Source organism: Hydractinia symbiolongicarpus, chromosome 3, assembly GCF_029227915.1.
Source record: "Hydractinia symbiolongicarpus strain clone_291-10 chromosome 3, HSymV2.1, whole genome shotgun sequence".
NCBI lineage: Eukaryota > Metazoa > Cnidaria > Hydrozoa > Anthoathecata > Hydractiniidae > Hydractinia > Hydractinia symbiolongicarpus.
In genome coordinates, this window is record NC_079877.1 from 9,468,880 (window position 1) to 9,595,414 (window position 126,535).

Sequence of the window (126,535 nt, forward strand, 5' to 3'; positions counted from 1 at the left end):
AATATATAAACAAATCAAATAAAGTGATTTCAAATAAACCACTTATTGAGAACAATCTTACCACTGATGCTGTATTTAGAAGCCAGGCTGATGTCGAAGAAGTTAATATCTTGAAAGGTGCTACACCAAATGATACAAGAAAATCAATCATCGTTTCCAATAAATTAATTTTTGTATTTTTTTTCAGTTAAAAGACTTTATAATTATGTTTTTCATCAGTTACCATGTTTCAATGAAATAAACAAAACAGATTACTTGGTTAAAAATTTTGAGACCTGAACTAAACTAAGATTCAACTTCTTGTATAAGGGATTTTAAATTATATTTTTACTAGAATGTCGAAAACGATGTTGCTGTCAATATTATGAAGACAAAACTCAAATCTAACACAGTGATCTATCATTAAAAAATGATATTGCAAACAAAGCTATTGAAATTAAAGCTAAAGATGCAACCATAGCTTCAATGAAAATTGACCAACGAAGGTTAAATTCAGCTCTTAAGGCAAATTCGGAGCAAAATGTGATTCTGGAAAAAGAATTGGTTCAAACAAAACTGAAAAATAAATTAGTCAAAGAAGAGATGTTAAAGATGAACGAGCAAAATGTTTGTTTGAACGAGGGACTTGAGGGGTATAAGAATAGAATTAAGGCAGCTGAGAAAAGTTCTGGAACTGCAGCTTGATGAAGCAACACAAAATATTAAAGCCTATGAAGACGAACGTAATCGGTTGATGAATGCGATAGCAGTTCTAAAGAAAGAAGATATGAAGCAGCTCGAAGAGCTTAAGAAGCTGAAGTTAACCGTATCAAAATGCGAAAGTATTGTTGAGCAAAAGAAAAAATACATTTTACAAATGAAGAAAAGGAAAGTTGAAAGGTTTCAAAGAGATATCAACACTGTTGCAAAGATGCTTGCAGAGAATTCTATAGAAGTATCTCTTTTGCAAGTGCAGAAGGAGCAAGAACGCTGTCAAAGAGAAGATAAAATTTCAAATTTATTGACACAATTGACCTGCAAAGAAGCCCAGATTAGGAAGCTTCATAAAGAAAACGACGATTTACCAGCTAACTTGGAAACTTGGAAAGAAACGTTTTATAGTGCTGGTGCTTCAGTTCACGAGTTAGTGGAATGTCCCATAAAAGAAACCGATAGAAAATGTCCAACTAGGTGTATTTATGGGTGAAAAGTTCAGTAGTACCATCCTGTCTAGAGTTTATACGGGACAACAAAAAAGAGGAGTCTCTTATTGAGAATTAAAATTTTAAAAATTGTTTTTAATTCGCATCTGTTATTTTATCTTTTTTATTATCTCTAAATGGTAGCATAAAAAAAAACTCTAAAATATTTTTTATGTTCTATTTTGTTTTACAATAGAAGTAACCAAAGTAAACAAGTAAAGAATTTTTACAACCTTTTTTCCAGTTAAAGCATATTTTGACAGGTGGAAGGTGAGAGAGGAGGGAATAAGTTTAAAAAAGAATTATTATTATTACTATTATTTACCAAACATAGCCTCTTCAGTTCCTAATAGAAACTGTTATCAATGAGGGTCCTGCGAAACAAAAAGACCAGTGGTTTGAAGTTTTCTTATTCTTCTTCCCGAACCCGTTATAGTATAGCTCCCCCCACCCCTCCCCAGTTATGCATGATGAAGTTAACATTACAAATTACCACTCACTATCCCAAAAAGAAAAGAATAAGATAACTCTAGAGGGGTTCTAGACGTCTTTGATTTTGGCTCATTCCGAAAATTCCATGATACAAATCCTGCAAATTGATAGAAAAAATCATGTAAATAAAATACACCAAAAGAGATTTTATCTCTTAGTTTCACTTAAAGAAAATTGGATCAACTGTTTATTTTAATCTTCAAGGTTTTAATGATTAAAATATAGTATTTGGAGTAGAATGTAACGGAAATTTAAATGGTTTGAGAAAGAACTATCTATCAGATTCGAGTCAGGTTCGAGTCTCCACTCCAGTGCACTGTAAATATAGTGTTGTCAGTCCATTCGAATCTACCTACTCACCCCAATTGGCTTGTGTGGCAAGCATCCTAAAGCGATGCTATACGTACTTCCTAGCGATTAATGTAACTTAGTTACGTCGGAGAGGATGAGCAGTCAGTCTTTTGGGTGGAATCTTTAAAACTTCCCAGTTATTTTGATCCCCTTCATGGGGACCACTCCCAATTTATTATTAATAGATTCAGAACTAACCCATTCAAATCAACCGACTTAGGACTTATAGAGCAAACCGGCGATGAGAATATAAGTCGTCCAAGAGGGGGATGAAGATTAATATATGGACATCAATTCAATATTACATTTTTCTTTTGTGTTGTTTGTCGTCTTGCAAAAACTGTTCCAAATTTATTCATTTTTTAAACAAATGCCCCTCTAATTTTAACGCTTGTTCTTAATAAATGCACACCTTAAAATGTAAAATTTGCTTAAGGCGAATTTACAGACAACGAAGAAATGCAAGTACTTGGTAAGTGGTAGGTTCGAAACGACAAAGTTTTCTTTGTTCAATTTTATTACATTTGGTAAACGTCGACGAAATTTCGTATGGTTTTTATTATAAGCTGTATGCTAATATTTTTATTTTAGTAAAGGATGTTACATGCAATTTGTTATTTTCGCTTTCCACATATCAGTCACAATCAGAAAGAAAAAAAGGCCCTGGGGACCAGATTGAGAAGGCTTCAGTGCGGTTATGGAAAACTCTACATAAATTTCCCACAAACTTTTATTATAATCTATGTACCATATTCTTATCTGCTACTGGTAACTCATCACACTTTCGTAGCAATATATCGTTGTTTTTTCTTTTGGACATAACTTTTAACTCCAATGTGTGACGATAAGATTTGAGTTTTCTTTTAAACGTTGCATGTAGTTTCGCGTATATGAATGGATTGCAAACACTGTTGAAGACTTGAAGCAACTTCAAATAACTGTTTATAGTTGTTGCCACACCAAGTGGCATGTTCCAACCATAGATATAACAACCAGTGTAGATCAAATAGAATATATCTTTTGGGAACACGAAAAGCGTGAACACACACGCCATACTTATAAGAAGCGTTAGAATTTTTTTCTGTTCTTGAATTGTATACAATGGAACTTTGGTTGTTTTTTTGTTTAATTCTCTATATATTAGATAATTGGAAATAAAAAGAGCTAAAAAAAATGTCAAATCCCGAACAATTGTCAAACTGAATTCCGTTTTTGTGTAAATCAAATTCTTGTCAGCGTAACACGTCACTGAATAGTGCGAGCAATGAAGGCGACAGTTTTTTGAGATATTAATGAAATTTTGGTTTAGGACCTTGCTTTTGTACGATTCTATGTAATATGGATTTGTCCTAGCTGTATCTACTGAGATATTGTTTTTATACACGTCATTGCATGTCTTGTACACTTTAAAATCGAATATTTTTACTGGTGATGCATTTTTTAGTTTTAAAGAATTATGGGTAGGGTCCGTGAGAAAACGATGTGAGTTAGCACGCTGGAACTGAGTGTATGACGTCATAGGGCATAAATATTTAGCTGTTGAAAGTGGCATCAAATCTGTTTGAATAGCATACGGTGTTTCTAATAAAACAGACAGCAAACACACCGTGACCGAAAACAAACAAGTTTGCTTTGACGTAAACGGTGTTTTAAACGGAGAACAAATACTACGGCACCGACCTACTGTAATCAGTAGAATAAAGCCAATGGAAATGTTTATGGAAATAGCATTTAAACTTGGTATCAATTTGCACAAAAACCTCCCAAAATGCCATGCTTCGTAATGCGTTATCTGCCAGTATGTGAAGACACTTGGATTAATAATACTTGATATTAAATCCACAATTGCCAAGGAAAAAATCAAACGTTCAAAATTGTGTCTTTCCTGCCCCTCTAGTTCATATATATCTCTATTCCGTTTCTTCCTGTGAAAAACAAAACAAACCATCGAGTTGCCAATTACACCGAAAAAGAATACGCAACTAAATCCAACAATCAACACAAAATCTTGCGCATCCATGTTGAGCGAGGACCTAAAAATAAGAGTTTGAAATGCCAACTAAAAATGAAATTAGCACTACGTTACTGCTTTATGATTTTCAATTACAAGCGATGGAGAGAAACAGGTTTACTAGATCACTTTTAATTATATAAATACAATATACAAGATGAGTCATTAGCTAACAGTTCCAAAGAATGTTCCAAAGTTTTTAACTCACAAGAAAAGGAACCTAAGAAAGTATGTAAAAGCTTTATTTTAGAAACATTATTTAAATAATTTCAATGTTATAAAAACAACCTCTGTTTTTCTACTATATTGCTGATGAATTACCATTACCCAATAGGTGGGACGCTATACTAAAACATTTTTGTAAGTCCCAATCCCGTCCCCTAAGTATTTTTCATTTTTCGATATGCGTGCTGGCTCTACTTCTTTCGCTAGTTACATATTAGAGGGAGAATTCTTAGGAACGAGATTGTTGTTAGTCCTGGGAAATTAATTAAAGTTATCATGCCGAAACTGGAGAAGCTGTGAACACGAAAATAAGAAAAAATAAGCAAAAATAGCAAAAAAATAGAGCAAAAACAGAAAATAATTCTATTACATCAGTTGGTAAAGAGAAAATAATCTTAACATTAAACTGACAAAAATTTTGAATGAATTTATTTAAATCTATATAATAATACGCCAGTTCCGTGTGTCTGTAACAGGCAAAGTGGATGTGTTGTTTTTCTAAAGAAACAGCCGCGGTAACATGTCACCTTTGCAAACTTTTATTATTTATTGTCTTTTGTGTGCTTTTTCAAATTGATTTAAAATTTTTAGTTTAAAAAAGTCACGGTTAATTTACTTTATTGTTCTCATAAAAACCTTTGTGTAATAATGTAAACTTTATTACACAAGTCACGGGTAATTAAATTCTTATTATTCCCTTCAGCACGTGTCTATTGTTTATGAAAAACATATTGGATTTATTTATTCCCGCTTGAATGGAATTAACAACAAAACGTTTTCACGGAAAGAACAATGAATTTTATGGTTAATTTTCGCTGTTTTTTTATGTGGTATCTATAGTGGATTTTTCCACGGGACTAAATACTAGTATTTAAATATTTCATTATAAGTTTTTTTTCATCTGTTGTTGAGCAGAGATATTTGTGAAGAAGAAATTCAGCGAACGTTACTATAAGGTTCCTTACACGTTTATTTCGTGAGCATGTATTTTATAACTTTGGTCTTCTTGTTCCATATAACAAGCACTTTCCCAGATATGACGTACAGTTTCGTTTACGTTTTCGCTTCTTATTTTGTTTTGTTTTCATTATTTCTTAAAACAAAAACATTATCCAACCGAACGACCCTGGCTCGCTTCACAGTCTAATCACGAAATTAGGTATTCTATTGTGTTTCTAAGGAAATAAAAAATTAAAATACATAGATTTTTAAGCGATTCTAGTATTATGCGCAAGGAATTCTGGTTGAGCTGCAGTTTTTAAAATACACCTCTAACAATGTTAATAATCCAGTCGAGTATCAGATCAACAGTCAAGTTGCGTATAGAATATTTTTGTGTGCGAAGTATCGAGTCGATTAAAAACAGAGCATCATAGTTTATCAATAAAAATTATTTATTCTACGCGTTCTGACACCTGTTCACAACGTTGCCAAATAACACGGAAACATTGCCATGAATGGCTGTCTCATATATCGTCACGCCGCTTTGCATTTTTAATAACTTTTCATACAATACATTTTTAATTTCTTATATAATATTTAGATGTATATGTTCTGCGATCACTGGTTTTACGTCAATAGTTAGTCAATTGTGTTTACCATTTTTTCTGATGCAATCAGCAAAACCCTGGTGCATACTAAAGGAAGAAAACGTACCACCCTAAGAAGAGGAATTTACACTTTGATTTTATTTTTGCGGGTCATTTTTTTATATTTAGCGTGCATTTATTTTCTTGAATCATACTTTTACCAATGATTTGATTTTTTCGTGGTCTGCTTTTCACCTTTTTTGATATCACGTACAAAGGAGCCAAGGGAGGAGACTATCATGGGTTCTTTACTTTAAAAATCTTAAACAATAAGGTGTTAAATGTAAAGATATAAAAGGTGTTAAAGAAATTTGATTGGTTTCATCTCTAAGTTTTAATGAGAATCGTGGTTCTTTTGATTTTACTTATTAAATTAAAAAAAAAAAAATACATACATGGATTTCTTTTTGTGAATGAACTAGCTCTTTAATGATTTATTACAATGGTTTAATTTCGCGAATTTAAAAAAAAAAAATCGTCAAAATCGGGTACATTATTTCCTAAATTTCTCTTAAAATTGCCTGAATATGTCACATTATCAGCATAACTAATCCCAACTGAATTAAAATGCATCCTTGACTGTTTGTTTGGGCCAACACGCAAGAAACTTAATTAAGAAGTAACTCATGTGTGACACCAATGAATGACGTAATATGGATCACTATGCGCAAAATGTTATATTGTGGTAAGTATGCAGGTTACAGTGCGTAGAGCATATTATAATTTGTAATCGTAAGATATATGAATATCGTAAACTAGCATTGAGAATATTGTACACAAAACAAATCCGGTTAAAGCGAGTATTATCATAAATTATTTATAGCACTTCAAGAACGCATTTGTTGTTGTTACGGCTGTCTTCTGTGTTTTCTTTTTGTCACCACGGCATTCGTCTGCACCTCTTTTGTAATTACTGATTTTTACTGTGTCCTGATAAACTGACAAATTCGTTGTTACTGACATCATCAGATTTCTGGTTTTGTCACCGTAATGACAAAATGCTATTTCTGGAAAGATAATTGCCACTTCTGGTAATGTGAAAGGGACCAAAACCTGAGACCTTATAAAAAAATCTCATAAAGTAAACGAATAAAGCTCTTTTACAACTGCTTTAGAAGAAATCACATCATGGTGAAATGTTTATCTAAAAACACTTGCTTTGTGAACAATTGCATTAGAAGAAAATGTTGTCATGTTGTCCAATTAAATATGCAGTAATTAGGACCAAAAACTAGATTCCTTCGACGAACAATGTATTTTATAGTACTCGTATACGTCTGTATGTCTGTCACGCAAAATGGTAGAGCAAGTAGGGAGACGCACGCAATGCGGTATAAAAAGAACGGGCTAACCCGTGGATTTTTCCACGGGCCATGGACTAGTATTTCATATTGCTCTCTGACGCCGATTGCTCTTGGACTATTCTTGCGAATTGCTTCTGCACATGCGTGCAGAAACACATAATAAAAGTCAATTTTAACTTCCTAAGCTTTTAACGCACATTTTTTAGTGTCCTACTTTTCATACAGAGTTACAGGATGGGAAACAAACAAACAAACAAACAAACAAACAAACAAACAAACAAACAAACAAACAAGCAATAGGAAATAAACAAACAATGGAAACAATAAGAACGATAAACAAAAAGCAAAATATTCGGTGGCATATCACTTATCTTAATTTTAATCTTTCTCAACAAGTAGCTACCAACATGTTTCCCAAATTATTATCGTCAACTGACCATCTGCGACATACTACTTTAAATAACATCTTCTTAATTGTTCATTTATTCTATAAATTTTCTTTAGAACAAACAGCATAAAACCTATTCAGTCCTAGATAGTTCCTGATGTGAGAAATGAAGAAACCATTTTGAACAAAGTTCATCGTAAAGAATTAATGTAAAAAAATGAACTTTGACATCTGCGACCATTATTTTACCTTCACAAGTATAAACCAAATGGAGACACGATATAAAAATGTAAGTTAATTTAAGTAAAGATTCAAATAAAGTTATCCAAAGCATACATCTCCAGAGTCGACTTCAAAAACAATATTTTAGTCAACAAAATAAACTTGGTGATCTGAAATTTCAAACATTTTTTAAGGCGGCCCAAACCATGAAGGGACCATCCTTAGTAAATATATTGGTCCCTCCACATTCAATTCGTCGGTCCTACAGTATGTGACCATTAATCATGCTTAACTGCATTGATCAAAAACAATGATTGTAAAAGCGAGTGTCTCAGCCTTAACTATTCATTTTATGTGAACATTGGTGAAAAAGGGTAAATTTTACCATTTTGTCGCGTATACACATAGAGATTATTATATCTTATAATTTTATCTCATATTACTATATCTCTATGGTATACACGATTATTTTTAATGGTCATTATTGATCATGGTCAATAAAACTGATCGAATGATAACAATGATTGATAACAATGTTTGTAAAGATGACAGTGTGTTATTGTAAATGTAAAGGAACTTCAACATCCTCTGTTTTCTGCTTTATCAGACAACGCACTTTTAATCAGTGCAAGAAACTGGAAAAATCTTTTCTTAAAAAAGTAGATCATCATCAGTCTATAAACCTTTTTTATAAACAAGGCTACATTTAAACAGTCGCGCCTAAAATTACCAAAATTTTATTTGCTTAAGAATTTGTTTAGGGGGAATAAGTAAAAAATAATAGTAAATGAAATAAATACTTTGAAAATAAACCATTTTCGTACTAAACTTACCCAAATAAATAATGACTAAACAATTTTTGGGGACGTTTTTTTAAGTAGGTAAATAATGTTTATTAAATAAAGTGTATAACATTTAGGAGTAAGAAACTTTTGCGAATGGCAAAACTGCAAAAAATACCAGTCATTACCAGAAAGTAAAAAAAAATGAGCAGGTTTCTAAAACCTATCCAACACAATAAAAATGTTGAGTACTTCGTACTAGTAATAACAAGCGTAACTTCATAACCGAAGCTAAATATCATTACAAGTACCATATAGTTTTGTTCTTATGTATAAATTAAATTAATTTATCCCTTAATTACAATAAGATAAATTCATTCTACGTTTGATAATTGATGTTTATAAACTACATTTCGAACACCTCTAACACGACACCATTTTTAATACGTGGTCACAACTGCTTAAATTAAGAATCTGTCCCGTAGAAAAAAAGATGAAGGCCAGCGATGGTCCATTGTTCAGCCTTTAGCTTATTATTACCCCCATCATTTGAACTTCTGGTGTAATACTTTGAGTATACTTGCAACATGGTTGGCGCACATTGTTAATTTTTGGTTGCTCTGTTTCTTGAAGGAGTTCCGTATATTCACCATCTCAAACAGTTTCATTTCTAAACGTATCCAACAACAGATTTTAAACAAACAAGGAATACTAATCTGCATGAAATTTCTTAGTATTACCATTCAGTTCATCAACAACAGACCTTGTCTTGCACCTCATCTGAAGCATTTCTGTATATTATGCTTGTAATCATTCTTAGCTCAATGAATACAGCTATATATAAATTTCATGCATAGAAACCACGCATTTCTTTTTACAAATTACGCGTTGAAATTCTTCAGTTTCTTTTTTCATCTAATATCACCTCAGGACGAATGTTGTTGATACGAGCATTACAATCTCCATCTGAATTTTCGGGAAAAGGCCCATGTCCGATAATTTGCGAAGATACAAAGCCACGAGAGCATAGTTAAATGATTGTACGGTCAGCCAAAATAAGAAAAAATCGTGGGTACTTTTCTTACAAAATTCCCTGAATATTGGCATTGCCAACGAGAAAAGGCGAGGAAAGTAAAGCAACTAATGGAATCAGCAATGGGTTGCAGAGATATTTACGTAATTTTAAATAAAAACAAAACAAAAAAACTTAATTATAAAAGCTCGTGAAGAAGCACTTTTATTTAAAAGTATGAGAAAAGATTAATATTAGAGAATAAATCATTTCTAGTAATTTCGCAGATTTGCAGACATATTTTTTTCAAAAAATATAAAATTTGTAAAATTAATTTTCGCTTAATTAACTTTTCAATTAATTAATTAACTGAAGGTGTCATCTACACCTCAATATTGTGCGTACCACCACTAACCAAAAGCAAGAAAATGTAAGCAACGAATTTTTTTCCTCGCAGAAGCCGAACACTTCGCTTCACAAAATAACTGAAAAAAAGGTGAACATCAAAGGTTGTCAACCTCGATAGTGACATTAAATTCAGAAATGTTAACAACTATTTTTATCCCACGCGACGCGGCATTTTGTTAGGCAAGGAAAGGTTATTTATAAAAAGAAAAAGTTATAAAAAGAAATACATTTATTTTTAGAATGTGTGTCATATATAATTTTCAGTGCGCATGTCGGAAATGCCAAATTCTGCATTTTGTTCTTCTGTTCTTTCGTATTTTTCGATTGTTAGATTTGGATCGGCATCAGGCGCCCATGTGTTCTAAAATACCAAAATTCGGAACATAACACAATATGGGGGTGAACTTGTTTGTGGCAAAAATATAAAAAAAAACATTGCACCATTTGCATTGATGAAAATTTGAATATAGAAGGAGGGCACCTTTTTTGCCACAAACATACTAAATTGATTAATTTATTTTCGTATTTATTTTTCTTGGGTTATATTCGTTGTGCCGTTACAGAGCACACTAGTTCCAGTCTTAACGTTTATAACAACTCCTACCCTTCTTACAAGTTGATTAAGAGCAGTAAAAAGTTGAAAAAAAACCCCGCCCGCCCGCCCTTTAAAAGGTTTCTTTAAAAATCAAAACGTAACTGCCTTACTTGAACTTAGAAATATGCAGTTTCTATATGGTTTCTTTTCGGAAAATAGGTAAATGCAACCAATCTTATTTGGTTACGAGGGGTTGGAGTTTAGAAGAAAAAAGGTTATTTCCGGTTGAGCAAAGCGAATTAAAAAAATGTTAGCTAAGATAAACAGTTTTTTACACCAAAGGTTTCTCTGTATTTGTTTAGAAGTTAAAAAAATACAAATAAATAAAAATTACGAATTAAATCAATATATTTTTTCTCAATTAGCGCAGACGGAAGCAATCTTTCTAAAACTGCTGTCGTCATCAGAAATGATTAATCAATTACCTTACTTATGATCAAATCCACGTGTTAATAATTCGCGCAATATAAAATTACATAGCGTAAAGTATGCAGCAACACAAAACAAAAATCACGTGCAACCTACCTGTAAATAAGAATTGCCAACTGGATCATCAAGTATCACGGTAAGAAATAAATCGCCATTTATTGCCTAACAAAAATAAGTGAGTCAATCCGTTGTAAAGACAAAAATAAGCGAGTCAATCCGTTGTAAAGACAAAAATAAGCGAGTCAATCCGTTGTAAAGGAATAAAATTCAGAGATTTAACTTTTTTTTAGCTTTAAATCGCAAAAAAGCAGTATTAGGTTTTAACAGTCAAACAGCGAACTTTCATAAGAATTAAATAAATTTGAGTCCTCAATAAAAATAATTTATTACGTTGAATTGTGCTGTTTGAGTCCTTCTCCGCGAAAATACTTTCTGCTAATATTTATAAACTTTTAATAACTAAGCATAACATACCTTATCTAACTTGTTAATTGTATTTTTAATTTGATTATTTTCAGGCGCGCTATCACCCATTGCAAATGGAAATATTTGTCCAAGCTAAACGTGAAAATAAATAAATAAATTATGAACCCTTATGCTACTCAGTGTTCACTGCAGAAGCCTTGGGTGGGGAGGCTCAGCCATGCTTTCATGTGACAGGTTCACGCAGTTGTGCATACCACATAAACGTCGGTTTACATTATTAAGATAAAAATTGATAAAAATCAATCGTACGACTTTATTGGAAAACATGTTGCACAATAATTACTGACTCTAATGGCAAGCGACCTTAAAGAAATAGTTTTTTAATGTTTGACTGTTAATTAGGCAACAGTTGCACAAAAACCGAACTAGAGTTAAACTGAAACAAAAACAGCTCGACCGAACAACAAACAAATAAACAAACTAACACCTTTTCAATTTTTTTCTTATTTATAAACAAACCGGGCTTATTAATATTTTTGTTTTATTTTATTCTTCGTTGCAGCTGCTTTTCTACCATGTTTAACGTAAACAACAATAACAATAAAAGCGATTACCTGTTCTTTCATGTTTAAAAAAAGACCTTCTAACGTCGTAAATTTTCCACCCATACTCGAATGATTTATGTCAATATCTAGCTCTGGTATTCGGATAGTGCAAGTTTGTGACTAAAGAAAAAAATTGATGAAAATTACGCCAGAAGAAGACTAATGTATGTAACAAACTGGCAAACTTTCAGACTGCTTTCAATTCCACGAAAAACGCTCGCGGAATGAAAATAAATAAATTTATTGGACCGGGGAAGAAGTTTAAAATGAAGACAAAAAGAACATCTTAAATCATCTTAAATATCATACTGAGCCCCAATTATAACTAAAAAAAAACCTAGCTAGCTAGTTATTTTCTTTTAAATTCAATGTTAATATTATTTCTTGTACGTTAACCTTCTGGATGGTTTGCTTTTTACTCAATGTTATTTCAAACGTGCAAGGATGGTGGGCATCACCAATGGGATATCTTACTTAAGTCGCTTTATAGCCTCTTCAACTAAGTTTCTCCGAAAAAATGTTTTATGATATGAAAAAAAAAAAGATATTCGATTGGTTCCTAGAAACACAAATTTTCCGCAAAACAACACAGCAGAAAAAAGTAAAGTGAAATCTTTTTTGACACGTATTTTCTTCCCTTAAAATTGTAATGTGCATGTGCCCAAAAAGAATGTTTGTTACGCGGATAATTCCGGAAGGTGGAAAATGGCCTTTAAAATGTCAAAGAAAAATGAAAAACTTATTAAAATGTCAAAAAAAAAGGTAAAATCAAAAGGAACTTATCATGCGACAGTGAAATTCAACGAAAACTAACTTACTGCCAACACATCTCTTGAAAGATCTGTAGTCTCTGTCATTTTAAATGTAATTTTAGAACCTAAGGGTTCGGTAGCACCTACAAGAGAAATATCAATTGCAATGTTGAATTTTTTAACAGTTAAGTAAACATTAGGAATCAATTAAAGGGTATCAGATATCGTAATAAAGATTAAAACACTGAGTACTAACCTCCAGATTTAATTTCATTGCTTTTTTGGCCACACACATCACAGCTACTTGCCATTATTATTATCTCTTTAAAGTACGGAATCTCTGATTGGAAATATGTTAAAGATTTTGCATACTTAAATTAAAGATAATAGTTAATAAAGGCCACACCGAGACTTGTGTCCTTGGACAACTTAAAAACAAGGTAAACACTTGCCAATGTTTAAACATGCAAGCTTGGATTGCAAGTTTGTAGCTATGAACAACTGTTTTACTTTCACATTACACTTTATAGGTATGCTTTACAGGAAAAAGGATGATTTGCCTGTAGGGAGGATTTGCCTGTGGTGGTTAGGATTTGTTGGTGGTGAGGAACATACACATAAAATTACGTTTTGGCTTCATTTTACGCAAGTGTTTGTGTGTTTTATTTTTAAAAAATAAAAAGATACGTAATACTTTCATTTTCGTCATTGTTGGTGACTGACAAGCTGAGCAATTTGTAGGAAACTCCAATACCTACATTGATTAATAATAACGAGTTAAATTTAAATTATATTTATAATACAAAACCAACAACAATAAGAAAAACAAAAAATACATGGAAAGTGGCTCCTTAAATTTCTCATCCAAAAATAAACATCATTTCATTAGTAAATCCAAGGAGGTCTCAACAGTAGTTTCACTACTCACCTTTATCTTAGAAAACTTGGACAAAAAAAGTTATACTGTACACACCTATTAAAAATAACAATTAATTTCTTTGGAGGTTTATTAGGGATAAAGTATTTTTATCAACATTGTCAACATTGACAAAATTTCAGTATTTCCTGGTATAAATATATGGTCCTACATATTATAAACCAATATAAAATAATTACATCATACCTCGTCTTTTATTTTGGTATCGCTCTCTAAAACAAAATGATAAAAATAAAAAAATACAATACACAAAATATAGAGATCTAAGTGACTATGTAATAAACCTCACAAAACGAGCCTTTTTCACAATTTCACATTGACATTTTTTGACGTGGTAACTGAAATTCTTGATTCAAGTTGGCAAACTTTTGTCAATATTTAAGTTGTTAGTCGATGGTAATTTGGATTTAAAAACGTTTTAATCTTGTTTTCTGTTTGAATTGAACTGTTGTTTGTGTGCTAAAAATTCAACAGTTGCTTGTGTGCTAATTTCAACTGTGGCTTTTGTGGGAAATCATGGAATTGAAAAAAAAGTTCTGATACACAGTCGCCGACGTAAATACACATTTGCCAAGGAGAAGCAAGCTAGTGACATTTCATGATAGCAATTTTTTTGATTTAAAAGAAACTGAATTTAAAAGGCTGTATAGGCATCAAATGTTCTGGTAATTTACTGAGTGAGTGTGGAAAATAACAGGAGATGATAATCACGAGAATGCTTCACTCTATCTCTTTTTTTTTGTAAAGTACTTTACCTTCTTCATTCTTGTTTTCCTTCTCTTTTTGTTCAGGTTCTTCTTCTATTGCTTGAAGCCCAAGTTTCTCATCTTGCTCCTTTGTTCGCTCGAAATATTCTATGAGTAAATTAGGATCCTGCAGTGGTGCACATGGATTTTCTATAAAACTATTTCCTGATGTGTCTTCAAGTATGAATGTGAAAGGAAATTCTCCAGTTTTATACTTTTCAAGTTTCTCAATAATTTTGTCAATCTTTTCAGCAACATCTGGATGCATTATCTAGAGTACAATTGAAATATAATATTAAATGGACTTCAGTAGGCAGCCTGTGGCTCAGTAGTTTCATCAGTACAAACGCAGAGGTTAGGGATTACAGTTATAAAATTTTTTGACAGTGGCAATAGTATGAAAGAAAAACCTTCTTTTTACTGGAAGTGATTGCATTGCAAATTCTCAAACAGTTGGATTTATTTTTTAATCAGTCCTTTGGAAAGTTTCGTTTTCGTGCGTGGTTAAATGTTTTTTTTTTTTTTTTTTTTTTTGGGGGGGGGGGCATAAAAACAGGCTGCATACTTGACCAGTAAAATATAAAAAAATTGAATAAAAATAAAACCAACTTTTCTAACTGGTTGATCCTGTTGCAAGCCTGTAACAGCTGTATCTAATATTCCTTCAAGTGTAGTTAAAACTAAAAAAAATTATAAAAATTAATATTGCAAATTAGCATGTTTTTCAGTTTTCATGACACTTTAGTACATTACCTCCTTTTGTCTCAAATGCTGATGCTACAAAGTCCAACTCAACAATTTTAAATAGTGCTGATCCCTGCTTGACAATTTGTCTGTTCATAATCTGAAATGAATAATTTACAAAGGTATAATGTATAACATTGTAATAGTTTTTAAAAAAAATTAAATCAGGTTATAAATACAATCTCAAGCATTCGTGAAAACAGAAAACAAAAAGAACATACTGATTTATCATTCACTTTTAAGGTAAATCTAACTCCTTTTTCCTGGATGACAGAACCTGGTTTGACTTCATTATCTCTAAAATGGCAGTGTGGACATTCAAATGACATGATAATAATTTCTTTGAAGTATGGAATCTTGGTTAAAAGTAAACGTGTAGTTCCCTGAGAAAAAAAGAAAAAGAAAATTATGATAAGAACTAGTTGTCAACTCGTGGACCCGTCCTTTATGTAATGTATCACATTTCATGCTTTTGTAACAGACAGACAAACACACAGACGACAGCTATTATTATAGCGATAGTGACACTTCTTCATTCTATTGTTTAAAAAAAAGTTGTTTTAAAAATAGCAAGTCTTAATCATGTCACAGACAAGAGAATTAAAGAAATGTAAAACGGTCGAAACGTTAAGGTCCAAAACTCTTTAATTAGTACCTGTTAAAATATAAAAAAGTAAAAGTAAAATTACTAGACTTACACTTTCATGACACTGCATACATAGACTTTCCATTTCAGTTATTTCAGGATCATCGTCATCAGCATTTATGTCACGAAACAATGGTTTATTTGGTGCTGTTTCAGTCATGTTTATCAACCTAAAAACGTAATACAGTGTACTCATTAATGCTAAAGTGAATTATATTTTTACTGATAAGGACGGCAATGGTCAAAATACATTTCACAAAATAAATTGCTAATTCTTACTCACAAATATGAAAAACAATCATTTTATTGAAACAGGTCTGGCTGATTAGGCCTGGTTTCTGATACCAAATGTAACAAAGAGGGAACATCAAAAAAATTAACATGGTAGTAATATCATAATTTTGTTTTGCATCATCAAGTACATATAACCTTTTTTTGCTAAAATTGGATCCTAACGAGTTAAACTATTTAATAAAAAATTATATAATAAAATATCTGTCCTGTTTTTTTAACCTACTAGAATATAAGTGCATTCTTCCAGTTGAAATGTCATGAGGTAACAATCTGGGTTAATGAAAAACAGACTTTTCATGGATAAACTCTCATAGCTTAATTAAACAAGAAACTAATTTAAGGGTAACCCGAGGTATAAAATGATGTTGCTCTTATATTATAGAGCTTAACAAGTCTTAACTTAAAAGCTCTTTTCGTTCTCAAGATATTCACATTTAAAGAATTTCAGATTTAATTATGCTGCATGAATTATGATGTCATATTTCAGTAATAGCAAATTTAGACATTTTCTTTCATCAATAATTTTAGACCTGTTAAGGAGTGTGCATGCAAACTTTATCAATACATAGATATTATAAAGGTTAATTGATTAACATAATTTTTATTGCCAAAATCGCACTTGTTTGCTCCTCCCAGGCCTCTTAATTTTTGCTAACGAAACTCATAACTAATCATTTTATACCTCGGGTTTCCTTTAGGGATACAAATTTTCGCGGATTTTGCAGATTTAAAGTCAATTCGCCTAAGAAGAAGGCATTGGTCATATTACTATACTTAGAAACAGTTTCATTACAGGCTAGATCCCGTCTTAGGAAAGTGTTCTCTAAACCCTTCCCAGTTGTTCCTTACAGGTTGCTTTTTAATCTTCGTGGAGGTTGTCTGCCAGGTTTCGTTTTTTCTGGTGTTGTATATGTAGCATCTTATGTAGCATCCTATGCATCTTATATTGTTAAAACCTTGGAATATTCCATCTTACAAGCAAAAGAATCTCTGGTAACCAACATTCAGCGATTAACAATCATCTATTGTTGGCATCACACCAGGCTAGCTTTGATAATTTCACAGATTTGAAGTCAGATTTTATGTCAGATGCCACTAATTTTATTCTGGAGACAAACCCATACATTATCAGGGTTCCCACAACATTTTAAAACTCACAATCGAGGAGAATAGATGAGAAATTTAGTAAAATTTGAGGACAATTTCGAGAATCAGCAAGGAGAATTGAGGAGATTATTCTTACTTTTACAACAAAATCAAAAAGCTCTATGTATATTATACTTTATACAAAATCTACTAATTCTAAACTTTCGATGATTAGAAAAATCTTTATCAAAAACGGAAAAAAATAGCAGGGAATGCTTATTTTATAACTGATCTTTTTTCTTGTTCAATTGATTCAATTTGAACTTGTACTCGTCAATTTTAACCTGCTTATTCCCTTTTTTCTGGTCTAAGATTTTCTTCAAGCGTTCAAGCGTGAGAACCACGTTTGATGTCAGATGAACTGACCACTATCCATATTCGGGCGACGAAGCCCAAAACTAGCACTTTATTAAATTCAAAGTTCTACAGCAAGATAATTAATTTCTTCTTAAATTAAGTAAAATGATCAAATATATAATAAAACAATCATTAATAATTTTTAAAAAAAGTGTCTTGAATAATAATGACAAATCGAGGTAACATGTTATGTCAGGATGGCCGAGCGGTCTAAGGCGCCAGACTCAAGATCAAACATCTTTCCTGAAAAGGAGAATTCTGGTCCACGAATGTGGGCGTGGGTTCGAATCCCACTTCTGACATGATTTTTTCATACTTTCGAGAAATTAAATATGAAACGGAAACAGTAAGGACGGATATACACTTGAAATTTTAATTTTGAGACTGTCTGAAAATTTCATTTCAGAAATATATGGTGTGAAATTTTTACAGGCTTTTCAAAACAAGAAAATTCTGCAAATTGATTTGTAGAATTTTCAACATTTCGAAAGACAGTTGCGCGTTTTTTTGACGTTTTAAAGATTTTTGTGGATTTTTTTGAGATAAAGCTGAATGATAGTCAGACGCGCGCACGAATGAAATTCTCCAGCAGCTACATCTCAAATTACCAGGGCATATCCTTTCAAACACTTCCTAAATAAAGATTTGCTAGTTTGTTCACCTTTACTAAACCTTAAATGAGTCTTCGTTCATACGAAGATATGTTTTATATTCTTGTGCGTCTTCCATTCTTAATTCATTTAACCATGTATGGTATACACTAACTGCTCTCTTTGCAGCCATGAAAATAGACCGCTTGCGTCATTCCAATTTTCTTCAAAAAAAAAGAAGCGGCCATTGACATGAAAACAACCTTCTTCTTTCGATTTATGATTTAAATATGCTGAAATACTTTACTAATTTTGAAATAGTAAAAAAGTATTTCGAAACACTCTTGAAACACTAGTTGCAGACATAATAAAAATTTCAAATGTATTTCGCGCTTTAAAGCGAAAATTTATTTCGTCAAAAAATCTATATACATTATACTAGCTTTTAGAAGAGGTCATAGAGGAAAATACATTTCAATGCAAAACGCCTCCCCGGCGGGGAATCGAACCCCGGTCTCCCGCGTGACAGGCGGGGATACTTACCACTATACTACCGAGGATATCAAGGGCAGTCATAATTTAAAAAATTATTGTTACTTGAGAGCCACTACTTATTTTAATACACTTTCTATAAGAGACAACATTGTTGTAATTACTGATGCACACTGAAAGAAAAGACAAGTTTCTCGAGTAAATACACGCTTGAAAATTTGGTCTTCTTTTTTGAAATCATATTTTATGTTAGTGTACAGAATTAACTTTTTTTATGTGCTGTTCACTATTCTTGTTTCTCTAAACCACAGACCCTTAACAGCTGTTCAAGTGACGATTTTGTCTATTATGCAAATAGGAGATTTTTCTGCGTCACCCGTCAAGTTGTTTACAGCTGCACAACTTTTCATTAAAATGCTATAAGAACTTGCCAGATTGAATTTGTAAAGTTTTCAATCACAATGGAGTTTAACTACTACTGAAAAATGACAAAGAAAACTCATAAGAAACGGATATTTCTATTTGTAAGTATTTCAAAAAAATCTAGCGAACAGCGTTGCGTCGTGGGAATGTGTTTTCAGAAGAAAAGGACAATGTAAATCCAGAACAAGAAGCCCTGGGGGCTCTAAGAATTTCCGTTCGCTACCAAAACATTTGATGACAACCTGCTTATTCGTTGTGTTATCGTGCCAAACATTCGAAGAGGTTTGGTGCATGAAGCTCTGAAGATAAAGCACACAAGTGACATTATATCTTACAACAAACGCAAACAAAACGTGCTAACAAAAAATACAGCCATTCATGGTTGAAAGTCTTGCGATTGAAACGTTTATGGTCTTAAACGGCATTTAGTTGACAAGAAATCAAAATTTTGATGTGACCATTATGTTCACCATTATGTTCAGCATACTTTTTTTGTTAACTTTGCCAATTTTTGTTGAAAATGAAGCAGCTTTAATTTTTGGACCAATTTTGGCCTAAAATGGCATTTAAAGGTGGCAAAAAATTAAAATTTTAATGTCACCATCATGTTCAGCATACTTTATTTGTTAACTGTGCCAGATTTTGTCGAAAATTAAGTAGTATTAATTTTTGGACCAATTTTGGCCTAAAATGACATTTAAGGTGGCAAAAAATTAAAATTCTAATGTCACCATCATGTTCAGCATACTTTATTTGTTAACTGTGCCAAATTTTGTCGAAAACAAATACCAATTTGGCCTGAAACGTCATTTAGATGACTTCCCAGTACTTAGGGAGCTTGGGTACGAAGTTTAAATCTGTGACGTTGCAATTGACTATTTGGGACAGGGTTAGTTAGATCCTCCTCTCAGAGAAACGTGAAATCCCAGGGTCGATTTTTTCTCAAAAAATGCTCCGAAAGAAAAAACGACGGTTTTAAAGAATTTCCTACGCCTTCGGGCGCGGAAATTCAATAAAGCTTTCGGAGACAAGTGATTTCATTGAACAGACAAATGAGGATACCTTATCCTCCGTCTCAAACTAGTTGCGATGTGGCAAAAATTAAATCCGCTATTAGACGGAAAGCGGATAACTCGACTGATACAAGCCAGTAAATCCTAGCTTTAGAACTCAGTGAAAATATATGAAAGTGTTGATGTTTTAACTTGCCATCAATGGAGACGATGCGCAAAAATATCCGTGCAAACCGCCAAGAAAGAGATTTGCCTCCACTTCCTTTAATCATGCAGCAATACCAGTGCTTTCTCCTAATTTTTAAGAAACAGAGAATGGAGAGCATCATCAATCGTTATGATAAGCTATGCGACGAAATTCGTAACAACTTCAATGGGGGATGCATATGACCTTCTGGAGTATTTTTAAAAACAGATACATTGGCAGATTCAGGCACAATGCACCTCGTCGACCGCTTATATTTAGCATCGATCTTTGTAACATGTTCCATAGAACTGAAGAATTGCCAAGAACAAACAAACAATAGCGTTGAGGGATGGCACCGAAACTTCCCATGGAGATTTAACATCTTGTCACCAGAATTTCTGGAAATTCTGGGGTGTATTACAAAAGAAGGAGGCTATTGTTCGTGTTTTCATACTTCAACATCCTGGAGGACGCGCTGTTTCCGACGTTCTTCGATAAGTCGGGAACGAAGTTTCTTTCCGGATTCTGCACTACAATGTAACCCGACTTTTCGGGTTATGCGCATGCGCATGAGAATAGTATAGATGCACGTGTTATATCCTCGGCCAAGCCTCGGTCTTTGCTTGCGCGGAAAGCATCGCAAACTTTAACTGTCATTAATATTAATTGATGCAATTTTCGTTTTATGTACCTCACTAGCACAAATAATCAAGAAAATGTTGGCGTGAAGAAGAACAGACGAACATCGACAACTGTAAAGTGACCATCTTCACGGTTTTCTTTCTTGGAAAATACGCACAAAGGATGCAATCCACATTTGGCCGTGGATACTGAGAAAGTTTTTAATCCAGTTGCTGGTCACAAGCCGATTGATGTCAAGTGCAAAGGTGATGAATATGAAATACGTTTTTTAAAATATGTCATGTGATGTACCACTCTTACCAACCAATTAACCACCAACCAACCAATATAACAAGTTACTCCAATGCTATTGTTTTTTCTGTTCTAATTTATTGTTAGGAAGATATGAAAAGAAATCCCGCTCAACCTCGACGAAGACAATAACGTCAGAATTTTACATATCGTAGATGACTACCCCAATCGTCGTAACATGGAATACCTACGCAGTATTGCTCATAACTTGGCTTTATAATACTTTGTACATTGTATTTAGTTTAGCATTTATACTAATTTTTAATTACGTTTGTTACTTTGTATCGTTTTTAAGCGAATTTTATTAAAATATTTTATAGCAGGAGAAGGCTGGGAATGGCTAAAAATATAAGAAAACTATAAGAACAATCCAGGGCTGAACACGTAACAAAAATTATTTTCCTGATTCTTTTAAAAAAAAGTACAAGTCATTGTCTTCACGGGAAAATAGACAAAAAAACAAATCATATATACCCCTTCGTTCTTCGCGTAATAGGAAAAGGAAAGAAACACGGGAACCAGGCTCTTTCTCCTTATTTACCAGGAATTGATGTAATTATTGCAGTTTGTATATATACTTATCTGTGGAGTATGATGTTTGGTACATCAAGTGCGTTTGTGGAGATCAAAATTTGATAACACACGTAATATTGCTACATGTCGGCGGGAGCCTTGGCGTCAAAAAACCGTATTAAGCCACAAGTAACTGGGTGACCCGTCGTTGAACGCCTTGTGGAGCGATTTATACGAATTATATATTGTCCCTTTTAGGTGGATTACTTTAGTACAGGTATGCAGTATGTTGAAAATCGAGTAAAACGCACACAACATTAGAGTGTTTCGAGTGTCATATAATTTTCAGAATATAACTTTACTGCAACTTTGGCTAAATAAAAACAAAGTTTACAACCCGTTGTTAGCCGTCATAGCAATAGCAATCAGTAAATTTAAATATTATTTTAATTTGCGGAATAAGTTTCCGTGCACGTTCAAAAGTTTATGGTGAAACGGGGCTGAGCGCTTAGCACAGATAAACCATGCCGCACATACATATATAGGCGTAATACACTTTTCAAAAAAAACTTTATCGCAACTTCGGTTTATTAAATAAAACACAGAAAACTGTACATTATAAAAATTAATTATTAATTCTCAAAAAATCAATAAAACAAAAAGAAAATCTCGTTAAATTCACTGAAAGCAGTGACAAAACACACAGCTTTTTGGCGCGTGTTATGGAGTGCCCAAATCACACTTGCCTAACAAGGTTTGTTCCAAGCGACTATAAAAAACTTTAAAATTTTAAAAGAGATCCATATCTTGTAGATCTCCACCATAGTGTTTAATTTTCTTCTCATCGATGACTGTCGAAATACGCATATCAGGAATGGATGCTTCGTCTGTTTGAAAATTAGATTCTACATGATTCGTCTTCCTCTTTTTCCCTTTACGAGGCGTACTTTTATTTCTTCCGCCACGAAATTTGACGCTCTTTGACTCCGGAAATATCCATGGTATCTCTCTACGTTGATTGTAGTGGTTCGGTAAAATATTGGTATCAATCGGTAACCATGGTGACACAGGCTCGAGAATTATATCTTTCTTTTTATTTACCAAGTCTTTATACTTAGAAGAAAGAGATGCAAAGCCGTTTAACTTTTCGCGAAACAAGAAAAATGAATTCTTTCCTGGAGCATGTTCCATCAAAAAATTACCAAGAGTGTTTAAGTTCGTTAAAACTGACAATAAATGTTTAAGATGATTGAAAAAGAACTGTGGGTTGTACGGACAACCTGGTCCACATAAAACGTCACGAGAATATACATCTACGCGCAAGATGCAATCATTTCTCACATCAATGCGCGGACACAACACACAATCCGTGTTAGCTATCATACTACCCCACCAAGCTCTGCATAAATCAAGCAAAGCAAACTGTTCAAATCCAATAGATGGCTGATATTCGATTTTAGGATTTACTTGGTAACTTTGTTTTGATTTGCTGTCGTAGCAGTCAACATTGGTTTCTATTAAAATTTTTGTATCACCACACTGCAACAAGTTGATACAGGAATCGCCATCGTCTGCCGGTTTATTTGAACAGCCTTCAACTGGTTCGTCCTGCACTAAAGTCACGTTTTCATTGATGGTTTTTGATGAAGCGCCGAATTGAGTTTGAACTTGCTGTTTATAGAACATGTAATTAATATCTCTTGTGCTGATATGCCGACTAGGAAGAGGATCGCATAGTTTTATGACTTTCCGTGCATTCGAAACCTCTACAAGATAGAAACATTAAAAAGTGACGCCATACTTATATTGTTTGACTATCCTGAAGCTAACTAAAAGTGAGGAGAAGCCACTCAAATTCAAGCCTTAACGATTCGATTTTTCGAATTCGACTAATTGGATCGTGTATCATGTAAAAAACGTATGCTTTCGGCATGCTTAGACTTGTCCAACTCGATTTTTAAAAAGTTGGACTAGTTTAACTTTTTCGATTAATCGAAAGATTTTAACCAATCAAAATGCTTAAAATCTGTACATAAAACACGCGTTCAGAAATGTGAGTTTCTATATGAAAAAAAAAGATTACTAGAGGACATTTAAAAACATGTCTTCAAAAAAAAAAGGATAAAAAAAGAATTTAACGAGATTTTTAACAGTAAATGGATGCTGGAAAAAGCACTCTGGATCTATTAGCAGAAGACATCCGAAGAAAATTAAAATAATTTTCGTTTAAGAACATATCACACACTCCTAAATTAGATCTTCGCTGCAGTCATTTTTTCGTCCACATTTGACGTTTCCGAAGTTTTCTTAAATTTCTAGTAGCTGGAATAATAACTGCAAACGCAGCGAGTTTCACTTCGTCTTCGCTTTCGGAAGATATTTTAACGAAACAAAAAGATCGGAAATCTGTTCTCGTGTATCACCTCTGTCAAGTTTTGATTTTATTTTAATGCTTAATATAATTTTGACAAATCGAATTCGATTAATTGAATCGTGTATCATTACCTTAAAACAGATGTTATTACAAAAAATTGGGATGAAAGGGGGTGGTCTCGCATTGTCAGAGATAAAAAATCTGCCGAATAAGCGCCCTTTTCTAGGAGACGCGTTCTCTCCTTCCCTTCGATGATCTTTTTAATAAACGCGCTCTTTAAAAACACTCTTTTCGAAACATATCGCAAAATGTTGATAACACCAAGGGCGCATGTTGAAAAACTTTTAAGTAATATGCGAATAAGAATCTCGTTTTCGAAAATCAAATTGGCGGAAATTTGAGGTTCTTAAAATGTCTTACCGAGTGTCTGTAGACAAATTTATATTTGGCGAGTTTTCTAATAACTTATCAGTAACGAAAATTCGGGGAAAAGTGACTAAATTTTGACTAGGTGACTATTTGCCGACTAAAGTTTTTGCCGAATTTTTTTTTACCGACAAGGTACTTAAGCTTGGTTTCAACTGTTGTTCTCCAACTGTTGCAGAAATAGAAAAAGAATTTTATCTCTACAACATTCGTTGTAATGCAACATCTCTTGTTTCGTTTTTGTTGTAGAACATATGTTTCCATTAAAGTTGCAACGGTGACTGTTGTGCAAGAAAATTTAGATTATTGGAAACCATGCTTAAGGTTACTGTAAAGGAAAAAACTCACTTGATGAGTAGTCTCAGAAAAACCCTTATAATTTATCAATACTTTTATATTTTTTTTAATTTTTTTTTGTTTCTGAATGTTTTATGAAAGACTATTTTGATGGTGTTATTTTCGTGAGATGTTAATTTTCCAAAAAGAAAATATAATGAATTAAACACACACCATTTTTTTTTCACCGTACCTTTTAAAACGGCTTCTTTTTCCGAACGCGTGGTCGCAGACTTCTCGTTTTTGCACTATTACATTCAGCATAAATTAAATTCAAAAAGGTTCCCGGGTTTTTTTTGTAACAACGTCGTTATGAAATTATTTGTAATTATATATAATCATTCAAAAAAATGCATATTTTTTTCTTTCTATCGTCATAATTCGCTAATCAGTAATTTATACAAAAAAATCCGGGAACCTTTTGTGCATAATTTATTCAGCTTTCCATTACCGAAAATTTCAATGAGCCAATAGGAAGCTTTCGGAAAAAGAGACCACAAACGTAAAGGCATGTATGCAAAAATTTACTAACGAGATATTTGTTTTTAAAGATTTTCGTAGGTGTTATGAAAAAGTGTGAACTAAGTATGCAGAAAGATGATGGAAGTGTGAACTTTTTCTTTATGCTGAATATGCGTGCACGCGTTCAGAATTATTAACAGACAGAAGTCAGGGTTACAAGAGAAAGCTTATATGCATACTCCTTAACTTTGATTTTTTTTAATGATTTTTTATACGACAACATTTAAATATATATATCGATGGTGAAAGTAAACTATCTAAAAAATATTATTATGCTTTTATTTATACGGTAGTCTCATATCAGGCATAACGTTTACAAAAAATATGCTCAACTCATTGTGCACATAATTTCTCGAAGGTGTGAAGAATATAACACCTCTAATAAGGCTTTTTCCAGAAAAAAGGGATGTTCCAAATATTTTCATGGAATATAAAATATGTCATTCGAAAGAGAATTTTTTTTTCTATATGTCATGAATTTTTTACAAAAACCCTAAAAAAAATTTGTTTCCTTTACAGTAACCTTAAGGCAGATCTAAATTTCAAGCAGATATAGACGGAAAAATAAAAAAAATATCGCTTTTGTAGAAGTAAAAGAGAATATACTGGCTTTCATACCTTGTGTTAGTTCTTTAACTTGAAAAGGTATCAGCCACTCACGCGTCGTATCAATAAAACTTTCCATGATCGCCAAAAGAGCAGAACCAGTCATATAAACAGCCGCGTCCTCTACGAAACAAAATTCTTCGATTTTTTCGTCTGATATGTGTACTTGCTGAAAACGATATAAAAAAATCATCCAGGCAAAAGGTAAGAAAAAACAGAATACAGAAAAAACCTAAATAAAAGGTAGCTAGCTAGCTTTCATTTCTACTGTGCACATTTAATTGTGCACAATTCTATGTTCTTGTAGTTTTACAATTTATTGTAGAGATGTAACGACGACGTACAATAAATTGTGGCTTTAAAGCTCACGATTTTTTTATAAATCAAATCAATTTGGCTCTATTTAAAAATATTTTAATTAATACCATTTTTGTTCTCTGTGCATTTGACCATTATCAAAACAAATGTGTGAACTTTTATCCTTAACTGCACAGAATTGACACCAGTTCCTACAATTGACTGGATGATATATTGTAACAATTCACCTCTTCAAAGTTCAAGTTGTTCGCTTATTTTCTGTATTAAAAAAAGGAAGCAAACAGAGTGGATTTAATATGGCTTTAACCTATTAATATTTCTAGTTTTCTGAAGATATAAATAGTCTAATGGGATGAAAATGTAGTATATTATTGCCAGTAACCTACTTAAAACATATGTGAAGGAAATGTAACTTTTTTCAAAATATTTCACAGAAAAATTATTTTACTTTTCTTCAGAGCCTTCTTAATTCATAACACTTTACTTCCTTTTTTAATTCTCAATATGATTTTTGCAACAAAAGAAAGATTTCTTTAAACAATGGTTAGCTGAAACTGTAAACTAGTGTATTACCCTTAAAGTTCTTCCGCTGTTTCGCTGCATTCACAATACCAGAACAACTTTAAGTTAATTTAAATGATATCTATCAACAATCCCGCATGGTCTAGTGGTTAGGATTTCTGGTTTTCACCCAGGCGGCCCGGGTTCGATTCCCGGTGCGGGAGCATTTTTTATAAGTTACGTAATTTTTTTTATGTAATCAATCGAAGCAATTAGAACTTTACCTTTTTTATACTTTCTTTTTCGATATATGTATTCATTGTTGGTATAATTGGTGTACCCAATTTTGGTAGATTAAGCAGCGGTCGTTTGGTCTGCAACAGTTAAATATTTTATTAAGACCTGCGACTCACATGCAAAACACAAATGCAGCACGAAAGTTTAAATACCTGTGGGCGCACATTTCGAACAAAGCTAAATGTCGCTTTTGTTTCTTTTAACAAATTGACGTCAAAGTTAACAGTTTGTAGCAGCGAATATGAAGCCTAAAGTAAAGCATGAGCAAAGTGAGCGAAAAAAAATAAATATGACTGGTTGCTTTGAACTTACATTGCAGACTTGAAAAAAACTTTCACCACACAGCAAAACTAACAAAAAATAATTTATGCACAAAATCAAACACCGTACAACCGAAATTTTAAAATGTTGCACCGTGGCGCATAGCTCTTTTTCTTGTTGCACTATTTTAATTAACCAATCAAAAGCGAAGAATTTTATAGAGAGTATAAAGACACAAATAAAAAATAGACAACTGCGATTATAAGAGAAACACGAGCTAATATTTTTAAACATATTTTGTACCAAAATTCCAAATGTGTTTTTATCTAAGAAGTTTGTGAAAAATATTATACCCATTTTTATGCTTCGCTTTTTTTATGCAACAGAATTGCAAAAAGCATCATGCGATACTACGTTTTAAAAAATGTATATCCATAAACCTGCTCTAACAGGTTTATCATAATAACCCTACAATTCTCCCTCTTTATAAAGATTTATAAAAATATTATTGTATGCATTTGCATGTGCATGAAAATATCGCACCATAACCCGAGAGCTTAATTCGCGCATACTAATTTTCGCGAATCGGCGTAAAGTGTCAAAATTACGCGCAAAACGTTTTGTGCGAAAATTAATACGCGCGAAAATAATACTTTTTGTCCCAACCATCAATTTTTTTATGATTTGAAAAAAATAAAAAAGAGGATAATTCTACAGTTTATTTGTGAGAAAATTTAAAAAATAAGACACGAAATACGTTCACGTTGTTATTGCGCGAAATGATTTTTTTCGTTGCGCGAAAATTAATACGATAAATTAGTTTCAAGAGGTTTGTAAGTAACTAAAATTTTAGTCCTAATGGAAATTTAAAGAAACATATAACCTGCAAATATTCTAAGGAAACCTAAGTATAAACGATAGGCATAATAAAAGTTGGAAAAATATTTAGCTTTTGCTTGTTGACTAATATTTCATACCAACTCCACAGTTAGCTTGTTGCACTTCTAACATTCAATCGTTGACAACCATTGAATATTTTTTCAAACTTTCATAACATCTCAGAAGTTGTTTAAAAACGTCACAGAGGTTATATGATAGTGTGGACGGTTAAAATATAAATAGGGAACAAAAGCTCATGTACCTCGTGATTCTCTAATTCTTTCGTAATTAACGATTGAATGTTATCCTAAATATAAATTGCATTAAAATAGTTAGAAATTGGGAAAAAGTATTATCAATGTCTTTATACTGTTTGTATACCACCATTACATCTGAACAAACATATCAATAACAAACCATTTTTACAGATAATTTACCATTCGTGGCACTGTTTATAAAACAAATTCCCTAAACTTTCGACTTTAGGGAACGAATTTTTCATGTATACGTTATATAATTCGACAAAAATGTTGATACAGTAACCTTAAATAAGTCATTTTTATCGACAATTTTTTATCCTCCATACAAAAGTTCACTCCAAATCATCCACTTCATTTGAGTTGTTTTTGACAGGATTTAGCATTTGCCGAAATATTTCAGCAAACAAAGTTGCTAGGTTGTGTGTTTGGTTATTATTATATATCAACAAAGAGCATATTGCTGAAAAAGTACCGTTACAATTTTCATTTTATATGACTAAAAGTTAGGGAAGAGGTGTGGACATTTTTTACAAAGAAATAAAAATGGGTGAGAGTCCTTAGTAGGTCATATTAGAGGGCAAAAATCATAAAAACTTAATGGAATGGTACAGTTAAATGCTAAAAAGAGGCGCAGCTACCGATCCGCATTATTCTATTTGTTTCCTAGACTGGTTATAAGGTGGATGGGGAAGTTTATGTAAACCCAACCAGATTGTAAGGCAAAAAATTAAAACAAATATATGAAAAAATTAATATGAAATAAAACACATACCAAAATCTCCTTTTTAACTACAGGCTTGACATAAATGTACTCATTCAGGCTTATTTGAGAAGCATGGTGAAGAAACTTCTGATACTCGTTTTGTTCTAACTGTATGCGACCAATCAAATCCTAAAACGGTATTTATGGTAAACTGACTGCTAATCAGTCATTACAGTGAAGTGTTTCGCAATATGCAACAGGCTTTTGCGCACAAAATTTGATAGTAAACTAACAAGGATGTTCAAACTCAGCACATTGTAATTCCCTTTTTATCTTATTTTTGTAACATATATACATCAGTCATATGCAAAGTTTGTCAGATAGATTTATTCAATAGAAAAACATCAACACTCATGATAGGGCTATAAAACGTCAATTAATTTGAGAAAATAAGTTTAAAAATGGTAAAGCTGATGGACCTAAATTTTTCCCAAACAAAAATTTTTGAAAAAGAAGAAGTACAATATTTACCTTGAATTTGACCTGATTTTCATGTCGCAATGCTACCTTCTTTCCTTCACTTGTATTCTTCATATACCAATGGTAGAACACACGGTCAGAATTTGAAATTTTTGAGCTTGGCATTTGTGATAATATATGGTAGGTTGTTGCATTCTTAAAATGTACTTGCTCTTTGCTAACCGTTTCAAAAATATCACTCCTTCTAGAGTTTTGAATCTTAAAATCTTCCGAGTCTCTATCGTTGTTCTTATTTGTCACATCTTCATCTTCTTCTTTTTCATCTACAGCCGATTTTGATGTAAACAAAAGAAAATAATCTCTATATGATAACGTTTTAGCATGTCTGTTAAAGCTTTCCTCTGTTATAAGATGAGGCTTCGGCACATAGCATGTTTGGTCCCTAAATTTGGAGTGGATATTAATGCAGAAGCATGCAGGTTTTAAGAAAAAATATCTAAAATCCTTGCCAACAGCAGGTAGTCAAGAAAAATGCTAAATGTCAGAATTATTAACTTTTACCCTCACCCTATGGAAACATTGTACAGAAGTACTGCTCTGTGCTTTATTGGGATTTTAGTAAAGATTGTAGGTTTAATTTGTCAATGAAAATAGTTTTAACTCTCAGCGTTTTTTTGAATTAATCAAGATCTTACCAGTCAATTTTTTTCATTCGACAAGTACCATCTTCTTCTTTTTCCTCCATATTTTTTCGTTTTTAGTAGTTTTACTATGTCAAAGGCAGCTATTGTATTATTATAAAACTAGCTTTATCAACGTCATCAACCCGTCCATTCCGAAACGGATTCAGGGACCCAGATTTGGAAAACTTACCTAAATTGGTCCCGGGTAGTCCCTAGTTACCCACACAGGAGATGACGTCAGTTATTTCCACCCGTTTCCAAGTTATTTAGCCTTGAATTTAAAAATGCAATGGCTTCACTAATCTTAATATAATTTCCTTTGACGTCAATATTGCTCTAACGTCAAAGTTTGCTAATTTACAGAACAAATTTATAGGCGCTGTTTTATAGATTTTATTAAAGAAATTTTATCCAGTTTGCAAAAGTCACAGACAGAAGCTCCGTATTATTATATAGATAGAGGTATACAATGAAGACATGGTCTATTACTGTCAAAAAACCTAAATAATAGAATTATAAACAATTGACACATTTTTTTATATTAGTACTATTACCAATGTAAGGGTTTTCAGCTCCTCCTTTCAGCTCTTACAGGTAAATCTGAATTAAAAAAAAGCTGGCTCATTATGTGTGATATTCCCACTTCAAATAAAAACATACGTTCTATGCAGTTATTGTTATTTTGTAATTAATATTTTCTTTATGCTTTATTGCAGTTCATACTAATTATTCAAATTGTAATCATTAGGGTTGACATCCAATCGTGTTGAAACCAACATTGTTTTTATCCTCAGAAATGTTTTTTTTAGCCTTTGAGTTTTACAAGTTTCTATAAGCATAACAGTCATAAGCATATTCTGGCTCAGATGGGGAAAGTTTTTATGCATGTGCTAAGCATATTACTCAGTGAATCCTTCTGTTGTATGATGTCATGGGTATTTTTTTAAATGCAGTCTTGAAAAGCTTTATTAAACACCAATACAATTTCTGAACGTTAGCATAGTCTAATTCTGACTGTGTTTTCACATAAGCATATTTCAGCCTTGATTACAAATTTCACTTGCTTATAAAAAAATACTCTACTAACCTTACTAATTTTACCATAATTTTCCACTTTAGATTTATGACACAACAAAGAATTTGTTAAAAATATGACTTCTTAGGAGGAGAATTTTTAAAGAAAACAAATACACAGATTACAGATGCTTTCCCACAACATTGTATTGTATTACTTCATAATTTTTACTTCTTGATTTCAACATGCATAAAAAATAATTTTTTGAGGAAACAGTAGTGGCTTGTGTGCAAATGAAAAAAAAACCAATTTTTTAATGTTTAAAAAAGTTACAGTTAACATTTTTAAAAAATGAATAAAAGTCCTAAGAATGCAACTGGACTATATGTTTGTTGTGGGTCAAATCATTAAGCAAGCTCCTACCATTCCATGTATTGAGGAGGTAAAACCACCAACGTACATCTTCTAACTCTCTTTTAGTCAACACAACTTTGTGATGAAGCTGCTCTACACTATATGCTCTCCTAACCAATTGTTCAAGAAATGGCCTACCATGAATAACCGCCTGGCAACAGTAATATAGAGAACCAATTAAAGATAACAATGCCCTTTTACTACCAAAGCCTTTTGTCAACCATTCATCCAACAGTAGCCTGATTTTTCCTAATTTATCAACAGGAACACGGATTTCCATAACATCTGTATCAATGATCAATCCAAGATACTGAATTTGCGTAGAAGGTCCCTCTGTCTTTGAGTGTTCTATATTTACACCCAACTCCTCGCAAATTTCAAAACAAGCTGTTAACCCATCTTGGCACACCGATTCCTTTTTAGGTCCGCAAATAAAAAAATCGTCTAAAGAATGTTGCATGTCCCTTACTGATCCACATGTCATAAAAATCCATTCCAACACATTGGAAAATCTTGTAAATATTCTTGGTGCACTTCTGGCACCAAAAGGTAAAGCTAAATCAACATAATAAAAACCATTCCATTTAAAAACTAACAAATTCCTTTCATTTTCTTTGATAGGCAACAACCTGTATGCTCTTTGAAGATCAAATTTTGCCATTAAACATCCTTGGTTGAATTTTAAAATTTTCTTAATAGCAGCTGATAATCCAACATATGAGACAGTATAGTTTTCAAAAGACACTCCATCATTAACACTTCCACCAACTGGGAAGGACAGATCAGTTATCATTCTCCATTTTCCTAAAGATTTTGGAATTACTCCAAACCTGTTTATGTGCACATTGTCAAAGGGAGGATCAATGTATGGACCACTGATTGTCCCAAATTCTAGTTCATTTTTTAAATAGTCATCAATTATGCTAGAATGTGAATAAGCTGATGCTAGGTTTTTCTTGGCAGATATAAGTTTCAGAGGATTACAATTTAATGAAAACCCATTAGATATTCCATCTAAAACCCAAGATGCATCTTGCAGAGGGCAATTCTTTAAATAATATTTCCACCTTTCTAGCTTTAATGGAGTTACATCTTTGGGAATTGGCATAGTATTGGGATCCTTCACACTGTTGTAACATTCTAAGAAAAATAATTTTTAGAATCTACAATAAAGCACCTGATTTGAAAAGGGACTTTTTCAATTCACAGTAACCCTAAATTCAACTTTTAATAACATATAAATTTTGATTTCCTGGTTTCATATTAAATAAACCAGATAAATAAACCAGATAAGAAACCGAAAATAATCTTAAAAAATGCTCTAATAAGTGTAGCAATATCATATTACGCATATGTTTTTTTTGCATAAACTAATTCGCTCCTAAAAAATTGGTTCTTTGCTGTAGCGACAAAACTGTAACTACAAAAAACTCACTGTCTTCAAAAACTTTACCCAGAAGAATATAGTGTTAGTATAGGAAATACTTTTCTTTTAAACATTACAAGTTCATCTGATAGTTTTAAATATGTTGTTTCTAAATAGTGATTTTTTGCACATCACTGCTAACATACAAAAGACAGCCACAAGGTTTCAGGCTTTAAAGTGACTTTGGCCGAAAATGTGAAAGCAATGAATAACCACAGCATCAAAAAAGGAGACCAAGAATTGTCAAACCTGACGTAGTATGTATATCCAATTTCTTGATTCTTCTTGTTTCTTTTCTTTTCCTTTGATCAATCCATGTCTGCATTAATAAGAAATAAATTGTAATACCTTTCACAAAATATAAAATGATACTAATAAGGAAGCATTTATTTACTGTGGGAAATTATAATGGATATTAAATAAATAACAATTCAGAACTCACTGAGAAGTTTTAACTAAATTGTTAACCAACATGGCATAACAAAAAAAAACACAAAATAATTATTTGAGGAAACTGCTACTAAGCAAAATCTGCTACCTTTATCTTTTTCGAACATTTGATATTGTGCTCAACCATAACTGTTGCAATAATATTTTTATTCTTTTCACACGAATAATTTGTCAAACCATTTTTAAAAAATGGCTCTAGTATATCATCCAATGCAGTTGTAGCTCTTCCAGAAACGTATTTTCGTGTAAGCCACGTTAATTTTGTTGTTAAAAGCGCACTTGTAATCATTCTGTGACAAGACAAGAAGTATCAACCATATATATATAATGTGAGAAGTAGACAAAAGTCTAGAAAAACAGACATGGACATAATCAAAAGTAGTTATTTGTAACATATTACAACTAATATGTAAAGAAATTACCATGTGAAAAAACATATATAGAAAATGTTTCATAATACTTGCTTTTTCAAATTGGTACACTCATAATGACCTTGCCTGTGGGATAGTATTGGTTTCCAACTCGTAACTATCAATGTCCTAAATTGCAGTTGCAACATCATCAACATTGTAAAGTTTTTTGTCTCATAAGGGATTTAAACCAGCACTGCAGCAGAACGTTGCATCATAGTGAAACGTGCTAACCAACTTGGCTATCTTTTCAATGCGAAACATTTTTTTATCATTTGCAATTGTTTGAGTAAAATAATTTCAATCTTTGTAGCATAACTTTTGTTATCGCAACACAGTTAACTTCAAGAAAGGTTACAAAATACGTTTTTGACAAAGGTGAGGGCTGGGATTAAGGGAATTTTCCTCCCCCTGTAAATTTATGTGTGAAGTAAAACCCACGTAAATTCTTTTTCATAAAAATAGGTCATTGGAAAGCTAGAAAGTACTTTTGGTTGCATTTTCTCTCTGTGGCACAAAAGTTTCCACAAATGTATTACAAGCTTTTGAAGGTATTATTAGGCAGGTATTAACATTACTTTTGTTTTGCAAAAGGTATTACTGAACATAAGGTCTAGGTCATTGACTTGGTGCATTAGAGTCCTAAACATAGACAAAGTAATCAACTTACTTAATTTAAAATTTAAAAGCATGTAAGTGTACACTATTCCACTTTGCTCAAAGTTTGCTTACCCAAATGCACTGTTCTTCTTGTTTTGCTCTTTTAGCAACCCTTAACACTCATCTGGATAACCATTCCTGCCCCTTTATTTATTTTGGTTATAATGCATCCTGCTTTTTTATAAGAATATGACTTGTTTGTCGGTTTTTAGGTAAAGAAAGGCTTATTGTTTAAAAAAATAAAGAAAAAAGTACAAAAATAAGAATGATGACCACCAGCCCGGTTTAAATATTGATATTCTTGGGAAAGTGGAATATTCTTGACTGATGTTTCTTACAAAAAATGTTAAATTTGCCTGGTGCCAATTTTGCTAATGGTGTTTAGACCACCCTTTTCAGATTTTTATACTTTCTGTTTTAATGTAGCTGTCAAAAAACCCAATATTCTGTGAAATATTGCAAAGTTTATTTCTCTAAAATTCTCACTTTAAAAAGCACCCAGTCGGGTGTGTGAAGAGTTGGTGTTAGAAAGGGCATCCAGCTGTAAAACAATGCCAAAACTCTCGTAATCATTATACCCTGTCCAACCCATGCTATAGGATGGAAAAATGACGTTAAGTCGAGAACGATGATTTACATCTGAATAGGTTTATTTCCGCAAAAAAAATTTCCTTTAAATATTTAGTTCAAGAGTCCTGTCAGGCCAGATTAGACAGTAAACGTACTGGCAAAATGTATCTGAGCATATGTCTAATTCCTTCATACTTTGTTTTCCAGTAGCTCTTTGTTGCTCATTATTGTTAGAGAAATTAATGGTTTTGTTTTTACTAGCGAAAATTACTGATTATTTTGTATCTAAAATTAATCTTACAAAGTTAACAAACTAAAGCATCCACAAAAATAATTTTTTTATATAAGAATATGCTTTCTAAAATATCAGGAAGTCATTTTAGGGTAGAAACAATAGGTCCATTGTGTTTAGAACAACAGAATTTTGGTATTTTTATAAAAAGGCATATTTTGTTGAAATAATAATAAATCTCTTCATAACCTTCATAAGTAAAATATACAAGAAGGTAAAAAAAAATAAAAATAAAAGTGTTGTTGGTTTGCTAGACATTTACAAAATGATTAAGTGCAGTATAATTGAGTTTAATAGAGTATACAAGGTTGAGTATCTAGCTTTGTTAGCTTACTCAAACATCCTTGATTCTCTGACCCAACCTCGGTTAGTGGCGCCTTAGCTTAGTGGTTATAACTGTCATACTTTGTGTGGGAGACCAGGGTTCAATTCACCTTTGCGACGATCCAATATGGACAAGTGAATGTTAGCATAGCCTGGGTTAACCCATGTCATGTGAGGGTAATTGGGGAGATGGCATAATGTGTGGGCCATTGGATGTTGTAGGGAGTTGTCTGATAGAGCACGGACCCTGCGTAGCTCAAAATGAGCATTAAATACTCTAGGACTCCTCGTCTAAGCCATGGCCCCTTCTAGAAATAATGGACACGGTATATCCCTTGATATTTGTGAGGCTAGCCATGTAAAATATGCACATCTGTTTATCTATCTACCCTCTGCCCACCCACAACTGTTTATTCCATCTTATGATGTGGCTTTCTTATCGTGGTTGTTGGGAATATGGATACTCTGCCCACACACTTACCCGAATATATGAGCAACTCAGTGTATTTGAGTAACAAGAAATTGTCCACAAGAAGAGAAGAAGTTGCCTTTTTTACTTCTGGAATTTACATTAAATAATTCTAGCCAGGTGTGAAAAATAGAAAGCAAAAGTTCGAAGCTTAACAACAAAGACAAAGTTATAAAGCCTGTAATAATAGCTAGCAAAATCAAAAGTTAAAACTTCCTTTATTAGCGAAAAGAACGAAAGTGATGGGAAGGCTTTCGCAATTCAAAGAATCGCATCCAACTCGACGGCACCCCATTCTCGTTTCTAGTCCAAAAGGCGAATGAAGGGTCATAGAAATAAAAAGGGTCCTGGAAACTAGAGTTTTTGCGCACCGATTAATTTTGTGTCCGGTTACACGACAATTATTTTTCATGGTGGATGCCATTCCAGGTGTGCTCCCGTCGTCATGCTGTTAGAAAGGATACCTGTCTCGTTTTTCTACTACTTGTTTTAAGAAAAAACCGCTAGCTCTTACACCATCATAAAGTACTTGTCGCATATCAAAATTACTACAGCCGATGCATACCCAAAGTATACCTATATATATACATTCAGAACACGCGGGCACATGTCACGTGATATTGTTCCCTGCTCAAATTTGATATTCTTTCTTTGATTCGTGGCTGTTTCGCTACGGTAAAGGGGGATTTTCACGAAGCGAATTGAACAGCGAATTCGATTCGAGCATGCACAGTTTTGTTTGTTTTGAATTTGCATTGAACTGTGCATGCTCAGATACAATTCGCCGTGTCGAATTCACCGCTCAATTCGCTTCGTGAAAATCCCCCTTAAAACTGCGGACAAAATTAAAATGGCTTCCACAATTTTTTTTGAAATTTTGTGTTTTTATCATTTTTAAAGTTTTGAAACTTGGAAATAAAAAGTATTAAAATGATCTACTTTTCTCCTTTTTAAATATATAAATATGTTATACATATATATGTGTTATGGATTTAGAGTTATTTTGTCGAACAATCCAAAGTAATGTTTTTTATTCAGTTAATTTTAAGCATACATTGAGGTTCTAAAGGTCGTTTTTTACATATTTCTCTCATTTGGCCCAATAAAAACCCTTTGGACAATTTCAGACAGTAATAAAATTAAGTAATTTTCATTCAAAATATTTAACCTAACCTGTGGACCATAAAAAACATGTTTTCTCAACTTTATTCCAGACATAATGTGGAAGACATCCATCCAAATGATAATTTTTTGGACATTTTGGCCTAAATTTACAAACATTTTTGGCCGCTACGAAACCGCCGTGAATTTTTGACAATGATAATTCGATCAAAGTTTCTATGTTATTCTCTGTGAATAAGGTTTAACTTATTCAAATCAGGCTTCTTTTGAAAACCCAGCTACCCCTTAATTACTATCTCGTCTGTGAGGATAGTATTGGTTTCAAACTTGTAACTAACTAACTATAAATGTCTCAAATTGCAGTTGCAACGTCATCAACAAGGTTTTGTTCGCAAGGTTTTATTTTAGAAAAACGTCTCCTAGGAAGATTTAAACCAGCACCGCAACAGAACCTTGCATCTAAGTACAACTGGGCTATTGTGACGGAACTAATTTGTCAATATTTAATATTTAATTGAAGTTGCTAACCTTTATCTTTTTTGATCCTTTCTCAATGCCAAACTTATTTTAAAATGTATCAATTTAATAAATATTATTGCTTGTAGTGCAAAAGTTGCCATGAATGGACTACGAGCTTCTGAAAGTAAACATTAACATTACTTTGGCTTTGCAAAAGGTATTTTTACCTAATTGTAAGAAAGTATACCTTGGCAATGTGGAATTATGTTCGCGTTGATAAATGATCATGGTGTCTGACATATGGATTATCATATGCATTAACACTTCCCGAGCATAAAGTGGTAATTTTTTCCTCAAAATACTGAACACAATGTTCAGGTCATTGACTAGGTAACATTAAAGTCTTAAATTTCCTAGCTACCATTCTTAATACCTTAGCTTTATACCATAGACAAGGTGAATCAACTCGCCGTATATATTTAATTTGAAGTCTATTACATGCTTTATGTATGTACCAAATTTCTTACCAGGCTAGTCATTAATTCTTATTTCTGTTGTTTAAACAGTAGACCTATTGTGTTTAATCAAAAATTCTAGCCTCATATTTTTATAACGCATGTTCTTATAAAACAAAAAGTATGTAGTTGTACACTATTCTCACTTTATTTAAAGCTTTCTTACCCAACTGTTTTCCTCAGTTTGCTTTTTTTAGCAACCCTTAGCACTTGTCCGGATAACCATTGCTGCCTCTTTGTTTATTTTGGTTATAATGTATCACACTTTTATAAGAATCTGGTTTGTTTGTTGGTATTGTTTGTTGGAGATAAATGAAAAACAATAGAGAAGTAAATTAATGATTGAATTTGTTTCCTTAAAAAAAATTTTTTTTATAAATACACTGGTCGCCCCATTTAACTGTTTCAAATGTGCGCAAACTTAGTGACTACATCTAGACCTCTTAAATTTTTATTGTGTCCAAAAATGTTCTTTTAGCAACTGATCAGAGTTATTTAATAGACTTAAAGACCTAGCATGGTTTGTGGTCACAGACTTAGTAGCATACACCACTTTGGTTTTCCCAAATGTAAATTAAACAAAAGAATGGTGTATGTCACTATTGTGAATGTATTGCAGTTGCACCTTTATAAAAGCGAGATAGTTTATGCATCTTCTGCATCTTCTTTGTTTTCAAAGACAGCTTTGCCTCACCGTTGTCTTACTTTTTATGGTGCTCCTTTGTTCAACTATTTAGTTGTTTTGTTATTTATCTCCATAGTTCTTTCACTTTGTGTATTTTCCTTTGTTTGGATGCCAAAAATTATGCAATTAACTCTGGCCAAACATTTTAATAAATAAATGAGTGCCTAATTATCATAGTTGCCATAAAGTGAGGAGATTTACTTACCATTTCTTTTTGTTTGCTTTTGTTTGTAATAAAGAATTTTAGCAAGGTTGTCTGTTTACAACCAAACAAGCATATTTTACAACAGCCAGCCTTTTAGCTGGCAAAGTGATCAAAGAAATAGTTTAATATGGCAACTGGAAAGAAACAATAGGAAACTAAGAAATTAAAGTACCATTGTTCTCATGGATTCTCTCAATTTTATGGAATGCAGTGGCATGTGGTTGCCTTTTTTCAGTGTCATTATTTTTTTTTAAACAAGAGACAAGTGTCCCAAACACAAGAAATAAGACTTATTTCTTGTGTTTGGGACACTTAGTGTCTGAGCTAGCAACTTTCTTAGTCTTACCCCTCGACTCTTATGAACCAAATAATGTGTAAATTAAAATAACTTTTTTATTGATTTTATTTTAAATAATCTCCAAGTCAAGGTAAAAAAACAGTTTTGTTCACTACCTGGGGTGAAGCATTGTTAAGTAAACACCAGCAATGAAGTTTCTGATCTTTCATGGAATACATTTAATAAAAAAGCCTTGTGTTCCTATTCTGTTGAAAAATATATATTTTATTTGAAAACGATACATTTTTGTGCTAATTAGTGACTAGGTTTATATATAATATATATAATATAATCTTAAACTATTAACCATTAAAACTATTTTTTTATTAATTATTTATTTTTTAGAAATTTAAGTAAATTGTTTCAGACACAACATTTTTGTCTTTCCTCTAAGTTGTATTTCTAAATTAAATGTAACAAAATATGAATATTATTTGTACCCTCTATTGATTTTGCCTCGTTGAGATTTTTAAAATAAGGAAAAACTTTTGTGTACTGAATTTTTATTTTTAGCAAGAAAAACTGACGTAAACAAACTGAGATGGCGAATCATCATACCGATCTGTTTAAATGGAAAAGAAAAACAAATCCAATGGTAAGGTCGTTCATTTTCTCTTATTTTGTTGAGTAAATTTCTAGAAGAAAAATTGATTAATGTTAAATTTTCAAAGTTTTTTTTAAAAAAATAAGTCAAAAGTTTTTTTACTAATGTCAAAATTTAAGTGTTATGCTATTTTCAATAATGTTTTACCAACTAGATAGTAATGATTTTTCTTAAAAGATCAACAAAAACAACAGTTTATACTTCCTAACATTGTTCATAGTATGTTCTTATTCAGATCAAAGAGAGTTAAACATACAGTACCGCCTGTATGTAACTTTACATGTACAGGAGTTTTACGACCTCATGTCACGATCTCAGGTGTACATAAAGAACGTTCATATCTCTTTTGTTTACACACGAACTTAATTGCTTTCTATGTTATCGTCCTATGTGAGTCATAACCAATAAGATTTGATGAATCCTTTTGTTGTCATATGTAACATGCATGTTATTGTTTAAACGTGTTAAAGATTGAGAAGGCTATTAAAATATGTTATTCTAGAAAAAAGAACAAACATAACACTTTATATTTAAAAAACATAATGCTGCTACTTTTAAAACTTCTAAAAATCTAACTTTTGACGTTATTGAGAGATCTAAACACTCATTGTGAGAACATTTCGTTTATGCGATGCGATCTAAAAAAGCTTTTCTATCGCCGCTCTTTGTTCTTAAATTTTTAAAACTCAATCTAAAAAGCATTTCTATCGCCGCTTTTCTTTCCTAAACTTTTAAAATGCGATTAAAAATATATTTTTTATTTCCCTTCTTCATTCTTAAGTTTTTTAAATGCGATCTAAGGAAGATTTCTCATCGGCGCTTTTCGTTCTTAAATTTTTAATGTGCGATCTATAAAAGCATTTCTAACGCCGCTTTTTGTTCATAGGTCAAGCATCTGAACATTAAAACAATGTTTATATTTCGTTTGTTTTCATTTCATGGAGGCTAATTGTAATTTTTATCGAAACGCTAACTTTTATGTTTGTGCGATTTTTTAGGAGTTAGGTATATTATATGTGCGAAATATAACATTTAGCATTGTGTGAAGAGAAATAAAATTACATGCACGCTTCGGTAAAAGACAAGCATCAGAGAATACATAACATTTATAAACGAATGGTTTAACATAACCTTTCATGAGTATAAACAATAGATACTTACATCTTTGTTAAATTTTTTTCTCCTGTTGATCTCTTGAGAACTCCAGCAATTAAATACAGCAATGGGAGACACACGGTTCACATGAGCTAATTAAATTTCGGGAACAAGACATGAATTATATTGTTTTCAACATGCAAAAATAGCTCATGTATTTAACAATAGGTTAACAATAACAACGAAAGTTCTAAGGATACCGAAAGCTCATGCAAAGGTGATAACTATTGCGTACATGTAAAGTTACATTGGGGCAGTAGTGTATAGTTATTAAAAACAAAAAAAGAAAACAAGAACGTAGAATTGATTAGGGTTTTTTCAGTGTTTATATCATGCCCTGACATGTAAATGAACAATGTATTAATAAGTGGTGTTAAAAATACCCTGCATGTATTTTAGTTCTTTGGGAACATGTCTGAAATAAAGGCAATTGATGTGTATTTTATTAACACATAACTGTAAAGCCTGTGGAATATTTGCTCCATACTTACCCCCCTTTCACACAGACCACAAGGGTTAAAATATATAGTCATTACATTTTTAAGGAAATTGGAAGAAAAGGAAAGAAAGATAAAATGAAGGACTGGATAAAAGTTAGTTGTTGTATTTTTGTTTTGTTTATTTCATGCGGTTGCACACTTTTTGCATCTATAGTATGATATAATTTTTTTCTCTCTTTTTTTGTTAGAAAGTTCAAGATGCTTCTGAACGTGCTGCACTTGAGGCATATGGTACAGATATTTTCGAAACAGATCATTTAGGAGAATTTGTTCCAGATGATGAAGCCTTGTATGAAGGTTAGTGTTTGTGAAATTCTAAAAAATCTTGGTTTTGTGTGGCTCGTGCCAAACAGTGAAAATTCAAGTGTATAAAGCAAAATGTAAACTGTCCCGAATGTCTGTATAACGTAAAAAAATAGGTTGTGTGAAATGTATATGTAGCAAGTTTCTTGGCCTGTTAAAGTGGACTCAGCACAGGGCAGAACGTATTTCATCATATTTTTTGCATTGTTAACTATTTCTTAGCTGTACCCCTCTCAAAAATAATATTGAACAACCTACTTAACTTTGTTTGTCAATGGCCTATACTGTTTTTTTTCATGTTTGTTGTAGCACAGGAGTTATTAGATGGATGGTTGCAAGAGAAAATGTTTCCAAATATGCAGCATGAGTTAGAACACAAAAAGGAAAGTTGGTCGTCTAATAAAAGATTAATGTTGGATGCTGACACATATTTACATAGTGGTAACAAAAACAAAGTAGACTACCTGACAGACTTTCGAAACACTTTCTTAGATATAGACACAAATCATGAAGAAGAAGAAGAAATCCCAAAACCAATTTTTTTTCCTGAGGCTGCTTCAGGTAGTATTTTTTTTGATTTACTCTTTAATTTGACTTATCTGGGGAGATTTTAATTTAGAGATTAAAGCTGCTGTCAAACAGAAAGGTCTAGGAACTTAAAATCTGGATTAAAAAATAAGCCAATCGAAAAATTAGTAAACTTTCCTTTTTTCATGGATTCCTATTTAACTGTAAAGGTTGTAGTACTTTCAATCACAATTATAAAACTTTGTAAAACTTCAGGAAAGTGAAAGAAATTATTTAAATTTAGCTGAGAAATCAACGAAAATCAGAAATATTTTTCTTAAAATCTTACTAACAACAGTCTTTCTTATAGTCACGATACCTTGTTTAGATATATTTGATGTATATATATGATGTGAATTTGTGTGAAACCAAGTTTAAAGATCATATAATGATTTGAATCATTTTGAAAGCCCTTGTTTTCGACTTTGTCTTATAGATTTCATTAGTGTCAGTAGTTTCAAAATGTAACAATTATAAGTTTCTGTTATTTTAGCTGCACAAGATTATACCAACTACTTATTGGAAGTTGGCAATATAGATAACGATGATATTGATGACAGCTTAGTAGTCCAAGAAGTTCTACGAGGGATGATGAATAAAGAGGTTGTAAAAAACATCGACCTTGGGATGAAGCCACTTGTAAGAAGGTTAAAAGATCCAGTACCAAAGATGAATTTAAGACATCAACAGGTATTTTTTAGTAAATATAAAAAAATTTAAATTTTGGGCAGTGTATCTTTACTTCTTATTGTTTACTCAAATTGTTTGTGACATAGTTGGTTTGGATAAGGGAGTTATAACTGAAGTGGGAACTGAATTAAACAGGAGTCTAGGTTTACAGGTGGAAGGGAGGGAAAGGACTCAGAGGTTATCGTTACTACTTAAAACACAAACAGTTTTAAAAGGACTTATTTAATTTAGGTGAAAATGAATGGTGCTGAAAGAAAAAGTAAAGTTGCTGCAAAAAAGTTAGAACTATCCACTCAAAAAGAAATAGAGCAAAAAGCCAGGGCTAAAGTAGCAGAAGAAGAAAAACAAAAGAAACTAAAAGAGAAAGTGGAAGAAAAAGCAATTAAGTTAGAAATGGTTAGGATTAGAAAAGAACTGGAAGATGAGAAAAGGAAACGATTTGAAGAATCTGAACGGTAATATTCTCTTAACTTTCAGGTATATGGCTGGATTAGATTAAATAGTTTTTTTTTCTTATTTTTTACTGGTTACTTTCTCAGAAAAAAGAAGATTCTTGATGAAGCTAAACTTCAGATGCAGAAAGAATTACGTAGAAAGAAAGAACACAGAAAAACCGAAAGTTTAAGGAGAAAAGAAGCTGAAGAACAGATGCGTTTGCATGTAGAGTATGAAGCTGAGAAAAAGTCACTCAAAGAGCTTAAACAAAATATGCAAGTATGTCTTACTTTAAAAACGTTCATAACATGCCAGGACTTTTCGTAAAAAGGTTATTTTAAGCAACTGATTTGACAGAAAATTTTCAAACGGTATTTAGCCATATGTACACATCTGGCTATTTGGTACAATGTGCTTGATATTATAGCTGCATGTTGTTGTTATTTATGCGTTTAATTTATTTTCAAATGGATCTGTGTAGTATTCTTAAAATTCTAAATGAGTTTTTTTGATGACTGAATGCATCACTCACTAAAAAGAAGAATTCGCACTGGCATAGCTACTAAAGTTTCACTCAAACCTTTTTTGAAGGCGAGCCAATGTAATAGAAATTAATGATACACATTTTGTACCCAAATTTTAAAGTTCTGCTTGTAGATTAATACTCTTTTAGCAATAGTTTCCAGACCATATTTTTATTGCATTTTTTATAAAATTGCGAAAATTATTTTTATAAAAATTATTCAACCTATGTAAAGAATATTTTAACAATATCTTTTTTTTAGCGCAATAAAACATTGTGTTTAACGTTAATTCATTTTAGATATTACACAAGCACTTCTCTTTGTGGTATAATCTGGTTCTCGAAACAAGAATAAAAGTGGGAAAGGCACGTGCTGTTGCAGATTGGAAGTGTAAACTTAAAGCTTGGAACGCATGGAAGGCTTATGTTACTTGTGTGCGTTCTAGCGAGGAGGCAAGAACTATTGAACAGAGTTTAAAAGAAAAATACAGGTATTTTCTTTTGTTTTGTTTTTTTTATGTTTGTTGAAATTAAAAAAATGTTGTATAGGCACAGGGGCTGATACAGGTCAATTTAGACCCAGATGGAAACTTTGTTACTTCTTATAGTGATGGATAGGGAAAAATGTGGTAGTAACAGTTCTAGATCTTGTAGGTTCACTTTAAAATATTAACTGTTTGATATAAACAAATTGATTTTCTCGTTTCCTGAAAAGTAATTTCCTGGATTAACCCTTGAGGCATGTCCACAATTCTTATGGCTATGCCTGAATGTAAACTTGTATTATCACATAACTCAAAAAGAAGAGTGTGTGTTTTACTAAATTTCTTTTAAAATACTAAAAGCCACTTTTTTCTTAGCCCCTCTATTCTCAATTTTTAGGAAAGAACAAATGGCTATTAAATACAGCAATAAAAAACTGCTTCATACTTGTTTTATATCATGGTTAAAATATGCACGCTATCAAGTTGAGAAAAAAATTCTACTTGCTGAACATGAAAAGAAAGCAAAGAAGATGGCCATGTTTCTTGAAGCAGCTTCGAAAGGATTACTGTGGAAAGACAAGAAAGAATGTATTGTTTCATCAAATGAAAAAATTGTTCTTACCAACGAAAAGGTATGTAGAAATATTACATGTAAAATGAAATGGTTGTTCTTTTTTTATAATGTTTATATTCATTGCTGTTTTTTTGAAGCGAAAAAAGGTTAATCTAAATTGTAATCAGATAGGGGAAATACCAGAAAGTTGCAAAGTTTAGAAATACCCTTTTTCCACCAAAGATACCCTTTCCACCAAAGATACACTTTTGCCACGAAAGGTACCCTTTTTCCACCAAAGATACCCTCTTTTCCATCAAAGATACCCATCAAAGAGACCCTTTTTCCATCAAAAATACCCCTTTTTCACCAAAGAGACCCTTTTTCCACCAAACATACCCTTTTTCACTAAAGATACCCTTTTTCCACCAAAAATACCCTTTTTCCACCAAAGATACCCCTTCTCACTCCCTTTCTCCTACCAGAAGTCACTTAGCAGCATCAGTTGTAGCAGTTCTTAAAGGTACCCTCAAGACAGATCACAAAAACAAATAAGAAAACCTCTACATTTGAGTAATGTTTATTTTGTGTCGTATTCAGTACTACCAATTAAATGTTTGGTATGGTTTGGTAAAAGCAAAGAACTTTTATAATTCATGAAATTTTAAAAAGAACAACCCAGTGTTTGGTGTTAAGCAATATTTATTTTGTTGTTTTACAGAGTTTAGGTATCCTTTCCATAATTTCTTTGCTAAAAACAAACCAGCTTTCATGTTTTTATTTTTTAAAAAGGTAAATGACCAGCAGCTTCATCAGACACATCTCCGTAACAAGACACAAAAATTACCAACAGGTAAATCTCACTTCCAAAAACACAAAGAAAAGAGAAATGAAGAAGTGCACCAACATAATAAAATGCCATGTAAAGATGTTGAAAATATCCCGAGACAGAATTCTGTATATACTAAGAAGTCTGTGGTGACTGAGAATTACATGATACAACATAACATAGCAAAGTCTTTTTCTGCACCACTGATCAAACATTCTATTGGTGCAAAGAATGATGTCTTACATGATGCGAACCCCACCAGAAGTGACCCAGCAGAGTCAGTTGTAACAGTTCCCATTAAGCACTTTCATGTCCGATCACAGAAACAAACAACAAAACCTCTACATTTAGGTAATGTTTATTTTGTGTCGTATTCAGTACTGACAAAATTCCAAAGTAAAGCATTATTTGAACTCCCTTAATCCTTATTAAACTTTAAACAACTGGAATTAAAAAGTTACCAATATGAAGTAAACGTTAAAATGTTAAAAAATGCATTGTGGGAATGGTGTATGTAGTCAGCTAAACATCACATCTAACTGAAATCCTAAAACAATAGAAATCTTATAAACCTTCTGTATACAGAATGGTGATAGCTAATAAAAAACGAGCGACTAAAGCTTTTGAACAAATCTTCTCAATATTAACCGAACTTCTTTTCTAAGCTATGGAGGAACGTGAAAGTCAAAGAAGGGAAAGAAAAGCACAGCTGGAAGAACAGAAAAGAAAAAAAGAAGAAGAAAAATTAGTTAGTTTGCATTACCTTTCTTTAATATCACCACTTTTCAGCTTGTATTTATTTATTTTCACAATGTATATTAAGATTAAGTCTTTATATCGTGAGTGTCTTTCCTTTGGTCAATTTTTGATGTGCTTAAGGATAACAGAATACTCTTTAAACTCAAAAACTTTAAAAATGTTCACCGTTCATTGCTTAGTTTAAAAAACCATCCAAAGTAAGGTGCTGGAGACTTTTAAAAATGTTTTAAATTAAAGAATTATTTAACGTTCTCCACTGCCAATGACAAAAAGTCCTTGCATCTTTCCCTGAAACCATTTAGGGGTTAATCCTTTTTGTGACTCCGAGACAAATTTTTATTTGGTTCAACAATGAATTAAATACCTCGGCAAAAAAAAAAGTTTTAATGTTGAATGTAGTGAATACTAATTTGTTTTTATTTTGATAGAATGTATTACGCAAACGTGAAGAGGAGAGATTACGAAAGGAGGAGTTAGAGAAGGAAGAAAAAATAAAGCAACGGAAAGAGCAACGCAGGTTGGAAATACAGGTGAGATGTTGTTTTGTTAAGAAGCAACGCAGGTTGGAAATACAGGTAAGTTGTTGTTTTGTTGAGGAGCAACGCGGGTTGGAAATACAGGTGAGATGTTGTTTTTCTTGAGAAGCAATGCAGGTTGGAAATACAGGTGAGACGATGTTGATTTGTTGAGAAACAATGCAGGTTGGAAATGCAGGTGAGATGATGTTGGTTTGTTAAGATATTGAGATAATGTTGTGTTGAAATAATTTTATCACTTCTTCGAAAAAAAAATGATGAAAAATATAATTATTATTTACACTATGAAAGACTTTTTCATTTTCTTTTTCCTGGTTAAAATTATTTGTGAAACATTAAATTATTATAAAAAAATTCTCAACTGCAATCATTAATAAAGTTTATACCGTTAGTGGTTTAGTTGTGAGTTTTGCTTGTTAGTTTAATTTGTTGTTATGAATCAACACGAACTGCGATTCCACGAAACTTAAATCTGCATATCGCCTTTCTATTTTTAAAGAATTCTATTTTTAGAAAGAAAAAGAAAAGCAGTTAAGACAAGAACAAGCTCGCATCAAAACAAATCTCGCAACCACTCATTACCAGAACTTTTTGTTGCGAAAATATGGCTTGGAACCACTAAAGCGATTAATTCAAGTAGCACAGTTAAATTTAGAAATAAGTAATAAATACTGCAGTGGAAGGTTACTTAGAATAGTATTCGTGTCATGGTACACAAACACAAAAGAAGTTGTGACTGAAAAGAAAAATAAGGCCGACTATTGTTACGAGAAGATCTTGTTAAAAAGAAGTTTAAGGTCATGGCAAAAGGTTAGAATTTCTCTTTTGTTGTTAACATGTACTTAGGTTGGTCTTGAAAGTATTTGTGTTTGCCGTCGCCTAATTGGGTATTTTAATTGATAACCATGTTGTAACACATTACTGTTGTATGCGAACTAAACAATAGATTGTAAGGTGTCAGTTCAGTTAGGTAACGAATGTATGCCATTTACATTGGATTGCCTTCTATTAAAGTTTACATCCAACAAGTTAATCTCAGAACGCTTTATAATGTAATTTAAGTGGCTGGAACATATATACGAACATGTTGCGAATGTATTTATTTTACCATGTAGGCGATACCTTCTTCATTGGAAGGTCGTCTATTACAGTTTACCTCCAACCTTAAAACAAGGTAATCTCAAAACACATGTATAACATTAGTATCGAAGAGTATTTAAGATTTGTTACTCTTCCTAAAATTAAGTTGCTGAAAACTTAAATCAATAATAAGGTATACCGGCTCCAAAACTATCATAAACTATCATATGCTAAAACTGTGTCACTTAACCCTTTCATATAACTAGCCCACTCCTGAGCAATATACGGGTGTCAAATTTAGATTAAATCTGAATAAGTTAATTTGAACGAAAAGCTTTCTCAATATGGCAAAGAAGAAGTGACTAAATTTGAATTTCTGGTTTTTGCAATGTTAGTTAGCAGAACAAATACTGGGAGGTGAGCTTGAAGCAAATTCCCTTGAATTATAAAAAAATATGCACATGGTTTTTAGATGTTGAACCCATAACCCGGTGACGACTGTTAGTGTGGCCTGTAAAATCTTCTTTTTCGTGTTAAATATCAACAGTTACCGTATATCGGCATCAACAATTCTTTCTAAAATCCGTTGCACATCTCTTATATCTCGAGCTTAAAACTGTGAAAAATCTTTCAGTGTTTTTCCATGCAACTGTATGTTTATTCTAGGTAAGATTCAACCTGCAAATGTTGAACAAGATAGCAAGAAAACATAATATCCAACGGATAAAAAAACATGCTTTTAATGCATGGCAAGATTATGTGACAGATGAACGTATTTTAATGTGGGCGAAAGAAAGTTCAGCAGATGAACATAATCAAGCGTAAGTTATGAAAGATTTTAACATATCAGTTTTACATTAACTTTCAGTATAAAGAAACTGATTATGTTTTTTTTTTCAAAAAGGTTCCATTAATTTTTTCTTCGGTCATTCCTTGTTCTAAACATTATTGAGCGTATTTTGCTTTGTTTTTAGACGTATAACAAAGCTGTATTTCCATACATTGGTTAATTTTGTAAGCTTGGTAAAAGAAGAACGTGTAAGAGAGAAGCGTAAAAATGATTTGCGAAAAAAAGTGCAACAATGGTTACCTGATTTTCAAGGTAAAACTGAAAGTGTTTAGCATTTGCTATTATTTGGCAGACGAAACAAATGAAAAGATATGGCTACCTTGGATAGTTTGAGGTCGTACGTTTTAAATGATAACACCGCTGATATTTATGCATTGTGCAACAGATTTCTTTACGTAAAAATTAAACACACTTTTTTTTAAAAAGTATTAGCTTCATAATAGTGCTTATTCATTTTGTTAATCTTGTGCTTTTTGTTACTGCCTGCTATGGAGTATGATTCTAATGACAACGATGAAGAAACAATTTAAGCAAAAAAAAACATTTCTGTATAAAAAGTGTTTTAAAGTACTTTTCTACATAGAATGATACATCGTGTGCCAGAAATTAAGGCTCTGTTCTGTGTTAAGGTAACATCCTCCCCTAAGGTAACATCCTCCATCATAAACATTGCTGATACTGTGGTAGTATCAAATGCGTCCACACATTCCACTGTTAACTATATTTTTTAAAAAGTTTCACACCATACAAGCTGTTATTTTTATTTATATTTTATGTAAACATTTTTGTGTTTAGATTCAATGTATAGCTTATAATTCCTTAGAACAAATGGGATATACTTCTGTTACTTCGACATGCTCCCCCAGCCTATACATAAGTACAAAATGGGGTGAATCAGATACAGCGATATTTACTATGAAGTCACCAGCGGTAGGAAACATATTGAATCCAGAAAACGCCTTTAGGGGGATTTGTGTAGTCAGAATTAACCTTTTTTTAAATCAAATTCTCTTTTTAATGGTTTGACGTTGCTTAGGAAATATTTCTAAGAGTCCATAAAGGATGTTGTGTCCTCTAAAAATGAGGCTCGCCCTCCTTATAAAATTGTGTGTTTGGCTTGCATCATTTGTGACGAACTGCCCTTTTAAATTAACGACAACCAAGTTAAAAGTTAGGCATGTATCATTCTATGTTGAACACCAATGAAATTTTAAGTTTAAAATATATTTATTATATAAAATATTAATTTTATTATGGAAAGTGTGTTGTATATTTTGATTTTATTTTATTTTTCGACTATATTTTTAGATATTATTATGATTATTATTTATATTAATATATATATGTATGTAAAAAAATGCGAAGAAATATGCTTTCAAATCTGAAATTCTTTTCATGAGAAATATCTTAATGGAGCTTAGTTTGGTTTACATGCCAGTTTACGAGGATTTTGAGTAAATTGCTGAAATTGAGTAACGAAATGTTTCTTAGGATACTATGCGCAAAAACTCTTACCGGCGAAATGTGGATTTGACATACTAAATTTAGTGCCGTTAATGTAGTAGAAGCGCTGGCTAATTGATAAAGAAGTGCGGTAGAAAATTCGTTACATTATCTTACCCCATACCTTAGTCAACGCCAGACCATTTGAAACAAGTCCGTACTACATTTTTTGTTACGTATATAAATACACGCGGCGCCATAATAATAAAAACGTCCAAAAGGAGCGAGTTACTTATGGGGGGCTGAAAAACGGTTTTTAACTTGAGTGACTTCCAAGAATGTCGAGCTGAGGGCAGAAACAACATCTTAAATTATCTTAAATATCAATTAGGCATCCGAATATAGCTAAAAATGACAGAAAAATTCCACATATATATATATTGAATATCATAATTTATTCCACTTACCTTGCTTCTAACTCAAGTTTTCTAATAAAATTAAGTTCAAACTTTTTAAACTACAATTGTTGCCAAAAGTAGTTGGGACAAACACAAAAACTGAACATTAGTGGCAGAAAAGGCAATAGATACAACTGTTCTTTTTACCCCTCCCCTTACACAATGTTGGAGAGTCATAGCAGCAAACTTCTGTCTTCAAAAAACCTGAGCGCAATATTGTCTGGACACATATATTGAATCGTTTCGCAGCACCTTAAAACGTCGAAAGTCACCAGCCATTCAACATGACCACTGTCTTGGTGTGGCTTTTGAATTTACTCGCAAGATTTAAAAAGATGGAAAAGTCAGTTTGTAAACTCAAGAGGCCCTTGCTGAAAATCTACTTTGGGGTAAAAAAGGAGAGTTAATCTCCCGATGGGGTAAAAAAAATCCTCTGTACAAATCTCTCTCCGAGACGACGAGACGTATGTTCACATTAGCTTCTTTTATTCTTTTATAACAAGAATGAGTACTTTTAGTTTATTTGCAATGTGTTAGTTACCAGTCTGTTATTTATTTCGTTATTTATTTAACTCTGAAATTTTTAGTCTTATTTTTAATTGTATTTGTACTTTCGCTTCACCTCATTTGACCACACCCATAAGAACCAGGTACAACACACAGCACACACTACACCCATAGCTACAATGCCACCAATAGCCATATCGGTGTCGTTGATAATCTAAAGATGAGAGGAAGAAACTTTTAAAGCGCGCACTGAAAACACCTACGCTACGGTAAGAATTGAGTATGGAGGTACAATCTTTGATGGCAAATTCATACATGAGAGCTAATTGCTTTTAGAGAAGAAATTTTCGCGGTGATTTAACCTTTTTTTCCACGAAGCACGTCAAAGCTGCTCAACCACAAAATTTCGAAAAAAAACGCCAAAATTTATTCTTGCGAGGAAAATAAAACACATCGGTAACTTTTAGTCAAAAATATTGTCTAATAATTTACTATTAAATTTTGCGAAAACTTACTTCTGCGAGGTGTAACTCTGGAATCTGCGAAAACACTTTAAAGTTAATTTCCAAAATTTCGAAGTGATTTTTTTACTGCGAATGTTTCTTTCAGCGAATGTTTCTTTCAGCAAAATCTACAAAATCTAATCTGCATACAATTTTTTTCCGAAATCACAACAATCATTCTAGCGAAAATTTCAGCTTTGAAAGATGTATTTCCCCATTAAAAAATACAATATCAGTAAAATTTCAATTGTTTTTATTTTACCCATTCCAGCCTCTTATAAATTTATTCTTATAAAATATGTACCAAGTACACACTATGCACCGCACTTTGCAATGACTTTTATGTGGCGTTCTTTTGGTATGTGAGAAACTGAATTGTTACAAAAGTATCACTTTACCTTGTGAGCTTACACAGCAGTCGAGTGATAGTGTCCTCGTTGGCTAACAGTTTATCATGCGCAAATAAGCCTCTTGTTGGTTGATACAGTTAACTATGCGCAATGTGATCAAAGCATGCATCAAATGAAATATAAACGTAACCACCCATTTTGGATGCATTTCAGTGTATTTAAATTTTTACCAGACGTCGGTTTTCTTTTGATCTTGTTTTCAAGACAAGAAAAATTTAACCGTTCGGTTGGTAAAATCGTAAACTTTAGCAACACGTGAAATAAACTTTTATTTAAATTCTTTCTAAACATACATTACGATAGAAAAGTTTAGAATTTTTCTGAATGTTTTTAAAGAAATATTTCGCGGTATATTCCCGCCTTTAGTAACCTTTACAGTTTGATGCTAGGGAATCTTTTGGGCAAGCTTGCGGTTGTTAAAACCTAAAATGAAAACATCCTGAATTCGTTTTTTTTTCCATCTATTATTGTGACTTTTAAACTTTTTTTCTTCTTACCTGGAAGATATTTTTCCGGTCCCGTGAGAGTTCAAGATAGGGTCCATTGTATGCATAGTAATAAAAATCTCAATTATTTGGCATTTTACGGTCGATTTAACTATCAAAAAGGTACGCCACAGCTTCTATGGAAAATTAAAGAAAACAACATTTTAATGACGTTCCTATATTTATGCGCAAATCTGCAGTGCAGTTCACTAGCAAATTTGAGTTTCTAGGTTAAAACAAAATGCTTCCCCAGCTTAATTTCATCCAACTGATAGAACAACATGAAGTCTACCCAGTTTCACTACTCCAATGGAATATATTTTCACTAAAATTAAATATCGCGATTTTTTGTCTTTCTACCGAATGCTTTAATTGCCACTGACGCCATTCGCGAAAATAAAATCTTGCAAATTTTTGTCAAAAAAATTCGTGTGTTGTAATTATGCCAGGTGTAAAATACGAGAGTCAGCAGTCAGTTACTACGTTAATGAAAGAGTTGACGATTCCTCCGATAAATTAGGTTAGGACACATACTTTGAGGTTGATGAAGGCGTCTCCAGTATTTGATTATTAGTTGTGATAGAACAAAAATAGTAAACCTGCAAATTATATAATAGTGTTCAGCCATTCGCAAATTTAAATCCCTTGCGAAAATTTATTCCTTTTCTTCGCCCATTCTGCCTGAATTGAAAAGGAGAAATATATATTTTTCAAATATATGCATCAATTTCAGTTACATCAAGTACTTCTGTTTATTTACATACATAAGAAACATAGCATATCCAGCAGGATGCGTTTTTTTTTGGGCACCATGCGAAATTTTGGAAAAAATGTCTGCCGAAAACTGTTAACGGCAAAAAACACAATACTTTTATGTGACCGTTTCATTAAGCGGCCTGTTTTTTGGTCAGTACGCTAAATTTTGTCGTAAATGGAGACAAAACTCAGTAGTCCGTGTCATACCACCCAAGAAACATACGCCACCAAATAGGCGACATGAAATTAAGCAACCTTCAATAATTTTAAAATTTTGCTTATCCACATGGACTCTTAAACGAAAATCGTGATTTTTACCTGGTCTTGTTTAGTCAGCAACTAACTGAAATTATATCAACAGAACTAGAGTCTAAATTAGCCAGCGTTCTTTGCTTCTTAGCTGTCTTAATACGACGTTAAGAAGAAATCTTTTTCCAAAATGTAAAATCCGAGAATTTTCTTAGAGTTTTCAGACCTTTCTTTATCAGAAAATATTGACCTGCAGAAATTTCTGCCGTTTGAGAAATGTACTTGCAAATTATTTAAGTTTATTTTCTCACATTTTTTTCCCGCGAGTACCGAAGACTTAAGATCCCACTAATATTTCTCTATACAAAAAATGAAATACAATGTGATGACAGGAATTGTCTGAATGTTACAAAACACTACAAATTAGTTTTATGAAAAAATATTTTAAAAACGTCGACTTGCGGATTGTCCTGAGTTTTACTGAGTTAAAATATACTTCTTGTTTTTGTATATTTATTTTCGACTGGTATTCAAATATCGTTTCCAAAATTATACAATCGCTTTTTTAAAAATAAGTAAAATGACTAAAAGATATAAACACAAACCACGAAAACCTGTTTTCAAGATAAATGGAAATTTTAAGAAACATTTTCATAAACAAATAATCGAATCAGAGAATATACAAACACCTTATTACGCTTAGAGCAAAAAATGAGAAGCAGAGATATACTATCTACAGTACGGAGAAAATTTTGCACGCCCTTGCATGTTCAATGTAGTTTTTCAAACGGTAAAAAATTGTCCCATCTATGTCGTTGTATCCTCCAACTTGGTCAATCATTTCGTATTATCAAAACGTCGAATGATCCACGTAGCGCAAACACGTGGGTAGTTCGAAATAAATCATTCATTCAATGCTATGCTATGCATCAATCCTTCTTCTTTGGTGGGGCTCTAAATAAAGAGAAAAAACAGCTGAAGTTAGCATCCATAACATTTTTACCTACGGTAGAAGTTTGACATTCCAGATCGCAACCTTATTCGATGCGTCACAGCATAAATCTTTGTCATTACTTCCAATGCATAACAAAGGTATTTCTAGAATCATCTGTTTTTACCTGTATGTTCCAACAACGACTGCGTGGTCTCTTTCGTAAGGTTCCAATGTGAGTTGTTCTTGCGGTTTTAGTTTCTCAGATTGCAATTTCTTTACTTCTCCTGCGAATACTGCAGCCGGTGCAGCAGTAGAATCAATGCAGTTTGCCTGAGGTAAAAACAGAACAAAAATGATTAACACAATATACCTTCTTATTTTCACAATAACATCTTAGTTTCGTATGATGCAAAGACATGCTAGGTATCCTTGACAGTAGATCAAGTTGCAGTAACCCCAAACCGTATTATTTGTACAATTCATCGTAACACGTAAAAATTTAAACATCCTCGTTCGAAGCTTTGGTATACATCACAAAAATTTTTGTTTACCTTGATAGATATAACAAAATGTCCACCATTCTTTAAAAAGTTGTGCGCGTTGATAGCAACAATACGAGCTTGATCTGGTTGAGCAACATCAGCAAATATTGTATCTACCATACCTACAAGAAAGGTGGTTTCAATCAGGTTTTCAACAACAACAACAACAACAATGATCTAATTCAATTCAACATGGAAAAATTAACTGTATACCCCACAATTACCTAAAACTTCATAAAAACTAAATTGATTACGCACAAACACATTCGACTTACCAACTAACATTCTATATTTATGAGGATGGCGAGCATCTTCGATAATTGGAATAATATTTGTCCTTTGTTTGGCCACATTTAACAAGTCACGTCCAGAACGATGTGAAAACTCTACAGCATACACAAGACCTTCCTAAAAGTTAGGGAAAAAAATATAAATATTTTTTAATTTATTGTAACCTTAGCTATACTAATAAAAAGAATAGGTAAGACACTTACAGGTCCGACTATGTCTGAGACATGTGACACAGTGGTTCCAGAAGCTGCTCCCAAATACAGTACTTTAGCACCAGGTTTCATGTGAATTTTATCAACACCGCCTAATATAGCTGCTGCTAATTTCGAACGAAATGGATTCCAGACTCTGTATTCAGTTTTGGCAGCTCCTTCTTCTCCCTATTAATAAAAAAACTTTTTCGAAATCTCCATTTCAGCATATCAAGGTGGACACACACAAAAAAGCACTTTAATGGTGCAACATACATCTATGGAAACTTTCTTTTCTCCATACACAGTGTTGCCAGGTATCAAATTTAATGTAACCAACGCATCCTCTTTCCCTCTGGCAATGAATACACCTATAAAATGGAAAAGTAGTACGGTACAAATAAATCTGAAATTCTGTGTCTGAATTAAAAAAAATAATTTAAATTAGTCAATTGAAAATTACCACGAACCTTCATGACGATGTGGTTCAACAACTGTTTTTCTTCCACCTCTCATTCCTTAAAATAAAAATGATTTTAACAACAAAACTTCTAAAAATTCCTTAATACCAAGATGGAATGAAAAATGTTGCATGAAAACACAAAAGAATTTTCCTACCTCCTCGTCCACCACCACGACCACCACCTCTACCTCGTCCACCAAAACCCCCACCTATAATATTTTTTTAAGTATAATTTAACAAAATAGCAAGACAAAGAAACAACAGAAAAGAGAAAACACTGTCTACTTTATTACTCAGTTCAACAGTTACATGCATAAAAATACCAGTGTAACATTGAAAACAGGCCTTAAGATTTTACTTTTATGTATTTTACATACCTCTTCCACCACCACCTCCTCTTCCTCCACCGCCACGGCCACCAAAACCACCTCTGCCTCCTCTTCCACCACCACGTCCGCCACCACCAAAACCTATAAAAATAATTAACATGATGCAAATATGTATAAAATTGACACACTAAAAAAACGCAAGGAATTTCTAAAATAAAATCAGAAATTAAGCCTGGCTAATTCTAAAAGAATATGTGTGCAAGAATATGTATTTTTAGGGGACATTGAATTGTTGAGAAGATAGATAGATAGATGTGCATATTTTACATGGCTAGCCTCACAAATATCGAGGGATATACCCTGTCTATTATTTCCAGGAGGGGCCATGGCTTAGATGGAGAGTCCTAGAGTATTTAATGCTCATTTTGAGCGACGCAGACCCAATTAGGGCCCGCGCTCTACTAGACAACTCCCGGCAACATCCAACGGCCCACACAGTGTGCCATCTTCCCAATTTCCCTCACATGGCTTGGGTTAACCCGGGGCTATGGTAACATTCACTCGCCCATGTTGAATCGGCGTCAAGAGGAATCGAACCCCGGTCTCCCGCACAGAGTACAAAAGCTATAACCACTAATCTACGGCGCCACAGAAGAGAACAATGGATGGGCAAATAGTTGAGACAAAAATCTTAGTGTCATTTAATATTTTATTTCCTCGCTATTTTAGTGCTCCAATTTATCGGAGGTAGAAAGCTTTCTTTCTCTTTTTTTTCCTTTTCTAAAAGCAGTAGGCATTGTGGAGGAGGATACCACCTCTCCTGATTTTACTTTTACCACTTGCTGATTAACTGTAACAATAAATTCACAGTTCATTGTGTATGTTATCTTAACCTCTGGGATAGAATAATTGGAAATGTTGTTCTAACCTGTCAAAATATTGTCTATAAGCAACATTGTACTCCAATTTGGTGCTATAAATTTTCAAAACAAAGACCACAAGGAAATTTTTTTTTGTCCAATAAACATGCATTTTTGAGCATAACCATAAAATATTTTTACATTCCTAATGTTTGCATGTCTGAAAAATATTTGTTTGATGATGATCCCTAGAAATACATGACAAATTTGTTTTTAGACCAGTTTTTGTGATCTGTTGCTTTAGTAACAAAAAAAGTTCTTGGATAGTATAGCAAAGTATGAAGGTGAAAGTATATCAACCAGTGGAATTGTTCTGCCCAATCTTGGACAAATGGGTGGCAGTCAGTTTAAGACTGAGGCACACATGTAAAACATGCACATCTATCAGTCAGGGTAAACACCTTATTAGGCAGCATGACCTAATTAGGCAAGCCGTTTAGTTAGGCGACGTGAAAACTTTCTGTTGTAAATACGTCGAAATCATTGCGTTTCGCACCACAATTTTTATGTGAATCAAATCTGTCCACTTTGCAGATAATTTTGACCAATTATCGTCTTATTTGCATCGCGCATTGGTAACTTATGGCCCAAACCTCGTGTGGCACTTTGTTGTTTTAAATAATGGATTTCAGCCATTCACGTCGCTGGGAAAAAATAAATATGGCGGACAAAAACGTCACCTAAATTAATTTAATTAACTTAATTAGGTTTTAACATAATTCTTATTTGCGCGAACATATCAAGGCACGAGTGACAATTTTGAAATCATGTCGCGTAGGCTATCCATTCTGAACAAAGATTTTTTCTTAGGAATGTGTGAAAAGCCATTAAATATTGTAATGTCTTAACAAGGCTGGTCATATCGTTTCAATTCAGGATGGCCAGGTGAAAATAGCCTGCTGTAGCTAGGGATCAAACCCACAACCTGAGAGAACTACTGATCCACCGTAGTATCAACTTCAGGCCTGGTTTGGCCTTAAATTTTTCCAATCGCATCAGGATATACTATATGAAAGATTTTACGCATTGGTTTACAGAAAGTTAAGAAAACAAAAGAAAATAAATAACATAAAATTATCTTACCAGGTCTACCCATTTTGCGTACAATGAGAATTAAAAAGAAAAATTGTGTCTCCAATTCTTATAAGCAACTTCTTCAAACAAAGCTGACTAGAATGTTGATGCACGTGTGTTGTGCACGCTAGAGGCTTTTAAAACGCGGGTTCTATTGTTAATTACGCGGGTAACTAAGGCTACATCTTCATTATGCGAGTTTCCTGGAATCATTTGTTGTACGCATGATTATAGTGTCGTCTGATATCTTTTGAATTTTTAAATGCTTAAAATTAAATCCGTTTTTTTGTTTTATTTTTCATCAATACTTTAGCTGCTAAAATTCTAAAACTCGCTAAAATGCGATAAAAATACTTTTGTAGTAAACACAGAGATTTTCTTGTAGTAAATCCAGGCCTTACACGGCAGATTGTCTACAGAGCTGCTCTCGCGCTGCACAAGTTTACTCGTTTTTATTCAAGATGGCGCAGAAAGCTGTGCAACTTGCTCAACAAGCAACTGCTGCACTATCTGCTGTTTCGCCTGGAATCTTAGTTCGTGTTGGAAACAGGGGCATAAGTAATATTATTTTTTACCTTTACTTGCTTTGTTGCATCTCGGATATAGCTGGACAAGATTTTAAATGTCAAGAAATTAAATTTGCAGACAAATTAACATCTTTTTCTCTTTAGGCCACCCTCAAAAATATAATTGGTTAGCGTCACCCGACCGACTCACTTTGAAAGGCTAAAGTCGAGTCAGGGAGTCAGTAAATTTGTAAAAAATAAACCAAACAATCCATGAACAATCTTCGACACGCAACAAAATCCACCATTTATATACCTTTTCAGCGGTCCTCTGAATTATTTCGATATAGGGGACTGCGCTGCGATACTCAGTCCTATATTTTTCTGTTTCGCATTTATACAGCATTACAAGTGAAAACCATGGGAACGACATTGACTGACAAAAATTGAACTTGAAACGGAGGCTCTGGCGTACATTTAAAACGAATAACAAAATATGGCTGCAAAATATAGTATTTTTGTAATTTTTCGGGAAAATTTTTTATCCGACCGACCGAGCGACTCACTTTTGTAATTAGAAATGACGCTAATCAAACATATTTTCGACGGTGGTCTTACCCAAACAAACCACCAACAGTCTAATTCACAAAAATAGGTGATTACTTTCATATCGGAAATTAACTACATAAGCAGGAAGTTTATCATAGATGAGTTCCGTTGTTTACTTTTTAGCGGTAAAAGCTCTCTGACTCTGGCATTTGCGTAGCAGGAAAAAAAGGTGCTAGGATTTTGTGAAGAGAGGTCTTTTCTGTGCATTTCTTCTCATGGAAACATTGTTGAGGTTATAAACTACTATCAAGTGTAGATTGATGCCTTCTGATTTATTTGAATTCATTTTAAGTCCTAAGAATGCCTTTTTGTTAGCTATTCCACACACAAAAATGAAGTTTTAACAATGCTATTAAAACAAGTCTTAGGGGTGTTCGAAAATTCTTTTCAGGCCCTGTTATCGGAATATCGCCACTAAGATTTGGTCCCCCTCCCCCTTTTTTAGCGAATTTCTGTTCGTGAATACAAACATTCAGATAAATCTTGGGAGGCTCAGGGGCGTGTTTTGTAGATAAAGACCCCCTCCCCCCTTAGCTGTGATAACCCGCTAAAGTGACCCAAAATTTTTTTTGATGGTCCCTTTTGAAAAGAGGTCAGTGAGACAAAAAAATGAGAGGTCACTCAACTCTCTACGATAAACAGTTCAAAAGTTATGTATGTTTGAATATCTCGGAAATTGACTAAAATTTGACAATTGAGTATATAAATTATAGCTAGATAAATTAGCAATAGTGGCACCATTTTAATAATGCTATTTTAGAGGGAGTAGGTGTATAATGAAATTGTCATTACTCAGAGTTATGATGAAGCTTTAAAATTTTGTATGTAGTTAGATATATTATCGAGGTTACTGAAAAAAAGATGAAATTATAAAGAAGACATTGCACTGCAAATTTTAAAAATTTAAGTTGACAAAAGATTTGAATATTAAATTAGGTGTATAATTTTATGAGATGACTAAAACGAAGTTTACTAATGTGTTCTTGTTTCTTAAATCATAAAACTGGAATTAAGATTGAAAAAAGGAATCCAGGTAGGCTTCCTGCTTGAAATTCTTTACTACCAACTAATCGTGTTCTGCGCGAAAAAACATATTTGGTTTAGATGAATGAAAAGTAGCTGAAAATCGGATTATTCAGGTTTGCCATGTTATATACCAGCAAAAAGCACAAGAAAAGCTATATTGGTTTATGAAATATAATGCATTTTTTCAATGACGTCAACGGGTCCCGTGGAATGGCTACCTTTGTGTGAAAAAATAGACTGATAATTACTTTGCTTCACCTAGCAAGTAGATGACTTTTCAATGTTCACAAAAGTTTAAAAGTTTGCAGTTTTTTTGCACGTGTGCAAACATTTCTATAGGTAGAAAATATAAACAACAGACTACAGTAGTCAAAGAAATCCATCCAAAAAAGAAATTATTTGCCTAAAATTAGGGAGATTTTTTAGAAAGAATTAGAAAAATATAGTTAAATTTAATTCCAGTTCCTCTTGGATCTTATGCTACCCAAAAATATTTAATCTTCTTGAATAGCCATTTTACCCTGTGTGAGTCCTGGTTTTTTTGCCTTTACAAAAGTGCTTGCATGCCTATTGTGTGCAAATTAGTTTCCTTATTTCTATAAGCTTCTCATTAAAAAACTTTCCCATATGGATTAACTGTTCAAAGTTAGTTACTGTAATTGGATTAAGTTTAGGAAAATTAGTTTTTGTGACTTCTGTAAGTTTTTGACAATTCTTCTGAATTTAGAAGTGCTTGTAAAGAGTTGCAGGCAATGTCCAGGCAAATTTGAGTATTAAATGTGCATATATAGACATAGGGTCAGAGGCACACATTTCAATAAAGCATTTGTTAATCTAAGTTGATCAAGAATGATAAAACAAGTATATAATATCTGACTAATAGAAAAATGCTAGATTAAGAGAAATAAAATTGTGTGAAAGTGCCTATGTTGCGGAGTGTGCAATACCCAACAATTTATATTAAATTATAAATTATTATTATATGTACACTTTCTCCGCAGATATAAATTTGCACCATTATAGTTACATAAATTATTTCTAGATGCTGTTACCAAATTTGGTCGAGTCTTGAAACCCAAGGCACAAAATTTTGCCAAAAATGCATCCGTCGAACTTGCTCCACCTGCTCCCAATGAGTTTCTGCATCAAGCAAACGTAGTGAAAAATGATATCATCAGTGGAGAAAGTTTGAAACGGGTGTCAGAAATGACCGTGAATCAGTTTGCCGCCAAGGGATTAGTTGTAGTTGAAGTAGCTTTCTGGTTTTACATTGGTGAAATGATCGGTAGGCGATCAATAATTGGATACAACCCGAAATTATAACATTTTTATATTTTATGCTGGTTACGTGTGATTATGTTTATGAATACGAATATAAATATAGATGTTTTCGAATATTCAATGTTATTGTTTTTACTCATTTCAGAGAAGAATACTTTTGAAAAGATTCTATCAAAAAAATAGGTCTGCAGTTAAAAGGTGCACTGGATGGAAAAGCAACATTTGATTTGCGCGGAATATTTCTTTCAAAAGGTGCGCAAAACAAATAGCTTGCGCCGAACTAACTTGTATGACTACATACGTGACCATCCGAAAATGCTTTTGGTGCTGATCAGCGAAAAAAAACCCGCTAACGGGCCAATATAACTTGCCTTCAAATTCTTTCTTGTTCTCTCCAACTGGCGCATTTAAAAAAACTGACCTTGTAAATGAGTGCGCTGGGAAATTGAATGTTGTGATGGTTCCGGCTTTCCACCTGCTCTTGTGTATTCTGTGCAACGAATTTCAACATTTCTCCCTAACGTAAATAGCACAACATGAATATGCTGATTTGCAGATTTTACATGGCGGATAAATGTTCTAACTTTTAAATGGAAAGAAACTTTTTAATATATTAGAGGGCGAAAATTATTTTCCGCCGTCGACTGTGATGCAGCCGTTACAAAAGTTTCATTTCAAAAGCAAAAAAAAAATTCGTTTCAGTGTCTAGTTTACTCCACTTTTATTCAAAAATGCATCAAAGTTTAAAATGAAAAAAATCGCTTGCTGTGTGAACGCATGCAACGTTTGATGTGACATCATACAAACGCTTTATATTTATGCTTAGCTTTAATATTGGGACTGGTTTCCCCGCCCAGCGCTATCCTCTGTAATCCCGCTCCCTTTCAGAGCTTTAAGTAGTTGACAAATAAGATTACAAGGACTCAGCATTGTAACTGGTAGATTCTGTATCTTATTCTTCTCTCCAGGAATTTTTTACTAAAATATACTTTTGACCCTTCATCTTTGGGTCTCTAAGAGCAAAGTTTTAAGTAATAGCTTTTGCAAAAAACGATATTTTTACTGCAAAAAGCAACCTCGTTCCTAGCACCTGTTGCCTCTTTTTTATATCGGGACAGCGAGACAAACACAAAAGATACAAGATGCCCTGGGGATGATGTTGTGCGAGTAGCTATAAAATTTAGCGGATAGAACACATTCCAACCGCGTCCCCAGGTCTTTCCAAGTTTCTTTTGCATCGAGCCGTTCACATTGTACAAAGTTTGAACATCTTTGAAAGAGGTACGTAAAAGGGAATCGTTTTTGACCTTTTCGTCGGTCCTAATTAAAATTTCGTTACTATGAGTCGACAAATATTTAAAACCCATTTTTCAAATTGTGACGATAGATTTAAAAAATTTTAAAAAACGCTTCAGTTATAGCTGACGGAATAGAGGCCAGTGCAAAGTTTGGGAGCAATGTTTGGTGCGTAATGTTTGCGATATTTTAAAAGTATCACGAATCTTATTGATCAATAAGCCTTAAATAACTAGTGTTTATTGTTTTACAAGAGAATGGAAAAATAAAACATTAAAATACTATGTTGTATACCCTAGCGAAGAAACTGTTTTTAGTTTTACGCCTAAAAATTAGTTCTGACAACCACAATTCCTAAAAGAAGTGTTAAAGTGAAATTGTTTTTGTAGCGACTTGGTACAACTGACTTTTTGAAATACAGTCAACGCGAACACCAGATAACTCGAATTTTAATCATCTCTAATTATTTTCTTTGGTCCGTTTAACTTTCGGTAATACTTTCTGACAAAATACTTCTGTTAACTCGAACCGCGGATAACTCGAACATTCGTTAACTCGACCCATTTGTCGTCCCTCATCGCCATTCGTCGGATAACTCAAACTTTTTACTCGAAAAAAGGAAATCACAGACTAGATAAGTGTCAGATTTTATTATTTGTTTTTAGTTTTTTTTAACTCCTGAATTAATATAAATAGATAATGTTGTCTGTTAAGGAAAATTCAATGTACAAGGGACTTGCATGCCTTTTTCATCGCTACCTTTTTCCGATAACTGTTGTTCCAACCTTGTGCCTAGGACTTTTTAGGCCTTTTATATTTGGACCGCCTGAACAACTTGTTTAGGCCGTCTAAATAAAAAAGCCTAACAAGTCCTGGACACGAGGTTGCTCTTGCCCCACCTTTCAAAAAGGGAGTTCATTTAACTTGAACATTCGTTAAGTCGAAATCATCGGCTCGAGTCACCGGAAGTTAACTGTACATACATTTTCTAAAAATTATTTCCTAATAAATGTTGACCTCAATTTTTTTATTCCTATTTTCATGATCATCTTAAAATTTAGATACTTAGGGCCTGTAAAATTTGGGTGCATTTATGCGTAATTGATTTTCAAAGTTAGTTTACCGTTTTGGCTGTATTTACCCTAACAATTTGAAGTACTCTAAGAAGTATTCCTAACCCAAGTGCGCTTTTCTGCTTTAAAATACGACAAATTAGAGAACTTAGACACGCAGTTTATTTTCCGTCCATTTCCTGAATAATCGTTTCAACATAACTCAAATTGAAAGTGATTGGCTGTTTTCGGTAAAAGAAATAGATAGCTGTAGCTACCGAAACGTAGCCTAGAATAAACTCGCTTGTATATATTTATTATTCAACCATGAGTAGTATTAATGGAAACAAAAGTAGTAGATAGTTCCAAAAACAATAACAATAATAAAAAATAACAAGAAATGTATTTATTATGAACAATTAATTTCTTTTTACAAATTTATAACCAAGATAAGCAGCCGTTCCGACGACACCGATAAAGCCACCAAGAAGTGCACCTCCGGCGATTGCAACACCCTTTAGTGCATCTGTAGCGAAATAAAAAAAAGGACAATTTATTTGAATGAAGCGTGTAGAACGCAGAACAAAAATAAAATGAGTGGGCTTATTCATTTCCTCCATAATAATATAAAACATTCTATATTGCAAAACATAAACACTTTCTATAGGAAATTCGAATTTCTTTTTCTAAAAATATTGATAATCCGAATTTGCTATAACGTTCTTTGAAAAATTCAACTTCCACCACGTTTGACGAAAGCGGCGCCAACTAATGCAGCAACTAAGGCTGCACCACCAACCATAGCCATTCCCAAAATACCATCTGAAGAAGGAAAAATAAATTCATGATATAGATTGTGTGAACAAAAACGAAGTATTATCCGTAAATTAATTGATGGAAAAATATCCTCAACATTTATGGTTTTGCGTTCAAAGATGTCAGACACGACTATGCTGTATTCTCTTTAATAAACGCCTTTAATAAAAGGGGAACTCCAGTAAAAATCACTTTTTTCTTTTTTGTTTTATACGTACTCAGAAAAGCATAAGAAATCAAAAAAAACTTACTTCACTTGTTTTCCTTATTTAAAATCGTTGTACTAGCCTTCGCATATTCAATTTTTTTCTTATAAAAAAACAGACAGGCGCGATTTCATTTAGGACTGGACCCGATTATAAACAATGACATCACATCGTGCAGAAAGTTTAAGCGAGCGCAGAGAACGTTCATGTTAAGACCTCTGGCTTACATTTAAATCGCTTTTTGTATGTAAATTACGTTTAAATCTTTAAAAAATGGTTAGTTGCTCTGCGTTTGGATGTACCAATCGATCAGAAAAGTGTAAAGAAGTCAGTTTTCACAGAATCCCGTCTGTGAAAAAGAAAGAACTCAGACAAAAATGGCTAAACAAAATACGTCGTACAGGTGATCTACCAAGCGATCGAAGTTTTTATATTTGTTCGTCGCACTTCACAGATAGTTCTTTTAAAAGGGATCTCCAGGTAATAATCTTCCATATTAAAATATTGCCACTTCGTAAAAATGCCATTTTAGCTAGTCAACGCGATCAAAGTTTCTCATTTCTTCTTCATTTCATTATTTGTACTTATATCCACAACACAACCAAATAACGTTTTCTACATATTTATATTATAAAAGAACATTATACCAATTTCCAATACAAAGTTATCTAGTTAGACATGTATCTTTCGTAGCGCTCGTAAGTTTCTATTCTTTGTTTTTCAAAAAAGAAGCTTTTTGATGGAAGGACCTGCCGAATATTTTCAGGGGGTAAATGTGCCCATTTTATTAGCATCATTTCATCGGCGCTACTTCTAATCTTTGTTTATTTAGGCTGAACTTACTGGTATCAAAAGAAAGAGACAGCTGACCGAGGATGCTGTTCCAACAATTTTTTCTTTTAGTAAGCCTGAAAATTCAAGAGAATCGACATCAAAAGATTGGAAACTTTCGCTAAAAAACAAGTGTGTTTTTAAAATTTATGCTATTGCCAAAATGTGAGTTGTGCCTGTCTTTTTTCTTGGAAGTTATTCTGATCATTTTTTTTCTAGTGTGTTGCAAAGGCTTTAAGTGTGGAGGATGATGTTGACCTTGAAGTATACGCTGAACAAGAAATAATTTCATTGGTTAAGGAACAAGGCGTTAGTGCAATTGTGGAAACGGTAGAGAAATCGGTTGGTGCCAATACTTTTACCAGGTCCGTTAGAACACAATGTGATCCCTTAGAGGCAATTCATCCTGAGATACAACCAACGAAGGATGTTTTAAAAGTGAAATTTACTCTTCCGCACGGACGATGTAAGTCTACTAACACCGACCTATCCTTTCCTCCGCAAGCTGACGTGACATTCTTGCTGAATGCAAATATGGAAAGTGATCATGATATCGTCTCTGGTGATGAGTGCCCTTCTGATGATTCTTTATACTCACCGCAATTACAAATTCACATCGACGACAGTTATGATGAAAATATCAGCGAAGAAGAGTCTTTTGACACTGCTGAATGTAACCCAGGGCTCAAAAGCGACGCACAATTTCTTGTTTTCTGGTCTTGTCTGTTGACATTATTTCAAATTTGTTTCACGTGTTTACAAAAAACGTGCATTACTCGTGTGGTAAAACGTGGAACTCTTATCATTGTTACTAGTATTTGTCCAAATAAACATGTTTTCAGCTGGCAGTCTCAACCTATCGTAAATGGAAGAGCAGCAGGGAACTTATTACTTTCTGCAGCCATATTGTATTCCGGAAACACATACGCCCGCATTGCCGAAATGATGAGTATTTTGAGGCTTCAGTTTATCTCTAAGTCCACCTTCTATGATATTCAAAGGTCCGTTCTTTTTCCAAAATTAAACACTTTTTATAAAAAATATCGAAATAACATTTATTCTGAGTGCGCTGCGAAAGAAGGGAATTTGATTGGTGATGGGCGAAGTGACTCTCCAGGTTACAGTGCAAAGTATGGTACGTACACTCTAATGAGCGTAGACATCAATAAAATCATCGACTTTCAAGTTGTTCATGTTAGAACTGCAGGGAATTCTAGTCGAATGGAGAAGTGGGGATTAGTAACGCTACTAAATAAGCTGCGTGACCACAAAGTGAACTATTTGGCGCACTTTTGCCATACGGGAAGCCTAGAGGTATTCCATTCTTTGCTTACCAAATATTGCCCGAAACGTATTCATTTCAGCATGGAAGGTATGATCGCGCGCACGCAGCTGGCTGTCCTTGATTTTAACTCGGGGACTAATTGTGAACAGGCTGTTACCAAAAAAGGAGTACTCCGCTATAAACAAGTCTTTTCACGAGTAACACAATCCTGGGTCGTAAAAAAAATTACCGAGAAGAAAGAAAAGGCGTATTTAGCAGAATTAATGACGGCTACTTTGGAACCAATCGACAACGAAAAAGATAAGTTACCACAAACAGGAGAAATTGCTGAAAGAATAACAGAGGTTGAAAAACCCGACAAAAGCGATGCCATTAAAGCCATCAGGACAAGATTTAAAACGTGACTTTTTTATTTTTTTATTTTTATTCAACTTTCTTTGAATAAAACATATTTTTCATCTTCTGCCGGATATTTTCTTCGAATTGCCCATACTACACAAGAAGGAATCACTCTTCTCACCCCTTTTCCCAATCGACTGTGTATCCACCAAGTGAACTGTTTATAACCAGCGTAACGATAAGATCTATATAGAAAAATAAGGGAGGCATTATTGTCAGTTTTTTACCTTCTTTTTCTCGGACAAAAGAAGGGCTTGGAAACGAGGTTGAGCTACTTACTCATTTTTTAATTCTAAAGTGTCTCCTCTCAAATCATGCAATGCAGATAACGCAGTTTCTAAAACAGCTTTTGTCAAAACAACCACTTGAAAATCAGCAGCTTCTGTAACGCATTTATGACCTATGATAAGAGTGATTTTCAATTATACAATATTTATACCCCCGTTTTACTAACTTATCATTTCCACACGAACCTTATTCGATCTTTCGATCACGCATTTCAATGTTCTCCATCACGGAGAAAATGTAACATTACATAAGATTTCTTTGCATTTGTGTGCAAAAAAAAGCGCATGCGGAGGAATTAGATTGTTGAACCGTGAAATAAAAATAAATTGGCTTGTGAAGTAAAAAAAAAGTGATGAAAGATTATTTTATTGAAGCAAAAGATAAAGTTTTTGACGAAAAGAATGTAAAAGAAAAGCGATGAAATATATTTTTTATTTGTTTAAAAAGGAAAATTTCGCTTAGAAAAAAATTATATTTGCAGTATATATCCTACCTACCTTGGAAAAACTCATCAGGAATTTCGTTTGACTCGACACAGCACACGCTTTCAGTATCGGTTTCCATTGCTCTACAATTTCCACATTCACACCAATTTGCATTACCCGTACGTGGCTCTGCATCAGTAAAAGAAACCTCGTCATTTTCTACACCGTTACTAACTTCTTCCTCGTCAGACACAAGAGGTTCAAATTCGTATGGCTGTAGCTTTGTAAAGTCTTTTTCATGAAGAGAATTATCCGATTCTGAGCTTTCTAAGTTATATTCTTCGTCATTATTACAAGACATCTTATCAACGAACAATGTAAACAGTAAGTAAACAAAACTTTTAGAAGGCGTGCTGCTGAGCTCACGGACTTTTTGCACGATGTGACGTATGCTAATTTATTCGGACCTAGTCCTCTCGACTTTACGCGACCTTGCAAATTTATTTGAAATTGAAGATGTTTACGGACGCGATTAAGGTATAAATAAAGATTTTTAACGATTGTAAAAGGTTTATTTTGACATATTTATGTATTGTCTTATAAAAATAACATTTTTTTCAAATATTTTTTTTTCACTGGAGTGCCCCTTTAAACGCCAATGGGCGTACAAAACAAGTTTAGCGCTCACCGAAGACAATACAGCATTCAAGGCATAGCTCAGCGGTTTTTAGTCCTATATCATGAATATTTTTCCTTGGTATATAGCTGTTTGGATTCACAAAATATTTGTCACACAAACATTCGTCTTTTCTGTAAAGATCAAGTAGTCCATTCGCTTTTGATAATGTTGGCGTATTAACGCCTTTTTCGTTTTAATTTCCCACCCGAAAAGAAACAACGCCAGGACAGGAGGATATTTTTCCAATTACAGTAGAATACTGCTAAGTAGTACACTGGGCAACAGGGACTTTTTTGAGGAGAACGTATATAGGCAACGTTTTCAGTTGTTAGGAAAAAGTAACGAGTAATGTGTATTAAAGTCAATATCCACACATGGAAAACGTTCCGCGAACCGGGCCGAATAACGAATAAAATCTGTTCCATCCCGTTCCATTCTGTTCCAGTACGTTGAAATTCATTTCTACGTTGCTACAACGGTAACAACAACATAATGTGGATGAAAACCATGTGCTAGCTGCCGTCGGTAGTTTGTTGATGTCACTTAATTTTTCTTTTGTAGCTTGTTATTGATCAAAAATGCTAGTCACTCCGCGGACCAGAAAAAAGTTTGAAAACATTTCAACTTTTTTCTGGTTTCTCAGACTGGACGATTTTTCCGTTTCGATTGTGTAATAAGCTAACAATGAGCATGGGCAAAGCTTTATTTTGGTTTGATTTAGTCCGGTCCGCGGAACGTTTTTAGTGTGTGGATATTGGCCTTTATGTAAAACGTTTTTCAACAATGTTTTTGTTGGCCCCCTTTTTCCTCCATACCATAATATTTTTACAAAAGTTTACTTATCCCTAGTTTCTTAAGCGGGAAGCCTGATAAAAGTTGCAATGTCCCATTTAACAAAGTCCTGTCAAAAACAAATTCAGATATCTCACCCGACTTCATTTTTTTCTCTATTGAATTTTCTAAATCTTTCGCTTGATGGTTGCTTGGTTCTATTATCAACAGTCGTTTCACATACTTCAGTGCTTTGCTATATTCCTAAAAAAAGAGTTTTGTTTACAAGCATCAGTAAATAAGAGTCATTGATGTGTTTTCTTCTATAAATGGAGGCTAATATCATGCTCAGGTGACCTTCTTACACAGACCAATTTACCAATACCTTTTATTCTTATTTCAATAACCAGTTTTTCAAAACATGGAAGTGGTTTAATGACTTTGTCACACTCGCTCAGTATGTTTACTATGATTTTTCTCTCCTATCCAGTGGTGTTACTTTGCGGGAATTAAATTTCATAGGAAGAAATTTTTGCGAAATTTTTTTTAAATAAGATCTCGCAAACTTTAATGCGAATTTAGTTGATATATCAACTAAATATGCAATAAATTGTAACTTGGACACAAATGTTTTATATAATTTCCCCTGAGATTTGACGAGAAAAGTTTGAAAAACTTTAAACAGAAAAAGTAAAATTTGCAAACATAAATTATGTATACGTTGAGAAAAAACTTACTGCCAACTTGTAATATCCAGTTGAAATAAAGAAAAGATAATCACGCTGATCAACATTGCTGGCACATAAACCTAAAATTATACAAACAAAAAACAATAGATACAAGTAAAAACATCTTTAATGAAAATACAGACAATAATGCTTAAAACGATGGAGACACGATAAAGGCATTGATGTCAAGTCCTTAATTTTTTTCAAGAAAATTCGTCACACATGTAAACTGGAAGGTCACATTTTTGCCAACGCTTTGTTATAATACACCACTGAACTTCTTATTAAATATCATAATATAAAACTGGACGTACACATGCAATATAATATATGCTAGAACTTAATAACTAAAAAATCAAATTTGACCTTCTAGCAGGAGCACTCCTTTTTGAATATCATCCTTATATTGAGTTCTGATTAGACACCATGCATATTCAAATTGAGTTTCAGGGGAAACACGCCCATTTTTTAGTTCTGTGTTGTATTTTTCTTCGAAAATCTAAAAATAGCATTAAATTAAGTTTTCTTTACATAAGAAAAATGAACAAATAAGAGAGATTGAAAAAATATACAGGAAGATACTCGGAAAATCTGGCAGTGAAATAAAATGAAATCACAACAACAATTTTAAAAATATTTAGCAAAATCTTTTCGGTAGAAAATCATCATCAGTACTATAGATGTTACAATAAATCTAGCAGATAATACAATTCGCGTTTTTTGGCTTTTTTTCGCGAAACTTTGTCTCGCGAAACTTTCTAAAATGGCCATTCGCGAAAGTTTATTCAGCACAAACTTTCTAAATTGTCGACTCGCGAAAGTTTATCCACTAAAATTTGAAAAAAAATTGCTGGTTAACTTAGAAATAATGATGGTGTTTCAAATGTATGTATGGCTTATAACCAAGTTACAGGCAAAGAAGACGATGACGACGATGCGTGGGAGCTAGAAGAAGACGAGCCTAGAAATGTGTTTGATCTGTTTTGTGATTTTGACGATGAACCCAATTTATAATAGAAGTTTTTACATACCATTAAAAAGAGAATTACATCGTTAAAAAACACTTTTCTATCATAAGAAATATAGGTTATTTTTTATAAGAACATAAAAAATCACGAATCGCGAAAGCTTATCTCGCGGAAATTTTTTAATTTGTAGATTCGCAAAAATTTATCCAAAAAATCCAAAAAAGTTTCTCTATCGAAAGTTTCTCCGAATAAATTATTTTTTATAAAGCTTTTATTAAAAAAAAAATCCCTTGTTAAATGAATAAAATATATTACACCATTACGATCAAGAGATTAACACCTTCCATCTATATTTAATCATGTATTTCTTCAAGCATACCAATTGACACCATAATCCTATTGTTAATCATTTCTTATTTTGTTGTGTCTGTTGCATTCACTCAACTGAAAAGATATACACAGAAGTGTAGGCCATTATCACTAATCTAAAGTAGATTGAGATATCTTTGAATACGAAAAAAGATGAACCCCCTGTTCTATTCAACACATAAGCTAAGCAGTAGTTCATAATACCATTATATCAAGTATTTTAAAACAGGGGTATATATTTCTTTAAAAATAAATGGTTTATCATGCTACTTTTGTATATCGTAGCTTTCAAACTAAAACACGAGCCTGAAGTCCAGGATGATATATTCCTCAAACTTCTCCAGAACGTAAGCAAATTTGTTTAGTATCATGCGCATGATAAATAACTTATCATCAATAAGAATTCACGCTCACTATATATACAACACTAAAAAAATCGCTTATCATAGCATGTCTATATTCAACTAAACGTGCGAATGAAAGCACACGTGCTAAAATATTCCCGATATAGACTGCCCACACAACACAGCAGGCAATAAGCCAGCCCTGCCCTCGGTTTTATGAGGAAAGATGTTCTGCGAAGATTCTAACAAATGCATCTCCTGTACAGTTTTGCTTCATGTTAAACTGTGCAAGCATTTGGTGACAAGCATTTTCGAAGCATGTCACCAGTGACTTCTGTGATATACAACAACTGATTCCCTGACCTTCAGTTTGTAAATAGGATGTGCACAACGTACTTCCTAATGAGTCCATCTGGAAACATATAAAGCCAGTTAGCAGTGGCCTATTAACTTAATGAAGTACACCATCGGGAAGGTAGGTCAATGGGACTTGTACTCCATTACCATTTGTTATCGTCTTAGGAGATCAATACATCGAATTTATGACAAGTCTAGCCCCAATACAACGTGAAAAATCATACTAAGTAATGATTTGTCTAAACAATTTTGCATGTGTGCCTGCACATGCACGTGTGATCGCACGTGTCTCCCGACATTGACAGTGCGGGAGAAAGAACTTCTGGACTTCTTTTTAATACATTATACAATTTTTTTGATTATTATTATAAATCGAATGGCACCACAGTATTTCTGTAGCCTGAATGATTTTAGTTAGTGATAATGGCCTAACTTACTGAAAATCGAATGTAATTATTATGTAGTTTGCATCAGGAACTTATTTTCTTTTATGTGTTGCGAAACCTGATGACACTTGCGAAATAAGAGCGACTCCTGTAAAGCATTGGTACACCCTCTCATGCACTGGCCAAATTATTATTTCTTGGTAACATGTGCTGAGCCATACTAGCTTTAGCTCATGATTTTTAGATAGCACATGTTTATTGTGTCCAGAAATGTGCCATGTGATTATCTGTTTATGGTGAAGTTAAAGTGTGCCTTCATTATAAAAGAGAAACCTTCATGCTTGATAAAAAACTATTAAATAAGTAAACAGACAAGGAAAAATGAATAATTAGTTGGATAAATAAATAAATTAGGAAGGAAATGTACCTCTTGAATAGAAGAAATGAGAATGTAATTCATGCATAAAGAGATTTGGGTCATGCCTTGGAAATGACTCACAATATATGATTAACAAGGACATATACTATCGTGAGGGTCATCCAAAACACGCATATTCTGTGTTAATTACCCTCTTCACTTTGGAAAATCATTTTGGTCTAATTATAATGTTATAATTTGTTGGCAGCACCAATATCTGTCCTGCCTTACTTCGATTATTTTTTTTACCCAGCATCCCCATCCATTCCCAAATTTACAAATTGCGTTCCATGCGAATGATGTTGTATGCTACAAATGTTACACTCACCCATTAAATCGCCAACACGGAAAACCGAACTTTGACCTCCGGCACAAAATGTGAGAGTTATAACCAAGCTATGTCCCGACCAGCGTTATTCTTAACAACTTCATAATGGGAGCAACGTACAAGCATACAGTGATACAATTTTGTGTTTTTTTAATTTTTCAATGCTTCATACAACTAAGGAGATTCACTTTGTATATCCAAACATTTTTAACTACAACCCCGGAAATAATATTTGGGAAATTGTTTTTCAGGTCTTTCTCTAATTGGGCAAATAGCATCAGTTGTCTAGTGCTATATGTAGCTGGTTGCAAAGGTTCTACTTTAACAGAGGTGTTTTTTATAGTTAAAAACCAAGTGAATGAAATAATCTGTAATGTGGGTGGACGAAAGGACCAGCTAGACATAGACAGACCTGGTGATGAAGTAATGAGGTTGACCAGTGTATAAAGGAACAGAGGAAACTTTGGAAAGAGTGGAAGTCAGGTGGTAGTAAAAATATTTACTTAGAAGCAAAGCGTCATGCTCGTACAGCAGTGTATAAGGCAAAATCAGAAGCAGAGAGAAACAGATTTGCAGATGTGTTAAGAAGGGAAGACCAGCGCAATGAGGTATTCAAGACAGCCGAGCAAATGAAGAAGACTAATCAAGATGCTGTAGGTGAGAAGTGTATATGTGATGATGAAGGTGTTTTGGCTAGCACAGAGGAGAAGAAAACGGTAGCTTGGAAGAATTATTATCGAGGTTGCTTAACACTGAGTTTGATTGGGGTGAGGATAATTTGTCTGATGATGATGTTGTGGAAGGGCCAGCTATGCAGATCAAGACAGAATGGGTAATGGAGGCTATTAGGAAATTGAAGATTGGCAAGGCTGCAGGAGTATCAGGTATTGCTGCAGAGATGGTAAAAGCATATGTGTATATTGGAGTTGAGCTCATTACAAGTCTTGCTAATCAGATTATAAAGGATGGTGCTATTCCAAGCGAGTGGCAGTCAAGTGTAATAGTGAATTGTTTCAAGGGCAAGGGTGATGTAAGGGTGATGCATTAGAAAGAGATAACTATTGAGGTTTGAAGTTGGTTGATCAAGTGATGAAAGTTATTGAAAGAGTGATTGATAAGTGGTGCCGTAGTAGCTCTCGTACTTAATAGACAGGGTATATCACTCGATATTAGTGAGGCTAGCCATGTAAAATATGCACATCTATCTAAGTTACTTAGAGAAAGAATTGATATAGATAAGATGCAATTTGGTTTTGTTCCAGGCGTGGCACTACAGATTTTTACTCAGACAGCTTCAGGAAAAGTATTTAGGAAAGAGAAAGAATCTTTATTTTGCCTTTGTAGATTTAAAGAAAGCTTTTGATAGAGTGGCACGTAAAGTTATTTGGTGCGCTATGAAAAAATTAGGTGTGGATGAGTGGCTGACCTTGTAGTTGGAAATGATGACGATGATGTGTAGCGATTTTTGGAAATGTTTTATTATACCTGCGATATGACTAAAATCGTTATGAAATAATATTTGGGAAATTGTTTTTCAGGTCTTTCTCTAATTGGGCAAATAGCATCAGTTGTCTAGTGCTATATGTAGCTGGTTGCAAAGGTTCTACTTTAACAGAGGTGTTTTTTATAGTTAAAAACCAAGTGAATGAAATAATCTGTAATGTGGGTGGACGAAAGGACCAGCTAGACATAGACAGACCTGGTGATGAAGTAATGAGGTTGACCAGTGTATAAAGGAACAGAGGAAACTTTGGAAAGAGTGGAAGTCAGGTGGTAGTAAAAATATTTACTTAGAAGCAAAGCGTCATGCTCGTACAGCAGTGTATAAGGCAAAATCAGAAGCAGAGAGAAACAGATTTGCAGATGTGTTAAGAAGGGAAGACCAGCGCAATGAGGTATTCAAGACAGCCGAGCAAATGAAGAAGACTAATCAAGATGCTGTAGGTGAGAAGTGTATATGTGATGATGAAGGTGTTTTGGCTAGCACAGAGGAGAAGAAAACGGTAGCTTGGAAGAATTATTATCGAGGTTGCTTAACACTGAGTTTGATTGGGGTGAGGATAATTTGTCTGATGATGATGTTGTGGAAGGGCCAGCTATGCAGATCAAGACAGAATGGGTAATGGAGGCTATTAGGAAATTGAAGATTGGCAAGGCTGCAGGAGTATCAGGTATTGCTGCAGAGATGGTAAAAGCATATGTGTATATTGGAGTTGAGCTCATTACAAGTCTTGCTAATCAGATTATAAAGGATGGTGCTATTCCAAGCGAGTGGCAGTCAAGTGTAATAGTGAATTGTTTCAAGGGCAAGGGTGATGTAAGGGTGATGCATTAGAAAGAGATAACTATTGAGGTTTGAAGTTGGTTGATCAAGTGATGAAAGTTATTGAAAGAGTGATTGATAAGTGGTGCCGTAGTAGCTCTCGTACTTAATAGACAGGGTATATCACTCGATATTAGTGAGGCTAGCCATGTAAAATATGCACATCTATCTAAGTTACTTAGAGAAAGAATTGATATAGATAAGATGCAATTTGGTTTTGTTCCAGGCGTGGCACTACAGATTTTTACTCAGACAGCTTCAGGAAAAGTATTTAGGAAAGAGAAAGAATCTTTATTTTGCCTTTGTAGATTTAAAGAAAGCTTTTGATAGAGTGGCACGTAAAGTTATTTGGTGCGCTATGAAAAAATTAGGTGTGGATGAGTGGCTGACCTTGTAGTTGGAAATGATGACGATGATGTGTAGCGATTTTTGGAAATGTTTTATTATACCTGCGATATGACTAAAATCGTTATGAAGTTTAAGATATCTAAGATTTAACCATAAAGTTGGATCCTACAAGTTTAAAAACCAAAAAAGAAATAGAAGTAGGCAAAAGGAACAAAAAGTTTATCACTAACTTCACCGGTTTAGAATTAACAAAAGAGACTAAATTCAAAATGCAATTCCGTAGTATTTATATTCAGATTAGCTGGGGACCCAGAGTCAAAACACTAGGTTAAGCCACAAGTAACTGTGTTACCCTGTGTTAAATGCCTGGAAGAGCGATTAATAAGAACTGTAAAATGTGCCACACATTAAAGTAGGGTGCATATTATGTCATAACTCAAGGGGAGGGCAGAACATTATGGTGTTTACAGTGTAACATAATTTTAAAAAAGTAGGTGCGCAACATTATGGTATTTCCAGTGTAATAAATTTTCAAAAAATAACTTTCCACAACTTTAGCTGAAAAAAACACAATTTACAACTCGTTGCTACCCTTTGATAGAGCAAACACAGTCCGCCAACCTTTATTATTTTTCAGAGACCATTCCCGCTAAAAGTTCAAAAAAAAGATACTACTGCAGGCTGAGTAATTAGTACAGGCAAACAATGTCGCATAAGTATAATACCTTTGCTTTAAAAAAACTATGTACCTTTGGTAAACAGAAACACAGGAAACAGCCATCATTAACATTGGACTGAGCTCTTAGTACAGGTAAATTATGTTGTCGATGCGTTTAGGCGTAATACCCTTTTTAAAAAACTTTGATGTAACTTCGGTTTACATAATAACACAGGATGCACACTGTTAACACTTAGCTAATACAGGTAAACTGTGTTGCATATCCATATAAGCGTCAAATCACAGCTTCAATATAAACAAAACAACAGAAAATAATCTGTTTCTAACAATGGGCTTAGTACAGGTAAACGGTATTGCAGTCTTTAAATGCAATACCCTTATGCAAATAAAAAATTTATTGCAACTTCGCCCTCTACCTAAAAAAATCTTCCAGCAATTTTATTTTGTTGAGTAAGGAACTGTAGTTGCTACCTAAACTGCATTTAGTATAAGAAATATTTATTAAAAATTTGGTTGTAGCTAGCTAGCAAGCCAAACTGCATTTGGCTACTTTTACTCTTCACCCAGGTAGCTAAAGAGGTAGCTAGCCACAACCCCAACATAAAAATAAATAACAATATCATCATTCATCATCATTCTCGGCTTAACGTCCGTTTTCCATGCTAGCATGGGTTGGACGAGGTATATTAATGACCCTCTTCCAATCTGATATACCAAACTTTAAAAGAATAAGAATAAATAAGGCTAGGTACAGCTTAAGCAGGATGCTGCCTTGAAACCTACGTTTGTAGCCAGCCAAAATCTTAAAATTGATTTGTTTCAGATTTACACATGGCTAGAAAACGTGATGATATTTTCATCTTAAAATGTGAAAACATAGACACAATAAAGAGAATATTTTAAACGTCCATAGAACTGAAATTCAGGCAGTTAAATAATTATACTAACCCAACCAAATATTTCCCTTTGCTTCAAAAAACTTCGCTTTGCTTGAACTCTGTCCCTCGAAAGGTACAATTCGTACCTTAACCCCTAGAGCTCCGTTTAGTTGAACAAAATCCACCTCATTAAAAACATATTGAAACGAAAATTTAAAGAAGTATCGAGCATAGCTTATGAAATATTAAAATAACAGTTTACAACAATATTTGTGATCAAATGCGTAGCACAGTCTTTATTATTTACGATTGTCAAGATACGCACAAGGCCGGTGTAGCACTAAGTTGTGGGCTCAGGCCGGACTTTAAAAGCTGTGACGTTACGGCAATCGTTTAAAAAATAGGTCGAAGAAGAGGAAGAAGAAGAAGAGGAAGAAGAAGAAAAATACCGCCCGTTTTAATAAGATCTCGGATGTAATCCGAAATCTTAATAAGGGGAAAGTGATGTTTTAAATAACCTTTATTTCTAATTGTCTGTGTAAAGCTTTTTCATCTCCAAAATAAGTAACAACAGGGCGCTGCAATGCCAAGCACAAGGCAGATGATTTGTCATAAAACGGTTTTGAAATCAGATCATTGTACGCTAAGAACAATAGTGATTGGTAAAATGTCTAGATTTTCCAAATCGTCAACTGGATTACCCAAGGATTCTCTTAAATTTTTTAACAGCTAGTTGGAGAATTAAAGAATATTCCCAGAAATGGCCTAAAGGGAAGGAATATATTATGTTAATGATTCCTTAGAGACTATGGACAAATATTTGGAACAGAGATGTCCAATAACTTTAGAAGTTACACAAACTTTAGAAGTTACACAAACTTGCCCTGATATGGTGGCGCTTGAGCCTGCTAAACTTTAAAAATATGGCTTATCAGTACCCCCCATTTTGTTAGGTCCTGTTGCTCTGCTACAAGGGTGTCGATAAGCTACATACACCGTTAAAAGTGCAGGTCTTTTTCAGGCGAGGTCATTGTTTTGAAAAAATTCATGTAATTACCCAAAAAACCAGCATAACATTGATAAATGCCTAAAAAAGATAATATTTAACTTGACAGTTTGCTAGCTTTAGTATTTTCTACCTATAAAAAGCGTAAAAAATTAAGTTATCTATGAACAACTATACGTCATGCGGAAAGTTGTCCATTTATTTTAGAACAATGGGTATAAGAGCACGTTTGTGTAGGTAAAAATAGCAGGACCCACACAGGGTAAAATGGCTATTAATAAAGATTAAAGATTTTTTGGGTAGCATAAGGCCGTCATCAAAAATATGTTGTGTTCGCGTCCTCCGACCGACTGGTAATAAAAACCCGAATCGGTAAGTCGGGAAAAGACCGGGAAAAAATTTTGCGAGATATATATTTTTCAAAAAAAAATTTTTTTTCGCCAGAAATGATTTATGCAAAATTGATAAAAACTCGTGAAAATTAATTTCAGTAAAAATTAATTCCTTTAGGGAACTCCTGTGGCTACTGACAGTTTACAGGGCGGCTAAAAATGGTCTACAAACGATGTAGAGTGGCGCTATACTGTCTTGGCCATGGGAACGAATTTGCTTGCTCCGATCTGAAAATCCCAGGAAAAAATACGCCAGCCCGCCCGCCCGCCCGCCCAACTCATTTTTGCGGGATCTTCAGGACATGAACACAACATATTTTTGATGGTGGTCTAAGGTCCAAGAGAAACTGAAAATAAATTATAACTATTTTCTTCTAATTCTTTTTAAAATGATAATTTTTAGGGGACTTTGAAAAAAATTTTTGGGCCCCGTTAGCATGATATCACTAAAGATTCGGACCACAAAAATATTTTTGAAGGCCCCTAAGCGAATTTTTCTTTTTTAGGATGGATTTTTTTAATTAATGTGGTCTGTTCTTTATATTTTCTGTTGCACATGTGTAATAGACCCCAAACTTTTTAAATTTTGGAAACACTTGCAAGTTATCTAGCTAGCTAACTTATAGCTTGTGGCGCCGTAGATTAGTGGTTATAGCTCTCGTACTCTGTGCGGGAGACCGGGGTTCGATTCCTCTTGATGGCGATTCAACATGGGCGAGTGAATGTTACCATAGCCCCAAGTTAACCCAAGCCATGTGAGGGAAATTGGGAAGATGGCACACTGTGTGGGCCGTTGGATGTTGCCGGGAGTTGTCTAGTATGTAGAGCGCGGGCCCTAATTGGGTTTGCGTCGCTCAAAATGAGCATTAAATACTCTAGGACTCTCCATCTAAGCCATGGCCCCTCCTGGAAATAATAGACAGGGTATATCCCTCGATATTTGCGAGGCTAGCCATGTAAAATATGCACATCTATCTATCTATAGCTAATAATAAAGAAAACAAAATGAAACCAGTTTTTTTTAATAATTTCCACTTTATAGAAATACCTGCAGGAACAAATACGAAGTTACTTACCAGTAGATCATCTTCACTGATGTAATCTTTAATAAAATTTTCTGTCATGCTGAAACCCTTGATCTCAAATACATCTTTAATTTTTTAAAGAAAAATCATCCTTTAAACTAGGCAAACTAGTCAGCTTCACTGTTTAGGTTTTCCCGGGGTTGTCAAGTTCCGATGTAATGCAGAATCAGCAAAACGCATAATAAAATAAGGAACAAAACCAAGGAGGATATAATTACTGGCGCAAAAATATAAACAAAAACTCCAAAAATATTCGTTTCGTGAACACAACGAAGGGAAATTTCTCTTCCTTTCTTGTTTTGTTTTTGATTTTTACTTTGTTTTCTTACTTAGTACTTTGTTATATCTAAATACATGCAGCTATCTAGCTGGCTACTTTTAGTAAATAGCTATGTAATAAATAGCAAGCAAGCCGGCTGGCTACTACTAAGCTAAGGTTTCAAAAAGCATCAAAAGAAAAGAGCTTATTTAGGGTATGTCAAGCTAGTCGGTTGGACATACTTAATTTTCGTCAAAAGCCTTGTTGCAATTTCAAAAAAGTATTTTGCTTAAGCACAAAAATCTTCCAGGGTGGCTTTTGTAATATGCTCTGGGTTGAATTTCTAAAGAATTTCTACACATAATACACACATGCATGTATTATATAGTTAGGCGCATATTCATCAATGATATGACGTAATACGTAAGAAGCTGCTTAATTATCCTGCGAGTAACTTCGCATGTTGTTTTATTAGGGGGCACAATATTCAGTATTTGCTTTAACTCACTGTAAAAATTGTAGTGCATACCCCTAATTTAATCTCGCTGCACTTTGACTTACTTGTTGTATTAGGGGGTGAAAAAATAAATAATGGTAACATGTGACCGTAAAAAAACATAATCCAACCCCCATAATTTTAACATAAGTAAGTCGAATAAGGGTAGTGGCTTGTTATCGTTAAAAAAACAAAAACAAATAATACTTTACTTCGTTGCACAATAGTTTTTCGCAACAAAAATTTAAATAATAAACAACATATTTACTTTTGAAGATTTGTTATTAAGGTCATAAAACAGCAAAGATATAAGAACTTGACAAAAATTGTACAACTACCCCCTGATAAATTTATTGTGACTGACTTGTGAAGAGATTTCCATGCTGAACTGAATATGAAACTTTCAAGCCGTAACCAGCATGTACAAAGTTTTTTTGTCAGCTGGAGAAAGAAAACTCATGATGTTTTTATTAAAGCTTTGCTCTTAGTTAAGTTGGATAAATAAAGTTGTTGTGCCTGGCACTATGAATTTTCGAATTAAAAGCAGATGTGTAGTGGAATAAGCTGCTCTTTTTAAATCAACGATTTTAGCTTAAAAGAATGATTTACTTTACAAGACCTTGAAAAATACTATTTTCTGGTGAACTTTGTTTATAGATGGAGGATGTTTAGGTAGAAGTAGATTTTGTAATGCTTCTAATGTGTTTTTAGCTAGTTAGAATGTAGATAAATTGTGCAGAAAAACTTTCATACTATTTTTGAACATAGTCATAGTTTTTGTTAGTTACATAAAAACGGAAAATGCCTTATTCACATAAAAAATGTAATTTTTATTTTATAAAATATAATTTTATATTGTCTTGTATAAATTTCATTCTGCTTTTTTTTCTCACACACGCTTTCATAAAATGGTACTCTTATTCGACTGGTCACCAAAAATCTACTGAAATATGCTCTCCAGCGTAGAATAAGCCATGCGGTATACAAAAATTTGTAGTTCTTAAAAAAAAAAAAGATTTTTTCAAAGCGTGCATAAATTTTGACCTCAACACAATGTGCAAACTGGTCACTTTATGAAATGTGTCATATTAAGTTAACTGGCTTAAATCTCAGGATAAAACTGGCTAATATATAGACCTTTCCCTGCTTGGTTTTCCTCATATTGGCTTTAATGTATTTTTAAAATAGGATTTTATGCGCTAAGTAAAAAACGCCCTTAAACACCTTGCGTTCTTTTAACGCCTATTTCTTAGTGACTTTGTAAAAAAATAGACTAAATTGTTTAAATTCCTGTATCCGCCCCTGCACAAAGTGATTTAATAAGAAAAAGTTGAAGATCAAAATGGCAAAAATGTTGAACAACATGTAAAGAACATATTTTTATTATTTTGTACTACCCAACTTGCCAATACAATAGCGAGTAAAGATAAAGCAAAAAAACAAGGAAGAAAGATGAAGCCACCATATTGCACGTTCGATTTGTTATTGAAGGTTTCTGGTCTGTATATTTATTCAAATTTGGCACCATCTCATGATAACAAACTTTATCGTTCGAAGTTGGTAGTATGTTGTGGAAAAGGGACTCAAAACATGAAAAAATATTGTTGTTTGTTATGACAGATATTTCTTTGGTTCAAAGAAGTTTAAACGAAGGTTATAAAAAGCTGTTACTACTAAAGTACGTAAAATATTCATCCTTATCTCAAGTAAAAGATGTTATTTTTGATGCTTACTGAAAAACACATTTAAAACCTACTTATTTTCACCCCATACAGCCATGGAATTTCTGCAAAAATTTTGTTAGAAAGATATATAGGTAGTTAGTTGTGAAATATAGTTTTTTTGGTATATTATAGTAGTTATCTTAGCAGATTTTAGGATTTAGAAATCTGTATATATTTTTATCTCGCTTAAAATTTATTTTCTGGCTGCCACAGTTCGCCTCTCCTTTAAAATATTTAAAGTAATGCTGAGAAAAATTTATAATAATGCTGTAAAAATATTTGATATTGTTGCCACAAGTAAAAACAAAACAATACGAATAAATAAATGGCGGAGAAAATTGTGTTAGTTATTTTGGAAAATATGGTTGGTACGACCCGTAGAACAACTACTAATTAAATTGATTTTGCCTTATCCGATGTAATTTTATATGATTTTTCATTATAACTTTTACCTTATTTTTATAATCGAAATTCATTACTGATTATATATTATTACTATATTTACTACTACTCATTTATTTAATAATGCAGGTTAAAATGATCGTGGCAGAAAGCTGATGGAGACCTACAACAAAATATTAAACATTAATTTAAGTATACAAAAAGATATGAAGTTTTGAAAATATATTTTGTCTACTTTCATTCATTTATATTTCAATTTCACATTTATATTCTAGTTATATTTTAGATAATATATAATGATTTAATGATTAATTATTCACCCTAAATAATAAATATTGAAGATGCCAAGAAAGAAGTGCATTAATATTAGTCCAAGTGAAGAGGTAATCATATTTTATTTCCAACTGGAGCTTTACAATTGTTTGTTTGTCCTATAATTTTTGCTTATAGGTGGTTCTTGGCTAGCTAAAAATTCATGTAGGTAAAATATCAAAAATATTTGATATTAAAATATATTAAATTTCTTCTTCCTTTGAAAAGCTATTTTAACTTTTTGTACTTCGAATAGTTTCAAAATTTGGCAGGCAGTTAAATTTAAAAAACTTTGAAGGACTAATCACGTTAGTTAGGAAGTACATTTGACTTGAGTGGGAAACAGCAAGTTTCCAATAGAATGAACTAACATTACAGCTTTTATTTTTTTATGCCTGAATAAAAGCTAGAATAGAAGCTAGAATTTTTTTCTGTTTTTTTTTTAATTTATTTGCTGTTTTGATCTTCCACTTGTGAAATGACTGATTAAGCTTATCGAATAAGCAAATAAGTTGTGTAGTCAAAGCTTCAATAATGTTGCTTTATATCGAAGCCAAAATATTGAAATTATGAACAAAAATTCTAAAAAGTAAAGTATTAATCCTTTTGACCTTGTACATGGTGCAGGGGCTGGTGTTTCGGCATAGGATACAAGCACAGTAAAAGTTCCAACAATGTTCATGACTTGGAATTTTAACCTATATATAAAGTGGTGATTGCCGTCATTAATTTAACTTTGTAACTATTGTGGTATGACCAATTTTTGTAAATTGACGCAGTCAATGTCGGTAGAAACGTGCCATCACACGTGCACGTGCAGGGAGACATGCAAAATTGTTTAGATGATCGATATATCGAACATGCAAATCGCTACTTAGTATGATTTTTCACCTTGTATTGTACCTGTCATAAATTCAATGTATTAATCTCCTAAGACGATGACAAATGGAAATGGAGTACATGTCCATGAAGCAGAACTGTACAGGAGACTCAATTGATAGAGTCTTCGCAGAACATCTCTCCTCACAAAACCGAGTACAGGGCTGACTTATTGCCTGCTGTGTCTTGTGGGAGAGAGAACTTCCAGACTTCTTTTTAATACGATATACAATTTTTCACAATGTTTTCTTTCTTATTTTATTTTCGTGAGTTGAATTCAGGAAATTAATCGATCCACAGTTTCGAATAAAATAAACCACCCCTAAAAAAATTGCATGTGCAAAGCAATTAGCATGTGCGATCAATCGCTCATCATAGCACGTCTATATTCAACTACACGTGCGAATGGAAGCACATGCACTAAAATATTCCCAATATAGACCGTAAATGGCAACGCTAACAATGGATTGTGAAAATCTTTACTTGATATATATCTTTTTTTCCAAAAGACGACCAAACCACCGCCTAAAATAAAAAAAATAATATCACAACTGATACCAGGCGGATTACAACTGATATCTGGCAATGTGATCCTTCTTTAATGCAGAGGAGAACAAAGACAAAATGCGGATAAAACAAGTCTGTGTAGTTGTACTTGCAAGCGGTACAGGCAATATATCGTTGTATTATTTCACTTAAAAGTTACTGAGAGATCTAGTAACAAAGAAGTTATGTAGAATGGATAAGTTTATATAATTGATTTGAATATATGTGCGAAATAGGCTAAAAATTATTAGTAGAGTAAGATTCCTATAGTTGGAGTTACCATTTGATTGGTGAAGTATATACTATCTTAACCTAAAAAGATGAATTAAAAAACAAATGCAGACTCCAAGTTGATAAACTATGTTGCTCAGCTATCAAAACTGTTTCTGGAGATATCACTCCGCTATTATCTCATTTCTCGTAATTAAGCTTGCCCTTGCTTGCTCGAGAGCGATCGCTTGCCCCTTAAATAAAAGTCATTTCATATCAGCAGGCCTATATCAGAGGCCTGCTGATATGAAATTCCTTTTAATTGTAGTTATTCTTTTTGTTCTGGTAATTATGTCTACTAGAAAGTTTAACAAATAACAAAGTTTCTGCTTGTTATGAGTGAAAAAAGTTGTCATTGACTAATTAATGTTTTAACATTCTAAAATGTTTCATAAATTTGCCCTTCTGTAAAAATTTGAGATAATTTTGCATAGTACAGTTAGAGTGCTAAAGATAATAAAAACAATTTGGTATATCTGCATTATTTTAATTAAAGATTTATAAGTTAATATAGTTGTGAAAACTGTTTATATTTTATAGGTATTGTTCATGAAAAAGTTAGCAGAGGAAAAGAGAAAATGTCGACTACAACAGGTAAAATTATTTTTTTTAGCATAATTTGAAACATTAAAGACAACTCTGACATTATATTTTTTGTGGATTAATTTTATTGTTTTACATGTTCTTAAGGTTCGAGAGCAAGAAAAGCATGCATCGCTTGTGCTTCGTGAAAAGGTAAAGAAAAGAAAAGAGCGAGAACTTAAAAAGATAGCGATGGTTTTACAGGTCTGTGTGTTACTTCTACCAAATAGTGTTTGCAAGTTTTTTTAAATCCTGAATAAGAACAGAAGAAATAAATGTAAAAAGATATTTGAAGTATTGTTTACAAACTTAAGTTTCACCAAAGCTACAACGTTTTATTTTGCATCTTCATTGTGCACAAATTTGATCTTTCTAAGTTACAGCTTTTTTTAGAAGAATAATGAGTATGTACTGGCTTCAGTGAAAAAAATTAGATGTTAATTTCACCATTTTTTTAAAGGGAGAATTTGATGAGAACAAAGAAGAAGAAGAAAAACACTTACTTTTTGAACTAGAAAGACGATTGAGACAAATCGGGGAAGGACATAAAGTACATGACAAGGTCAATTGTTTGTTGTTGGTCAGCAGAAAAATACTCTGTGATTTTTAGGCTGTTGTATGTATTCAACACTTCTACAGCATCGGTAGTATTTCAGCAGCAATTTTAAAATTTAGCTATTTTATTTAGGCGTGTCCTGCTAAAATCCAAAATCACCAGCACTAACGATACGATTACATAAATCATTATTTCCTTCACAACATGTTCCTAAGCTCAAAATGCTCTCGATTCACATAGCTATATATATAATTTTGTTGTGTGATATATTATGTTTACTCTCTGCAGGAAAATTATGGTGAAATAAAAAATCTATCAGCTAATTTAAAGAGAAACATCTCAAGACGTTACAAACATGCAATAAACAAGGTTGAGCTATTTTTCTCTCAGTAGAATCACATTGTCTACTTTTTCTGTTTTTTTCTTTGCAACTGTACTTTACATGACTAATAATGTTTAAATTATATTTTCTAGGCGTTGCCATTCTGTGTGTTGATTTTCTTTAGGTATTGAATGAACGACAAGAAGAAAATGCAAAACAACACAAACTTCAGTTGTTAAGGTTTGTGTCATCTTAAGATCTTGAGATAATTGTTGTCACATGTTGTATGTCACACGACGCTTATATTATGTGTAATATTGGTACCCTAAATGATACTATTTTTTGTGTACTACTATAGATATCGTTTTTTAAGATACCATTCATAAAAATTAATACCTGCAAAGGAAAATCGAGAAATGCCAAAACTTTGTAAATATCGAAATACTACTAAAATTATGAAAGACTAGTCTGTGGCACCTGGAAAAATCTATTGGTTCACTTTTTATACCACATTGGGTGCATGTCGTTACTTGCGGTACCATTTTGCATGACAGACGTATATGGGTATTATAACATAAATTATTAAAAAGGTGTAATGATTATTTCGAAAGTCAGATATCTTCCTGTGTAAAAATTGTTTGCAAAAAAAAAGAGAAGAAAGCATTGGACGTGTGTTTTTAATGTTTCACCCTTAGTCTAATCTAGAGCTTAATAACTTCTAAGTAGAGGAGAGAAGGATTGTATATAATCCTCCACCATGGAGTTATGAGGTATCTTGTAGCAAAAAAATGCTATGTTTTTAAAATTGTTAGATTGTCCAATCCAATGTATAGATACTAATCCTTTCACACAATTGTCTTCCCATTCCTTGCTAATGTTTTAACTTGATAGATATAGATTTACCCCTGATATTTTAAACAAATTTTTTAACATGTTTTTAACATGTTTAATGAAGTGAGTCGAAAATTGCCTTGTATGCCACTACAGTCTACAACAAAAATCAACAAAAATAAATTAAATTTTTTTAGACATCATGTGATGCTACGTATTTCACATAATGTAGTGAACCTTTTTTTTTGCCGTATATGTAGGGACCAAATTCGCATAATGGAGGAAGAGAGGAAACAAAAAATTGTATCACTACCAAAACAACCTGCTGATCCAATCATGGTAAGATTTTTTTTAGTGTATTTTTATGAAAGGTTTTGTGTATGGAAAAAAGTATAGAATATGGGAGTAATAGACAAATGTTGTGTGAGAACTTTGCACGACAGTGATGGAGAATGTGTATAATGTTGACTGTGACTCCTACAGTTGTAATTCTAGAAGTTAACATTCTAGCATTTTATTTATTAATTAAATACAGCACTTCTGTATAATGTTGTTGATTAAGACTTGATTTTCCTTTCCATGTGTAAAAAATTACGGAGCTTAGCACTTTTCGACATTTAGTTAACTCTTTTTAAATTAATATTTCTATTTATTTAGAGCATCCAACCAGTAAAAGGTAAGAACATTAGAAGTTATCATATGGTTATACGTGTTCTTCCTATGAGAAACTTGAGACCCTACTTTCATACATTTGTCAAGAATTGAACATGTCATTTTTGTTGTTGTAATAATTAGTGCAAACTAATTATTAACATGTCGACAACAAACGTTAGATTTTTCAACCAAAATATTTCTAATAAGTCACTGCTTCAACTAGCCTAGCCTGCTATGTAATAGCGTTTTAAGTTTCTTTCACTTTACAATTGTTAGGAAAGAGATATCTAATCAGGAAAATCTTTAAGGATTTTTTTGTCTAATTTTACACATCAATATGATGGTATCAAAATATTAAAATATTTATAGACTTTTATTTTCCATGTGTTCTATTTCTAATGAAGCTCACAACTAGATAGATTTGTTTTTACTTTAACAGCATGGAAATAAATGCTATTTTCTTTATTTTACTTTAAATACCTTTAACGTATTTTTTTAGTTGTCAGTTCGTTTACAAAACAAGGTATGTTGGAATCATTTTCATACACACACCATCATCTGGCGTCATTCGATTCAGAATCTGGTCCAACAATGGTCGTTGTAAAAGCATGCGAAGAAGAACAGGTATTATTGTGTGTGTGTGTGTGTGTGTTGGTCCAGGTACATTTTGTGATAACAACTTAGGTAAAAGTAGCAATGGGATTTGAACTAATGCGGTGTATTTTTTACACATAAAGATTTGACTTTTAGATAGATGCGCGACTTGCAGCGAATGATGAAGAAGAAAGAACACAGTCTATCAAAGAGGTAAATGGCTCTTGCAAATATCTGTTGATATGCAAACGATTTTTTACAATTTTTCTCTCTTAATTTATAACTTTTTCCAACGTCTGTTATGTGGTAATTAGTGTAAATCAAAAACCTAAAAAAAAGTTTGTGAATTTCGCAGAAAACTACTTCAATAATTTTTGCGGATACTAATTTTCATGGAATTGACAAATGCTCTCAAATTTCGCGAAAAATATAGTGTCAGAATTTTTTTTTAAGTTTTATAAGAAAAATTTTGGCAATACATGTCGAATGTACCGAGTACTACCAGACAGCAATAATAATTAACTTTTTATTCATTTCACGCAGAAGTTTTTCTTTTAATCTATGGAAATTGCAAAAATTAGAAATAATTTAAAATGCAGGCAGCGAATCAAGAGAATAGGATCTTCATTCCTGACAAAACTACTTTACAAAGAAATTATTGTTGTTAGCAAAGTTGTATTAAATAAAAAAGTTATATTCAGGTTCTGTATGTGTTTCCCTGCATTTAACCCTGCAAAAGAATTCTTTGAATGTGTAACATATTTTAATGCTACCCAATGCTTATTTTCATTTTGTTTTTGTCAAAGCAACAAGCAAGAGAAATAGAAGAGCGAAAAGAGAAAGCTGAACTTCGTCATGATCATGCAAGAAAAGAAGTTATATTAAAACAGGTTAGTATGTTCTAACGATTTTGTACATGTCTAAAATTTTGGTTTCTAGTGCATAGACTTTATAAAATTTAATGTTTTTAGGTGTGAGGGAAATGTGTTTTTTTTAATGTAAAAGCACCTTTCCGTTTTAGCAAAAAGCATCTCTGATGGAAGAATTGGAAAATTTAGAACTTAAAGACAGACAAAGAAGACGTGAGATAGTGGCTGACATTCCGGTAAAAATATTATCTGCAAATATTATCTGTGAAGTAAACAGGATTTGGACGTTGAAACTGGAATACAATGTAGAAGTGTGATAATATTTCTTTAAATTGCTTAGAAAAAAGTGTTTCAACCTCCATATCAAAGGATCGAAGATGGAAAGTCAAAACAGTTCAGCCTTGAGCAAGCCTTTGAGAAGGTTTATAATGTTAAATCTGGTATGTTATGCGATTAAAATGCACAATGGAATTTTTTTGTTGGAGGCGTGATTTAGTTCTTCCTAATGTCTAAAACAAAATAATGTTTGGTATTTTAAGCCAGACTGCTGTTTCGAACACTCATGATCTTAGTAAGAGGAATTTTAATGTAGTGTTACCTTGCAGACGCTTTAGCTGTACATTGCCATATATTTTGTCATTTGATTTGACTGCAATGAAATAAGTTTAAATACTTTTTACAAAATGTTTCAAAAAGTTATATATTGTTCATGTTTTAGAAGGTGCATTTGATAAATATTACAACAATATAAGTGAGCTTGGTAACTCCACTGGTGAAGGTTAGTTTTGTAGATAAATAAATTTGAGTAAGCGTTTGGGTTTACTGTATGACAGAAATGTCTTCGTGAAACTATGATGGAAAATAAATTATAGATGATATTAGCTTGTTGGGTTGTTGGGTAACCAGTAATCAAAATAATAAACTTACCTGTGGTTTAACTGAAGAATGATAATTCTTGTTTTTTTATTTTTTTATTTTTTTAGAAGCATCAACTGCAAATGAATCGGTAGGTGTAAGTTCCCATTCCATCTCTGTGAGGGATCTATGTGAACAGTCTGAAAGTTACATTGTCTAAAAATTCCCTTATGCTTTAAGAAGGCGCAAATTTATTTAAAAATTAGGAATATTTTAGAGGCTGGTTTTACATAAAAAGGAAAATAAAACGACTTATTATTTCAAAGCCTTTTTTGTTTTTCTCAACTGCTTATCTAAAATAACAGATATAGAGATATGAACGTGTCCCCTTTCTTCAATTTCTATGTCAACATCTTTGTCTATGTCTTTTAACAAATAGCCAATCACTTTATACAAATATACATGCATAAGAATGTGCTGAGAATACTTTCAGCCTGAAAATTGATCAAATTTGTTCTGATTTTTATTAATTTTACAAAAAAGGTTGTACATTAGGTAGTATCATTCATATCATTATTTAAAAATAAAATTTTTTACTCACCTTTATCAGAAGTACAATTCACACATTTATACTACTATTTCCTTTAATTTAATATTTGTTTTTAATAATGGAGAGGAATTAAATTGTTGGTTTTTAGGGATTGGCGCTAGTTGAGACAGCTAAACGTGTTACAAATGAAATCTCAAGTAGCGAGGCCTCCCATCCTGCTCATTTACAAAAAGGTAGGGTGACTTAAAGGTTTTATCTAATTAGTGAAGACATGGTTAACTTTTTTTGCATCTAATTAATGACTGATCTCCAATGAAACGTTCATGGTCGTTCATATTAATGTTTAATCCGACGCTCAATACGCCTAATTTTTATTACATTAAAGATGGCAGTGTCTTCCTTTCATTGGTCCTCCAAAAAGCTGTTCATCTATAAACTCGTGGTAGTAAACTGTTTAAAACTGGCCAAAGTTACAAAGATACAGTGATCGCGGCCTGCGCATGCCTAAATAAATGATGGAAGCTACGCCTTAAGAAAAAGTAGCCTTACCACTCTGTTTAATTCAATGATATCTCCATTTTGTAATAGATCAGAGTAAATTGGAGAGATTGAGAACACGAATAAAACAACAGCACCAGCAGAGTCGTAAAAGTCAACAGCTTGAAAAAACAACACCAGGTAGGTGGGCTTGCTTTGTGCCAAACAATGATTAAAAACTTGCCCTTTTATTGTATTGTTTTTTAACAAACAATTTGGAACCGCCTTGCCATTAATTCTTTGAATTATTTGGTTGTTTGTTAATTATTTATAATGTCTATGCTACCTTTACATTGATAAAGTTTGAATGCATAGCCATTAGCAGGTCCAAAATTATTGATATCACAGTTTTTGTTGCTAATGTATGTAGCAAAATAAATGTTAAAAAAAAATTAATGTAAATGTATCGAAAACGGGAAAAGTTTGAATGAATTAAAAGTTCTATAAATTTTAATAAACAACTGAAAAAAAAAGTTAAAAATGCTGTGTAATGTGATAGCTTTGAATTTATTTGTGTTTTGTTTTTTAAGGTGGGTTGCGAGCAAGCTTGAATGTGGATAGTTTACAATCTATGAACATTGAATCTGCTTATGAAAGGTTAGTTGAATCATTTAATCAATGCTTACGCAAAGTTCTCTGAAATGGTAAATACCTGTTTTCATATGAAACTGATTTTGGTTGTTTTGTAGTATTCAGACGAAAAGGTCGTCATCACGCACTGTTACACCAGGTAATTTTCTTAATTTTTTTATAGTTCTACTTTTGTGTTGATTATTTGTTTATTTTTTTGCAGTAGCAAAAAGAGCTGAAGCATAAGCTCTATTAATACTTTATCAATGCACCTCCACAAATAAATTTTTATTCTAATAAGGGAGATATTCAGGAAAGGTTAAGTCAATGATTGCATCAAGAAAATGTATACTGACCTGTTTGTAACTTTTACATTGTAGATTCTGCAACAGACACTGACCTTCAGTCTGAAGATAAGACTACACCCAGTGTGGAGGTATCAGATTTAACAGCAAGTAACATAGCCTACAATCATCACTTACTAAAACATCAATCACATGTGTTGGAATTACAGAAGAAGAAATTGATGAAGACGCTTGATAAAGAGCCTTTTCTACAAACAAAGCACACCATGCTTGATTCTTCGCAGCAAATTGATGTGTTTATGCCCCATGTGAGTAACATCAGTGGAACACCCAGCTCGTATGTCAGTACTTTGGAAGGAAATATGTCATCTCAATCTGTCAATACTTCGCAATCACCTGTCTCTTCAACGACCACGCGTTTCACGACGTCACTGGAAGAACAGCAGTTGAACAGCGAAAAACAAACACCTCTTCGACAACATGTTAGTGTTTCTCCACATTCCATGCAATCCCTAAAAGAAAGAGATATCCAGTTTGCAGAAATAAGTAAGAAGAATGAGAATGTATTACCTGAATCTTTCAGAGAAGAAGAAACACAAACAGAGAGAGGAAACGAGTGTAACGCAGAGACGCAAACATCCCTCGTTGAGAATTACATAAACAATACTGAACAGATTGAAGAGCTAGCTAGGGAAAAGCAAGAAGTTAAAATTCTCCAACTGAAAAAAGATAAAGAAAAAAAGAAATATGATGTTGAAAAAATTGCACAGAAAAAGAAGCAGTTAATGGCGCAGTATCCAAATTTATTCACCTCTGTGACAAAGGGATCACCAGTTACGTTGGAGCGTATACAGAATCACAGAAAACAACTACAAAAGCAGCGACAAATGCTTGAACAGAGACGAGCCCATCACTCAAATACGTCTCGTACAAGTTCAAGTAATACTGAGGAAGGGTTGTTTGTTACTGAAAAACCTGGAGACGTGGATGTTGATGCTACTGAAGTTACCATTTTAGAAACTCGTGCTGGTATGGGTGAAAAGCATGCTAAAAGTTTGTTACCCTTTGACAATGAAAGTCTAAAAGAACAGGATGTCCCTAAAAGAAGAAATCCATTACGCAGACTCGACCCTTTGACCACCGATTCTACTCCATTCATACCTACGTTATCGGAACTTGAGTTAAGTAGAAATCGCATAGAGGCTAACCAACCACCTGCTGGACGCGAATATGATCAGAATGAAATTGACAATGCTAGTTTGGCTTTCCCAGCCTCGTTTCCACACAAACGTCTGCAAACAAACATCCCTAATCTATCAGATTTGGATCTCACAGAGATAAGTTACTCGAGCGAGTCGAATGATTATTTACTGCCTAGTGTAAGGACTGTTCTTGAGGAGTTAAAAAAACTAAAGACTAGTATAAATGAGACGACTTCTGATGAAGACATTTCTTCACGAAAACAGCACCAAAACAAACAGTTTGGAATGTTTATCGATCGAGATGAAAACGCTGATGCAGCAGATTTTACAAGTTCAATGTCTATACCAAGCTATTCCTCCAGTATGAAAATGTATGAGTTGCCTCGTTATGAAGCCTCTCCGGTACGACAATTCGATTCTCCCGCTGAAGATGTCTCTGAGAGTACCAGTCATGTTAGAAATTTAAAAGATCATTGGGACGTGTCATCGTTTTATGGGGAAGGCGCTGCTAGGCCATTTAGGGTGTCTGCCAATCCTCAAGTATCCCCTATCCGCGAAGTAGAAGAGCTCACGCCACAGCGATTGACTGGTAAGTGAAAAGCTAAGAAATAATACCTTAAAGGAATTAATTTTCGCGAGAACTAGAAAATTAATTCCCCCGAAAATTAATTCCCTTAAAAAATATTTCCCATAAATAAATTTATTTAAAAAATCCATATTGTTTTTTAATTAATAATGTTAATTTAATTATAAGTGCTTACCTCCCTAATATTGTCAGTGTCATTTTGTATACTTTGTTTTAACAGACCTTGAGTCACTAAAAATCCTGAAAAAACCCTGAATGTAACCGTTGTTTAAACACAATAAAGCAACGTAAATTTCCTTCTGTTTTAGGCCTCTCAACATTGGAGGAGCAATCACTTTCTGGCTCCAGTTTACCCATACAAACACGCACTCCTTCGTTTAATTACGACGAAGAGGGTTTGTCTATAGCGCGCTTTCCAAGCCAATCAGAAAACCAAACCCATGAAAGTCTCACAAGCGATGCTCTTTCTCAACGTGATGTTCCAACCCACGGTGCAAATTCTGAAAATGTCCTCACCCACGGTGTAAAATCTAAAGATGTTCTTACCCACGGTATAAATTCTAAAGATGCTCACACCCACGCCGTAGCTTCCGAAGATGTTCTCACAAACGGTGCAAATTTCGAAGATGTTCTCACCCACGGTGTACCTTCCGAAGATGTTCTCACCCACGGTGTAAATTCCGAGGATGTGACAAAGTTTTATCCCCTACGAGAACTAAAAGCGAGCATGACTGACGCCACTGTCAGTAGACATTCACAGAGTATTCCTCGACAACGCTCCTTCTCTAACGACGTGCACATTGCAAAGGAAACAGAAAGAGCAGATGATGTTGATATGCAAGGTTCATCTCTAGTTGAACAGTATCCATCCTCAGACGATTCTCCATTGTTTCTACCAAAACCTGAAAGGCATGCAAAACTAGCCAACAAGAAAAGCCCTATAGTTAACCATTTTGCTAGTACCTCGTTATCGTTGATCAATACCCAATCGAATTCTCCTTTCTATTCATTGGATCGATACAGCTCTAGTTTAAACGGTATTTTGTCCAACAGTGTTCATAATGAGGCGCCAATTGAATCAGAACTTAATAGAGCAAACAACGAAAGAAGCGAACCAAATAACAGCACGTCTGCGCCCACGAGCGCTCTTAATAATAATACAAGGCCAACAGAAAGTAGATCCAAAAATAGTACGACTGAGTTCACTACCTCGCATGTCCGCCAGTTGGCACAGGATAACCAAACTCAAAACGTCAGTCAACCATTCTTGCTGCAACCCTTTGGAATATCAAGTTCGTCAACTTTAGATTCAATTGCAAGTAGCGGTAAATACAGGGAGCTCTTAGAACGAGTAAAAAAACTTCCTTTTGTCCACATGGAAGAGCAACAAACTTTGATAGAGTCCTTCTCAAGAGAACAGAGCTCGTTATCTGAATCAGTGGATCTATCTTCACATAGCATAACGTCGGAATTTGGAGATGTTCGAATTGGACAACCTGTCATCATTAGTAACGAATCTGGCGAGAATAACGACCGCAGTGCAAGACATTCGAATAGTCATGCTGAAAGTGATTTTAAAAGTAGTTTAAGGCAACAGAATCTTTTGGAATCTTCAAATAATTCTGAGGTTGAATATGATACACGTCAAAAGGAAGAAAACCGCTACTCCTCTACCTCAAACTTAAGCGAACAGATTCTAAACACAAATCCTACCAGCTACTTCAATGTAGTGACTGAGTTAAGAAATGACCTATCAACGTCATCACAAAGTGAAGTCAGCTTTAAAGGTTTTGGCGAGCCTACAGAAATGCAAAATCATACAGAACTCGAAACTTTGGATCTTTCTCAGCACTTGCTTCAGACCACTTCAGCATCACCAGGAGAAGAAAATTCTTTTTTTGGTGAGGAAGAAGTCAATGGTGCACACATCACAAATGAAGCTAATCCACACAGCGTATCATCGGATTCATGTGGAGGTTATGACAAAAACAAAGCCCAATCTGAGAAAGGAAATAAATTTTTAATGTCTTATTTTGAAGACATTACCTTACCCGATTTTTCCTTGAGAAAATTTAGTGGGTCAGGCAGTGAAAAGTTTTCTTTAATGAGTTTAACACAAGAAAGTTTTCTTGGTTTACCGTTGTCTGATGTGAGAGCTTCGATTCGAAATGCTGTGATACCTGAAGAGCCCATGAAAGCTTCAGTAGAGTCTACTCAAGACGTCGAATACGTAGGCAACCGAAGTGACAGTGATGAGGAACAGGAAGAAACGAGACAACGAGCTAAACTAAATGATGTGAATGTAGAAAAAGATGTTTCATCTGAAGCTCTGTCTTTGACTGAAGTAAACCACCTGACCAGAAACTCAAGAATGCAAGGTACAAAGACACATAGTAACAGTTTGCATGCTTTGATTGACATGCAAACTTCGCATGCTTCCGGTAACACGCAAACCTCCAGTAAGATGTCAACATCCCAAGCTTTCGGTAACATGCAAATTTCGCCAACTTCTAGTAACATGAAAAGTTCGAAAGCTTCCAGTAATATGCAGTCGTCCGGAAACATGCTCACTTCGCAAGGTTCCGGTAACTTGCAAGGTTCTAAAACGTCTAGTGGCACGCAAAGTTTATTAAAGTCAGACCAAACACTGACAGAGCTGTTGCAACTGGTTGAAACCTCAACTTCGCCATCTTCAACTTCTTCGTTGATTGAGAAAAGCACGATAGATCTGATAAATGAATTGATATCTTCAAGAAGTCCTTTAAGCGACACGGCGTCAAGTGAGTTGTTTACTGTTGGGAAGTTAAAACTGAGAGACGAATCGAATAAAAATGATGAAGGCGGGAATCTTAGTAAGGTAAGAATGTTTTTAATGTCCTTACATACAAGTTGTTGCCGAGATTCGGATTTTTCGCGTAGTTTTTATTACGCGATATTATCACCGCGGTTGACACGAATGACATTATTCACGTGGAGAAAATCACTCTTGATTCACGTCTCGCTTGAATTTAATTTGTGTTTATTTTCGCTGTGTTGCGAAGCCCACATGTATCGGTATTCTTTAAGCAAAATTTAGCTCAATATAGATTCAAACTGTTAACCCTGTTGTGCTGATTAAGAATGAACACTTGCAAGGTATTATTAATACCTTCCAAGGGGGACTGTATATAATGGACCGAAATAAAGACTGAAAATATTTACACGGCCACGTGGCCTTTTTATATTTGGGGTCAGTGGTCAGTGTAATGTATTTCCTACCCGCTTAGGTCAAGCTGGACTTTGAAATCTTTATTCTTGGTCGCGAATCCTAAAAACAGTACTAAAAATGAGAGGCTGTTTTAAAAGATTTATTACCTATTTTGACATACTTTTGTTTACATTTAAGCGCCAGATGAATAAATTTATAGATGTTTTTTTTGACCATGTATTTATCACTAAACCATCAATGGCAGGATTATTTTGAACTAATATATTTCCGCACTTTTATTTTTCCAAACGAAGATTGATGTTCCGAACTGTTCTTCTTGTTCTTTTTGAATTCTCCCGAAGTTTTTAATTTAAATGTGCCACCTTAACTGATAGTTCATTCAATGCGACCCCATATTTTTAGCGTGAGAGAGGCGAGGTAGAAGCTGATTGACTGGTATAGGCTAATTCACTACTTTATGCCACAGCAGAAACTTAAGACCATGTTTACACATTGCAAATAAAAATCGTAAATTCCGTGAAATGTCGGGTCTCTGTCCACACGAAAGTGAACCTCTCAAGTAATTTCTTTTCGATGAAAAAAATAAACAATTTTGTCACTACAAACGGAACCGTGTGAGACCGAAACAAAATGGCGACATCAAAAGGTAAACAAACACTTAAGTTTTTACGTTCACACATTTTTTTACGAAATGATCTCCCTGGAATGATTTCTATCCGCAAAGTGTAAAACAGTCTAAAATTATTTTACGTTCGAAATTAAAAACAGGCTAAGAAACAAAAAAAAGTTTCCTGTAAGTAACAAATTATATTAGCGGTTTAATTTTTTCACGCTAACTGAACTGTCTTTAGATTCATACTGATATCAGTTTGTTGTCCGACTTGGAGCTGTCATCAATGTCAGAACATAGTGTCAACTGGTCAACGTTACTTCCTTACTCCAAAGCATCATCGTCAGATTTGTCAAATGTTAGTCAACACAACGAACATAGTAGTGACAGGGATAATAACATAGCAGGATCTTCTAAGCGTGATGATTTATCCTTGCAAGAAGCATTTGCGAAGCGAAAGCAGCAGTTTATTAAGAAGTCATCCGCAAGATTGGAGTCAGTGAACACACGAGCTGCTGAAAAGGACAAGCAGTTTGAAAGACAAAAAGATTTTTTGAAGAAGAAAGAAAAGAGGAAAGTAGACAGTAAAGAAGATGCAGTACCCAAAACAGAGAGCACTGCAGTTGTGCCCGATGACAAACTTGACAAAGGTATTCAATTTTCAAGACTTGAATCAAATCCAGGATGAAATTAAGCTAGCTTGTTTGACTCCCTCAGAAATAAAATTCAGAAATAAGTTCTTTTGGCTTTATATGTCTCAATGTTTTCTTTCTTGTCGCAAAAAAAAAAAAAAAACTCCTGCGAAAACTATATCCTGACACGAATGATATCGTTTTACTGTCATGCACATCGCATGAATTATTTCTCTTTTTTGCAGAAAAACTAAAGGAAAAGCGAATCGAGGATCGGCATCGCACCAAAAGGTATATTTTTATCACATTTCGTTAAAGAGGTGTTTATTCTTTTATAAGGATGCTGCCAGATTTTAAAAACCTTGAAATAAGACAAGGTGACGTTGAAAATCTGGAAGTATCTATTGTTCTGTGCAGAAAAACCTTAAATATGAATATTTCGAAAATATTTGTGTCTAGTTATAAACATTCCCTCCTAGTGAGATGTTGTGTTTGCACTTTTTTCTCAACTTTTTTTCTTGGTCTTTCTTGTGTTAACTTTTGGTGTTAGCTGTTTTCCAATTGCAAAAGTTGCAGTAAAAATCATTAAAAGGCTTCTTGAAAGTTACCAAAAAACCTAAAGACCTCGAAATCCTTAAAAACAATTTTACACCCTGACGATGTTGATGCTCTCATTATAAGTTAAGTCGCATGTCTTAAGCATAGCAAACAATGTGTTTTTCGGCGAAATAGTTTTCTTTAGCGAGCTACAGGCTTGCCTGCGAACTAGCAATTACAATGAAAAAAAATATTGTCGGGAAAATGTTTTTTCAAATTATTTCGTCTATACTGGATATACATGTCAACTAAAAGCTGTTATAAATATGTATCCAGTTAAATTTTATAAAAAGACGTTAAAATATAATTATATATACATAAATAATAAAACCAAGTATGATGGACACACCAGAATCAAGGACTGATCAAAAATAGTCGGGTGAAAAAGAGTTTAAAAAACCTAGAAAAAAAAAAGATTTAAGCAGAGAGAAACTGGGAAAATTCAAACCAATTGATTGTACCAAAAATTACTTGTACAAAATAAAATAATAAACAAAATGAAATAAAAAAATAAAAGTTCCCACAAAAAAGTTCCCTGGTTGTAGAAAGATTTTTTTTACTTTTTTGTTTATGGGAAACTATTGTTTTCGTCGTTTCCGTGGAGCAAAAAATTATTCACTGGATGCGTTATAGTGGTAATCAACTAATATGGTAGCGCAATGAGTTTCGTCAATCGACATACAGTTTGTCACTTTTCCTGTCGAATAGTGTTTACTGGAACTGAAATGAGATTTTACAAGGCAGCATGGACTGGGTTAACATAACTTGTTTCAAACAGATCTTAGCCTGTAATAATTATATTGCTTAATTTGATAACAGGTTATATGAACGACTGCCAGAAGTGCAGAAGCAAACTGCTGAACGAGAGAAAAAGGAAGCAATGAAAAGAAATAAAGAAAAAGTCCAACGATTTCACGAGGTATGGAACACATTATTTAAATTTGCTTGAGTTTTAACACAATTTTTAAACTGGGGTGTAAATAAGAATCTCTTGTCGCTTAAGGATGATTTTAAAGCATAGTTATTAATTTATTCAAGTATGCGAATAATTTACGAAGTTAATTTTCAAAAAAGAAAATTTCCATGTGCAGGGAAAACGAATTTTCCTTTTAATAGACGACTTGTCGTACGATGTAATGTTTTGATTTTGCGTTGAGAACATATGGAATTTATGGAATGCGCACACATTTCGGTAAATAGAAAATATAAACAATAGACCACAATAATCAAAGTATTATTCAAAAATGAAATTCCCTATAATTAAACTTTTTTGAAAAAGTGTATAGTTAAAAAAGGTTAATTTCAACCTTTTGAATTTGGTGGTTTTAAAAAGATTATGAATTTCCTTAGTAATAGTCATTTTACTTCACATGAACGTGCTTTTTTACCTACCAAAATACTGGTGGATGTACGAAAATCCTCAAATGTGTGAACATCAAGCCAGTTTAGGCATAAAATTTTTTTTTAGAATATCATAGTTTGTAGAAAGCCACGTTAAGGAACACTTAGGTTATATACAAAAAGAAAAGTTCGAAGCATCTTAAGCGTTCAAAGTCTAAGCGTTAAGTGAAGATTTTTTACGTTGGATGTATTGATTTTTTTCTCTCAGAAACTACAAGAGAAACGAAAACGGCAACTTCAGAAGAAAAGTGAGAAGTGAAGAAAAAAGAGGTTTTAAATTAAATTTGTAAATTATAATTTTATAAAAAATTTAATAATTTTTAAGTTATATTTTATATAAAAATGTTTTTTAAATTTTATCACCCATTCGTTAATGAAAAAACAGATATTTCATCGGTGATTATAAAACGGACTATCTTTTTTCAAAATTTCCTCTATCCCAATTTTCGCTCCTGAAAGTTGGTAGAGTTTTTTTATGATATTAGAATAATGTTTTTACACACATACCGATATCGTGTTTTGAGGATGCGTTAATGTGTAAAGTAGAACACAGCAGCTAATAAGAGGGGCAGCTTGCGATGCAGTCGTTTCACATAAATAGAATGGATATTACTTGACAACATCAGTAATTGTTAACCGTCTGCAAGCAGGCAATACAGGTTTTTAGGCATTCTGATTGGTTAGCGCTTTTGACAACAGGCCAATATGGAGCGGTATTGCCCGTCGTCAAGAAAAATGGTAGCTTAAAATGTGAACAAGCACGAAAAAACAAGTTTCAAGAAGCATTGGAAATGATTTTAATCTACCTCCTATAATATATTTATCAATGAAAAAATTATTGGATATAACAACAACAATATCAAGTTTAAATGTTAAAATAATCAGACTCAGCAACATTTTGTCGGATGCTTTTTCAAAAATGGCTAGTTAACTAGCTACATTTATGAAAAAACAATGATCCGATATCCAGTTTTATCGAGAAAATATTCAATACAAGACAACGAATTTAAAACAATTGCGTCGCCTTAATTTTCTGAATCGTTCCTTCAGCTTTTAGTTACTTAATCAAAAAAAAAATTGTTGAAGTCCATGTTATTCTTGGCTAGCTGGTTTGAAACATTTACTTCAATATTCGCTGTAACTAAATTTTAGTTGTACATTCAACTTTACACATTATTCTGTAAGTGTCGAACATTGTAATGTTCTGTTTCAAGGATTTATTCTAGACTTTCAAATTCTGCATAGAATGTTTCTGTTTTTAGACGCGGCACTGTTTCGAATTCTCACCTTGAGTGCTAAGAAAGTAGTGGATAATTACTTTATTATAAGAACACTAAACTAAACTTCCTTTTTTTAAATTTGGTTAACAATGGTTAACAAATACAATAATCGTGCTGTACGGAAAATATTGCCCTCAGTCATTAGACCTCGGGCGATATTTTGCGCTACAGCCCGGAATAATCCGTTATTATTGTATTAAAACGTTGCATGACGCTAGAAAGTTGATCTTTGTGTCTTTTATTGCGAAAAATTAGCTGCTCAAAATAATTTTTCCAGTTGACATCCTGCATTTTTTTTATGCAAAAAACGTTCTGTGAGTTATTCCATTACTGACTTCAAATTCTATTACACTTGAGAGAGTTGAGCATATTTTATACTGTTAAATGACAATATCATCAAATTAGTTGCATATATTTTTCGCGTTGAATAAAGTACATATATTTTCATTAAATTTCATTAAATAAGATATTTTTTCCTTGAAACAGTTAAATAATGATACTTAATAGATCATATTCGTTAAATGATCAGCATAAATTATCGCTTAAATAAACAGCATATATTTATCGTTAAACACTGCTACATATATGGGAAACTCTAAACAGATAGTCCACATCTATAACAAAACATTCGCCTGTCTCTTTCTTTCTACAGGCCCAAATAACTTTATATTCTAATGTCTTGATTTAAACAAAGTTGTGCAGATATCAAGAAGAATTTATAACTAATTTTTACTTCATCAAATTCTCTCCCAGAAATTGTTCCAACTGATTAATTGGTACATCGAAAACTTCTTCAGCAAAATGAATCTCATCGATGGCAAAAATGGGATACGGTGCAGCTACATGATATATATCAAAGATTGGGAAACTTTCTTCGCATGACACCAACTTAGCAAATTCATTCCACAGTTTGATTCGATGATTTGTTATGAATCTATGATCGTCTTTATATTTGCGATAAGTGGGCGTTGTTGTTTTCCAAATTACCATGGGAACAATTTGTATTTTTTTAAGATTCCTGTACATTTTGACAAAATTTATTAATAAGGTTTTGCTTTGATTCATTGTTAAGCCCATCATTGTGTGTAAACCAAAATTCAAAAGTAAGACGCTTTTTGAATTTCTCATTTCTTTGCATGTCAGCACGTTTTTGAGGCCGTTTAGGACAATACTTTCGTTAAAATCCTTTTTATCGTAGATAAGTTTGCATTTTCTTTTCCACGTTGCAGAGGATATACCCAGTTATAATTGACTTTACAATTTTTAAAAAAATCTGCACAAATCAAACGGTGCTTCAAGTATGAATAGTATCTGAGACCTAACGAATCTCGATATACCCAGAAAGTAGCATTTTGCTTTTATTTTTTATTAAACACAAAAGGCTTTGTTTTAGGTATCGATGTAAATTTCACTTTTGTGCCATTGTGCGCCCAATATCCTTTACCGGTACCTACATAATACATTTCCCCGTGTTATTTCTTCTTTGTTTTTCTACCTTAACTGTTGCATTCTGTGTCGATTTTTTGAACGACAAAATATGTGTTTTATATATATAACCTTTCAGATGAGCAGTTTGATATTTGCCATGTTCAGTTCCATTAATAAACCACCAAGTAGGAGGATCGCGAAGTCCGTCACGGAGACTATATTCTAATTCCAACTTAAATTTATAATCTCCAGAAATTGGTAATTCAAATTTTGCTTCATAACTTCCATCCATTTTATCTATAACATCGGCGTTGAAATAAACTGCTCCTTGAACAAAAATAATCTCCAAGAGTCGCCACCAATAATTTTTGTCTTTGTAAACCGTCAAATGTCGTAATTGTTAGTTTTACAATGTCTTTATCTCTACTCGTTCTTAAGCTGTAGTTACAATAACGTATATCAGTTTGTATTGAACGATTGTAGTGATATCTGGATTTCCAAGATGTTTTTCCCAAACATGACAATTGCGTAGAAGTGAGATCCGCTGCAGCGTTGGATCTTAGAAGTATCTAATTTTTATTTGGTAGAATTGTGATGTATGTTGAAGTAATAAGAAAGACAACGGTTAACATCAAAATTAAAAAAATGTGGCGAAATATCTCCATCCTTTCCTACGGTGAGTAAAAAGACTTTTAAGAAAAATGATTAAATATTCATTTATGTTGTTTTATGTAGAAAGCCTTGTCCTATTAACGGTTTCCATAAAAACGAAGATTTGTATGGTTGCCGAGGAGTGTGTAAAATGAATTCCGAGAAAAAGAAATGTAGAGAAAAAATTAAATTCTATAACACAATTTCTTTATTAAAGTGGAATGTCAACGCAAATTTGATATATGGACCTTTAACATCTAATCAGGTGTGTGGATTGTAAGTTGTATTTGTAATTCTTCTCTGTGTTGCTAAAAGTATTCCTCATTAATAGTAGCTATCAATTTGTTATTTGGCATTGAAACTTCAATTTTAGTATGTTTTCTCATCTATCTTATTTTAGATCAAAAGATGGTTGATAGTATTGCGTGATCGGATGGAGAAGCAGTTGAAGCAGATGCTGAACAATCTTTTGAATCTTTACAATCTTCATGGTGATCATGAAAGGTACATACATTTCTTGTTATGTTAAAAGAGGTGAAATCAAAATGACAGATAAATTTATCTTCATTCTATATATATTACTTCAATCCACTATTCATTCAAGCCATCTAATTCATTAACTTTATATATTTTAAAAACTTGCTTTCTTTTTTGATGATTTTAGTTGTTCAGAGAGAGCTTGATTAATTCAAGGATACTATATGGAACTTACACCGAATCAGCTATCAACGAGATATTTTGATGCCTGATGGCATACCTGATTATATTTATAAGTTTCCCGAAAAATATGCTTTAACTGAGTGTGCCGGTGCATTTTATGCAAAAATAATTAAAAAGTACTTTTATTAAAAATCTTGAAAATTTACTTTGCATTTTTCAATTCTCCGGATATCATTTGATCATGGATCAAATAAACGAGGTTTTATCAAAAGCAAACGTATATGCATCTGATGTAGACTTTATAAGCAAAGATCTCAGGGAAAATGTGAAGATATCATTCCATTTCCTGCTGAAGTGCCTGTTGCAAACCTTGAAACAGCGTATTTATTGTGAAAAGAAAAAGTTACCTCTTCTTACTTGTGTTTTTTTATTGATAATGCATGCTTTATTAGACGAGTTTTTCTCCAATGGAAACAATGTCCATTGATGTAGGCTTTCCTTATTGTACTTAATGCCTTTGCCTTGACAACCTCTCCGCAACACTTTCTATATTGATTGCGGAGCTAAGCGAAGCCCATTTTCTGATGTCAATAGTGCAGGTGTATATAAATTTCCGCCATTTCCCTTACATATAGGTTAAAATATTTTTACATATAGGTTATTTATAATTTTTTAACCTATATGTTAAATGATAATATAATCAAATTAGTTGCATATATTTTTCGCGTTAAATAAAGTACATATATTTTCATTAAATTTCATTAAATAAGATATTTTTTCCTTGAAACAGTTAAATAATGATACTTAATAGCTCATTTTCGTTAAATGATCAACATAAACTATCGCTTAAATAAACAGCATATATTTGTCGTTGAACACTGCTACATATATGGGAAACTCTAAACAGATAGTCCACATTTATAACAAAACATTCGCCTGTCTATTTCTTTCCACAGGCCCAAATAACTTCATATTCTAATGTCTTGATTTAAACAACAAAGTTGTGCAGATATCAAGAAGAATTTATAACTAATTTTTACTTCATTTGATGGTGCATTTTATGCAAAAATAATTAAAAAGTACTTTTATTAAAAATCTTGAAAATTTACTTTGCATTTTTCAATTCTCCGGATATCATTTGATCATGGATCAAATAAACAAGGTTGTATAACAAGCAAACGTATATGCATCTGATGTAGACTTTATAAGCAAAGATCTCAGGGAAAATGTGAAGATATCATTCCATTTCCTGCTGAAGTGCGTGCCTGTTGTAAACCTTGAAACAGCGTATTTATTGTGAAAAGAATCTTACTTGTGTTTTTTTATTGATAATACATGCTTTATTAGACGAGTTTTTCTCCAATGGAAACAATATCTATTGATGTAGGCTTTCCTTATCGTACTTTGCCTTGACAACCTCTCCGCAAACTTTCTATATTGATTGCGGAGCTAAGCGAAGCCCATTTTCTGATGTCAATAGTGCAGGCGTATATAAATTTCCGCCATTTCCCTTACATATAGGTGAAATTTTAAAGTTGGACCGGCTTGTAAGCGTTTGGGGCACAAGACACTCAAGCGTAGCCGCGGTCACTTCTTCTGAGCACAGTTGAATAACAAAGTTTGGAGCCAGCTAAAATAAATAAAAAAAAAATGGCTACCAAGCGACGATTTGTTGTGGTTTAACTTCTTTACGTGGAAAGGAGAAAGAGTATGTATATGTAGCTAATATATCACTATTTTTTACATGTAATGAACCGATTCTTATTCTCACTCACACATAAGGCTAGCTAGCATAAAATTACCGACTGAGCTGGAATAATAATAGAACTTAAATAGCTAGCTAATTTTTGTTAAGACTTGTAGCTAGCTGGCACAAAATAGAGCAAACATATTACATATATAGCTAGCATAAAAATAGCTACAAAGCTAGCATTAAATTAACTACTTAGCTGCGATAGAACTACCAACGTAGCTAGCATAAAATCAACTATGTAGCTAGCATAGAAAAATTCTTTTGGAAAGATTTTTCTAACAAGCTGGCCAGCTGACTATACATATACAATACAGTGAGTGAGATAATGCTATTCTGTAGTAATAACAAGTAATATGGTGTCGAATTTTTTTTAATAAACTTTTAAAAAAAATTCAAATCGAATGTTTTGTTTTCTTTTTGTACATGAATTTGAAAAATTTAAACTAAATTCAAATTAACCTTTTTTTAAGAAAAACCTGTTTTTTTGTCGCAAAGTTGCTATTACCATATGAAATAACTATAAATGCAATAAGCTGTTTTATCTCTTTCGAGAAATATTGGCCTCAATCAGCGTATCTCGCAAGCTAGGTCTATAGCTATGTTTGACATCAAGTAATATTTCTCTGTATAAATAGACAAAACTTTTTATTTTGTATTAATATAACAAATTTCAATCAAACTATATTTAAAGAACTTATTCTAACTAACGACGCATTAAAATGTCATGAAAATCGTGCATGGCAATTAGAGTATTTCGCGAAAAGCCATAAAATGCTCCAAATCGCGAAACTTAATTCTATTGAGTTAGACCGGGCTTAGAACTTGGGGCCTTATTTGTTTAGATGCAAAACCTAAATATATGTGCTAATTGATGCTAACGGCAACATCACCAATTTTCTCAAAAGATGAGACCTATATGTTGGCCTGGTGTGGATTATTCTTTAGAGTAGACGTGTTAGAAAGTGTAATTTACACGCTTCTTACCTAACCTTCGCATCTAAGAAAGTAGCACCTCTGCAGACAGCTGGGTGCAGTTACATATTGGGAAAAATGCTGTTTAGAATTGTGTCCTTCTTCCCCGTTTTTCAATAAGACCCAGAAAGCTATTCTGTAAAATTGGCTAAGTTTGGGTAAAAAGAACTATTTGTCCAAATATTTATGAACACGATTGTTGGTACTTCACCTTTGAAGCACTGTCTAAAATATTTTTTAAAAAAGTAAAGTCATAAAAAGGTAGGAAACAAGAGAAAACAGTTGTTTTGCTTGATAGGTTATTTTGAGTCTCTATGTGGTTTAGAAAGGCCGGACGAGTGTTGACACTTAGAAAAAACATGATCATAAGAACATCTTCAATAAAAACGAGACCTACTCGGATACCACCTTTGACTTGCAGTCAGACAAAAATAGTTGATCAGAAAGGAGATTAAGAGGTCATATATACACTGTCTGCATGAGCTACGCTTTGTTGGGAATAATTTAAAAGAATGTGTATGTGGCAGATCCTGCAAAAAAACCAAGTGAAAAGAACAGCAGCGTAGAAATGACGATTGCAGTGGATAAGATTCTTGTGAGTATCGCAACAGCTGAATTAAACAGCTGAATTAAAGATATTTTTGTTATGTTGAAAGTGACCACTATATCAGATTTCGCGGCATGCTTCTTCTAAGTGAAACTATCTCAATAAGAAAGATGGCGACAAACTTAGTTTTAATCTTTCGTTGATGTTTTTTATTTTTTATTTTCATAAGCAACTTTAGTAGCTACCACGAATTACATATTTCTTAGTATAGTCATATCACCATAAAAAATCCACATAAAAAGTATTTTGACGTGGCCATGCTGCAACGCAACGTGGTTAATTAATGTTAATATGTTGGTATGCTAACATAATTAATTAGTAATTGATAAAAAAGCTTGTTTTAATCTATTAATTAGGAATTTTGGATGAGGAAAGCACATGGCTATAATTAACCATCAGTCCAAATGATGTATTTTTGCTTTGTTGTATTTCGACACGCTGGCAAAATATGCAGTACCTGGTTGTCACTAATGCTGGAAAAGTTAGAGATATAATGTGAATTTATTGAAAACCTTCAAGCGTAAGAGTAGTGAGAATATACTTATGTGGAAAACTAACAAGCATTACTTTTAAAGCGTTTGCTAGTGTGATTGGAGCCATTTTGTGATTACAAAAACTGTTGTACAAAAACTACATATATCATGGCTGAAATATTCTTGCATAAAAACCAGGCCTGTGTAGTATTGACGTATCCATAAATAGTACGCTTTTAACCTCGTTTTCGTTAACCAGTTAATGACTCCACAGAAGCCTAAAAAGGCCTAAACGTTTTTACATTTTCATCTGATTCAATTGTCTTGCAGAGAGTGAAGAGGTTGTGATCAAATTAAGCATCATGAAACTTTTGTTGTTGACTTTACTGGGTTGTTGTGCCCTTGCATTGGCTCTGCCAAGTGGAAAAAGTATGTATATCTATTTATATTTTTACTTTCATATTTCATAACGTTATAGGGAGTGCAGATCAATATTAACATTTAGTTGACGCGCAATGTACAATTGTTTCTTTTTTAAATTTAAATATCCTAAAACAAGAGGATTGGGTCGACGTTAGGCTGACCACTTACGAATTATATGATTTCAAGTGTATTAGCACGATTTAAAGAAGGAAAGACATTTCTTGTATTAGATTGCAAAAAGCCTAGAATGTATAGATAGGTAGCTCTATCTCATCCGACAGATGACTATATAATGAAACTATGTTTCTGTTTAGTTGAGGATCTTTCTCTTCCACAACAGTTGGAAAAAGATGAAGCCGCACCCGTTGTAGAAGAAAAAGCAGTTGAAGCAAAAAAAGACGAAGAGAAGAAACCAGAGGAGAAAAAAGATGAAGAAAAAAAAACAGAGGAGAAAAAAGATGAAGAAAAGAAAACAGAAGAAGTGAAAAGTGATGTTAAGGATGAAGAAAAAGAAGTTGAAGAAAAAATCGAAGATATTCCTGAAGATATGGAAGAACAACAAGAAATTGAGGATGAATTAGAGGAAGAAGGTGAAAAAACAGAAGAACCAGCTGATGAAATGGAAGAAGATACCAAGGAAGAAGCAAACGCAGAGGAAAACTCTGACGAGAAAGAAGAAAAGGAGGACAATGCCGCTGAACCAAAGGTTGAAGATGCAGCAGAAGAAAAAGTAGAGGATGCTGCTACTGAACAGGAAGATCAACCCGAAGAAAGCAACAACGAAGAACAAGAAGATGAGGCCTCAGATGAAGAAACCGAAGATGCACCAGAAGAAGAGGAACAAGAAACTGAAGATGAGCCCGAACAAGATGAGGAAGAAACTGAAGATGAACCAGAACAAGATGAAGAAGAAACTGAGGAAGCACCAGAACAAGATGAAGAAGAAACCGAAGACGTACCAGAAGATGATGAACATGAAACCGAGGACGAACCTGAAGAAGATGAAGAAGAAACCGAAGACGCACCAGAACAAGATGAAGATGAAACCGAAGACGCACCAGAAGAAGATGAAGAAGAAACCGAGGACGAACCCGAACAAGATGAAGAAGAAACCGAGGACGAACCCGAACAAGATGAAGAAGAATCCGAAGACGAGCCATCAGAGGAATAAACAAATTCTGTCAATTATCAATATGAATAATATGTAAAGTTAAATATTATATTTAAAAATAAAATTGGAAATGGAATGATAAGTATTCTTGCAATTCTTCACAATAATATAAACCAATAAATAATTCATAGGGGTCGATCAGTGCACCTGAAGTTTTCACCAACATGTTGCTTTGAAAGAGGACAAAGATTGTTTTGATAGGTCTGGAAGTTATGCCTGTTGCTTGATAAATTTACCAACTTAAATTACAAGAAACTAACAGGGAAGTCTTGTGTCTTCTTGCTATTTTTGTTTCTTTTGTCGTAACGCAAAGCAGACGGCAAACAGGATATTAAAAGTCATATTATTAACGTCCTCATCTTACTTAGCAAGGAGATCGTTAATACATAATAAACATGTGTTTTGTTAATCACTCAATTAGGGTAGACTAACTAATCATTATATGGTAATTAATTACTTTAACTACTGTCGACGATATTGGAAAACACGAAGCTAATAATTTTAGCACAGCGTGCATGTAAACTCTCATTTTGAAAAAGAAAAACATGTAAAAATAACGACCGCTCAATTGACAGCTGCCCAGGATAAAATGGCCATAGCACATGGGTAATTCTAAAATTTCAAGAGTGACTTTATCTTTAAATAACAGACAGTTTAATAATATCCCTTGGATTTATTTTCATACACACTGTATTTACATAAACTGAACCTTACCACCATCTCACCTGGGATACTTTGAAACTCTGACGGAATTTACAGCACACTTTAAAAAGCTCGACGTTGTCAATAGATTACTGCATTGAATTCGGAGCTGTTGTTATAAAACAAGGACGAAAATATTGTCTTTTTTTGCACATGTGACCAAGTTTTTTTTAATTTTCTTGTTCTTTGTTCTAGGTTTTTGACAAACTGCTCAGCAATGTATATTCCTCTGATGCAATGCATTTTACATTGAAATATGATTTTGATATAACATAAAACATAAAACTTCTTGTTCCATCATATAGGTCATCGGTTCAAACTTTATTATTTTCAAACATTAATATATTAGTACAAGCTAACCCCCTCCCCCTCCCCCTATCCCTCCTAAAAATCGTTATTAAAATACAACAAAATCAGTAAAAACAAAATTGGAAGCCAAAATTTAAAGATTGTTAAAAACGTATTTCAAATAACGTTTTAAATGAAAGCAAAATATTAACTTAATAAAAAGATACACGGCCTTAAGTTGGTTTAGAGTCAAACCTATTTTGTTGTGTCTTGATTGAAGGTTATTTTTTCATAAAACTAAATTGGCAAAATTATTTTTGTTGGCGTTTAATTTTACACGGGCGCTATGTTGTCACCTCAAATATTTTGTCATTTTTGACTGACAAAGTTTAGGCCAATAAGGTATCTCTGCAATAAGTTAGACCACAACAATGAATATGCCTTCTAATCCCTACATCAAGTATGTGAGCAGCGGAATGACTCATCTAACATCCCATTTAAGATTTTATACTTCCCGTTTCAATTGTCATAAAAAATACAAATATAAATAATGATGTAGCTGCAATGATAATTGTTAAAACTCAACACGACATAATTATTTCACAACTACGGTTAATGATCAGTTAACACTCTCATTCAATATTTCATATTCCTGTTGGATAGAATGTTGGATGAAAAGTCAAACATTAGATATAGTTGAATTTTGACTTCATTAAACATGCAATCCAACGTTTCATCCTAAGATTCATGATAGCAGTTCCATTGTGATATTATTGTGATAAATGACTCAACAGATTATGACGGTGAAAAACTCTTTTAAGCTAGGCATATACCGATCCAACATTTCATCCAACATTTGGATTAATGTTAGATGAATGTTGAATGAGCTTAATTCACAAGCTAAATTTTTATATAAATGTCCATTTATTTGTTTATTCTCATCCAAGCAAGGATGCCGATTGACATGTCACTGCTGATATTGATCTCAGAGCAAATTGACAAAGATCCTCACAAAAACAAAACATGTGATTGGATATAACATATAATCGAAGAACTTATGGACGAAGATAGATGTCGTTTTAAACAAATGCAGAAGATTTTGCAAAAGAGTTTTAAAATGCATTAATGAACTAATCTATACATAATAAATACATGATAAAAATCAAAAAGTTTGCATTTTTGACTAAATTTGACTTAAGCTTCGTTTAACTCAAAAATGCATAAAGTTGGAATAGTTTTCTCAGTGAAGATTCAAGTTATCAGGAGTTAACTGTTCTAACCAACAAAATATTATTCCACGATCTAAACAATTAATGTAGATAATGTATAACAATTGTATATTCAGTCTTAACACCATATTTTTATGGCGGGCAAAACTAAGGGGGTCCCTATAAATTTTCTATACAACCACATTGACCATCTGAGACTACTTCGAATGTTGCCTCTTTCCCGGAATTGTTAAACCTCTGGTTCTTAAATATTCTTGTAAGTTTCTCAAGAATTCGTATATGGTAGGCCCAGCGTTAGATCTTCCTATCACCAACATTAAAAAGAAGCTGTAACTCAAAAGCGGTAACAACACGGTAACGAGAAGAATAATGCTGGGTGACAAACAAAATCTGCCACGCTTTTAAAAAATGGTTTGTAAATGGCTTTGTCCTCATTGGGTAAGTTGGTTTCAGGGTTTGCTCTGGTAAATTGTTCGGGACTCAACCAGAGACTACAAAACGAACTGTTGATTTTTGACTTTAGTGACGTACACGAGAGTCGAGATAATGGCGTTGAGGACAAAAACACTATCTAAAATCACTCTAAATATCACAAATACCATTCAAATGTAACTGAAAATGATTGAAAAGTACCCTACGTGTAATTGATATCCATATTTCATTTGATATAAGCATTTACAATGCTATTAAACCAAGCTTTCTCTTGAAATAAAATTTAAACTTTTTGCACTAGCTAGCTAGGTATATTCTTCTAAGCTATGGAAAGAAACATACAGGATTATCGTACATAGTCAGTCAAAAAAACAATAATGGCTTCACAATCTCCTTATCATTACCCAAATTAATGGCCTTTTTAAAGCTACCTCATAACATTTTTTTAACAAACAAACAAAATAAAAACATATAAATCTCTGATTCTTTCACTTTCCTATGTCAATATGTTGATAATTGATCATTGGTTATTTGTTAAAACCAGGGCTCGTCATTCGTCTACTATGGGCGAGAGATCACACAAAGGCCTGTAAATATATATCGCATTTGTTTTTTGAAATTTGAAAATTTTTTGCGCGGTTAGCACAACTCGCATCTGACCGACAGACAGAATGTGGCTATTATTAATATAGAGACTAGCCACAAGTAACTGTGTTACCCAGCGTTGCTCGCCCAGCAGAGCGATTAATAAGAACTGTGCACTGTGGAACACATTTAACTGGAGCGATTTATACAGGTTTATAGTTTATCGTAAATCGAGTGAAGCGCACACAACATAATGATTTTTCCGGTATAACATATTTTTCAAAAAATAACTTTTCCACAACTTTAGCTAAAGTAAAATCAGAGTTTGCAACCCACTGTTAACCTGTCATAGCAAAAATCGGTCAATATTATTTTGTTTAGCCAAATAAGTTCCCGTGGAAGTGCAAAAATTAATCTTGACACCGGGCTGAACACATTGGCATAAGCGCTTGGAAAACTTAATCGCAACTTCAGTTTGAATAAAAACACAGGAAACAAAACGCCGCTAACACCAAGCTAAAGCCTTAGTACAGGTAAACTGTGTTGCACATGAGTATAGGCGTATTACCATCTTCCATAAAAACCTTAATCGCACCTTCAGTTTAAACAGAAAACAGCCCGTTGTTACCTGACCAGTTCAAGTGTCAGAGGCACCAAGAGTATTCTAAGTAGCCACGACTTCAAATACAAATGAATTACAATATACCAGGCTGGAGAAAAACTTCATCCTGCTTAAACGAGCTACCTATAGCATATATAGCAGTATAAAAAAAAACTGACTTCCTCTCCCTTATGTTTAACGAACAGAACATAGAACAAGTGACATTCTTAACACAAGAGACAAAACGGTAACTACTTAGTCACAACTGCTATCCCAATTTTTTGACGCTGGTAACGTTTTAGGTACACAAGAGGTTGGACTACTGAAGTGTTCCTATATACTGCTAAATCGAAAAAGCTATAAACTTACTTAATTTGAGTAAAAATAGTAAAAATCAACATATAGGATTGATACAGAAAGAAAGCATTTTATTTGCATTAAAAACAAAACAATATAAAAAAGTTTAACTTTTTTAGTCCAACATCATACCCAGAATTTCCCGTTTCTATGACAACCGTGAAAATTTTTTTTGGCAAATTATTTCTAGTAAGTTTATACGAAAAGTCACCAAATTTCAACACGTAGCCTTTTCCTAGTTCAAATTAAAAAAAAGGGTTGTAAATCCCTAACCAGAATAGGGTTAAAAACATGAGAGAAATGCTATTTTAGATTTGAACTAAGCGGTGCAAGGATGGCAGTTCTTGCATTACAAACGTCACTTTCAAATCTACAGTTGCTGCAAAATAATTTAACCACAAAGATTGATTCAAAAGCTGAATAAGCAAAAACATATTTAGGTTTTGCTTCACCCCCTGTCTTATTTCAGTTAGTGTAACATGTTTTACTAAAACATAGTGGATTTACTTGGGGTGGTCGCTTAATAACATCTCTGTGTGCTTTTGGGAGAGACAACGGTAAAAGAAAAAAACCTTGCGTGCAGAGTTTAATGCTAGTAGAAGAAAAGAATAATTAACGAATAGATACTGTTTGAGATTCGGTTTCAAGTTACAATATAACAAAGCACTTCCTCTTTGAGGGTTTAGATTAGTCATACTTTAAATCTTATTGTAATATATTAACATCCGCGCAGAAGAGTCGTGTCGGTTCTGTCCATGTTGACTAAGAACAAGAAAATTAAAATTTAACTGTCAAAAAAAATAATAAAAATTGTAAACAAAAAGACATTTCTAATTTGACTAGGATAACTTTTATCTTGTCAATAAACAGTCAGAATTAATTAATACCATATCAGGTTTTATGTCAACTTTGCTTCGATCACGGGGGTAAGCACAGATACGAGATTGCTAATAACCAATGTAGGCAACATATCGTGGCGAGCCAGGACTTTCAGAACACATTAATGTTGTAATACCAGCATTGAAAAATGATTGACCGTGAATTTACGTTTAATTATACAGTGGAACATCCTCTATATGAAAAAAATATTTTTGTTCTGCAAGTGTCTTCTTAAATGGGGTTCCTCTGTATTAGATTTGGTGACGCTGGATGGTCTTACCTCTCAAAAAAGACTCCATTCTAAAGTAGAGTTTAACAAAAATTTTTCGTTTGGTCTAGTGGTCAAGTCATAATTTCCTCTCGAAAAAAAAAACTGTACAGGCCACACTCAAATAATGGACGGGTTAAAACAGTGACAGAAACTAATATACTGGATAAAATTCGGGAATTATACTAGTTGTAGGTTGTAATATATGATTTGTTATTATTGTTAATAACATATTTACATTTTTTTAAAATACACCAAAAAAGGTATAGTACTACATATTGAAAGTTTTGGAAGCCCTACATTTAAAAAAACGTGTATGCTACCATGCACAGTCCCTAGCACTTGTGTTTTGAATTGTCGCTTTTATCCTCTCATCAATTTTTTTTTCTCTCTCTACACCGACATTATCATCTTTTCAAGTGTTAATTAGTTTCCTTTGTTTTTTAATATGATTATATTTTGTTAACAAATTGTATTTATTTTTATCAAAGATATCCATTTTGGGATTTACATAAGATGTAGACAATCCGAATGAATGAGTTTTACAATCTTGGTTGATTCTAACACAGACAGATATTTCCTCCTTAAATTTTTAAATTTTCGGTCCAAATTAGCGAAATGAATTTTTATTCATGCAAACACGATTTGCCCGAAATAAACTATTGCGCATGTATACAGAGCTATTGCGCATGTGTACAAAGCCTTTGCGCATGTGCACGAAGTTATGGCGCATGTACAGTTCACACAACCCCGATATGAAAAACTCTATTCAGGTAAACCTCATGCCGGGTCTGTAAAGGCTTTCTAACTGTAATTAAGTTTAAATGTTCATGGCTGACCCACGTTAAGTTATTACGCGGAAAGTTATTATCCGCAAACGTAAAAAAATATACAATTGCCCTGTGTGACCACAGACGTATTCCAACAGTTCTTGAGGAATAGAATTCTAGGCATTGTGAAATTGAGTTTAAACTTCTTGCTTAGGTTATCAGACAGGTGAAGCCACGCATCAATAAAAAAATATAACCAAAACCGTTGCAAAGGAACTTAAACATTGGCGCATGCGCATTATAACTTTCTAATTTTACAGGCTTTCAGATAGACGCGGGACGTGGACGGAAAATGTTTCGTTTCTGAGAAAAGAAAAATTTCTAATATAATTAACTAAATGATTTTTTCCCTCTTACCTGATAGAATGCATTTAAAAAGAATTGCTTAATTAATGAATGTTATGCTTGCATTCGAATTTTGAGTTTACAATCAATTTGACTAAAAGCGCCACACTAAATAAAAAGTATATCGAACTTAATAACTTCTTGCATTTTTACCCCACTGCCCTTACTAACGTTTCTTTTCCAATCTTAGAGTTTTGAATTACTGAATAATATAATGCATAATAAAGTTCATTTTGAAGAGAAAATCGCATGTGGACTGGATGGCCTTCCGCTGCAATTAATTTTCTAAGTTTGCACTGACCTCATGCTTAGTGCAAAAAAACTTTGGAAAAATGTGAACAGCGCGAAAACTATCGGAGGCAGCAAATGTCAAAAGATTTGACAAAAAATAAAGACTAGCGAAAATTTAGGCAAAAAAAAATTTAGGGCTACAAACGAAATTTCTCTAAAAGTATTTCTCACTTGCGTTAAAGAATGAATAACTTTAACATATTAAAACCCTAGACAGGTCTTCAATTTATTTAGAATGGGGTTGTATAGTGAGATGTGAAATGGTGCATGAAGCGAACGATGTTCTGGAATTAGCTTTACGATATGTTAAATCTTACTATCAATTAAAGAAATATATAGCGTCAACTTTGTGTAAATAGAGCGTTTAAGACACAAGCTTGTTCCTGTCAAAATTTCTTTATAATCTTCCTATTTTGTCATTTTTGAAGTTTAAAGGAGCATTTCAAATCTCCTAGGTATTGAAAGAGACTTAAATGTTCTTAGCGTGCTTTAAATTTTTGCACGTTCAATGGTCCATATGTTCTGAAAATAAAAACCCCCGTGTAATCGGTTTCGCTATCGGAAAAAAATATATAAAAATAGTTTTTCTTCCCCGCTAAGAATCTTCGTGTCAATCCGATTTTAATCCGATTAGCAAAAAAAGATCCGATATTTCCCCAGAATAACCCTCCTTCTTAGAAGAAGTAGTAAAAAGTTTAATTTGCTTTTCTTCAGAAGTTTACCGCCCAACTTTAAACCCGTTAATGTCTACTCGACTTAGGATACTACTAATTACCCCGCTAATTACCCTGTTAATTAGTGTTAGGGTCCTTTCTTAATATTTTAACAAAAGGTTCTGAATTAATTTCTTTCTTCTGAGACATCCGGTAGGGAGAGCTTGTGTCTTTGATATTCCCGAAACTTTTTTTCCAAGTATTTCTTAAAGCTTCATTTGGTTAGAGAAAAACTTTTGTTGAGTGTGTTTTAACCTTTACATTTATAGCATGGTTTACACTTCAAGATTTAAACCTTTTTTAAGTCCCAGACGACTAAATTACGCCAAGTGATATGAAGAGAATTGATAAGAATATGATACATAAATAAAGTGAATCAACAACAACAATAAAATAAAATAACAAAAATAGCAAATAAAGAAATAAAAATAAAACAAAAAATAAAAAGCTATAAATTGAATAAAATAAAATTCAAAGATTATTGTATTATTTAATAGCACCCCCGGAAAGACTCCATTGTTTAATAAGTCGTCACATCTCACCGACCTCCATTTTACATTATTTTCAAAATGACACACTCGGCGTAAAATTAAAACTTGAGGTGATTTAAAAATACAGAAGTAAAAATATAACACCTGAACATATCGATAAATATTATCTTCATCAATACACAGGCATCAAACATTGAATGACCTCATTTGATCCCAAGAGAAGATAAATCGGACGTTGTGATTGGTTCATAATAACATGCTAATTGGACCAAATAATATATAAGTGGTTAAAGAAGAAGCAAGAATCAGTTAATCCTATCAGAAGAAAAAAGTTGTACATCTATATCCAGGTAAGTGTACTGATATGAGTTAGCTTGTGTCTAGTTTTTTTATTTTATAAGAACAATTTTTTTAACATAAAAGTCTTTGACCATAAGAACTCTTAGAGTTATTTTTATAAAAACTATTAGAACATACTGAAAAAAATCAAGGGTATGCTCTTAGTAAGGCAAACCTACAACGATAGAACATAGATACAAATATAACCTCTATTTCTTACAGTCTCAAATTCTTCTGCCTTTGTAAAGTTGATGATCACAAAAATAAATCCTTAAGTTTTATTAAGAAGGATTCTAATAATTTTTTTTGGTCGGAAAGTTTAGAAGGAAATTAGGAACGTTTCGGAGTAAATAAAAAATAAAGAATGCTCTGCAGAAGTCTATATCACTGTCTATCAAGAAAATATTTCTTAGCATAAAATCAAAACAAAAGCAACTGATTCATGGACATTTCTTTACATTGATAACAAAAAATATGTTCTAGAAGAATATATCACTATATACCTTCTTATTCATCAAACTATTTTTTACATTTTTACTTCGTTGTTTATTTCCATGACGTACAAAAAGTTTAGAAAGAGTTTTTTTCTTTACTGTGTTAAATTACCTTTATTTCTCCGTAACATGAATTACGAACGTGGTTCTGATTATTTCAAAAGCCTATATCGCGTTTGAAGATGAAATATTGTTTTAATAATATCAACTTTGTTTTTTTATTTAGTTTTATAAACAAAATGATGGCGTTTAATCTAACCCGCGACCATTATGTGCCTGAACATCAATATCTGCCCAATATAAAATTAGAGGACGACGATGTTTATTATCAACTGAACGAGTCCAAATACAACCCATTTGTTGAATTATCAAGACTAAATAACGAATTCAAAATGCCACCGATATCTTCTTTTTGCGCTTCACCCTCCTTACCTGGTACAATAAATACAAATAACGGACTTAGAAGTGATTATTTAGGCTCCTCCGATGGAGAGTGCTCTCCGAAAAGTGTCAATGAGAACGAAATTGTAGATAATGTAATGAACTCCGTTTCTTGTATCAGAGGAGTAAGGACTATAACTCGAAATCCTGGAAGACTTACAAGACAACGCGGAGGAGGTGCAGGAAAAACACGGGGAAGAGGGAGACGAAACGAACAAGTTTTACCGAAAGAAAAAGATCGAGCACGCTTGTTTAATGAAGCATTCGATGGTCTTCGTAAACGTATTCCATCAATCCCTGCGAGCAAAAAACTTTCCAAGATTGAAATATTAAGACTTGCCATATGTTATATGTCATATTTAAAGTTTTTAATAGAAAAAGATTTACCACAAAGAACTAATCCTCAAAATACCACGGCAACCGACCCTTCGTTGACACGCTCACGGCTACCAGAAAACCATATTAACAGGTAATACTAAAATTCAAATCTTTTTCTTAGAATAAAATATAATATAGACAAAAATTTTGCAGATAATTGTCTTTTTGTTTCCATTTGTTTGTTTATTTAACCACATATTTTTATTTATTCGTCAATCTTCTTACTTTCTTATTTATTTATCGGTTCGCATGTGAATCTTAAAAAGTGACACAAAAGCTCTGTTTTTTTTTGTTTATATCATACACTCAAAACAAACAAACAAACAAACAAAAAATATTACAATAAGCATCAAATGTTTTAAATTTATTAATTTTTGTGAATAATTCAAACTGCTCTACTTTTCTAATTATTTTTCTTTTATACAATTTTTTTATGCTCACCCAGGTTCCTTTGCGTGGTGTGGACGCACCTGCCCAACAATAAGTCTTTTAGGGTATGTGTGTTTAAAGTCATATAACAGCACTTTTTTTATTTTAGTGTTCAGACCTCCGTAGTTCATGAAGAAAATATGAGACTTTGTTGACATATAGCAGTGTCGCGTTTTATATGATGACGTTATGAAGTCATGGCCGTTTATTTGATGTAGATATATTTTTTTATCGAAAATTTTAAATAAACATTTTTTTTAGATGTCAGAAAAATATTTAAGGTTTGTTATGAGAAGAAAAGAAAGTTATTGACCATTATAAGAATTAAGAATCTTGATTAGGTTGTATTTCAATATTATTAAAGACAAATCAAGTCTAAAGATTTTTATTTTCTGTGAAACACTTTTCAATTTGTTGCAACTTTTTCCAGTTCTCTGGACTTACATATTTCTCATGATGGCAGACTTCAACTGTGTGAATGGTTGTCTAGACAACCATTTTTGCGTTAATTAATTTTAAAATAGTTTTTTACAGACATATTTTTTTCTATTATATTTTATAAACCTGTTGTTACGATATTCAGATTTTGTATTTATTTCCTCAAATTTTATAAGAGTTTTACACAAACAATCCAATGGTAATACTTATCGTATCCTATTTTCACCTCAAAAGTGTCTTTGACACCTTTTTTAATACTCGTTGTTAAACCACGGAAAGATGCACGGGTTTGCGCGTCCGCATAATGAATTTAACAGCGGGGGTTTCGTAATGAACAAATATTGTTATGAAGACTAGTTGTTAGACCGTGAAAAATTTCACAGAGAATTGCTCGTATACATGTTTCCCACATCGCTCTTTGGTGCACATTTCCGTCGTACTTATATCGCGCTTGCTATTTTGTCCATCCCTAGCAAGAATGTAAAATCGCGCAGTGACATGTTTTCGTAGGTAAAACATGTGAAACATACAGAAAGCAAGTATACTTTTGGTTTGCGGCCGACAAACAGACAGTTAATATAGAGATGTATCGAGCATGTCGTTTTGGTATGTAAATATAATTTATATATTGGTTTTTATTTTTCTTAAGCCGTCGCACACAGAGAATAACAACACTGTCAGTTATGGTGTCTAATTATTAACCTGAATAGCTGGTAGTTACAACAACAACTAATTCTAAAATAATTATTCGAAAATATAAGATCAAAATCCGTGCAAATCATGCAAAATGATTTAATATGCAACGATATATGAACGGTAAAACAGCGTCGACGGCTGTAGCACTGGATAAGAAAGGAATGTTGGTATTGGAGCTGATTATGATGCTCAACTGATACTAAAATTGTTGGGAAGCGTGTGGAGAGATAGGATGATATAAAATGAAAAAATATGATGACCTTATTTTAATGTGCGTGTTAAAGAATTAAATATTTACAAAAAAAGTCTCATTATTTTGAATGTCTTTTCCACCGTCAATGTTTGAGACAATTCGTTCAAAAATTAATTTTTCTTTCACAGTCTTCAGATACAACATACAGCAAATTCATTGCACCCAAATATTGTACTCCATAAAAGCAGCGTATGGACCAGCATCAAAACAACCAAATGTACCATTCCCGGCACTGAAAACCTTTCCAGCGGTATCCTGCATTACTTTGTAATAGTGACGAGCTTGAGCAGACACATAGGGAGCAGACCATAAGCCATCTATCCATTTATCACACGAGTGAAGATCTGTGCCCATCTCAATACCATCACAGCTATTGGGCCTATCAGAAGTTTCACCTATCATATAACGAATTACTTCAATGCCAGAAAGTGTATTTGTGCGGACTACCAGCTGCTTTGAGGTACCATTTTCATAGGAACATGCGAACAACATTGTTTTAAAACGTAACAGTTTATGCATGATTTGCAAAACATCAGTGGTGACGTGAAATGAATCTTGAACGAGAGATGTAAGGGCTGGGTGTATAACCGGTTCAGTCAGCGCTTTTTTTGGTGGTATTCTGCCAACCAGTGTTAATCCACCTAAAATGTCAACTAGAGTATAAGAAGTCATCTTATTTTAGATCTTTCTCAAATTACATCGACAATGTTGTTGCAGCCGTCGTTGTTGTTGTTGTTATCGTTTTTGTTGTTGTCGTCATTGTTGTTGTTGTCATAGACGTTGTTGTTGTTGTTATCGTTGTTGTTGTCGTCATTGTTGTTGTTGTTGTTTTCGTTATCATGGTCGTCGCCGTTGTTGTTATTGTTGTTGTTTTCGTTATCATGGTCGTCGCCGTTGTTGTTATTGTTGTTGTTTTCGTTATCATGGTCGTCGACGTTGTTGTTATTGTTGTTGTTTTCGTTATCATGGTCGTCGCCGTTGTTGTTATTGTTATTGGCGACCTTACGAAAAAGTCCATCTACGACGGAAAAAAAACTCTTACGTAAAACTCGTTCTCCCTCCGACATCAAAAGAAACATTTCAAGGGTTTGGTTAGAACGTCGAAAGTATTATCGAAGTAAAAACGCAATAAAACACTACTAAAACAATGATTTGTGGTTTTCTTTGTTAATTTCACACTTTTTTTTTACAATTTTGACAGCAGCCATATATGTTTTGGTTTTATTTTAGGTTGCCGCTTTCGTTTAATATTTCGTAGTAATTTTTCGCGTTTTCTTAAAACAATGAAAATTTATTTATTGACAACGACATTGCAGATAGTACACGTTCTTGTTTGTGTTAAAAAACCTGTTAGATTTAAGTAAAAAGAAATTGAATCACATTTTATAATTATTTTGATTTTCATTTAGCAAGTTTTTGTTCCACTGCTTAGCTACCTACCTTTTCCACAAAAGACAAAGATGGTTCTTTCATCCCGCCATGGATGGATTGCATACAGGGATGTTTCTGTAATTGGTGTTTTCTTATGCAACTCAAAGCACGATGACTTTTCTCCACGGAGAATATCTAAGAATCAAAATACACAGCATTTAGAAGATATAGAGTAAGGGGACCAGGTACAGCCATGTCCCTAGAAATTTTAAAAAACTAAACAGGAGGTATTATTGTGACCATAGCTGTAAACATCCTCCTGCTTTTAAAAGAAGAAACTTAGGATACTTGCCTCACAGATAGACAGACGTATACGGGTATTACAACACAGATTTCTAAAATTAAATTCGCTTTCATAAAAAAGATACCTTCACGACAGCAACAAAATGTCAACATGATTTTCTGACGGTTGATGCAAGTGAAATTGTATAAGCAATATTATATTATCTTAGAATAAATACACGTTTTGTTTTTGCCTTATTTTGGCGTCAATGCGACAAAAAGCCTGAAATTTTTGATAAGTCCTTTTATTGAGATTTAGCGCTTATTTTGTGAAATGTTCTTTGAAAAGACACTTTTTAATTCCTTTGGTCAGGATAGATAATTTCACATGGCTCCAAATAAAAAAACCCGAAAATTTTGTTGAACGAAAAGTGAACTATTTGTAATACACAAACTCCAAATAAAGAATTTTAATAGAGGATATCATTATTATATTTAGAAATTCGAAAAATTTGAGATGGACCTTTTGAAAATAGGCGTTACAAATTTTCTAAAATTATAAAACCTCAACAGTTAAGCTTCCCAGGCACGAATAGGGTTAAAAGAAAGAAGAATTATCAAATTAGAAAACAAATAAATGAAGGCACAGCCACTATACAGTTTTACGTACCTGGATAGAAGCTCAATGAGATTGGAACTGTTTCATCTAAACAATACATATATATATATATATATATATATATATATATAATAATATTGGTAAGGTTAAAAAGTAAATACGACTTGTATACAACTTAAAGTTTCACGCATCATGCGATCATCAGGTATACATATAAAGTATAAAAAACTTTTACAAACGTTTTATATAAACTGCTAGTAATCACTTTAAATATACCATATCAAGATAATTATCTTAACCATTGTAATTCAATAAAAACTTTCTTTCGTGCAAACACTTAGACAGCAATTCAGATCTTTTATTTAAAAGGTGTGGGTGCTTTGACGTCAATATTTCAAACTTTTCGACCAAGCATAGGGCGCACCGCTTTGTGATGTTGGTGTAGGGGGCCACCCTTTTTTTTACAGACCACTTCAGGGTGTATGGTGCTTTTTCGTCCTTGAGCTCCCAAATGTACTTGGCAAGTGTCGTTTTCGCAAGGTGTCTGTGCTGAAAGGATGATTTGTGGACGCCATAACGCAACTTAAACTTTCCACTGGCTAGGCCAATGTACAGTTTGGTTGGTTTTTCTGGGCTCGCTACTTCGCAATTATAAACCACGTCTTCGACTTTGCAGTTTCCTGGCAAAGGACAGTTTGGTTTGTTGCTCCTCTGGCAGTTGCAGCCTGCCTCCTTAGGTTTTGTTTTGCCGACGTTTGCATTGTGGCTTTTGACGATTCGCTCGAAGTTTCGCGTGCAGGAATAGCTCACTTTCACATTGTTCCTGTTCAGGATCTTGTGCAGAGCGCTGTTTTTTCCGAAGTGTTTGTCGATGAGCTTCAGGAACACTTGGGCGACTTTCGTTTCAACGTTCTTGTTATATGGTGGGTTGAACCATATGATGTTTCTCGAACGGTTTCGGCTAGCTTTTGGCACGTTCTTCTTGTACGCTAGTTTGTCGGTGTACCCGCTTTGCTTTAGCGCATCTTCGTATTCAGGTTTGGTTTCGTTGAACACGGTTTCGTTGGAGGAGTTCTGCGCAAGACGCTCGGCTATCGATTGTGGCAGTTGCTTTAGGATGTTGGGTGGGTGGTTCGACGACGTGTGCACGTAAAGGATTTTGTCGTTGGGCTTCTTGTATGGCCGAAACACTTTCTCGGTGAGGTTGAGTGTAACGTCCAAGAAGTCAACTTCCTTTAGGTTTGCTTCAATTTCGATACTGAAACCGAAACTCTTGAAGGTTTTCACGATCTCCTTTCGCATTCGGTCTGTTCTTTGAGCATTGAAACCGCGAAGCACAATCAGCCCATCGTCTCGGTACAGCCCAGCGTTCTCTTTCGGAAGTATCGTCGTTAGTTTTGACAATATGAAGGTTCCGACTAACTCACATATTTCGGCGCCGTCGAAACTTCCCATCGTGACGTCGAACAAACTTTCAGTTGCTTTTTTACGCCATGCTTCTCCGCTGTTGAAAAGGAGGGATTTGCGGCAGTGCTTTATTACACGCACCTCTTCATCGCTGATGGTTGTTTTTTGCTTTGCGAACTCGATTGCTTTGTCCAAGGTGTCGCTCGTAATGGAAGGATAGAATTCCTTTATGTCCAGCTGGACAAAAGTACATTCTTCCTTTTTCTCGATCGCCTCGAACCAACTCAATACCTGCTTGGTGTTCTTCCATTGCTG

The 126,535-nt window shown here is 33.3% G+C and overlaps 11 protein-coding genes and 2 non-coding genes across 16 annotated transcripts; 6 read left to right on the forward strand and 7 right to left on the reverse strand.

Moving 5' to 3' along the window:
• Positions 1–10,176: 10,176 nt before the first annotated feature.
• LOC130635587 (zinc finger protein ZPR1-like) lies at positions 10,177–17,191 on the reverse strand. The gene is made up of 14 exons (XM_057444950.1): positions 16,989–17,191; positions 15,898–16,015; positions 15,421–15,582; positions 15,209–15,299; positions 15,065–15,135; positions 14,465–14,726; positions 13,896–13,921; positions 13,460–13,526; positions 13,029–13,112; positions 12,839–12,915; positions 12,030–12,140; positions 11,464–11,547; positions 11,086–11,151; positions 10,177–10,326 (listed from the first exon to the last, which is right to left on the reverse strand). Exons 2-14 carry the CDS (start codon positions 16,003–16,005, stop codon positions 10,213–10,215), a joined length of 1,323 nt encoding a protein of 440 aa, XP_057300933.1. The 5' UTR covers positions 16,006–16,015; positions 16,989–17,191; the 3' UTR covers positions 10,177–10,212.
• A 642-nt stretch (positions 17,192–17,833) lies between these two features.
• Positions 17,834–17,944, forward strand: Trnal-caa (transfer RNA leucine (anticodon CAA)). Its single transcript has 2 exons — positions 17,834–17,871; positions 17,899–17,944. It is a non-coding gene; the product is annotated as a tRNA-Leu (tRNA).
• A 776-nt stretch (positions 17,945–18,720) lies between these two features.
• Trnad-guc (transfer RNA aspartic acid (anticodon GUC)) lies at positions 18,721–18,792 on the reverse strand. Its single transcript has one exon. It is a non-coding gene; the product is annotated as a tRNA-Asp (tRNA).
• A 3,571-nt stretch (positions 18,793–22,363) lies between these two features.
• LOC130635585 (uncharacterized) lies at positions 22,364–30,707 on the reverse strand. Its single transcript, XM_057444948.1, has 8 exons — positions 30,452–30,707; positions 29,808–30,198; positions 29,346–29,465; positions 28,576–28,620; positions 27,326–27,421; positions 27,161–27,250; positions 26,070–26,226; positions 22,364–23,559 (listed from the first exon to the last, which is right to left on the reverse strand). The coding sequence occupies exons 1-8, from the start codon at positions 30,499–30,501 to the stop codon at positions 22,583–22,585; spliced, it is 1,926 nt and encodes a 641-aa protein (XP_057300931.1). The 5' UTR covers positions 30,502–30,707; the 3' UTR covers positions 22,364–22,582.
• Positions 30,708–31,587: 880 nt separating this feature from the next.
• On the reverse strand, positions 31,588–36,615 carry LOC130635586 (uncharacterized). The gene is made up of 3 exons (XM_057444949.1): positions 33,833–36,615; positions 33,544–33,613; positions 31,588–33,008 (listed from the first exon to the last, which is right to left on the reverse strand). The coding sequence occupies exons 1-3, from the start codon at positions 34,031–34,033 to the stop codon at positions 31,819–31,821; spliced, it is 1,461 nt and encodes a 486-aa protein (XP_057300932.1). The 5' UTR covers positions 34,034–36,615; the 3' UTR covers positions 31,588–31,818.
• A 15-nt stretch (positions 36,616–36,630) lies between these two features.
• Positions 36,631–50,063, forward strand: LOC130635584 (coiled-coil domain-containing protein 191-like). Of its 3 annotated transcripts, XM_057444945.1 has the most exons (16): positions 36,631–37,039; positions 40,306–40,387; positions 42,097–42,144; positions 42,240–42,348; positions 42,664–42,915; positions 43,415–43,611; positions 43,843–44,066; positions 44,151–44,325; positions 44,870–45,060; positions 45,452–45,686; positions 46,400–46,787; positions 47,102–47,184; positions 47,624–47,725; positions 48,245–48,541; positions 49,478–49,632; positions 49,786–50,063. In XM_057444945.1, the coding sequence occupies exons 2-16, from the start codon at positions 40,334–40,336 to the stop codon at positions 49,931–49,933; spliced, it is 2,658 nt and encodes an 885-aa protein (XP_057300928.1). In that variant the 5' UTR covers positions 36,631–37,039; positions 40,306–40,333; the 3' UTR covers positions 49,934–50,063. The 3 variants fall into 3 exon arrangements, with proteins under 3 accessions (XP_057300928.1, XP_057300929.1, XP_057300930.1); XM_057444946.1 differs by lacking the exons at positions 36,631–37,039; positions 40,306–40,387 and having other exon boundaries at positions 42,096–42,144; positions 42,669–42,915; XM_057444947.1 differs by lacking the exons at positions 36,631–37,039; positions 40,306–40,387; positions 42,097–42,144 and having other exon boundaries at positions 42,156–42,348; positions 42,669–42,915.
• Positions 50,064–54,815: 4,752 nt separating this feature from the next.
• On the reverse strand, positions 54,816–59,342 carry LOC130635590 (rRNA 2'-O-methyltransferase fibrillarin-like). Its single transcript, XM_057444952.1, has 10 exons — positions 59,226–59,342; positions 57,271–57,363; positions 57,049–57,102; positions 56,901–56,948; positions 56,707–56,801; positions 56,443–56,619; positions 56,224–56,356; positions 55,958–56,070; positions 55,591–55,736; positions 54,816–55,426 (listed from the first exon to the last, which is right to left on the reverse strand). The coding sequence occupies exons 1-10, from the start codon at positions 59,236–59,238 to the stop codon at positions 55,402–55,404; spliced, it is 897 nt and encodes a 298-aa protein (XP_057300935.1). The 5' UTR covers positions 59,239–59,342; the 3' UTR covers positions 54,816–55,401.
• A 273-nt stretch (positions 59,343–59,615) lies between these two features.
• LOC130635594 (ATP synthase subunit g, mitochondrial-like) lies at positions 59,616–62,759 on the forward strand. Its single transcript, XM_057444958.1, has 2 exons — positions 59,616–59,774; positions 62,400–62,759. The coding sequence occupies exons 1-2, from the start codon at positions 59,678–59,680 to the stop codon at positions 62,678–62,680; spliced, it is 378 nt and encodes a 125-aa protein (XP_057300941.1). The 5' UTR covers positions 59,616–59,677; the 3' UTR covers positions 62,681–62,759.
• A 2,613-nt stretch (positions 62,760–65,372) lies between these two features.
• On the reverse strand, positions 65,373–81,452 carry LOC130635593 (mitochondrial fission 1 protein-like). 2 transcript variants are annotated; one of them, XM_057444956.1, is made up of 5 exons: positions 81,287–81,452; positions 71,781–71,913; positions 71,424–71,494; positions 70,845–70,950; positions 65,373–65,512 (listed from the first exon to the last, which is right to left on the reverse strand). In XM_057444956.1, exons 1-5 carry the CDS (start codon positions 81,332–81,334, stop codon positions 65,406–65,408), a joined length of 465 nt encoding a protein of 154 aa, XP_057300939.1. In that variant the 5' UTR covers positions 81,335–81,452; the 3' UTR covers positions 65,373–65,405. The 2 variants fall into 2 exon arrangements, with proteins under 2 accessions (XP_057300939.1, XP_057300940.1); XM_057444957.1 differs by having other exon boundaries at positions 65,373–65,808; positions 81,287–81,450.
• On the reverse strand, positions 68,552–69,597 carry LOC130635592 (P2X purinoceptor 7-like). Its single transcript, XM_057444954.1, has 3 exons — positions 69,309–69,597; positions 68,803–68,923; positions 68,552–68,708 (listed from the first exon to the last, which is right to left on the reverse strand). Exons 1-3 carry the CDS (start codon positions 69,595–69,597, stop codon positions 68,552–68,554), a joined length of 567 nt encoding a protein of 188 aa, XP_057300937.1.
• Positions 81,453–84,431: 2,979 nt separating the features above from the next.
• Positions 84,432–102,052, forward strand: LOC130635583 (uncharacterized). Its single transcript, XM_057444944.1, has 25 exons — positions 84,432–84,559; positions 86,724–86,777; positions 86,874–86,969; positions 87,226–87,327; positions 87,610–87,690; positions 87,828–87,883; positions 88,735–88,813; positions 89,132–89,150; positions 89,628–89,752; positions 89,879–89,935; positions 90,529–90,612; positions 90,744–90,827; positions 90,932–91,031; positions 91,310–91,369; positions 91,575–91,597; positions 92,145–92,229; positions 92,585–92,674; positions 93,064–93,130; positions 93,223–93,263; positions 93,484–95,199; positions 95,505–98,053; positions 99,256–99,664; positions 99,892–99,937; positions 101,063–101,162; positions 101,853–102,052. Exons 1-25 carry the CDS (start codon positions 84,518–84,520, stop codon positions 101,901–101,903), a joined length of 6,216 nt encoding a protein of 2,071 aa, XP_057300927.1. The 5' UTR covers positions 84,432–84,517; the 3' UTR covers positions 101,904–102,052.
• Positions 102,053–109,706: 7,654 nt separating this feature from the next.
• LOC130635588 (cilia- and flagella-associated protein 251-like) lies at positions 109,707–111,130 on the forward strand. Its single transcript, XM_057444951.1, has 2 exons — positions 109,707–109,897; positions 110,206–111,130. The coding sequence occupies exons 1-2, from the start codon at positions 109,831–109,833 to the stop codon at positions 111,060–111,062; spliced, it is 924 nt and encodes a 307-aa protein (XP_057300934.1). The 5' UTR covers positions 109,707–109,830; the 3' UTR covers positions 111,063–111,130.
• Positions 111,131–118,871: 7,741 nt separating this feature from the next.
• On the forward strand, positions 118,872–121,797 carry LOC130635591 (uncharacterized). The gene is made up of 3 exons (XM_057444953.1): positions 118,872–119,423; positions 120,133–120,816; positions 121,264–121,797. Exons 2-3 carry the CDS (start codon positions 120,146–120,148, stop codon positions 121,307–121,309), a joined length of 717 nt encoding a protein of 238 aa, XP_057300936.1. The 5' UTR covers positions 118,872–119,423; positions 120,133–120,145; the 3' UTR covers positions 121,310–121,797.
• The last annotated feature ends 4,738 nt before the right edge of the window (positions 121,798–126,535 follow it).

Bases quoted from the DNA above. Each gene is read 5' to 3' on its own strand.
- LOC130635592 (XM_057444954.1), bottom strand. From the start codon at position 69,597: ATGTCTTGTAATAATGACGAAGAATATAACTTAGAAAGCTCAGAATCG. The intron at 68,924-69,308 runs GTAGGTAGGATA...CTCTTATCATAG, and splicing joins TCCTGATGAGTTTTTCCAAG to GTCATAAATGCGTTACAGAA. The intron at 68,709-68,802 runs GTAAGTAGCTCA...TTTTCTATATAG, and splicing joins ACTTTAGAATTAAAAAATGA to ATCTTATCGTTACGCTGGTT.
- LOC130635587 (XM_057444950.1), bottom strand. From the start codon at position 16,005: ATGACTGAAACAGCACCAAATAAACCATTGTTTCGTGACATAAATGCT. The intron at 12,141-12,838 runs GTAAGTTAGTTT...TTTTTTCTTTAG, and splicing joins TTTCAAGAGATGTGTTGGCA to TCACAAACTTGCACTATCCG. The intron at 11,548-12,029 runs GTAATCGCTTTT...TTTCACGTTTAG, and splicing joins TTTTAAACATGAAAGAACAG to CTTGGACAAATATTTCCATT.
- LOC130635593 (XM_057444956.1), bottom strand. From the start codon at position 81,334: ATGACAGAAAATTTTATTAAAGATTACATCAGTGAAGATGATCTACTG. The intron at 71,914-81,286 runs GTAAGTAACTTC...TGCTATTTTTAG, and splicing joins TCAGTGAAGATGATCTACTG to ATTTTCGAAGAAAAATACAA. The intron at 65,513-70,844 runs GTGAGATATCTG...ATTTCGCTACAG, and splicing joins AGAGAAAAAAATGAAGTCGG to ATGCACTAAAGGGTGTTGCA.
- LOC130635588 (XM_057444951.1), top strand. From the start codon at position 109,831: ATGAAACTTTTGTTGTTGACTTTACTGGGTTGTTGTGCCCTTGCATTG. The intron at 109,898-110,205 runs GTATGTATATCT...GTTTCTGTTTAG, and splicing joins GGCTCTGCCAAGTGGAAAAA to TTGAGGATCTTTCTCTTCCA.
- LOC130635583 (XM_057444944.1), top strand. From the start codon at position 84,518: ATGCCAAGAAAGAAGTGCATTAATATTAGTCCAAGTGAAGAG. The intron at 86,778-86,873 runs GTAAAATTATTT...CATGTTCTTAAG, and splicing joins GAAAATGTCGACTACAACAG to GTTCGAGAGCAAGAAAAGCA. The intron at 91,032-91,309 runs GTATGTTATGCG...TTCATGTTTTAG, and splicing joins GGTTTATAATGTTAAATCTG to AAGGTGCATTTGATAAATAT.
- LOC130635590 (XM_057444952.1), bottom strand. The intron at 56,802-56,900 runs GTTCGTGGTAAT...TCCATTTTATAG, and splicing joins TGAACCACATCGTCATGAAG to GTGTATTCATTGCCAGAGGG. The intron at 56,357-56,442 runs GTAAGTGTCTTA...CCTAACTTTTAG, and splicing joins TCTCAGACATAGTCGGACCT to GAAGGTCTTGTGTATGCTGT.
- LOC130635584 (XM_057444945.1), top strand. From the start codon at position 40,334: ATGGCGAATCATCATACCGATCTGTTTAAATGGAAAAGAAAAACAAAT. The intron at 43,612-43,842 runs GTATTTTTTAGT...TATTTAATTTAG, and splicing joins TGAATTTAAGACATCAACAG to GTGAAAATGAATGGTGCTGA. The intron at 45,061-45,451 runs GTATTTTCTTTT...CTCAATTTTTAG, and splicing joins AGTTTAAAAGAAAAATACAG to GAAAGAACAAATGGCTATTA.
- LOC130635586 (XM_057444949.1), bottom strand. From the start codon at position 34,033: ATGATTACAAGTGCGCTTTTAACAACAAAATTAACGTGGCTTACACGA. The intron at 33,614-33,832 runs GTAGCAGATTTT...TTATTAATGCAG, and splicing joins AATGTTCGAAAAAGATAAAG to ACATGGATTGATCAAAGGAA. The intron at 33,009-33,543 runs GTTTGACAATTC...TATTTTTCTTAG, and splicing joins GGATATACATACTACGTCAG to AATGTTACAACAGTGTGAAG.
- LOC130635591 (XM_057444953.1), top strand. From the start codon at position 120,146: ATGATGGCGTTTAATCTAACCCGCGACCATTATGTGCCTGAACATCAA. The intron at 120,817-121,263 runs GTAATACTAAAA...TTTTTATTTTAG, and splicing joins CCAGAAAACCATATTAACAG to TGTTCAGACCTCCGTAGTTC.
- LOC130635594 (XM_057444958.1), top strand. From the start codon at position 59,678: ATGGCGCAGAAAGCTGTGCAACTTGCTCAACAAGCAACTGCTGCACTA. The intron at 59,775-62,399 runs GTAATATTATTT...AATTATTTCTAG, and splicing joins TGTTGGAAACAGGGGCATAA to ATGCTGTTACCAAATTTGGT.
- LOC130635585 (XM_057444948.1), bottom strand. From the start codon at position 30,501: ATGGAGGAAAAAGAAGAAGATGGTACTTGTCGAATGAAAAAAATTGAC. The intron at 27,251-27,325 runs GTATTTAAACTT...TAACTGTTGCAG, and splicing joins TTCGAAATGTGCGCCCACAG to ACCAAACGACCGCTGCTTAA. The intron at 26,227-27,160 runs GTAAAGTTCTAA...TATCGTTTTCAG, and splicing joins AAAAAGAAAGTATAAAAAAG to CAAGTACACATATCAGACGA.